The following is a 144,179-nucleotide window of genomic DNA, read 5'->3' as shown; positions in this document are numbered from 1 at the left end:
CGGGCCCCACTCCACCCCCAACCTTTTCGCCTCCCCCAAAAGACGCCGTATAAAACCACCATAACGTAAAAACGTTCGCCGGCATACAAAACGAGCGCGTTATAAAACATCATCAAACAGTGATTACACTAGAGACACGTGATCTGAGCCTTTCATCCTCCCCTCCCCCCCCCCCTTCCGTTCCGTTGCTTTCTTTTTACTGAATTCGTAAATGCGGAAATTTTGGTATTGTTGAGCGTTAACGGAAATAACAGTTGAGAAATAACGCACGCCTCAAAAACGTATTTATTTTCACTGAATTATTTGCTTTCTTTTAACCGAAAAAGGGAGAAAATAAGCCGACAAACTCATCTTCCTTGGAATCCTTTGCCGGAACTCCCACAACTCGCCGGAAAACAGGCTGGTATCTCAAAACCGGTGACAAAAACACCAAAACGCGTTTTCATTCTAGACAAAGAGGTTCAGAACCCTCGGCTCATTCAACAGCTGAGATCCGCTCTCGTTGCACGTCACCGAACCCTCAGAGTTCATCGATGGAGTAGACGGTCGGCTCTTTTCCGGCCGCTTTCCCGGCCAAAAAGTCGACGGATGACTTAACCCTAAACAGAGGTCGACCTCGCCAGATTCAGAGACCTCGTCTTTTTCTTTACTTTTTGGACAAACCCTTTTATCCTTGGCGGTAGAAACCTCGGAGAAATCATCAGGATAATGGAGATTTCCTGGGATGTTTCCGGCCAAAAATTCCGGCAGGGGTCGAAGCGTGCCGCCTCTGAGGACTACTTCTACCGCCGCTTGGCACACGTGCCAGTTACCACTCCAGAGAAGACCTACCGCTCCATTAACGGGATTGACTGTACGACCACAGGCTTCGTACAAAAGTGACTGGAAAAGTGCTGCAAAATGACCGGAAAATTTGTTAAGATCGGAAAAAGAAAAAAGTTCAAACGCTTTCTCGGTGGTAAAACAGCGACGAATGACAAAAGCTAAGCATTTTCCTGGCATGGTTTTACAGTATAATCGAGATGAAAAAAGAATTAAGATTTCGGGCTTTGTCCGCCATTTTTTACCATAAAACGATCACAGGAAAGATAAATTGTTGCCTTTTCTGGCTAGTTTTTGGCCGGAAAACAGATAGAGAAGAAAGTTCAGGCTTTTTCCGGCCAACATGGACGTCTTTTACCCCACTTAAGGTAAAAGAAATTATGGCCTTTTACAATCAATTTTGGGCCAGGAAATGGATATATCAACAGTAGAAATACAAAATTATGGAGTTTCTGACCAGAGAATGGAGAAAAGGAAGAAAAGAGGGAGCTTTCTACGGCGAACTTACCAGGTCTCTGATTTTCAGGCACGGCGGAGATGAAGGACATGAGACCAGCTCGTCCAAAGAACTTGGCCACAAACACAGTGGCGTGACCTTGAGCCTCTGCTCCATCTATCCATTGAAGGCAAGAACGAAGCATGCAGCCTTCGCTGCAACCCTTTCTCAGAACACGGCAGCCATTGCAGCTCATCTTAAAGCTCGATAAAAGTTTCCTTCCTTCTCCTTTTCCAAGCCTCTGCAGCCTATCATGAAAATCACTGAGAGAATCAGCGCCTTCGGCCTTGATCAGAGAAAGCAAAGAAGAAATGGAATCTGTATTGAGAAGGAAGAACAAAACACAGAGAAAAATCGACCCTTTGGCTTCAATCGACGGGATATGAAGAAAAATGCAGAGAAAAATGGCGAATCAGAGAATGAAGGAAGTATGTGAGATTTTTGAAGAAAAAGAGAAGAAGGCTCTGAAATTGTGATGGGTTTCTAATCCATGGGTGTTAAATATAAGGAGAGAGAGAGAGGGGTGGGGTTAAATATTAACCGTGGTTAGGTTCCGAGCTCCTGGGCACGGCTGCGTGTCTCCGCGCCCTGCCTTCTCAACCGTCGGATTCCTTCGTGTGAATACCCAACTTGAATAACGTATATATCCCTATATTGTATAAACGTACATATCGCAAATGACCAAAATGGGCCTCGGTCACTTTGTTGCGAGGTTAATAATGACCAGAGAGACCCGTTAATGTCCATATTGTTCCTTTGTGCTTTTTTTTATGTTTTACGGTTCAGTACAAATATCATTAAGGCCTTAACCTATCTTACGAAATTAATAAAAACTTCACAAAATATTAATTTGACAATACAAACTTCATTTTTATTGTTTCGTATTTGTTCTAAATTTTCCGGATTATCCTTACTCAGAGTTAGTAACATTAAACTACAAGGGGAATTTCGATAAGCTTATCTATTTAAGTAGCTAAAGCTAAATTATAAAAGGGATAATCTAAACTTCACAACCTTGCAAATTACAAAAGTTAAAGATAATCTAAACTTCTCAACATTTCAAATTACAAAAGTTAAAGATAGAGAGAGTTGTGAATGGTAGATTTACTAATTTTGTAGTCTATTTTCTAAAAAAGGTTACTTTTTGTGATAGTAATTTTGTAAATATTACTAAAAAACAATGAGTACTTTTATCTTCTCCATAAAGGTAAAGTTGAAATGTTTATTAAAAAGACAATGACACTCTACAAATAAAATTGCATGATACTAACTTCTAAAATATCATTATATTTTTGTAAAAATTTCAAATTTTTTATTACTTAAAGGTTAAGTTACTTATTAAAATATTTTTTTTAAATAAAAAGTACTGATCTTTTTATAAATACACCCATTACAACCCCTTCTAACTTTAACCTTTGTATTTTGAGAGGTTGTTAACTCTAAACAAACCCATTATAAAAAAGATGCAGTTTCCATACGGATGCATCCATATGTGTAGAGGTAAGGTGCACCTTTAAATTTTATTATGGTATATAATTTTGATGTAAAATGTTCTCAGGATTATCTCAAAATCTATTTTTATATCTAATTATAAAAATTTAAATTTAAAAATTGGTTAAAATCAAGTAGATCTATATTATTTTTGTGGCTATAAATTTTATAATTAAAAATAAAAATATATATTAAGGGTATCACAGAGATTTTTAGTATCGAAACTACATTTCTAGATATTATTTGAAGGAGGGCTCTAATTTGATTGTTTAGAGCCTAGGCTCTATACAAACTGCACCCTTTTAAAAATCGGATCACAGTAGGTGATTTTCGTCGTTCAACTTGAACGCGATGGGTAACTGTCCAACTTGCTCACTGAACCGTAACTCTGGCCTATTCAACCCCACAAGAAATTTAATACGATAAAAATAGAGTTTGTTTTAAGAATAATTTGCATTTTCCATAGCATGTTCAAACTTTTGAAACAAGTTTATATTTTCTTGTTTCTTTAAAGAAGGAGCTGAAGCGTCAACCAAGCCGACTTGTCAATTCAGCCGATTTGATTCGGAACCGGTTGGTAGGGGTGGCAATCAGATTAGACCCGATGGGTATACCCGACCTCGGGTCAGATACAGGTTCAAATTTTGAACCAGAATACTAGTTGGGTCTGGGTCCGAGTCCAACGCGACCCAATTTATATACGACCCGTACCCGTAGTCATAGGGTATTTGATGGCAACCATGTGTCTTTAGGTGCACGCTAGGTATTCATATTATGACAATATTAGCAACATTTACAACATTATTGGCAAAAAATAATAATAATAATAATAATAATAGGGTATACAATGGTAAAGAAAAGAACAAAACAGAAAAACAAAAACTCCCAGACATAGGGTGGCAATAAATCCAACCAGACCCGAGACCCGATGAGTCTAGATATGGGTCCAAATTTTGAACCCTGATACTATTTGGGTCCAAGTCCAGGCAGATCTGACCCGTTGCCACCCCTACCGGTGGGTGACTAGTTGGACAGCCTAGTTAGTCATTCTACATTTTCAGTTCTTTTAGACAGTATGCTAGCACATCTTCAGTTTATGAAGGAAATGTTGGGAAGTGTCATTTGTTGACATTGAACATTAGAGAAGCTGACAGTATATTGTTTCAAACCAAGTAGGTGGTGTGGCATACCTTCCATTCCTTTCCCCTTATGTGGATGTGCCTTTATCTACTGACTCCGACTTCGTACCTCAAACAAAAAAACCTATTTAGGTGCATTTTTCCAATTTAAAGTTTTGGGATCAATTATTGTGCCCACATATGGGTGTAGTTTGCATGACGCCTAAATACAAACTTCATCTCAAAGCCCTAAAAGAATATGTGATTATAGGTTGAAATCTGAGTGTATCTTTGCCTTTAATTCTAGCATATATCTTGTAACACTTGAAAATGGATGCTTTAGATAATACATTACAAGATGGGAAAAGTTTATATAATGTTGCAACCTTAATATGTAGAATTACAGATGCATCTCAAAAATCTATCGGAGAGGTTATTTTAATGATGAAAAATCATCTATTGGATCATCTTGACACCAAGATGTATGAATATAAAAAAAAAAAATTCGAGTCTCAGAAATAGTGCAATTTTGCAACATATTATCTAGACAGTCTATTTTCAAGATTTTCATATGTTTAAAGATCTCTTTGATTTTAACCATTTTTGGAGTTTAAAATTTTCTAATTAGATATGAAAATAGATTTTAAGATAATACTAATAATTTTGACAACAAAATTACATGTTATGATAAAATTTGGAGGTGCACCTTAATTGGATTGTTTAAAGTTGCAACCTTATAGAAACCGCACTCTTACAAGATATACCATTTTTAAGGCTCTAATTTCATATATTTTTTAGATCCACGATAAGTTAAGTTGAGATGATCAATTTGAGGGCATTGTAGCCTTGAAACTGCATTTTAAGGCATGGATTTGGGGTGCAACCTTACTTTTTATCAGTGATTTAAAAAATACTGGATCGGCATGGAATCACTCAGTTCGACCTGGGAATCGGTCACCGCGTGCCGATTCTGTCAATATATAAGAAATCGTCCGAGTCTAGAAGAGAACCGACAATTAACTAGAGTGAAACGGTGTTTTACCACAGTAAAAATAAGGTTTTGCTAGAGTAAAAAAGCCGATTCACCGATCTAGACCTGTTTTTGGCCAGGTCACTATTTTTGCACGCGTTTTTTCGCCGGTGCACTATTTTTTTCACACATTAAAACGGCGATCCAAGCTGCTGATTCAGACCGATTTTACAATGCCCGATCCATGTCATAGATTTGTTTTTTAAATCTATGCTTTTTATCCTAAACCATAGGCGTTAAACAAGGTCATTTTATATTTAGGTTAGGTGCAGTCTTTTCTTCACATTCTCACTAACGGCGGTAATGATGCAACGTGACATCCCCATCCTCTCTTGTGAATTTTTTTTTTTTTTGTTAATAGTAACTTTCATTAAAATAAAAAATAAATAAATAAACTAAAGTTCCAAAGTACAAGAGATATAAGAGGAAGAAATAGAGGGATACAAACCTCTACTTCCAAAGAAGACCAACCAAAACTCAACAAAAGGTACATCCCTAACCCACAATGGACATGCATCCAATGTTGTCAAATTCGCTTCTCTTCGGCCGAAAAGGCCGAAGCCTTCCAATGTTAGGCTTAAACCAAAGCGAAGAGAAGCCTGGTGCTGCCGCCTCGGTCAAATTCGGGTCTTTTTGGCTTACTTTGGTCAGATTCAGGTCTGTTTCGACCGAAACTTTGGGTTGCTTCGGTCTGAAAAAGAAATACCTATATAAAGTATTTTTTACTTTTTTATTTTTTTATTCTTAATTTTTTCCATTATTTTATGTATAGAAATATCTAATTTATTTTCATGAAATTTAACAAAAAAAAAAAAGTCTGAACTCTTTTTTCAAATCGGACAAAGTATCAAATTGCTTCATTTTTCTCACCAAACTGAAGAAGACTCTTAAGTGAATTTGACAACATTGTCTACATCACAAACTAAAATGACCCCAACTAGGGCAATCAAAGCAACTTCCACATACCTCAAGATCATTAACCTCTACCACTCCACCCAAAACTCGCACCAATGATCCATTGAAATTATCTTCCCATGCACAATAACCTCTCAAGCCGGAGTTGTGACTGCGAACCAACCTGCACAAGACTGATGGCGCCCATCAAGATGTTAAGAACTTGGTGGCATCATAGTGAAGAATGGCGGGCAACCAACGACTGAAATGTAGGGATTGAAAAAATTGTTGGGTTCATGTGGCCTTTAAAAGCCTTATGAGTGCTTGTAAAATGAAATGATATAGTGGAACATGAACTCAGTGGGAGTGTGGTCACTCGTAGGCCATACTAAGCAAATGATGTTTGCAGATACCGGACTATGCTTGACGATCTTAGCCAGTCGGTTGGAAAAACCCATGTTACTTAGGCATAAAGAACAAACCGAGAAGGGTTCTAATGGGTTAACCCTTGATGAAATCGGAGAATATGCCCGGATGAGTGAGCCGAGAGACTGTGTGACCCTTGTGTGTGATGTTGGCCTACAGAGACAGGGGCCAAAACCTCATCCATGTACCATCACACGGCATGCATATCGATAGATCGTTCGGAAAAGCCAGAAATTCACTTTTTAGGGTGAAGTGTATGCATGTGCGAGAGATACCCTTATACACCATAGAGCTGTGGTCTTGGTGACCTTGACTTGTCTCTAAGGGAGGACCTGAAATCCACAGACTAGGATTACGATCTCTTGGCTCATCGACCAGACTTTGATGACCTGCTAATGAGCCCCTGCTTAGACTGTGGGTCATGAGAAACACTGGGTCGGTCTGATAAAGCAAGTGTGGTCTGTAATCCACAGTTGAAGGTGGAGTGTCCCATGATTGTTGATTCTTTTCCCATCAAATTAATTTAATTGTGTTTTTTTATGAGGAAAATTATTTTAAAATTATTATTTGAATTTTTATGAACCCCTGTATATTTTATTTATAATTTTTGAATTTATAAAATTAAAGATTTTGATTTTACAATTGTTTAAATATTCAAATAATATTCTAAATTCTTTTATTAATTTTAAATATATAAATATATCATGGGGGGCCATTGTGCACATAGGCCTGTCATATTTTTAGAAGGTGGGGCCCATGAGTGCCTCCCTTGGGTGGCACGCCCCACCCTTATTCTCTTTCATATTTTTTGGTGATATGGCATGTGGCCATATGGTTGGAAGATATTGACTAAATATTGACTTGATATATCTTTAAAAGATTTTGTAGAAAGATTGAGTAGACTTGTGCTATTTTATGGTATGCACAATATTTAATTAGATTTAATTTATTTAACTTCTATTGATGGGAAAATGGTTTAGAAAAGAGGGATAATAGTTCATGTACCTTCCATAATATTGATGGCCCATCTATGGAATAAATGGCTCAGATCTCTCATCCCACAAGTCACCATTGATCAATGGTCTATGTTCAATCTCACAAGAAGAGGCCAGCCAAAGAAAATCCTAATAAACCCTAATCTTATTCAAAGCCTATAAAAAAGGATTGTCTCTGCCAAAAAATCTCTACACATTATCTTTTTATTTCTCTCTCTTAAGAAAGTTTCTCTCTCTCATGTTTGATCTCTCTCTCCCACATTGTGAAAGAACCTAAGGGTTTAGGTTATGGAGTTCTTCTCTCTTCTATTTCTCAAATATGAATTTATGGCTAAGGGTTTTAAGGTTTATTAAAAAGAGAATCCATCTCTCTCAAACTAGGTTGCTAAGATAATTCACCTAGGGTTTGAGTTTGTGATCAAAGGGGTTCATGTTCCATTAGTGTGGATTGGCCGAAATTTGCTTTCCCGATTCGAAATTAAAACAAGACCGTTGATTCTGCGCCATCGGATGGTGGTAGGTGTGGGGTGTAATAAGCCCGGTTGACGTAATCTCCGACACTCTTCCTTTTGTTTCTTATAATCTTATCTTTTATTCTCGAGCATAGTGCATAATTGTTTCAATGGCATCAAGTTGTTAAGACCTTGGTTTTATTGTTAAAATTTATCTTATTATAATAAAGACCACCTGCAAGTGATCTTTTGCCCAAAGAAAGAAGTGAAAAAAGAAGAAGAAATGTATTCCCCGATAAAAGATCATATAAGTCTTTCTTCCAAAAATAAGTTGGAGGGAAGTGGGAGAGGTGAAAGGCAAAAGAAAAAGAATGTAGGAAAAATGCAAAGAGTGAACACAGAAGGAGGCCAAGAAGCAGCACCAAAGGGGCCAGCTCTCTCAATCCACATAGGAGAAACACATTGAAGGCACCAGGTTACCCTCCGCTGTGTATAGTGGGTGGCAGAGATATATAGGCAGACATGCAACAACATTTAATAAAAAGGTATGCACAAAAGCTATGTTATATTTTCTTCTAAAATATTGTCCAAGAAGTGTAAACCCCCCGCCACTTGGGAACAGTATAAAAGTAGGGCTGTAAAGGGGTAAAGTTTGTCTTGGTTGGGGTCGGTGGTAAATGGTTCAGGTTGTGTCTTGGTTGGGGTCGGCTTGGACCCCACTCTAGGTGAATCCCAACTTGAGCTATCCAAATTGACAAGACTTGCTGGTCCAGGTCAAATGATAAAAACTGGTAAATGCATGAAATATTAATTATTATATAAAATATATGGGACCGTATACAAAGAGACCATTTATTTTTTGGGTGCGGTTTGTAAAAAGTTGGAACCTTAAACGGTCTAATTAAGGTGTACCTCCAAATTTTATCATAACATGTAATTTTTGTGTAAAAAATTCTTAAGATTATCTTAAAATCTATTTTCATCTCTAATTATAAAATTTTAAACTCAAAAAATGGATAAAATCAAGTAGATCTATAAACATATAAAAATCTTGAAAATGGACGGTCTAGATAATGTGTTGTAAGATGCACTATTTCTAGGGCTCAAAATCTTTTTTTTTTTTTTCATATGTATACATCTCGATGTCGAGATGATCAATTAGAGGTTTGTCAACATTAAAACAACCTTTTCTGGTGGACTTTTTAGTACAGCTTTAATTCTACATTTTAAGATTGCAACTTTATATAAAAAATTTCTTATATTTTTATTATAAAGAGGTCCCAATTATTCTATTCATTAGATGTCAACTTGGATAGCTTGAGGTGAGTCACGAAGTCTAAGATTTTATTTTTTTTGTGAATTTTAAGTCTATTTGGTGATACTTTTACAACCACCCATTTTGAAATCTAAAGAACCAAAATGATCATGACCTCGTACAAAAGGTAAAAGTCTCTTTGTATACTTTTCTAAAAATATATAATCCTATAAGAATTATATATACATATAACGAAACTTTTTCAATATATATATATATATATATATATATATATATATATATATATATATATATATATATATATATATATATATATATATATAGCGAGTTGGATTGTCTTTGAACTACACTCGACCCGATATGGTCCAATATGGACCCAAACCTTGACCTGAACTTGGTTTTGTTGAGGCCCAATGGACTTGGACCCAGTCCATCAATCCAATGCCCAAGTCCAAACTTGTACTAGGGTTGGGCCAATGCGTCAGGTGGACGACTTGGCCCATTTCCACCCCTATGTTAAAAGGTCGCCACCTCTACTATTCATAATAAGGTGGTATATCTATACCGTTGGATCGACAAGAAAGATGTCCAGATTCCAAGATCAACAAGCGAGATGACCTACTCAGTTCACCGATCCAGGGGTCGGTTAAGCACTTTCAAGGTCTCCTGCCTGGGTAATACTGTACTCTAACCTGGACGCTCGAGTTACCATAAAATTTAGTTTTAATAGAGAATTCCAAACCACCATTCAAACATAAAAATAGAATTTCAAACTTCCAATGTTGCTTTGTAATTGAGCAATTTAGTAAGGATGAAACTGAAATGTTTTTTTTTTATCATTTTGAACATGTAGGGAAAAGGAAATTACCATATAGCAAAAATCCAAACGCCTCTTGCATTAAGTGGAAACATCCTTCATCAAGGAAAAGTCCTTCATGGGTACACCCGCTTACTCACCAATGTCCACCTTAAAGTTGTAAAAAACCAGCAAGGTTTATACAATGTAAAAACATTAAATTAAATAAATCAAACTTTAAATATCAAAAAATTTCATTTTTTATTTATCTCCATGATCATTTAAACTTAGATCATTAATCTCTACAAGAAAATTGTTTCATGCACGCTGGACCGCATTTCTACAAAGTGTAAAGCATCTATCTTAAAGATGGATGCAAGTAGGTGTTCCATTTAAAAACAATGAAAACTAACTGTATAGATGTTTTCTTACTAAAACTATTAATTCTACTTTTAAAGTTTATTTATTTTTACATATTCATGATCTTCATGTTAGAAATTACATGTCTTTAAAAATTAAGTGTTAAAATACATCTCAAAAGTAAATTTATTAAGAAGCCTGCATTTCTACATATGCGGGTTTGGCCGCATAGAAACCGGGTCCATCTCTAAAATTTTAGATTAAAAATTGGGTGTGGTTTGTAGAGAGCTCAGGCTCTAAACAATCAAATTAGAGCCTACTTTTAAATAGTATTGAGAAATGTAGTTTCAATACTGAAAATATTTGTGATAGCCTTAAAATATATTTTCATCCTTATTTATAAAGTTTAAAGCTTCAAAAATAGTATAGATCCACATACCTATGAAAATCATGAAAATTGACAATCTAAAACTGCGTTACAAAATACACTAATTCCAAAACTTTAAATCCATTTTTTTCTAATGTCCAATGCATCTTGAATTCGAAATGGTCAATTTGACGATATTTGAGCATCAAAACAATCTCTTCTAGTGAAAACTTTTGAGGTAGGCTCAAATTCGATTGTTTAGAGCCTCGGCTCTATGTAAATTTTTCCCTTAAAAATTTATTTATTGGATCAGTTTAAGAAGGAGCCCGCATATGTATAGTATGAGGCAGCTGACTCAGGTACACCTCATCCATTATCAAATAATCAACATTGTTGGCGTCGTCATTGGTAGAGCCAATGGAGAACGGACACGTGTCGAGGGAGCACCAAGGGATGCCTGTCGTCATTAGGTGGCGTTGTCATCCAAAGTAAAGGGGTACGCCAAAATGATGCCACGTGGCGAAACCCCCTTCTCCAATCGTAGGCAACCCTTATCCGAAATCCTGGTCTTACCGTGCCAACTTGCCCTTAAAAGCTTAGAGAGAAACTCATGCAAAGGTCAGAATGCTTAATTTTTTCATAAATGTAAGAGAGGTTGGTCCATGGAAATGGGATGGTGGGTCCGTTCGGGTCCCAATCGAGCCAAACCTCAACCCGACTAGGGTTTAGGTAAAATTCAGAACCGACCCAAGGTCAAATTCAGACCAGAACCGACTAGGGTTTAGGTAAAATTAAGATCAACCCAAAAAAAACCATACAAAAAAAATTGAAGCAAAAACACCAAAAAAAAAAAAAAAGACCATTAGTTTATTTTTTAGTGTTTTTTTAGATCGTTAATTTGGACTGATCCAGATGTATTCAGACCTGCACTTCAAAACGGATCTATTGATGGACGATCGACCACACCGGTTCAGGTTATGAAACAATGGTTTAACTAGTGTTTAACAAAACAATGGTCCGAATCATAAATCAACAATCTGGACTAAGAATCAATCCCTATCGACCTAGATCAAATCAGTTCGACTTGGATGGACTTGCTCAATTCTATCATGGAACTAGGCGAGTTTGTCAAGGAACTAGGCTATCCAGGGCTAGCAAATCATACAGTTCCCACCGACCATATATTCTTTACTGTTTTTTGAAAGAGCTTTTTTATATTTTTGAATCTATTCAAACCGGAAAGTTGGTCCGATCTTTTCGATTCGCCCAGCTAGTCCGATTCGCCGAGCTGATCCTGTTGCTTGAACATTGCGTTTATCGAAAATAAGTAAGCATTGGGTGCGTTGCTTTATAATGGTTAAAGATGTAGTTGTACAATCTAGGGTTAGTTGTTGTAGGTCATGTACATCAGGGTGGCTTGTGGGTCGTTATCCCTTTCTTGGAGGGCAAATACTGTGATGCTTTGCATTTCAAAGAAAATAATGAGACTTATTATTGTTTTTTTTCTTTACATAATCTTGAGCCCATAATTCTTTCCCAAACTAAACCATTTATCACGAGAAACGCATTCCACTTACTCTTAGTCACATGTGAAGGACCCTCGCATCGTGCAAAAGTTTCATGTATGATTTTGTCTCATGCACACGAACAGTTATTGAGAAATAATAGTACCTTTCAAGACATTTAAGAGAAACTCAAAATATTTAGACTAGGCACCATTTATGTTGGAATGAATGGATCTTGTTGAGGGAGGGTAGTTTATTATTTCCATTTTAAATTTTGATTCTTTGTGGGCTGAGATTATAGGTTTTATTTGGGTGACCCTTAGATTTTCTGTCCCTTATTTTCCATTAGAAAAATACGTTTGAATTTGGTAATTTTGGTTATTAGTGGTGGATTAGGATAAGTATAGAAAGTCTGTGTGGTTTAGATAGTAATTTTTTTCCTGACAATATTCAATAAGGACATGGTCAGCATGCGGCCAAGCTTGCGTATGTAGAAATGCGGGATTGGCAATAAATATGTTTTTGAAGTATAATTTGATACTAATTTTTTGAGAATATATAATATTTAACATGGAAATCATGAATATGAATAAATAAATAAAATTTGAAAACTAGAAATAATAAGTGTATTAAGAAAACATTTGGACCGTTAATTACAATTGTTTTTAGATGGACCACCTATTTGCATCCATCTTTAAGATGGATGCTTTATATCTCTAGACCGTGTATTGTATAAATGCGGTCCAACCCACATGAAACAATGTGACTATTCTAGAATTAGCTATTCCAAACAAAGTGAACACCCCTCTTAGCAAGTCGATCATTTATGTCAATGGCCTCTCTCTCTCTCTCTTTATATATATATATATATAAGACATTTGAAGGGAAAAAGGGCTAGGGTTGTGGTGGTAGCACTCCCACACCCAAGTTACCACTTTATGGTTTTTCATTCCCACTTATAACACCTCACTCACACTTTCAAAATGGTAACTCCTAAACTATTTGAAAAAACCGGTAGGGCCAGTCTTCCTCACTAAATTACCCAAAAAAAAAAAAAAAAAAGAGATTTGAAGGGGAACCATAATATCTATATTATATTCAACCAGCATGATCTCAAACTACATTCATCAAAACCTGCACCTGTTCATTAGGCAGATGTTCTTCATGGTTGTCCTCAGCTACCAAATTCAAAGGAGCTACAAAATCAACATTCATTAAAGGTAAATCTTCCACCCCCGTCAACGGCTCCAAAGCCTCCTCATGTTATTCTTCTTCAACAAAGTCTCCTTCATTGTCTATCAAAAGGATGATGATCCTTGAGATCAAGGACATTAACACCAGCTTTTGATCGCCCTGAGTACCACTCTGCTACCTAATCCTCTCCTTTCTTATGGTGCCGCGAAAAGGAATCACCTTAACTGGCACAACGGTAGCAAGGAAATTCATAATTTATAAGATAGAATTTGAGTGTGAATAGAAGTTCCTTCAATGGAGAAGTACATGAGACCATTTACCTTTGGTACAAAGTGGTCACAATTGATCTTAATCACTAAATGTGATGTTGGGTGGCTGCAGTTATTTTATTGACCAAGGTCAAAGTCCAAAAGAAAATTTTTTGAATTTTGTGACACATCCAAGCTATCAGATTTCACATCAGATGGTTGTAAGTAATTGTGACCTCTATGTATGAAAGATAAATTGTCTCATTGTATACAATGCCCCTCAACAAATTATAATACATCACTTTACCATATAATTAATCAATGATAGAAAGAATAGCTCAAAGTGGCCTCCCTTGATGCACTATGGAACTACGCTCGAGTTGAAAGGAAAACTCTGGAACATGAAAAGGATGCACTTTTCTTTTTACAAATTTTTCTTTGTTTATTCCACAGTACATCAAGGGAGGTTACTGTGAGCTATTCTATCTATCATTGATTGATTCTATGCTAATGGTGATGTATTATAATTAGTTGAAATACGTTTGCACCATTCATCAGATCCTTACGAGGGTGAATGATTCAGTCTACAGTAGTAAAGCTTGAAAATTTGTTCGTCGAGATGCTTTGGTAAGTGTATCTATCATGGAAGAAGGGGATGATGCCCTATAAATGGCACTAGTATACTCAATATGGGTGATGTCACACCACATATAGATGATGTCACACCATTTTTAATAACAAATATTATCCTTATTAAAAAAAATACTCTATGTATAAAACAAGGGTATATAAGTATTCAAAATTTATTGAGTACAATGATAAATTACTCTATAGTGTGAGCACCATAACATAACCGATATATATATATATATATATATATATATATATATATATGGGTGTGGTTTCTATAAGGTTGCAACCTTAAACAATCCAATTATAGCGTACCTCCAAATTTTATCATAACATGTAATTTTGGTGTACAAAATTATTAGGATTATCTCAAAATCTATTTCCATATCTTACTATAAAATTTTAAAATAAAAAATAGTAATCAAGTAGATCTATAAACATATGAAAATCTAAAAAATGGATGGTCTAGATAATGTGTTGCAAGATGCACTATTTCTAAGACGCAAAATCTTTTTATTTTTTAAAATTCAAATATCTCGATATCGAGATGACCAATTAGAGGGATTTTCAACATTAAAATAACCTTTTCCGATAGATTTTTGAGGTGCATCTGTAATTCTATATTTGAAGGTTGCAACCTTATATAAACTTTTTCCTATATATATATATATATATATATATATATATATATATATATATATATATGGAGATACTACAAAACGTCTATAAGCGAAAATGAATAGTGCTTACGCCTACCCTCATCACTGTCCAAACTTTATCCCACTGTCACAGTTGTCTGGTAGTGTTTCATTTATTGTTTACTAATCAGGATAATCTGAAATTAGGAGTATGGGTACATCTTAATGAGATACACCTAATAAAAATATAAAAAAAATAATTCACAAAAATATAAATTAACTAAAATACGCTCGTAAATTTTTGGGGCTATTTTGGTCAATTTATATTTTAAAAATTATTTTTTTCATATTTTTATTAGGTGCGTCTCACTAAGATGTACACATGCTCTAAATTTCAAATAATTTATATTTGGAGAAAAAACATGAAAATTGAAACACTACTAGACAACTGTGATCATGCGATGAAACTTGGATAGAGATGAGGGTAGACGAAATCACTGTTCATTTTTCGCCTATAGGCGTTGGGAAGAATTTTTCATATATATATTGTAGAAAAAACATGAAAATTGAAAAACTACTGGACAACTATGACTGTGTGATGAAATTTTCATGGTGATGAAGGTAAGCAAAATCACTGTTCATTTTCGGCTATAAGTGTTGGGAAGAGTTTTCCATATATATATATAAGTAATAACACTATGAGACCTTCCCACACCCATGTGAGTAGGACTCCAAAGGATCACCATTAAATTTTAACATTAATCTCTAGAAAAGTAATTACATAGGTGTGAGAATTGGGTGAATAAGTTTACTGATTACTTTTTTAGAGATCTGTGTCAAAATTTAATGGTGATCTTTTGGGGTCCTACTCACATGAATGTAGGAGGATCTCATAGTATCATTACTATATATATATATATATATATATATATATATATATAGGAGGATCTCATAGTATCATTACTATATATATATATATATATATATATATATATCATAATTAAAAAATGGTTCGTCCAAGTCAAAATAATTGTAACAAAAGATTATAGTTTTGAAACTTCAGCCTTAATAGATTCAGGGGCTGACCTTAATTGCATCAATGAAGGTTTAGTACCGTCAAAATATTTTGATAAGACAACTCAAATATTAAATACAGCAGATGGAAGTAGCTTGTTTATCAATTACCAAAGAAATAGATGAACTCCAATTCAAAAAATTAATAAGACCAAGCTCTTCACCTTGAAGTTGTGCAGCTTTTTACGTAAATAAAAATGCTGAAAAAGAAAGAGGCGTCCCCAGATTAGTCATAAACTATAAACCTCTTAATAAAGTTTTAAGATGGATTCGATATTCTATCCCAAATAAGAAAGATTTATTAGATAGAGTAGCCAATGCTTGCATCTTTTCCAAATTCGATATGAAATCTGGATATTGGCAAATACAAATCCAAGAACAAGATAAATATAAAACAGCATTTAATGTACCATTTAGACAATATGAATGGAATGTAATGCCATTCGGTTTGAAAAATGCTCCATCAGAATTTCAGAAAATAATGAATGATGTCTTCAATGCTTATTATCCATTCATGATAGTTTATATTGATGATGTCTTGATCTTCTCTGAATCAATAGATCAGCATATCAAACATATTAATACTTTTATAAATGCAGTCCAGAATGCTAGACTAGTCGTATCGACAAAAAAGATAACTTTGTTTAAAACCAATATTAGGTTTTTAGGACATATGATTCACCATGGCACAATTATCCCCTTAGATAGATCCATACAGTTTGCTGATAAATTCCCTGATCAGATACTTGATAAAAAAGAACTTCAAAGATTCTTAGGATGTTTAAATTATGCAAGTGATTTCTATCTTAATCTTGCCATAGATGCGAAACCTTTACATGATAGATTAAAAAAGAATCCTCCACCTTGGACAAATATTCATACTAAAGCAGTTCTACTAATTAAACAAAAGGTCAAAACATTTGTTTGCCTTTCCCTTCCTCATCCTACTGCTTTCAAGATAATAGAATGTGAAGCCTCAAAAATAGGTTTGGGTGGTATTCTCAAACAATACATCGATAACCAGGAACAATTACTCAGGTATACTTCTAAAGCCTGGATATCAACTCAACAAAACTATTCTATGGTCAAAAAAGAATTATTAGCCATTGTTCATTGTGTTACAAAATTCCAGAGTGATATTCTCAATCAACAATTTCTCATACGAACTGATTGTAAAGCTGCCAAAGATATTCTGTAGAAAGATGTTCAAAATCTAGTTTCCAAATAAATATTTCCCCGCTGGCAGGCTATCCTGTCCGCTTTTGATTTCACTATTGAACACCTTCCCGGATCTTCCAATTCTCTTCCTGATTTCCTTACTCGTGAATTTTTGTAAGGGGGGCAACACTGACGCCAACGACGAAGAATCACCATTTTCACTTGCACTACAGCTTTTCGAAGCTAATAGAAATAATATTACACTTTCACCTTCACCTAATTCCATGGGTTCTCGTAGCAATTCTCGCCACGATAAACGCCTAATGAATATAATACCATACGAAGGTGAATTTTCGCCTTTGGTAACCCTTTCACCTTCAAATTCCCCTATTCACCAAATAACTTACCCTGAAGCTCATACTCCTAATCCTATATATTCTCCAGCCCAATCTAAACCAACTTCAAGGGCTAATATGCCCAAATCCTCATATATTGAACGAGCCTACCTGATGGACATCACCATTGATGAACATCACATCAATACAGACCCCATCAAACTTGCTCCATTATATTTGATAAATCATTTAAACCCAACCAATGGAGTCAAAATCAGAGAATATTATGAAGCAATTTTTATGGAAACAGGATCCATATCTGTTGTCCATTATTACCAGCAAAATACTCGAGTTATTGCTTATTCAAAAGTTCAAATTAAGAAACTACTTTCCTATAATGAGTGGGGTTGCAATCCCGCTCAAGGAAAGAAATTACTCAACCCCGATTTTTCATACAAATACTACAAATATGCCGAATATATAGAGGCTTGGCATAAACTCTTTTATTACCAAAATCCAAACAATACTCATAGCTGGTATATCCAGTTCCGGTTACTTGTTTTTGAAAGATTCCCCAACTGGTTTAAAAACTGGTTTTTAGTTTGGGGATCAACAATTTCAATTTTACCTCCTGCTTTCAAAACTGTGCAGGAACAATTTGCACAATTCAATAATAATGATAATACTGTTGATCATCACCTTTACTTTATGGCTTTATACCAACTCTCATGGATAATGAAGTGGGAATATACCATCTCTGTTAATAATACAGCCGACCATACTTACATTCCCAGACTGGGCAAAACCATCTCAGTCAAATGGTGGGATATCTTTAACATGGATCCCACTACCATAACTCCCAAAAGAATACCCCCTCAAACACCTATATATCAACCAAGCCCAAGCACAGCCAATACCTCCTTTGACTTTCCTACATATCTAAGAAATATGCTCCAATCCAACCCAAATGCTTCAAAGGAAATGTTAGAATAACAGATGAAAGAAATATTCGCTGAAGCAGGAAGAAAACCGATTTCATCAGACGAAATTGTTCAATCGTCACCATTACACACCAATAGATACTTACAACTCAGTGAAGCGGATCCAGAAGAAGAAACAGATCCCGAAGAAGAAGATCCAAATGAGTTCAGTCAGAGATCCTAAGCTCTACAGTAGTGCTGATAGACAAGACAAAGCTCCACCGACATAATGCCAGATACGATAAAACTCCACCGACAAAGATGCCCTGCCATTATCACTACCGACAAAAGAAGACTATTCAAGATGTCGTTACTGTACCCATTTCCATAAACAACAAAGAAGCCACTATAGAAAAAGCGCTTTTACTGTGGCCACCTGCATAAGAAACCAAACAAAGTACTGTACAAGATGCTTTCTTTTTTGGGTTTTTCCTTTTTACCTTTTGTCCACTTCCTCTTCCGGTCTCATCATCTCTTTTTCCTTTGTCTTCTTCCCCTTCATCTGTCTTCTTCCCCTTTTAATCTAATCACCCCTTTGCTTCGCAATGAAGCAAACTCGTCTATAAAAAGGAACCCCTTCTCATTTACTTCTCAGCTCGCAACCTAAGTCTCAGGTCGAAACTCAGATCGACAACCCTCTCCGACACCCTTCCTTCTCTGCTCTTCCTTCCTTCTCTGCTCACCTTTCTTTCTCTACTCTTTCTCTCCGGGAGATATTTCATCATCAAAGCTATCTTGACCTCATAGCTTCCTACTCATTCACCTCTAGGTTCTATCTCTCAAGGTTCTATCTCTCCTCCTTAATTTTTATATCTGCATGTGATTGCAATCTGAATTCTCTTCCTTCATATTGCCCCCAACACTGGAAACTCTTTTCCAGTTATTGCATATGTAAACTGTAAGTTGTTATTAAGTTCGTAATGTTTTTATCTTTCTGTAATCTTTTATCTTTCTCAGTCTGTAATCCTTTATCTTTCTCAGTTTAATCTGTAATCTTGTACAATCTGTAATAGTTCTCAGTTTATAATATCAGTTTGCAGTTTGTAATATCTGTTTGCATTGTAATATCAGTTTGCATACAGTCTGTTATTGTTTGTACGTACTATGAAGAATTTTTATATATAATATGCAATTTAAAATATTATTTAGTTTTAAAATAGGAGATTTCAACGACACACAGTGGTTAGTTATCGATATATCCATTATACCTCTTATTTGTATAATTCTCTTCTGTCTAAAGTTTTACAAAATCCTATAGGAAATCATCAAATATAACAGTTTAATCTTCACATATTTATTATAAACAAATACATGATTTTTACTGGAGATCTCGGCGCGTTTTGGTATCAAAGCCAAACAGTAAAAATAGAAAACTGTTAGAGTAAAAAGTTACAATATTACTGTAGAAACCTACTTAAATTTACATCTAAGAAAGTTGGTCCGAGAGTTAAGGCAAGAGACGAAAGGACAAGTCTAGGCAAAGTACCAGCCAAGGCCAGGAAGAGCCGCTTAGGGGAACACGCTGGACCCTTGATCGTCCAAATTGTCATTATCCGCAACCTACAGATGGCAAATTTAATTATGAATCTTAAAGGTAATAATGCAACTCAATCTCAGACATTAAGAGTTAAAAATAAGGAACACATTATTATAAATGATATTGAAGATCATATTCAGAATTGGAATATTCCTAAGGTACCAATAAAAGATATTTATCAAAAAAGATCATTTAAATTCAAATTAGGTTATGCTATAAAAACAGTAGAAGAAAGTTTACCTGTAACTCAGAATCAAGAAGACTTTCAGCTACTCTCAAGAAAAATTATTGAAAAACATAAAGAAAATAATTATAAATATTTAGACATTGGGCTAATTCAAATAGCCATTAAACCTTTAACCCGACTAGGGTTAAACACTTCTGTGCTTGTATGCCTAAGAGATACAAGACACAATAATTTCACAGATTCACTTCTAGGCATGGTCGAATCCAGCCTATGTAGTGGACCAATATACTTTAATTGTTTTCCAAATTTTTCTGTTTCATTAACAGATCCAAACATATTAGATATCTTATCTATCAATTTAAAAACTCATGGATTCAATATGATGCATGGTTCTCAGAACTTAGCAATAGTGTACAGAATTTATTACAAAGTAATTAATACTCTCTGTCCTAATATTATGCAAATGGATAAAAAAGATCAGACTATATTATTTCAAACAAGTATAGAAAAATCACATGCGATTGTACCTAAAACAATTCATTGGTCAGATATTATTTTACCTCAAGAAGTACCTAGAAATAATATTCCAAACCAAATAATTGAACATCCAGATGGAAATATCGAAATAAAATTCCAACAATCTAACGTAAAGGATGATATAGATATTAACAAGAAAAGAAACAGAAAAGCATTCATACCTGCAAGAAAATTCTGTCATACTACTCCTGATGTCATCATACTTCTTTCTTCCTCTTCTTCTTCCCAACTAATACCATCTTCAGACTTCCAACTACAAGGAATAAGAAGAACGGCTGATCATGTGGTTCTTCCCACATACACTCCTGAACCCAATATAGAAGAATTCCAAATACTTACATTACAAATAGAAGATGATATAGAAGTAATACATATGATGATGAGTATATAGCAGCATATTTAGCCGCTAAAATAGAAAGAAAAAAGAAGAAAATTAATATTGATTATTTGAAAAAAGATTATCTTTCTGAAGAAAATCAAAATATCAGGCAATAGTATCTTCAAACCTTTCAACCAAGATTAATAGAATTAATGCATAAAAAATACAATAAATTTCTCAAAAAAGAAAGAGAAACAAAAAGATTTTTTATATGGTTAAAAGAAATATGTATTCAATATAAAATAAATATTCCTTCATTTGATAATCTTCAAACTCTAGAAGAAAAAACATATATTAGTACGGATGGTACTACTACGGCTAGTACACACCCTCCTGAAAAAAGTATAATACTCAAAGGAGTAACTCCATCAAATAAAGGAGAACCACCACAGTCATTATATGATATAATTGCCACACCATATAAAGTTCTACCCAAAGAATTAGGAAAAAAACAAGAATTAATTCCTCATATTGTGGAACAAAATAATTATACTAATTTATATATGCAGTCTCTAAAAAAACAGGCAAAACGAATAGAAAGACTAGTTTCAAAGGAAGTCACTCCTTCCCTTCCTAAGGCAGTTCTGTTCAAACCACCTCTAGAATTCAATAAAAATAAATTCCATATTGGTGAAAGTAATAAAACCTTAATGGATCAGTTAATAGCCAAATTAGCTCAATTAGACATAAAAGGAATTCCTTCTCCCAAAATCAGTATTCCTTTACCAACTATTCCTAGTCTATTACCAGAATCTTCTGATAAAGGAAAATCCAAAATACCAGAGCATGAAACAATGATGCTCCAAGAAGAAATAGAACCAATCATAGAAGATACTATATAAAACCAAGAAAATGCTTTTATGGATACCACACCTATTGATCTAAATAGAATAGCTTATGGTAAAACTTAGAAACCCATTACAGCTTTACCATATCATAAAAGACCTACACATGTTGATGTCCAACTTGAAGAAGATGCTATACAACAAGTTGTGTCTTATTCATGAAGATCAATAGTTAATTGGACAATAGATGGTCTATCGGAATTAAAAATATTAGATGTCATGAGGCACATGACAATGTTTGCTTCTGCAAACAAAATGGCCGGCAACCCAGACCAAGAAGTTGCGAAAGCAATAATTAATGGTTTTACTGGCTGGTTAAGAGGATGGTGGGATTTCTATGTAGATGATGAAACTAAGAATAGAATTCTTACCAACACAAGACAATAGACCGTCAGGAATGAACAAAATCAAGAAATAATTTATACTGAAAGCGATGCAGTAAATATCTTAATATATACCATTACACTTCATTTTGTAAGAAGTACAGCATTATTAGCAGCAAGATCAGAAGACTTGCTCTCTAATCTTCGTTGTCCTACATTATCTCATTACAAATGGTATAAGGATGTCTTTTTCTCAAGATTATTAATACGAGACGACTGTCAACTAGACCACTAAAAAGAAAAATTTATTGCTGGTCTACCTTATTTATTTGCAGAAAAAGTCAAAGATACACTTAAAAAGAAACATAATGAAATTATAGTTTATTCAGCCTATACACTTGGAGAACGCTCAGCAGAAATATGTGCTGAAGGACTAGCTTTATGTACTGATCTTAAACTCAAAAGACAGTTGGATAAACAACAAATTACCAAGAGAAAAGAACTTGGTGATTTTTGTGAACAATTTGGATATTATCTAGATAGGAAAAATATGCTTGAAAAATTATATAAGAAAAAGAAAAAATATAAAAAAGACAAATATAAATCCAAATCAAAGAAAGTACATAAACAATATAAAAAATCTAGAAAAAAGTTTATAAACAAATTTTCTCCAAATACAAAAAATAAAAAGAAGCTTCCAGTATGTTATAAATGTGGAAAGGTTGGTCATTACAAACACCAATGCAAATTAAAAAAGAAAATAGAATCATTACATTTAGATGATTCAATTAAATCAAAAATATATAATATAATTAATTATGATTCCATATCTTCAGATTCCACTGAATCACATATAGAACATATTTAAGATGATGACCTTTTATGGACAGAATCATCTGATTCCTCAGACTCCTCAACAGACACAGAATCATCAAATCAAATGAACGACACTAATTGTAGTTGTCCTATACCTACACATAATCTTCATATGCTTACTCAAGAAGATAATCTAATATTAGATATCATTGAGAAAATTACAGATCCAGAGGAAAAAAGATTTGTAATCACTAAATTTATTACATTAACTAAAACCAAAGCAAAAACACCTCCAATCAATAAAACACCTGATGAATACAATTTTGCTTCTATCATGAAAAGAGTAAGTGAACAACATACTTCTCAACAAAAAAAACCTTCAATTTCAGATTTAAAACAAGAAATCAAAGAGGTTAAAAAAGAAGTATATCAATTAAAAAATAGGATCAAATTTCTAGAACTACAACAAATATCTCAACCAGAAACTGATACAGATGAAATAGAATTTGATCAGCTCATTAGATATGAGTCAGATCCACCATCAGATATACCAGAAACTTCAGAAGCCAAACCTCATGTGGTAACAATTCCTTCTGTTAATTTAATCGATAAAATCATAATTCAAAAATGGTTCGTCCAAGTCAAAATAATTGTAGCAAAAGATTATAGTTTTGAAACTTCAGCCTTAATAGATTCAGGGGCTGACCTTAATTACATCAATGAAGGTTTAGTAACGTCAAATTATTTTGATAAGACAACTCAAATATTAAATACAACAGATGGAAGTAGATTGTTTATCAATTACAAATTATCCAATGCTTCTATTTGTAATAATCATCAATGTATTAGTACTCCATTTATTATGGTCAAAGGATTAAGCCAAGCAGTTATACTTGGAGTCACATTCCGTACCCTTTTATATCCCTTGTCAATAGATCAAACAGGAATATCCTCGCACTATCAAAATGTACCAATACACTTTGATTTTATTCATAAACCAAAATTAAATTAAATAAATAATGTAAAAAGTCAATTACAAAATAAAGAAAAATTTCTCTGTACTTTAAAACAAGAAATTAAATATAAGCATATAGAAGAACCAGTACAAGAACCTTTGATTCAACAAAAGATTCAATCGATTCAACAAATAGAAACCTCTATATGTAGCGAACATCCCAATGCTTTTTGAGACAGAAAAAAGCATAATATTAGTTTACCATATGAACAAGGATTTGATGAAAAACAAATACCTACAAAAGTTAAACCAATAAAAATGAATACTACTTTATTAGACATGTGTAGAAAAGAAATAGATGAACTCCAATTCAAAAAATTAATACGACCAAGCTCTTCACCTTGGAGTTGTGCAGCTTTTTACGTAAATAAAAATGCTGAAAAAGAAAGAGGCGTCCCCGGATTAGTCATAAACTATAAACCTCTTAATAAAGTTTTAAGATGGATTCGATATCCTATCCCAAATAAGAAAGATTTATTAGATAGAGTAGCCAATGCTTGCATCTTTTCCAAATTCGATATGAAATCTGGATATTGGCAAATACAAATCCAAGAACAAGATAAATATAAAACAGCATTTAATGTACCATTTAGACAATATGAATGGAATGTAATGCCATTCGGTTTGAAAAATGCTCCATCAGAATTTCAGAAAATAATGAATGATGTCTTCAATGCTTATTATCCATTCATGATAGTTTATATTGATGATGTCTTGATCTTCTCTGAATCAATAGATCAGCATATCAAACATATTAATACTTTTATAAATGCAGTCCAGAATGCTGGACTAGTCGTATCGACAAAAAAGATAACTTTGTTTAAAACCAATATTAGGTTTTTAGGACATATGATTCACCATGGCACAATTATCCCCATAGATAGATCCATACAGTTTGTTGATAAATTCCCTGATCAGATACTTGATAAAAAAGAACTTCAAAGATTCTTAGGATGTTTAAATTATGTAAGTGATTTCTATCCTAATCTTGCCATAGATGCGAAACCTTTACATGATAGATTAAAAAAGGATCATCCACCTTGGACAAATATTCATACTAAAGCAGTTCTACTAATTAAACAAAAGGTCAAAACATTTGTTTGCCTTTCCCTTCCTCATCCTACTGCTTTCAAGATAATAGAATGTGATGCCTCAGAAATAGGTTTGGGTGGTATTCTCAAACAACGCATCAATAACCAGGAACAATTACTCAGGTATACTTCTAAAGCTTGGAATTCAACTCAACAAAACTATTCTATGGTCAAAAAAGAATTATTAGCCATTGTTCATTGTGTTACAAAATTCCAGAGTGATATTCTCAATCAACAATTTCTCATACGAACTGATTGTAAAGCCGCCAAAGATATTCTGTAAAAAGATGTTCAAAATCTAGTTTCCAAACAAATATTTGCCCGCTGGCAGGCTATCCTGTCCACTTTTAATTTCACTATTGAACACCTTCCCGGATCTTCCAATTCTCTTCCTGATTTCCTTATCCGTGAATTTTTGCAGGGGGGCCAACACTGACGCCAACGACGAAGGATCACCACTTTCACTTGTACTACAGCTTTTCGAAGCTAATAGAAATAATATTACACTTTCACCTTCACCTAATTCCATGGGTTCTCGTAGCAATTCTCGCCACGATAAACCCCCAATGAATATAATACCATACGAAGGTTAATTCCCGCCTTTGGCAACTCTTTCACCTTCAAATTCCCCTATTCACCAAATAACTTACCCTGAAGCTCATACTCCTAATCCTATATATTCTCCAGCCCAATCTAAACCAACTCTAAGGCCTAATATGCCCAAATCCTCATATATTGAACGAGCCTACCTGATGGACATCACCATTGATGAACATCACATCAATACAGACCCCATCAAACTTGCTCCATTATATTTGATAAATCATTTAAACCCAACCAATGGAGTCAAAACCAGAGAATATTATGAAGCAATTCTTATGGAAACAGGATCCATATCTGTTGTCCATTATTACCAGCAGAATACTCGAGTTATTGCTTACTCAAAAGTTCAAATTAAGAAACTACTTTCTTATAATGAGTGGGGTTGCAATCCCGCTAAAGGAAAGATTACTCAACCCCGATTTTTCATACAAATACTACAAATATGCCGAATATATAGAGGCTTGGCATAAACTCTTTTATTACCAAAATCCAAACAATACTTATAGCTGGTATCTCCAGTTCCGGTTACCTGTTTTTGAAAGATTCCCCAACTGGTTTAAAAACTGATTTTTAGTTTGGGAATCAACAACTTCAATTTTACCTCCTGCTTTCAAAACAGTGCAGGAACAATTTACACAATTCAATAATAATGATAATACTGTTGATCATCACCTTTACTTTATGGCTTTATACCAACTCCCATGGATAATGAAGTGGGAATATATCATCTCTGTTAATAATACAGCTGGCCATACTTACATTCCCAGACTGGGCAAAACCATCTCAGTCAAATGGTGGGATATCTTTAACATGGATTCCACTACCATAACTCCCAAAAGAATACCCCCTCAAACACCTATATATCAACCAAGCCCAAGCACAGCCAATACCTCCTTTGACTTTCCTACATATCTAAGAAATATGCTCCAATCCAACCCAAATGCTTCAAAGGAAATGTTAGAACAACAAATAAAAGAAATATTCGCTGAAGCAGGAAGAAAACCGATTTCATCAGACGAAACCGTTCAATCGTCACCATTACACACCAATAGATACTTACAACTCAGTGAAGCGAATCCAGAAGAAGAAACAGATCCCGAAGAAGAAGATCCAGATGAGTTCAGTCAGAGACCCTAAGCTCTACAGTAGTACTGATAGACAAGACAAAGCTCCACCGACATAATGCCAGATACGATAAAACTCCACCGACAAAGATGCCCTGCCATTATCACTACCGACAAAAGAAGACTATTCAAGATGTCGTTACTGTACCCATTTCCATAAACAACAAAGAAGTCACTGTACAAAAAGCACTTTTACTGTGGCCACCTGCATAAGAAACCAAACAAAGTACTGTACAAGATGCTTTCTTTTTTGGGTTTTTCCTTTTTACCTTTTGTCCACTTCCTCTTCCGGTCTCATCATCTCTTTTTCCTTTGTCTTCTTCCCCTTCATCTGTCTTCTCCCCCTTTTAATCTAATCACCCTTTTGCTTCGCAATGAAGCAAACTCGTCTATAAAAGGGAACCCCCTCTCATTTACTTCTCAGCTCGCAACCCACGTCTCAGGTCGAAACTCAGATCGACAACCCTCTCCGAGCTTCTCTGCTCCCTTCCTTCTCTGCTCTTCCTTCCTTCTCTTCTCACCTTTCTTTCTCTACTCTTTCTCTCCCGGAGATATTTCATCATCAAAGCTATCTTGACCTCATAGCTTCCTACTCATTCACCTCTAGGTTCTATCTCTCCAGGTTCTATCTCTCCTCCTTAATTTTTATATCAGCATGTGTGATTGCAATCTGAATTCTCTTCCTTCATATTGCCCCCAACACTAGAAACTCTTTTTCAGTTATTGCATATGTAAACTGTAAGTTGTTATTAAGTTCGTAATGTTTTTATCTTTCTGTAATCTTTTATCTTTCTCAGTCTGTAATCCTTTATCTTTCTCAGTTTAATCTGTAATCTTGTACAATCTGTAATAGTTCTCAGTTTATAATATCAGTTTGCAGTTTGTAATATCTGTTTGCATACAGTTTGTTATTGTTTGTACGTACTATGAAGAATTTTTATATATAATATGGAATTTAAATATTATTTAGTTTTAAAATAGGAGATTTCAACGACACACAGTGGTTAGTTATCGATATATCCATTATACCTCTTATTTGTATAATTCTCTTATGTCTAAACTTTTACAAAATCCTACAAGAAATCATCAATTATAACAGTTTAATCTTCAGATATTTATTATAAACAAATACATGATTTTTACTGGAGATCTCGGCGCGTTTAAAACACCTGATGAATACAATTTTGCTTCTATCATGAAAAGAGTAAGTGAACAACATACTTCTCAACAAAAAGAACCTTCAATTTCATATTTAAAACAAGAAATTAAAGAGGTTAAAAAAGAAGTATATCAATTAAAAAATAGGATCAAAACTCTAGAACTACAACAAATATCTCAACCAGAAACTGATACAGATGAAATAGAATTTGATCAGCTCATTAGATATGTGCCAGATCCACCATCAGATATACCAGAAACTTAAGAAGCCAAACCTCATGTGGTAACAATTCCTTCTGTTAATTTAATCGATATATATATATATATATATATATATATATATGAATTGAAATTTGGAGCGTGTATTCATCAAAATAGAAGAATCTTTAAAAGTTATAAAACAAATTTTTACATTAAAAAAATTGACCAAGATACTCCCAAAAAATTTTGGAAGCATTTTTGTCAATTTAGTTTTCGTGGATAAATTTTTTATATTTTTATTAGATGCGCCTCAGTAAGATGTACATACCCTCCAAATTTCAGGTCATTCCGATTTGTAGAAAAAAAATAAAATAAAATAAAACACTACCGAATAATCATGACCGCACAATGAAATTTGGACGATGATGAGGGTAGGCGAAATCACTATTCATTTTCGCCTATACGCTTTGGAAAGACTTTTCCTATAGCCTATAGGGGTTGGAAAGACTTTTCCTATATATATATATATATATATATATATATATATATATATATATATATATATATATATATATATATATATATATATATGTGGAAAATGTTGGGATTAGCTCACTAGTTCATATGAACATATTAACCCAACGGCCCAGATTGAAACTAAGCCGATCTAACGATCACGGATGTCTGGTGGAGTTTGAATTTTATTTTTTTTCTAAAAATTTAAATCACTTGAAATTTTAGGCGTATGTTTATCAAAAATAGGTGAATCTTTAAAAAATATCGAAATAATATTTTGCATGAAATAAAATGAGCAAAATACCCCTGAAATATTTTGACCGTATTTTGGTCATTTTGCTTTCGTGAATAATTTTTTTTATATTTTTATTAGGTGTGCCTTGATGAGAAGAATACACACCTAAATTTTTTTATATTTTTATTTCATGTAAAATATTTTTTTGATATTTTTCGAAAATTCACCTATTTTTGAAAAATACGCACTTAAAATTTCAAGAGATTTAGATTTCTAGAAAAAAAAAAAAAATTCAAGCACTACAGAACATCTTGATCGTCAAATCGGCTCAGATTCAATCTGGACCATTGGGCTCATATGTTCATATAAGCTAGTGTGCTAACCCAGCTTTTTCCTATATATATTATTTTTTATTTTTAACAAGAGCATAATTGCAAAGAAGATATAGTGATTTAGCCACAATAAAAGATTCAGGCTGTTGGAAATGTGGCCTATCAAGCCTTTTTCTCCCAATAATTTACTTTTCAACAATGGTACAAAAGCCATATTGTATTGTATATGTGAAATCTCATGGTTGACATGAGGCAATGCCATATACTAGGATCCATTTTAGAGCTTTTATAGGATGTCGCACTGGAGGGAAAACTCAATTATATGTGTGGAATTCTTGTAATAATTGTTTTTTTTATATTATAAAATAAAAGTATATAATGACACCATTACCTTTGGTACCAGGTCGTCACAATTAATCTTGCCAATTAGATGTGAAGTTAGGTGGATGCATTTAATTCATTGACCAAGCTCAAAGTTCAAAATAAATTTTATTGAACTTTGTAACACACCCAATCTATCAAATTTCATATCGGATGGTTATAACTTATAAGTAATTGTGATCTCCTCATACCAAAGGTAAATAATATCATTATATACAATCTTTATTATAAATGTACAAAATCATTTAAATTCCAAATATCTTTTATCAATTTGTAGGAATACTTAGATGACATCTTATTGTGTTAGTCATTAGTGTACTAATGACAGGTTTAGCTCATTACATAGAATTAACAGTTTGGTGACAACTTGTTAATCCTAATTGGCTGCATTTAAGGGAATTAAAGCAGGAGTTATACTTAGATCTCAACTCCTATAGATGTAAGAGTTACAAACCAAATGATTCTCTATAAAAATAAGTTAAACCCTCAAGTAAAGTGAGAGAGAATGATGCAAATGAGACATCCAAGGCGATTATGATTCACTAAAGAGGATTCTCAAGATAGCATGTTACCTGATGGCTTGGTTTATAGGTTTTGATATGAAACTTTAAGTCACTCGTGTGATTTAAGGATAGATCCCAGTAACTTATTTATCGATTTTATTTATTTAATTTGTTTATTTTTTTTTATTGGGACTAAAACAGACAACTGGGAGCTAGGGGTGAGATTTGATTGCTTGCGGCTTTTTATTATTTGCTCTATATATATGCTCCAAAAAGAAATCATTGGACATCCGTGTCATAATAGTGAAGTAAGCCATTATTATGTTTAGTAAAATTTAGACAAAAATGTGTCAATTAAGAGCCTACTTATTGTTCAATGACTTTTATGGCATACCCATAATAACCCGCAAATTGTAATTTTATTTAATATATATATATATATATATATATATATATATATATATATATATATATATATATATATATATATATATATATATATATATATATATATAGGAAATATTTGTATACTTCTCCTACAGCGTAGAAGAACTATCCTCTCCCTACCATCCAGCCGTCCAATTTTGATCAAGAGAGCCACTCACCGTTTAATCTTAGATCCAATGTTTCTAAGTATTATATTTTTAGTTTTTTTTTTTATGCAAATTATATGAATATAAAATTTGATACGTGTCATCTTCTCATTGGGGTGCACCTATAAAAAATATTAAAAATAATTTTTCGATAAAATATAATAATTAAAATACCCCTTGAAACTTTCAAAGGTATTTTGATCATTTTATTTTATTGGAAATATGTTTTTCATATTTTTTGAAAGTGCGAGTTTAATAGAGGATTGGACGTCCAAAATTTAGTGTCAAAATAGTTTATAGAAAAAATTAAAAATAAAATAGTATAGAGACGTGACATTATGATTGGGGCAATCTTAACCCTCCATTCAGAATAGACGGTTGGATAAGAGGAAATATATAAGTTTTATGCTGTAGGAAAAGCCATATATATATATGCCTGATTTTTTTTCACTCCGCTTGTTTTAGTCAAATCTAAAATATTCAAGACTTATTAGCTTGCCTAATTTTCAGCGGTCTAGATTCTTGCCCCAACTTTTTCCTCGGATAGCTTGAATCAAATCGATTTATTACCAACGTTTTTGTTCGTCAATATATTGTTTTTCCCTGAATTGCTAGCCATGAATCAAACATCAATTTAACAATCTCTCTCTAAGGTTAAACTACAAATCATTTCTGAACATACTCCAACACTCATCCCTAACCAATGACCACCTTAACAAAGACTCTTAACATTCTTAAATTCTAATCATTTCCTCATCCATAACCACCAATCAAACACCCATAATTCCTTTTCAAATAATTTTTTTTTAGTAAATTTATTTCCAAATAATTTTTTTTTTAGCAACTTTATTTCGAAATAAATGAGAAACTATACCGACATCTTCCATTAATAATGAGGAAACAATATCTATCACGCCCATTTTTAGCTATTAAAACATTTTTAAATAATTAAAATTCTATTTCACCTAATTTGAGCGTGTCCTGCATGTGCCTTATTAGAAAAGAAAACGTAAGGATGCGAAGACTATACAAGTGAAGTACAAATTTAATAAGACCATAAAAATATAAATTTTTTAGACCAAAATAAATGCACTACAAAGTTCTCATTTCTTGAACAAAAACCGACAGAAAGTTACTGCCATACCACTCATTAAAATAATGTAAATTAGTTCGAACCTCCGAGCCAAAAGTTGAAGTATTGTATAGACTATTAATTTTTTGTACGAAGATATCACAATTATTCATAACCATTGAATATAAATACCAATAGATTTGAGAGAGTTACAATATTCAAGAATTTTTATAATGGACTCTGCATGATACATCCCCAACTACCCAATTGCACATCTAATATTTAATAACAATTTTAACCTCCTTGTATCATAAATATTGTATATTGTTCCCATCTATGTTGCGACTATGATATTGTAGGTGCAAAGTTTCGATACCATGTACCCCACAAAAATGAAACAATCGAGATGATAAAAGTAAAACTGCATTTAAATGTGAAAAATAGATTTATCAAATAACTTGTTTTATTTAGAAAGCATTAAGCGTAAAGAAAAATTTTATATAAGTTTGCAACCTTATGTGTTTGTTAAGTGAAATCTTGATAATGTAGATTTGGCAATATATAAAAAGAAGTGTCATTTTTTTATATCATAAATATCTGTATAAAATTTATATTATCCAACTAAAATAAATAGTGTAGAACATTGCAACCTTGTTTTATAACTGAGGTTGCCACCTCATATAAATTGCACCGTTATGTACAAAGGTCCCACAAGAACCTTGAAATGTACCTACGCAATAAAAGATAGACTAAGATTTTATTATTATTTTTTAGCAAAAGACAGACTAAGAATATTACCAAAAAATAAAACATCATTATATGTGATTGTTAAGAATTAGAATATTTATAAAAAGGAAAAATATACAATGAGACCATTTACTTTTGATACAAGGTGGTTACAATTATTTTTGACTATTGGATGTGAAATTCAGTAGCTACATTTTATTACATTGACAAATTATTTCGAACTTTGTGATACACTCAAACTATCATATTTTATATTAGAAGGTTAAAAGTACTTGTAACCTCATTGTATTACCAAAAAATAAAACACCATTATATGTGATTGTTAAGAATTGGAATATTTATAAAAAGGAAAAGTATACAAAGAGACCATTTACTTTTGATACAAGGTGGTTACAATTAATTTTGACTATTGGATGTGAAATTGAGTAGCTACACTTTATTATATTGACAAATTATCTCGAACTTTGTGATACACTCAAACTATCATATTTTATATTAGATGGTCTCATTGTATACAATCTCTTATTAAAAAAGCACTCGAGAGATAAACCATTTATACATGAACTTTTCCTTTTTACTTTCGAAATGCATATGAAAAGATACGTAATTGGACTTGGAATAGTTGATATTATAGGTACATTTTGATAAATAGATCTTCTTCTTTTTAACATGATAAATAGATGTGTTAAATAGTGAATATTTTAAATGTATTTGGATAAATTTCACTTAATTCTAAAATAGAGATTTAGTGAGAGAGGTTAAAGGCAGTAGAAAATGTCTACATGACATGCCTTGACAGAGAAAGGGCATATCAGACCAAAATGATATGAAAGAACCACGAATGGTGCAAAAAAAGACGAAGAATTTGGACCATCGAAGACACGGATATTTGGATTCCTTTTGGGCCCCAAAGATATAAAAGATACTCTCAAACCCAATATTTAATTGTTCAGACATAGGTTGTCTAGCAAAAACAAGGTTGGAGCAACTTTTTCTTTTTTTTGTAACCAGACGAAATTGACCAATCTAACTAATTAAAATTGTTCAAATATTTATTTAAACTAGTTTACAATCAAATTTAATTTTTATACTTTGGACTGGACAAGGCATCAGACTAGTTAGGCTAGCCAATTCATTAGAATGGCTATAACCCCGATATAGTTCATAATTTCAAACCATTCTTCCGATATTTATTTATTTTTAAAATCCGATGCGTTCGTAGGAATTGTGAGAGACCGATTCTCATCTCAACTTCTCTAAGTCCCCAGTTGAGCAAGAAAATACGACGTCAAATCACAAGAAGGAAGAGGCATGACCATGACCCATCACCAAACCCTTGGCTATCTATCTTAGGAGAGCAACTCTCTACCACCTTTATCCTCCACTGATTCATATGAATAAGACACATTGATAAAAGCCCTCTTCTATGGCTTGGGACCAATCCTCAACTACATTGTAAATGAAACTTACGAGTTGGATGAATGGTTTAGATATTCTTGATGGGTATCTCACCTTTTGATCTGATCCTTCTATTGAGGCCACTAGCAAAAATAAAAAGGTCAAAAGAATAAGAGAAACGCCCAATGCATGCATGTCTTTTTCATTTGACAAGCATGGCACACAAAGGAGAGCACTTGCTCATAATAGTACCTTTGTTCAGCAGTCTTGTGCTTTACTTAGAGACTCTCCAATGGCTTCAATCCTTTGGAAGGAGGGCTTAAACTGGTGTTGCGAGTGACCCTTATGCCCTAACCACCAGACCAAGTGGTCAAGACCCTATCTCAAGATGGTTTGAAGTTGTGGGCACTTAAATTGCGGGGGCTCTTTGTAGTGACACCAGAATAAAACAGGGGAAGTTTAGCTTCAATTGTGTTTGCAATGGCCCCTTTCTCCCCAAGGGTGATTGTGCCCATAGATGTGAAGGGGAAACCACAGGAACAAGAAAAGCCTTTGCACAACCGGTGGCACCCAGACATACCTCCGGTGGCGGAGGTGATGGAAGGAGAACTGTTTAGGGTGGAGATGCTGGATTGCAGTGGGGGGCGCATCGGAGATAACGCTTCAGCAGAAGACATAAAATTTGCGGAGTACTCTCTCTCTCTCTCCACAACATAAGGTGCAATTTCAAGCATGAAAGGGTTAGTCAAGTATTTTGGCAGCTGTGATCATGTTTACTTTTGCTCTCTCTCTCTCAATTTTGGTATCTGCTATCAGTTAGTTCATCTCTCTCTATTATGGCCATAAACGGCTGCTTCATGCATTCTGGGAGTTATCCGTGTCTTTTGGGGTTGCTTCAAAGTTGAGAATACACGAATGGCGTGATCTCCCATGTCCCTTCAAAATGCTATATTTCATCGAACACATCATATGTACCATTCACAAAATAAACAAATAAATCAGTGCAAAAAATCCAAATATTCAAAAAAAAAATGAAAAACTCATTACGGGTTAGGGTACACCAGTGCCCAAAGGTCACATAAACCAACCTAGAAAGAAAAAACAAAAAATTAAAAAATTAAAAATAATAATAATAATGAAAGATGCAGTTTTTATAAGATCTAGGCTTTATGAAAACAAAATAAAAGCCTCAGTTCAAATCCTCATCCGAAAAGTGCTTTGGAAATCAGATATCTCTATAGCTCTAAAATCAATTTTCATTACAAATTTGAAGCTTAGAAATGGTTCAGATCTTATAGATCATTTTTAAAGCAAAATAGTTATACATATCTTTTAGGGCTTGAAATCTTACAACCACATATTCAAGACCGACATGATTGATTTGAAGGCTTTCCGACATGAGTAATGTAATTTTTTATAAGTTTTGAGGTGAGGCTTTACTTATTTTGATAAACATTTTCGTTTTTTAAGAGGCAGCCTGTAAATTGGGCCTTTAAAGGAAGCACTTCAGTTTGCTTAATTCAGTTTTAAGGGAAGAAGTAAAAGGAAGGGTTAACTTAGTAATTCACGCATTCTGAGTGTCCCACGTGCAGTGCACGTAAAGAATAAAGAGATTAGAAAATTTCTTCGATAGCAAAAGATGGGTTCCTGGAAGTGCGTTGCTGGAGAATAAAATATATTTACGTGAAAATTAAAAAAGAAAGGGGAAAAAAAACGACAATATAAAAAAACAAATATAGATGATAATAATGCTCTCTAATGGTCTCATCATCATCTTAGTTTTTTTCTAATTATCTGGGATCAGCTACACTAATCATAATTTGTTATTCTACTTTATTAAAGTACATACCTTCAATAGGCTTATCCTTTGCTTTTTTAAGATCAACTAACTCACACCACCAAACAGGTTTGTACTTGGCCGGCATCGCACAAGACCAGCCCACCTAAATAATTGAATTGGAGTTTGTTCACTGTCGCTTGCTGGTTTTCTCTCTCTCAACAGCTCCAATAATTGCCAAAAATTTGGCTGAAAGCTTCTTGTACTTCATTTTCAGCAATCCATAATTTATTCCTATTATAAATATCAATTCATAAATAGCTCCAATCATTCACTATTCGTATTACAATCACCATCCATCAATGTGGGGGACCAAGTAGAATGAGACAATCATAATATCCCAATCAGATTTTGTCCACTACTGCCATTGTCAACCTTCAGGACGTACAAAAAGCTATGACATGGCTATGGGGAAGAAGAAGCCACCCCATGTCCATTACTCCTTGTATCAGATACATAAAGAATCTTAACCATAGATACCTTCTCCCAATAACCCACCTTCTGAGAATGGAAGGCCAAAACTAAAACAAAGTGAAGGGCCCCATGCATTTGTAAGGAAAACCCCATACATGGACATCTTCCCTGAAGAACCATCTTCCACAAATGAATGACCCTCTCTTAGACTAAACGTAGGTCCTCCTTAGAACCCATCTTCCAGGAATTGCACTCAAAAGTGTAGAGCATCCTTCTTTCTAGAACCCATCTTCAATAACTGAAGCCTTTGAACTAAGACAAAGTGAAGGGTATTGAGTACTTGAAAGTTGAAATTGATTATTTAGCATGGCTCCTCGGACCCCAAGACTGGTAGTTCCAGTGGACCCTAAGAGAAAGCCATGGGAGCAGAAAGTGCCCCTTCACAATCGATGGCACCCTCTTATACCTCCAGTTGAAGAGGTTAGAGAAGGAGAGCTTTTCAGAGTCGAGATGTTGGACTGGACTGGGGGTAACATAGGAGACAATGACTCTGCGCTTGACATAAAATCCATTGATCTTTCAACTGTAAGAAACCCCTCGAACAACTTGAATTTTTGAATTGGCATAGATAGTCAATATAAGAGTATAGAAACAAGGGATCAGATGCATGCAATTACTTTCGATACTTAATGGGAGGATGGGACCAGGTGATCAGGTGACTCAAACCATACATGCCTGAACAATTTTTAGGTTTCTAAATTAGCTGTCAAGAATCGATATGACCAAACACCCAAGAGATCATGTGCATCTAATCAATCACTTACTCTGTTAAATACAGCAAAATTGTCCTTTTTCATCGAGCTATAGCAAAATTACTGCCGCAAGTCCACAACAATCAGGAAACACCATATTCAAACTTTTGACAGCATATTCTCCCACATACAGATACACATATTCATAGATACATCTATATCTGCATGCATGCATAGAATTTAAAATCGGATTTCTTATCCAACAAAATGAATTTAAAGATACAGAGTCCATTAACAATGGGAACATAGAACCTAGGGTTCAAATGCCTCTCATTATAGATGCTCATTAATGCGATTATGATAGTGAGTTATGCTTCCAGCAAATTCAAGCTTTGAAATCATATTCCTGTTATCATGCATATGTTGTAGAAAGGCATGCATATGCGTGTGAATGATCTATGCATGCATAACCACATGAGGGCACTCTCATGCTACTCTAGGTGCACTGAGTGGTCCATTGAGAGTTTTAGACACGAGGGATTCCTGCCAAACCAGGTGATCTTCTGGCCATCAAAATCTGCAATTTGGGTCCTCTCCCTGCAGATGGATGGGGATATACAGCAACACTTGACAGAGAAAATGGTGGAGGATTCTTGACAGATCATTTTCCCTGTGCAACCAAAGCCATTTGGTATTTTGAAGGAATTTATGCATATTCCCCCCATATACCAGGTGCGTATGCATCATGCTTCCTTTTGGTAGAACACACATCATGCATGCAAGCATGTACGTACATATTCATACATGCATGTATGTAGGCATGTGTATGTCACTGTGTACATGTGTATTCAAGCTTCATGTGTGAACAAGTTCAACTTTTTCCACTAGGCCAAGTTTCATGAATTGATGCTCAATCTTATATGGTAACAATATGCCTAGCAGGTGTGAGATTTCCAGGTTTAACCCACCCTGGAATCATTGGAACAGCACCATCACATGAACTTCTTAATATATGGAATGAAAGAGAGAAAGACTTGGAAGTAAATGGCTACAAGTCTTTCAAGCTGTGTGATATTCTACACACAAGGCCACTAGCAAACTTGCCTACAGCTAAAGGCTGCCTTCTTGGGAAGGTACAACCGACAGACAACTATCCATTTTAACTTTTTTCAGCAAACTTTGCTTAGATGTTTCATTCAGAACTTATGTCTGATGATACCTGAATTTAGATGCTAAACGTTCCAAATTCCAAAGATTTTCATTATAAAATTAAGGTGGAAATGCATCACTAACTAGCAATTATAAAGTTCAGTGAACTTTCTCCTCTAGATTGTGGAAAATGATTGGCTTACAAACACCAAGTTTTTAACGAAATTCTCAAACCAGTATGTAGATAGAAGAGGGGAAACCAGATTGGGAGAAGATCGCTAGTGAGGCAGCCAGGACAATACCAGGCCGGGAAATTGGAGGAAACGGTGATATCAAGAATCTCAGCAGAGGTTCAAAGGTATATCTTCCCATGTTTGTCGATGGAGGAAATTTTAGCACAGGGGACATGCATTTTTCTCAGGGTGATGGTGAAGTTTCATTCTGTGGGGCCATTGAAATGAGCGGATTTTTAGAGCTTAAGTATATCCTCTATCTTTACTACTAGAGTTCACTTGCTTTCTCTTTGTTGTCTACATATTTTTTGTTTCTCTATTCCATGCTGATATATAGATATACAAATATTAATACGTTGACTTTTGCTGATATAGATATATTGTAGGTCATAAGATTCAACCTTTCTCTAAACTAGCGTTTTAAAAATCGCCCGATCCGGATTGTGAATCACTTAATAAACGTGCCAGTTCTTGGTCTAAATCAGTGGTTTACTTATTTTAAAATATAATATGCAATTCTTAAAATAACCAAAAAGTAGCCTTTTCAGTAGCCCACCCCTTCCTTATGTTCCCCACGATGCACATTCTGTCCATTTGAAATTTTAAAATATTATATATTCTTATACCATATATAGTATATTTATTTGGTTTTATTTTTTAAACCAAAAAAAAGAGACAAGAAAAGAGGAATCGATCCTCCAAGCTCATGATGACGATGTTGTCCACCGAATAAAACATCTTTTATAAAGTAGTTTGCATATCATATGGTATGTAATGGGCTTCTATTATTTTTGTTTCTTTTTTCAATTTTTCTAGATCTCCGATCCGGCCGATCACCGGATTGGTGGGACGACGATCCAGCCCATTGATTGGTTTTTCAAAATACTGCTCTAAACAAATGATCATTTCAAAACTAGCATTTTGATAATCTTCGATCTGCATCAGAATCGCCTGATAGGATCAGCAGGGAATTCCAAGTCCCTTACAGAATCAGGCATTAGCCTATTCCTATTTGAATCAGCCGCTCTGTTAAAGATCTGCGCATTTTTGTCAAGGATATCACCAATTTGAATCGGGCAAATTGGACATTCCCCATGTACCATTTTCTAGCTTTATAAATCGAAATAAAAAATATTTTATTGCTCTCATTTTTTCACCAAATTTTATCTAATTTGTCCCAAATTATTCCTTCTATCATTGATATTCCATAACCGTAATAAAAAATTTAAAATCAAAACCAGAAATATCTAAGAATTTGGGGTTTTCGGCATTTTTCTCACCCTTAAGCCTTTTTCTTATATTCTCTGATGTTTTTTATCTATTTTCTCTGAAGAGAAAATTTTTCTTATCATTTTTTATAACTCTATAAGATATACATCATATTTCTTTAGATCTATGCTCCATCAGATGAAATCAGAAGACGAAAAACTGAATTATTTTCGAAATTTGTTTGATTGAAATCCACCATTTTCTGGGTGGAACTTTGGGAGGATTAATCAGCCATTTTTTTCACAGATTTTGTGAAGAATAAAAACTCTTAACAATCGGCCTTCATAACTCTATATTCTCTAAAAGAAAATTTTTGGGCTTTTTTTTTTTTTGAAGATCATTGAAATAATCATAAACGATATTTTCTACTTTTACATGTAAATATGTTATTTTTCAATTTTGACATATTTAAATCTGTTTTTTAATTCATCATCGTCATAACCTTTTCCCAACAAATTGGGGTCGGCTAAATCTTTTTTTTAATTGAAAAACGAAAAGGAAACAAAAAAACAGTGATTTGTTAATGATATTGACCTTAAATATTTGTTAACTCTTTTTTTTGTCGCCTGGATCAGGTGATCTAGATCAGAATTGCCAATTCGAATCACTCTACTGAGGACGAAGATCTAGATCAGAATTGCCAATTAGAATCACTCTACCAAGGGACGAATTCAGCTTCCATTTCTGTTTTTTCTTTCTTTTCTTTTTTTTTTTCCTTTTTTAATAGGTTAACTGTGGAAATGGAGGGTGGTATGTCAGGTCGAGGTATCCACCCCCCAACCACCAAATACCCCAACCCCATTCCCATTCCCATTCCCATCCCAAATCTGTTTTTTCAGACACTGCTTCAAACAAAGACCATATAAACACGCGTGCACACGCACAAGCACAGAAATTACATGGTTACGTACCCATTAAGTACAAGTTATTACCGGGATAACTAACCTTAGATAAACTTCACAACTATCAACCATTGCAAATCAACTAACACATAAATTTTACAATTAAGAACTGAAACTAGTAGTGTGTACTATAATACTATGTAGCATTTTGTAGGTATTTTGCAAAGCATCTTAACCATCGAGAACCAAGATGGGTGAGACATAAATAAAGGTGCTGTCATGGCCAGCAGCCAGTCCAGGTCCACCTGCATGGCAGTCATCAATCACTATCATCTGCTATCTTGGAAGGGACAATTAAGACGCCATGTACTATATCACTGAAATGGTAGTATAGTAACATAGCATTGTCTCTTAAGAACATTCACTCAGTGTCAAGTTCCATACAACACACTATGCAAGCTAACTATGTTGTATGCACGCTAACTATGGCATAGGCCATGTCATTATAAGTTCTATGGTTCTTTATCGTTTTCTTTATATTATAGGACAGGTTAGCTGAAATTCAAACCTCAGACAATTAGTTTTATGTTTACTTTTGTTAACAGAGATTGTGCAAAATGAGTATTCTCTGATCTATCAAATTCTGGGTTTTCAACACTAAACAAATCTTTGTCATATAGATGTGAAATTATAAGAGGAGAGATGCAGAAATACCTCACTCCAATGGGTCCCACACCTCTCCATGTGAACCCCATCTTCGAGATTGGCCCTGTTGAACCGAGGTTCTCAGAGTGGCTGGTGTTTGAAGGAATCAGTGTGGATGAAAGCGGCAAGCAGCATTACCTTGATGCAACAGTGGCTTATAAGTGAGCTGTTCTGAATGCCATACACTATATCTCCAAATTTGGCTACTCCAAAGAGCAGGTCCCCTTTCAATCACTTCTAGCTCATATAACACAGAAAAGATAAAAAATAAAAATAAAAAGACTAATAAAGCTATTCTAGCCACATGATCAACAAATGAACAAATAAATATATTGCATTCAGCTCTGTAAACTTAAGGATCAAGAGATTACTGAATCCATGAAAACTAAGTAAATATTGCAGAATAATGCAGTCTTTTGAGATATTGAACATGATAAAAACGGTAATGCACGATTCCTCCAAATAAAAGAAAAAAACCAAGTTTGCGCATATTTAGAAGGTGAACTCAGTTTTTTGAGGTACTTGTGGTAGCAAGTATGAATAAAAAAAGATATGCTGAATGTGAAATTTCTTTCAAAAACCCAGTTCCCTTCTTGTAAATCAGGAAAGTCAATTTCAAATCTTCATGCCTTGGTATTTCCCTAATGGCTCTGCAAATTATACCTGAATTTTACAGAATCAGCTTAAGAGATTGGGTTGTGAATATAGACAGGCTTGAATTGTATCAGATAAAACTAGTGAAATGCTGTGAGATTTTATTAAATAATCAAACAAAATGTCAAGTCATGAAAATAATGCGGATTAATTTGCCAATTACTCTTGAAATGGATTTCTTTTCTACTCCATAAATCTGAACTGGACTCCATAAAAGCGATGTGAAGCTCATTCAGAGCATTTGGTGGATTTCAGAATAATCTGTCCAAGAGAAAAAGAAAACATGAGATTAGCAACAAGGCTATTTTTCTTGGGTCCACTAACTGACATGTAAAAGAATTTGGCAGTGCTACCTCCTGCTCTCCTGCTGTCCCTGTGAAGGGAGGATTTCTGGGATTGTGGACTCACCAAATGCCATGGCAACAATCGCCATTCCCACTTCCATCTTTGATCAGGTGCTCTCTCTCTCTCTCTCTCTCTCTCTCTCTCTCTCTCTCTCTCTCTCACACACACACACACACACCACATGCTGGCAGGATATTCGGCCTATGAGAGGCGAAGTGCCCATTGGGCCCCGACTAGTGAAAAAACCGGATGTTCTCAGGTGCACTTATGATGGGATTTTGCCAGTTACACCGAACCCAGCAGCAAGCACATCTTCACTCCCCAGGTGATCAAATTAAAACGACCAGAGTAATAATGTTCAAGCACATGTGCAAATAGATATTTCTCCTTTCTTGTGGTGGGAAGGAGATCCAACCTCCCCTTAACTTTATCATGTTTATGCGCTCATGGCAAGGGATACATAACTTTTCATTTTGGAGCCATGTCAAGTTTTGCACCATTTGAAATTAGACCAGTGAGACATTAGCATCGTATGCTTTCTATTTCATTTTTTTGTTTTTAATTCACAAGTCACAAAAATATCAGCATATGGAGTATCGAGAGACTAGGGTTTCTCTTTGTTTCTTCATATCACAACTCAAAACAGTTCTTTACTGGTAAGAACATACACGCACAAATGTAAAGGTGAGTTAGATAAAGGGATATATTGACAATTTTTTTAAGAATAGAATCATCTTATGAAAATCTTTGGTAGAAAAAAGGTATGATTCCATTGTAAACATGAAATAAAATTAGAGAAAAACACAAATTCATTAACTTACATTCAGGCATTCAAGAGACCTTTAAAAAAATCTCTTCCTGCCAGCAAACCTTAAAGAAATCTATTTTTGCCAAATATAGTTTAAAAATCTAGGACAATATAAAACAGAAAGAAATAATAGAAAACAAATTCAAAATGACAAAGATATAATATTGTTTACTTTTTTCGTTTATACTTTCTTCTAAATTCTAGAATATTTACTGTTTTCTGTAGTGCTTCTTTTCATTAGATTTTCTTAGATATTACAAGAGAAGAAGCAAATATAAAAAAATCTCTAGAGCAATCACCATGCGAAGGAATTTTCCTAGAACAAAGTTTCGTCCTAGTGCTCCAAAAAAGTGAGAGGCCAAATTTGGCCATCTTGTAAACATTCACAAATGTACCCGACTTCAAAAATTCTTGTGGCCAAATTTCTAAAATCACCATTTAGCCATAAATCACAAGCCACTGAAAATGAAATCTGAAATCCAAAACCATAAAAAGACGGAGGAGAGAGACGATATCTTTGACCATTTAGAGTTGCTCAATATACAACAAACATACTTATATGCATTCCAGAGGTAGCTGTAACTATGAATATTGAGCTTATCAATCCGTAATGACAGTAGAGAACTCTTAAGAATTCACATAAAGATCCAAACCTTAAAATGAGTGTAATCTGCATTAAACAAATGATAACAAAGTCCAGGAACATGCATTAACTTCAACTTCTGGACCCCCATAAGCACAAAGATAGTAAACACTATGAAGCCACTATCAAGGGAAGCTACTCTTTGAAACTCCCCCACTTGTATAGCCCATTTCCACACTGTGTACCTCCAACTAATAAAACAAAAATGGTCCCTGGTCTTCTTCACGACTATCTCTTTTCTGTCATTCTTTTCTTTTTATTGTTAGTGATCCTCAGATTTGTGAAAGGCTTGAATTAACACACTCAATAGAATATTGAAAGAGTACGGTGGTGTCTCAAGGATTGGCAACTTACGCCAACAGACCACAACCAAAGATCCAATTCTACGCTTAGAACCTGTATCAAGGCAACATATACCTGCAATTAGCACAAGAAATGATACGTAGTATAATGGTACCATGAAAAGAAGTATATTATTCTCCTAATATTCTGATAATATCATTTTGGGGACTTGTTCATAAAGCTTAAACCTTAAGGAGCAATGTATGATAAAAGGACAAGGACAAAATAAAAGGGAACTTTTCAATAACTTAAAACGGAAATATATGGGAAGGAGGGTTGGAATTGGACACAAAACAACAAAAATATAAAGAAAAACAGCGAATACAGAGTGAGAAACATCTCAAAGAAAGTAATGCTTAAACTCCACTTCTATTTCTGCAATAGAAGGTTGCCCTTACATCAAGAAATGTCTCTTTGTTATCCATTACAAACAATCATGTTTTCTCTCCCTCCCTCCCTCCCTCACTAGCATAAAAATTTAACCACATACAAGTACAAGACAAGAAACCCTATGGGGACAAATATAAATATAAAGGCTCAAATAGAAATTGCATAAGCACAGCGTCTTATTTTCCTTAAGGAGACAAGTAAATAATTGAGAAAGAGCACCTGACTTGGCAAACAACCCAATTGATTAAACAAATAGTTTTCACAAGATTCAAACATTCATTATGAGAGCACATCAATCAAACATTTTTTTTAGATACATAAGGAGCATGATGACCATTGTTCTTTGATAGCCCTAATGGAGATTTAAAAAGTTCGGAATCACCAATAATGCAATATCAAATTATCACCAAGTGGAAACTTAGCTATGTAACTAAGAGGAAGAAGAAACAGACGGAGTAGAGCTTCAAAACAGTACAGAAGGTAACAAGAAAAAGTAATCATGCGAAGATGCCAACAAGTATTGCAGAGAAGTAATTAAGAACAAAACAGATCTAGCAAACTGAATCTCTTACAATCAATCGCCCTATACTTACTCTGAAGAGAAGCTGAAACAATGAAACAATCAAGAATTTGACCAAATAGCTAATCAAACTTATACTTCTTCCACCCACAAATCATTTAAAAATTTTCCCCTCCAAACCATTATTGATACACGAGGATTGGCAACATTCTTCAATTGAGAGCATAATGAAACTATTTCATTTCATCAAATTTCAAATTCAGGGCACCATTCAGGTGAGGAATCCAAAAAAACAGTTACTTTGGCATCTTAAATTGCCCTAGAAAGCTCAATAACAACCACTGATGGAAAGAAGGCAGGAAAAATACCTGTTTTCCAACCTTTTTGCTAAGCAAGTCCTTAATATTTTCCACAGCATAAATGGTGCAAGCTCGAATTTCTACTTCCTCTTCACTACCAGCACTTATGTCCATGTTGGCATCAATAGTCTTGGCAAGGGACGAACTGTATCTCAGAACACCAAGCTGCCTAAGCACAGCTGGAACAATGTAATCCGCAAATATGGTTAGAGAACCTATATCATTGAAAGCACCATATCCTTGACCCTTGAACGCACCCCATAAATCTCCTGCAAATATCTGAGCTCTCTTGTATAGAAAAACCTGGTGTCCTTTATATACTGTGTGATCGCGAAAACCTATAACATTGCAAGAAGAAGAACTCATCATAACAAAAAAAAAACTAAATCACAAGATGTGAAATCCCTTGTTCTATGTAATGAAGACATCAATTGTAAAATTTGCAATTAGGACATGCCATACTTCACCACTCCATAACAACATTCGAACATCATAGCACAGTTGAATGCACACGCATGATATCCACGTTATTAATTCATACATGCAAAAGGCATTCTTCAATTAATCGAAGAAAAGGTACCGCAACAAGGGCAAAAGATTTACATGCACTTGCAAAAGAAACCAGATGAGGAATTCTTCAGAAACAGCCAGTGGACGTGGTCATATACAAGAAGGCTTTTTTGTTGTTACATGGCTGCATTTCCTAGAGGCTTAAGAAGAACTCTCGCACATTGCCCAAGCATGTGGCATTAAAAAGCAATATGATAAATGGATAAACTTCTGAGGCGTGTCTGAAAAGCAAGTATCATACAGATCATTGACTTGAGATACAACTAGCAACATCAATGAAAAAAATTGATGGTGCAGTTTTTAAAAGCAACCAAAAGGGCTTGAGGACTTCTTTTGATGACTCCAGGCTAACATGAAGCGAAAGGGTGCGTGATACAGGAGAAGTCACGAAACAAATTCGATATGTCATTGACTTCCATTCCAGATCCCTTATTCCCCAAAGGGGCTTGCTAAAGTTTGATGGCAGACGTCCCCTAAAGATATGCCAGATTCAAGGCTAACATTAAGCAAAAGGGTGAATGATACAAGAGAAGTCATGAAACAAATTCGATTTGTCATTGACTTCCAATCCAGATCCCTTATTTTCCAAAAGAGTTTTGATGCAAGAGAAATCATGAAACAAATTCGATGTCATTGAGTTCCATTCAAGATCCCTTAATTTTCCAAAAGAGGGTTTTGATGCCTTGATTGCAACATTACTCCCGGATAATACTTGAAACATTCTAAAAATACAAAAATAAAGGTACGTTGGATTTTTCCAACAAAAAACGTTTATACAAGGGTGAGGCCCTAAACAATCAAATTATGACGCACCTCAAAAAGAGGTTGTTTCCATGCTCAAAAGCCCTAAATTCGATCATCTCGACCTCAAGATGTATGGACATGAGAAAATATATATTTCAAGTATTGAAAATAATATATCTTGTAATTTATTATCTACATGGTAATTTTTCAAGATTTTCAAGTGTTAACAGATCTGTTCGATCTACATTATTTTGAATCTTTAAATTTTATAATTCAAGAGAAAGATAAATTTTAAGGCCATCATAAAAAAATTTTATACTAAAACAACATATTTCAGCACTATTTGATGTTATTTCAGCACTATTTGATGTTGCGCCTTACTTGGATTGTTTAGGGCCTCGGCCTTATACGTACCACACCCTTTCCAAAATTGGTACTCAAAGGGATCCAAAACACAAGGCACAGTGACAACCTCATAGGGACTAAAAAACGCGACTGCGAGATATTAACCTAAAATGTTCAATGAGTTTCTCAACAATACTAAACCTAAAAGCCGTAGTAAACATAATAAACATGGTATCAATATCACCTAGTGAAAAGAACTTTTTCAACATTAAAAAACAATTACAATGCGCAGGCAATTCAAAGCAAAGACCATTGAAAGAGCTCAATCTACTATCTTGAAGAAAATCAAGACAAATCAAACTTGGTCAAGCTATTTGGCATGCAATTAACCTTAAGAGAATAAAAAACATCAGCTGAATTGACTACAAAAGATCCATGATATCCTAAAACAAAAAATTAAAGCTTCATATGTGGCCAAGTTAGACACCTAATTGACTCCCTGGTGAACACAACAAACATTACCATCCTAATTGAATAAAAGCCATTGAAGCCTAGTGGCCTAGTCGAATCTAGGGCTGACAATGGACCCGGATCCGACGCGAGACCCGTAATTATTTTTTAGTATATTAAGTAAAGATTGAATATACATAAATATAAATATAAGAAGGAGCTGGCCATTTTATAGAGCTTACACCCCGGTGACTCTTCGGGCCTCTTGGATGTGGGATTAAATTGGAGTTGGCACTATGCATGTCTTATGACTCCCATTCGCCCCAAATAGTTGCAACATATATAAAAAACCCATGTATCTATGTTTAGCGGCTACCAGAAACGATGTTACCCCCATGTAAGCTTCAGAGAAACTCTAATACAATGACCTTAGCTCGCCATACGTCACCCTCTTTGATGGAATAAGGGTGAGCATTGATCTGGTCCAACCATCACCCTTTTTTATCTCAGGCCCTCTCTCTCTCCTCTTTAATTTTTTTAACGTTCTCTCTTTAGTCAACATTAAAAAACCAAAAAAACTTGACCTGCCATCATTCTTTGATCTCAAAACCCCACCCGCCCCCCCCCCTCTCTCTCTCTCTCTCTGTCTCTATCTCAGTTTCTTCATTAAGAAACCTTAATCTCTGCAAATTCCTCCTTTATACCCCATTTCACAAGGTGAACCTAGGTCTCTGCAAATTCTTCTCTCTCAAGCCATTTCTAAGTGTTTTTGGAGATTTCAGATCTGGGATTTTTTGTTGATTTGATGTCTTTGGTTTGCAAATTGTGTATTTTACTAAATTTTGTGGTAATCCAACGTTTTGGTTAGGAGATAGAGTACTACTAATGAGCATGAGGATTTTGTCTGCAAATTTGCATCATTTGATAGGAAAATGAATTCATAATCGAGAGGTATTTGAATAGGGGAGAGTTTCTTATGAAACACATTAGAGAAGGATGTAAAGGTGGGTCCGGGTCCTTAGTGTCCTCTCGGATACAGGTATGGGTAGCATTGTTTTTGGATCCATCGGGTACAGGTACAGGTATCGGTCCACAAGTAACATGTCGGGTCCGGGTCCAAGTCCAGCCGGACCCGACCTATACCCGACCCGTTGCTACCCCTAGCCGAATCCTAAGCCTCTTTGACAATGTATGCCACAACATTAAAAGATCAACAGCATTACAACCAGGAACAGGAACACAAGATTTAAGGTGGGGAATCCAAAACCTGTAATGGCAATAACTACGCCCTCCCCTCAGCCTAGGATTGATTGCTGGCACCTGAAGCATGGAGGATACTTAAAAGACAAATATTCATATCCGTTCATTGTATTAATTTAAAATCAAGGAAGCTCCCTAGTATGCCACCAGGAACTACATTCTACTCAGCCCAATTTCGTTCTTCTTTTTGTTTTTTCTTTCCTTGTTTTTTCTTTTTGTTTTTTCTTTCCTTGTTAAATCCAGTCCAAGTTACACTTAGGAACTAGCAGCCTATAGACTTTGACTGACAGGTCAGAATCTTTTATTAACCCAGCTCAATATACGTATTGAAAGCCCTAGCTCAACAAGTGCTCCAAAGAAAGCCCTACAAAAGTGAGGCAATATTTTTTTCATCAATTCAAAACCTATGTTTGGAACTTCTTTGAAGATTTACAAACCCAAATTACCAAGGCACCATCCCCCACATCTGTGAACAGCAGCCAAAAAGAGATGAATTATTTTTTTTATATTTTTATTAGGTGTACTTTACTAAGATGTACCCATATTCCTAATTTCAGATCATCCCGATTAGTAAACAAAAAATAAAAATTGAAACACTACTAGACAACTGTGACCGTGCGATGAAGTTTGGATAGAGATGAAGGTAAACGAAATCACTGTTCATTTTTTCCTATAGGCACTGTGAAAATTTTTTCTTATATATATTGTAGAAAAAACACAAAAATTGAAAAACTACTGGACAATTGTGACCGTATGATGAAATTTTCATGGTGATAAAGGTAAGCAAAATCACTATTCATTTTCGCCTAAGCGTTGGGAAGAATTTTTCCCATATATATATATATATATATATATATATATTAATAATAACACTATGAGACCTTCCCAAACCCATGTGAATAGGACTCCAAAAGATCACCATTAAATTTTGACACAAATCTCTAGAAAAGTAATCACATAGGTGTCAGATTTGGGTGAATGGGTTTATTGATTACTTTTCATGAGATCTATGTCAAAATTTAATGGTGATCCTTTGGGGTCCTACTCACATGGGTGTAGGAGGGTCTCATAGTATCATTACTATATATATATATATATATAGGTGAAAATTAACAGTGATTCACCTACCTCCATCACCGTCCAAAGTTCATCGTGCGGTCACAATTGTCCGGTAGTATTTCATTTTTCATTTTTTTTCTACAAATCGGAATGACCTGAAATTTGGAACATACATTCATAAAAATAGGGGAATCTTTGAAAATTATAAAAAAAATATTTTACATAAAAAAAATTTGACCAAAATACTCCCAAAAAGTTTCAAAGGCATTTTGGTCAATTTAATTTTCGCAGATAATTTTTTTATACTTTTATTAGATGCGCCTCAGTAAGATGTACGTACCCTCCAAATTTCAGGTCATTTCGATTTGTACAAAAAAAAAAGAAAAATAAAACACTACCAAATAATCGTGACGGCACAATGAAATTTGGACGGTGATAAGGGTAGGCAAAATCACTATTCATTTTCACCTAAAGGCGTTGGAAAGACTTTTCCTATATATATATATATATATATATATATATATATATATATATATATATATATATATATATATATATATATATATATATATATATATATATATATATATATATATGGAAAAAATTGAGATTAGCCCACTAACTCATATGAACATATGAACCCAACAGCCCAGATTGAAACTGGGCCGATCTAACGATCATGGATGTCTGGTAGAGTTTGAATTTAATTTTTTTCTATAAATTTAAATCACTTGAAATTTTAGGCGTATGTTTATCAAAAATAAGTGAATCTTCGAAAAATATCAAAATAATATTTTACATAAAATAAAATGACCAAAATACCCCTGAAACGTTTTGGTGGTATTTTAGTCATTTTATTTTCATGAATAATTTTTTTTAGATTTTTATTAGGTGTGCCTTGATGAGAAGAACACACCTAATTTTTTTTATTATTACATGTAAAATATTTTTTTGATAGTTTTCGAAAATTCACATATTTTTAAAAAACACACTTAAAATTTCAAGTGATTTGGATTTGTAGAAAAATAAATAAAATTCAAACACTACTGGACATCTTGATCGTCAGATTAGCTCAAATTCAATCTGGGCCGTTGGGCTCATATGTTCATATAAGCTAGTGGTCTAACCCCAGCTTTTTCCTATATATATTATTTTTTATTTTTAACAAGATCATAATTGCAAAGAAGATTTAGTGATTTAGCCAAATAAAAGATCAAGCTGTTAGAAATGTGGCCTATCAAGCCCTTTTCTCCCAAGAATTTACTTTTCAACAATGGTACAAAAGCCATATTGTATTATATATGTGAAATCCCATGTAGTTGACATGAGGCAATGCCATATATTAGGATCCATTTTGGAGCTTTTATAGGATGTTGCACTGGAGGGAAAACTCAATTATATGTTTGGATTTCTTGTAAGAATTATTATTTTTATATTATAAAATGAAAGTATATAATGACACAATTTACCTTTGGTTACAACGTGGTTACTATTAATATTGGCCATTAGATATGAAGTTAGGTGGATGCATTTAATTCATTGACCAAGCTCAAAGTTTAAAATAAATTTTATTGATCATTGTGACACAACCAAGCTATCAGATTTCACATTGGATGGTTATAACTTATAAGTAATTGTGACATCCTCATACCAAAGGTAAATAACATCATTATATACAATTTTTATTATAAACGTACAAAATCATTTAATTTTTAAATATCTTTTATCAATTTGTAGGAATACTTAGATGACAGCTTATTATGTTAGTCATTAATGTACTAATGACAGGTTTTGCTCATTACATAGAATTAACAGTTTGATGACAACTTGTTAATCCTAATTGGCTGCATTTAAGGGAATTAAGGCAAGAGTTATACTTGGATCTCAACTCCTATAGATGTAAGACTTACAAACCAGGTTCTCTATAAAAATAGGTTAACCCCTCAAGTAAAGTTAGAGAGAGAATGATGAAAATGACACATCCAAGGCGATTATGATTCACTAAAGAGGATTCTCAAGATAGCATGTTACCGGATGGCTTGGTTTATAAGTTTTGGTATGAAACTTTAAGTCACTCGTGTGATTTAAGGATAGATCCGACTAACTTATTTATCAATTTCACTTATTTAATTTCTTGAATTTTTTTATTGAGACTAAAACAGACAATTGAGAACTAAGGGTGAGATTTGAATATTTAGACTTTTGCTTGCACTTATTGGTTGCGGCTTTTTATTATTTGCTCTATATATATGCACCACAAAAAAAATCATTGGACATCCGTGTCATAATAGTGAAGTAAGCCATTATTATGTTTAGTAAAATTTAGACAAAAAATGTGTCAATTAAGAGCCTAATTATTGTTCAATGACTTTATTGCATACCCATAATAACCTGCAAATTGTAATTTTATTATATATATATAGAAGAAATATTTCTATACTTCTCCTACAACATAGAAGAACTATCCTCACCCTACCATCCAGCCATCCAACTTTGATCAAGAGAACCACTCACCGTTTGATCTTAGATCCGATGCCTCAAAGTATTATATTTTTAGTTTTTTTTATACAAATTATATGAATATGAAATTTGATACGTGTCATCTTCTCATTGGTGTGCACCTATAAAAAATATTAAAAATAATTTTTGATAAAATATAATAACTAAAATACCCCTTGAAACTTTCAAGGGTATTTTGATCGTTTTATTTTATTAAAAATATGTTTTACATATTTTTTGCTAGTGCGAGTTTAATAGAGAATTGGACATCCAAAATTTAGAGTCAAAATAGTTTATAGAAAAAATTAAAAATAAAGTAGTGTAGAGATGTGACATTGTGATTGGGGGAATCTTAGCCCTCCATTCAGAATGGACTGTTGGATAAGAGAAAGTATATAAGTTTTAAGCGGTAGAGAAAACATAAAAAGCTTGCCATATATATATATATATATATATATATATATATATATATATATATATATATATATATATATATATATATATATATATATATATATGTGATTTTTTTTCACTCCGCTTGATTTAGTCAAATCTAAAATATTCAAGACTTATTAGCTTGCCTAATTTTCAGCGGTCTACGTTCTCGCCCCAACTTTTTCCTCCGATTGCTTGAATCAAATCGATTTATTACCCACGTTTTTTTCGTCAATATATTGCTTTTTCCTGAATTGCAAGCCATGAATCAAACTTCAATTTAACAATGTCTCTCTAAGGTTAAACTACAAATCATTTCTGAACATACTCCAACACTCATCACTAACCAATGACTAGCTTAACAAAGACTCTTAACATTCTTAAATTCTAATCATTTCCTCATCCATAACCACAAATCAAACACCCATAATTCGTTTCCAAATAATTTTTTTTTTAGTAAATTTATTTCCAAATAATTTTTTTTTAGCAAATTTATTTCCAAATAAATGAGAAACTATACCGACATCTTCCATTTAATAATGAGGAAACAATATCTATCACGCCCATTTTTAGCTATTAGAACATTTTTAAATAATTAAAATTCTATTTCAACTAATTTGAGAATGTGTCCTGCATGTGCCTTAGTAGAAAAAAAACGCAAGGAAGCGAAGACTACACAATTGAAGTACAAATTTAATAAGACCATAAAAATATAAATTTTTTAGACCAAAATAAATGCACTACAAAGTTCTCATTTCTTGAACAAAAACCGAAAGAAAGTTACTGCCATACCACTCATTAAAATAATGTAAATTGGTTCGAACCTCCGAGCCAAAAGTTGAAGTATTACCATGTACCCCACAAAAATGAGACAATCGAGATGATAAAAGTAAAACTGCATTTAAATGTGAAAAATAGATTTATCAAATAACTTGTTTTATTTAGAAAGCATTAACCATACAGAAAAAATTTATATAGGTTTGCAACTTTATGTGTTTGTTTAAGTGAAATCTATGCCATCCAATTTATCTTGATAATGTAGATTTGGCAATATATAAAAAGAAATGTCATTTTTTTATATTATAAATATCTGTGTCAAATATATATTATCCAACTAAAATAAATAGTGTAGAACATTGCAACCTTGTTTTATAAGTGAGGTTGCCACCTTATATAAACTGCACCGTTGTGTACAAGGTCCCACAAGAACCTTGAAACGTACCTACGCAATAAAAGATAGACTAAGATTTTATTATTATTTTTTAGCAAAAGACAGAATAAGAATATTACCAAAAAATAAAACATCATTACATGTGATTGTGAAGAATTGGAATATTTATCAAAATGAAAAGTATACGACGAGACCGTTTACTTTTGGTACAAGGTGGTTACAATTAATCTTGACCATTGGATGTGAAATTGAGTAGCTATATTTTATTACATTCACAAATTTTCTCGAACTTTGTGACACACTCAAGCTATCATATTTTATATTAGATGGTTATAAGTACTTGTGACCTCGTTGTACCAAAGATAAATGGTCTCATTGTATACAATCTCTTATTAAAAACACACTCGAGAGATAAACTATTTATACATGAACTTTTTCTTTTTTACTTTCGAAATGCATATGAAAAGATACGTAACTGGACTTGGAAAAGTTGATATTATAGGTACATTTTGATAAATAGATCTTCTTCTTTTTAACATGATAAATAGATGTGTTAAATACTGAATATTTTAAATGTATTTGGATAAATTTCACTTAATTCTAAAATAGAGATTTAGTGAGAGAGGTTAAAGGCAGTAGAAAATATCTAGATGACAAGCCTTGACAGAGAAAGGGCATATCAGACCAAAATGATATGAAAGAACCAGGAATGGTGCAAAAAAGAAGAAGAATTTGGACCATCGAAGACACGGATATTTGGATTCCTTTTGGGCCCCAAAGATATAAAAGATACTCTCAAACCCAATATTTAATTGTTCAAACATAGGTTGTCTAGCAAAAACAAGGTTGGAGCAAGTTTTTCTTTTTGTAACCAAACCAATCTAACTAATCAAAATTGTTCAAATATTTATTTAAATTAGTTTTCAATCAAATTTAATTTTTATACTTTGGACTGGACAAGGCATCAGACTAGTTAGGCTAGCCAATTCATTAGAATCGCTATAATCCCGATATAGTTCATAATTTCAATAATTATTTATTTTTAAAATCCTATACATTCGTAGAAACAGTGAGAGACCGATTCTCATCTCAACTTCTCTAAGTCCCCAGTTGAACAAGAAAATACGACGTCAAATCACAAGAAGGAAGAGGCATGACCATGACCCATCACCAAACCCTTGGCTATCTATCTTAGGAGAGCAACTCTCTAACCTTTATCCTCCACTGATTCATATGAATAAGACACATTGATAAAGCCCTCTTCTATGGCTTGGGACCAATCCTCAACTACATTGTAAATGAAACTTACGAGTTGGATGAATGGTTTAGATATTCTTGATGGGTATCTCACCATTTGATCTGAACCTTCTATTGAGGCCACTAGCAAAAATAAAAAGGTCAAAAGAATAAGAGAACAGCCCAATGCATGCATGACTTTTTCATTTGACAAGAATGGCACACAAAGGAGAGCACTTGCTCATAACAGTACCTTTGTTCAGGAGTATTGGGCTTTACTTAGAGACTCTCCAATGGCTTCAATCCTTTGGAAGGAGGGCTTAAACTGGTGTTGTGAGTGACCCTTATGCCCTAACCACCAGACCAAGTGGTCAAGACCCTATCTCAAGATGGTTTAAAGTTCTGGACACTTAAATTGCGGGGGCTCTTTGTAGTGACACCAGAATAAAACAGGGGAAGTTTAGCTTCAGTTGTGTTTGCAATGGCCCCTTTCTCCCCAAGGGTGGTTGTGCCCATAGATGTGAAGAAGAAACCATGGGAACAAGAAAAGCCTTTGCACAACCGGTGGCACCCAGACATACCTCCGGTGGCGGAGGTGATGGAAGGAGAACTGTTTAGGGTGGAGATGCTGGATTGCAATGGGGGGCGCATCGGAGATAACGCTTCAGCAGAAGACATAAAATTTGTGGAGCTTTCAGTTGTAAGTACTCTCTCTCTCTCTCTCTCTCTCTCTCTCTCTCCACAACATAAGGTGCAATTTCAAGCATGAAAGGGTTAGTCAAGTATTTTGGCAGCTGTGATCATGTTTACTTTTGCACTCTCTCTCAATTTTGGTATTTGCTCTCAGTTAGTTCATCTCTCTCTATTATGGCCATAAACGGCTGCTTTATGTATTCTGGGAGTTATCCGTGTCTTTTGGGGTTGCTTCAAAGTTGAGAATACACGCATGGTGTGATCTCCCATGTCCCTTCAAAATGCTATATTTCATTGAACACATCAAATGTACCATTCAAAAAATAAACAAATAAATCAGTGCAAAAAATCCAAATATTCAAAAAAAAGAAAAAAAAAAATGAAAAACTCATTACGGGTTAGGGTACACCAGTGCCCAAAGGTCACATAAACCAACCTAAGAAAGAAAAAACAAAAAATTAAAAAATTAAAAATAATAATAATAATAATAATAATGAAAGATGCAGTTTCAATAAAGTCTAGGCTTTATGAAAACAAAGTTAAAGACAAAAAATTAAAAAATTAAAAATAATAATAATAATGAAAGATGCAGTTTCAATAAAGTCTAGGCTTTATGAAAACAAAGTAAAAGCCTCAGTTCAAATCCTCATCCGAAAAGTGCTTTGGATATCAGACATCTCTATAGCTCTAAAATCAATTTTCATTACAAATTTGAAGCTTAGAAATGGTACAGATCTTATAAATCATTTTTAATGCAAAATAGATATACATATCTTTTAGGGCTTAAAATCTTTTTTTTTTTTCACAACCACAAGTTCAAGACCGACATGATTGACTTGAAAGCTTTCCAATACGAGTAATGTAAATTTTTATAAGTTTTGAGGTGAGGCTCTACTTATTTTGATAAACATTATCGTTTTTTAAGAGGCAGCCTATAAATTGGGCCTTTAAAGGAAGCACTTCAGTTTGCTTAATTCAGTTTTAAGGGAAGAAGTAAAACGAACGGCTAACTTAGTAATTCACCATTCTCAGTGTCCCACGTGCAGTGCACTTAAAGAATAAAGAGATTAGAAAATTTCTTCTATAGCAATAGATGGGTTCCTGGAAGTGCGTTGCGGGAGAATAAAATATATTTACGTGAAAATTAAAAAAGAAAGGGGAAGAAAAACGACAATATAAAAAAACAAATATAGATGATAATAATGCTCTCAAATGGTCTCATCATAATCATAGTTTTTTTTCTAATTAACTTGGGTCAGCTACATTAATCATAGTTTGTTATTCTACTTTATTAAAGTACACCTTGCCTTATCCCTTACCCTTATAAGATGAACTAACTCACACCACCTAACAGGTTTGTACTTGGTTGGCGTCACCCATGACCAACCCACCTAAATAATTGAATTGGAGTTTGTTCACTGTCGCTTGCTGGTTTTCTCTCTCTCTCAACAGCTCCAATAATTGCCAAAAATTTGGCTGAAAGCTTCTTGTACTTCATTTTCAGCAATCCATAATTTATTCCTATTATAATTATCAATTCATAAATAGCTCCAATCATTCACTATTCGTATTAAAATCACCATCAATCAATGTGGGGTACCAAGGAGAATAAGACAATCATGATATCCCAATCAGATTCTGTCCACTACTGCCATTGTCAACATTCAGGACCAACAAAAAGCTATGACATGGCTATGGGGAAGAAGAAGCTACCCCATGTCCATTACTCCATGTATCAGATATATAAAGAATCTTAACCATACATACCTTGTCCCAATAACCCATCTTCTGTGAATGAAAGGCCAACACTAAGACAAAGTGAAGGGCCCCATGCATTTGTAAGGAAAACCCCATACATGGATATCTTCCTTGAAGAACCATCTTCCACAAATGAATGACCCTCTCTTAGACTAAACGTAGGTCCTCCTTAGAACCCATCTTCCAGGAATTGCACTCAAAAGTGTAGAGCATCCTTTTTTCTAGAACCCATCTTCAATAACTGAAGCCTTTGAACTAAGACAAAGTGAAGGGCATTGAGTACTTGAAAGTTGAAATTGATTATTTAGCATGGCTCCTCGGACCCCAAGACTGGTAGTTCCAGTGGACCCTAAGAGAAAGCCATGGGAGCAGAAAGTGCCCCTTCACAATCGATGGCACCCTCTCATACCTCCAGTTGAAGAGGTTAGAGAAGGAGAGCTTTTCAGAGTCGAGATGGTGGACTGGACTGGCGGTAACATAGGAGACAATGACACTGCGCTTGACATAAAATCCATTGATCTTTCAACTGTAAGAAACCCCTCGAACAAATTGAATTTTTGAATTGGCATAGATAGTCAATATAAGAGTATAGAAACAAGGGATCAGATGCATGCAATTACTTTCGATACTTAATGGGAGGATGGGACCAGGTGATCAGGTGACTCAAACCATACATGCCTGAACAAATTTTAGGTTTCTAAATTAGCTGTCAAGAATCGATATGACCAAACACCCAAGAGATCATGTGCATCTAATCAATCACTTACTCTGTTAAATACAGCAAAATTGTTCTTTTTCATTGAGCTATAGCAAAATTACTGCCACAAGTCCACAACAATCAGGAAACACCATATTCAAACTTTTGACAGCATATACTCCCACATACAGATACACATATTCATAGATACATCTACATCTGCATGCATGCATAGAATTTAAAATCGGATTTCTGATCCAACAAAATGAATTTAAAGATACAGAGTCCATTATTAATGGGAACATAGAACCTAGGGTTCAAATGCCTCCCATTATAGATGCTCATTAATGCGATTATGATAGTGAGATATGCTTCCAGCAAATTCAAGCTTTGCAATCGTATTCCTGTTATCATGCATATGTTGTAGAAAGGCATGCATATGCATGTGAATGATCTATGCATGCTTAACCACATGAGGGCACTCTCATGCTACTCTAGGTGCACTATCTGAGTGGTCCATTGAGAGTTTTAGACACAAGAGGGATTCCTGCCAAACCAGGTGATCTTCTGGCCATCGAAATCTGCAATTTGGGTCCTCTCCCTGGAGATGAATGGGGATATACAGCAACATTTGACAGAGAAAATGGTGGAGGATTCTTGACAGATCATTTTCCCTGTGCAACCAAAGCCATTTGGTATTTTGAAGGAATTTACGCATATTCCCCCCATATACCAGGTGCGTATTCATCATGCTTCCTTTTGGTAGAACACACATCATGCATGCAAGCATGTATGTACATATTCATACATGCATGTATGTATGCATGTGTATGTCACTGTATACATGTGTATTCAAGCTTCATGTGTGAACAAGTTCAACTTTTTCCGCTAGGCCAAGTTTCATGAATTGATGCTCAATCTTACATGGTAACAATATGCCTAGCAGGTGTGAGATTTCCAGGTTTAACCCACCCTGGAATCATTGGAACAGCACCATCACATGAACTTCTTAATATATGGAATGAAAGAGAAAAAGACTTGGAAGTAAATGGCCACGAGTCTTTCAAGCTGTGTGATATTCTGCACACAAGGCCACTAGCAAACTTGCCTACAGCTAAGGGCTGCCTTCTTGGGAAGGTACAACCGACAGACACCTATCCATTTTTAACTTATTTCAGCAAACTTTGCTTAGATGTTTCATTCAGAACTTATGTCTGATGATACCTGAATTTAGATGCTCAACGTTCCAAATTCCAAAGACTTTCATTATAAAATTAAGGTGGAAATGCATCACTAACTAGCAATTATAAAGTTCAGTGAACTTTCTCCTCTAGATTGTGGACAATGATTGGTTTACAAACACCAAGTATTTAACGCAATTCTAAATGCAATATGTAGATAGAAGAGAGAACACCGGATTGGGAGAAGATCGCTACTGAGGCAGCCAGGACAATACCAGGCAGGGAAAATGGAGGAAACTGTGATATCAAGAATCTCAGCAGAGGTTCAAAGGTATATCTTCCCGTGTTTGTCGATGGAGGAAATTTTAGCACAGGGGACATGCATTTTTCTCAGGGTGATGGTGAAGTTTCATTCTGTGGGGCCATTGAAATGAGCGGATTTCTAGAGCTAAAGTACATCCTCTATCTCTACTACTAGAATTCACTTGCTTTCTCTTTGTTGTCTACATATTTTTTGTTTCTCTATTCCATGCTGATATATAGATATACAAATATTAATACGTTGACTTTTGCTGATATAGATATATTGGAGGTCATAAGATTCAACCTTTCTCTAAACTAGCGTTTTAAAAATCGCTCGATCTGGATTGTGAATCACTTAATAAACGTGTCAGTTCTTGGTCTAAATCAGTGGTTTACTTATTTTAAAATATAATATGCAATTCTTAAAATAACCAAAAAGTAGCCTTTTCAGTAGCCCACCCCTTCCTTATGTTTCCCACCATGCACATTGTGTCCATTAGAAATTTTAAAATATTATATATTCTTATACCATATATAGTATATTTATTTGGTTTTATTTTTTAAACCAAAAAAAAGAGACAAGGAAAGAGGAATCGATCCTCCAAGCTCATGATGACGATGATGTCCACCGAATAAAATATCTTTTAAAAAGTAGTTTGCATATCATATGGTATGTAATGGGCTTCTATTATTTTTGTTTCTTTTTTCAATTTTGCTAGATCGCCGATCCGGCCGATCACTGGATTGGGGGGACGACGATCCAGCCCATTGATTGGCTTTTCAAAATACTGCTCTAAACAAATGATCATTTCAAAACTAGCATTTTAATAATCTTCGATCTGCATCAGAATCGCCTGATAGGATCAGCAGGGAACACCAAGTCCCTTGGAGAATCAAGCACTAGCCCAGTCCTATTTGAATCGGCCGCTCTGTCAAAGATATGCGCATTTTTGTCAGAGATATCACCAATTTAAATTGGGCAAATTAGACATTACCCTTGTACCATTTTCTAGCTTTATAAATCGAAATAAAAAATATTTTATTGGTCTCATTTTTTCACCAAATTGTGTCTAATTTGTTCCAAAATATTCCTTCTATCATTGATATTCCATAACCGTAATAAAAAATTTCAAATCAAAACCAGAAATATCTAAGAATTTGGGGTTTTCGGCATTTTTCTCACCCTTAAGCCATTTTCTTATATTCTCTGATGTTTTTTATCTATTTTGCCTGAAGAGAAAATTTTTCTTATCATTTTTTATAACTCTATAAGAATTACATCATATTTCTTTGGATCTATGCTCCATCAGAGGAAATCAGAAGACAAAAAACTGAATTATTTTCCAAATTTGTTTGATTGAAATCCACCATTTTCTGGGTGGAGCTTTGCGAGGATTAATCAGCCATTTTTTTGACAGATTTTGTGAAGAAAAACAACTCTTAACAATCTGCCATCATATCTCTATATTCCCTAAAAGAAAATTTTTGGGCTTTTTTTTATTGAAGATCATTGGAATAATCATAAACGATATTTTCTACTTTTAAATGTAAATATGTTATTTTTAGTTTTGACTTATTTAAATCTGTTTTTTAATTCATCATCGTCATAACCTTTTCCAAACTAATTGGGGTCGGCTAAATCTTTTTTTTAATTGAAAAACGAAAAGGAAACAAAAAAACTGTGATTGTTAATGATATTCACCTTAAATATTTGTTAACTCTTTTTTTTATCGCCTGGATCAGGTGATCTAGATCAGAATTGCCAATTCGAATCACTCTACTGAGGGACGAAGATCTAGATCAGAATTGCCAACTAAAATCACTCTACCAAGGGACGAATTCAACTTCCATTTCTGTTTTTTCTTTCTTTTCTTTTTTTTTTTCCTTTTTTTAATAGGTTAACTGTGGAAATGGACGGTGGGATGTCAGGTCGAGGTATCCATCCCCCAACCACCAAATACCCCAACCCCATTCCCATTCCCATCCCAAATATGTTTTTTCAGACACTGCTTCAAACAAAGACCATATAAACACGCATGCACACGCACAAGCACAGAAATTACATGGTTACGTACCCATTAAGTACAAGTTATTACCGGGATAACTAACCTTAGATACACTTCACAACTATCAACCATTGCAAATCAACTAACACATAAATTTTACAATTAAGAACTGAAACTCGTAGTGTATAATACTATGTAGAATTTTGTAGGTATTGTGCAAAGCATCATAACCATCGAGAACCAAGATGGGTGAGACATAAATAAAGGTGCTATCATGGCCAGCAGCTAGTTCCAGGTCCACCTGCATGGCAGTCATCAATCACTATCATCTGCTATCTTAGAAGGGACAATTAAAACGCCATGTACTATATCACTGAAATGGTACTATAGTAACATAGCATTGTCTCTTAAGAACATTCACTCCGTGTCAAGTTCCATACAACACACTATGCAAGCTAACTATGTTGTATGCAAGCTAACTATGGCATAGGCCATGTCATTATAAGTTCTATGCTTCTTTACCTTTTTCTTTAATTATAGGACAGGTTAGCTGAAATGGAAACCTCAGACAATTTGTTTTACGTTTACTTTTGTTGACAGAGATTGTGCAAAATGAGTATATTCTAATCTATCAAATCCTGGGTTTTCAACACTAAACAAATCTTTGTCATATAGATGTGAAATTATAAGAGGAGGAATGCAGAAATACCTCACTCCAATGGGTCCCACACCTCTCCATGTGAACCCCATCTTCGAGATTGGCCCTGTTGAACCAAGGTTCTCAGAGTGGCTGGTGTTTGAAGGAATCAGTGTGGATGAAAGCGGCAAGCAGCATTACCTTGATGCAACAGTGGCTTATAAGCGAGCTGTTCTGAATGCCATACACTATATCTCCAAATTTGGCTACTCCAAAGAGCAGGTCCCCTTTCAATCACTTCTAGCTCATATAACACAGAAAAGATAAAAAATAAAAATAAAAAGACTAATAAAGCTATTCTAGCCACATGATCAACAAATGAACAAATAAATATATTGCATTCACCTCTGTAAACTTAAGGATCAAGAGATTTCTGAATCCATGAAAACTAAGTAAATATTGCAGAATAATGCAGTCTTTTGAGATATTGAACATGATAAAAACGGTAATGCACGATTCCTCCAAATAAAAGAAAAAAAAAACAAGTTTGCGCATATTTAGAAGGTGAACTCAGTTTTTTGAGGTACTTGTGGTAGCAAGTATGAATAAAAAGAGATATCCTGAATGTGAAATTTCTTTCAAAAACCAGTTCCCTTCTTGTAAATCAGGAAAGTCAATTTCAAATCTTCATGCCTTGGTATTTCACTAATGGCTTTGCAAATTATACCTGAATTTTACAGAATCAGCTTAAGATATTGGGTTGTGAATATAGACAGGCTTGAATTGTCTCAGATAAAACTAGTGAAATGCTATGAGATTTTATTAAATAATCAAACAAAATGTCAAGTCATGAAAATAATGCGGATTAATTTGCCAATTACTCTTGAAATGGATTTCTTTTCTACTCCATAAATCTGAACTGGACTCCATAAAAGCGATGTGAAGCTCATTCAGAGCATTTGGTGGATTTCAGAATAATCTGTACAAGAGAAAAAGAAAACATGAGATTAGCAACAAGGCTATTTTTCTTGGGTCCACTAACTGACATGTAAAAGAATTTGGCAGTGCTACCTCCTGCTCTCCTGCTGTCCCTGTGAAGGGAGGATTTCTGGGATTGTGGACTCACCAAATGCCATGGCAACAATCGCCATTCCCACTTCCATCTTTGATCAGGTGCTCTCTCTCTCTCTTTCTCTCTCTCTCTCTCTCTCTCTCTCTCTCTCTCTCTCACACACACACACCACATGCTGGCAGGATATTCGGCCTATGAGGGGCGAAGTGCCCATTGGGCCCCGACTAGTGAAAAAACCGGATGTTCTCAGGTGCACTTATGATGGGATTTTGCCAGTTACACCGAACCCAGCAGCAAGCACATCTTCACTCCCCAGGTGATCAAATTAAAACGACCAGAGTAATAATGTTCAAGCACATGTGCAAATAGATATTTCTCCTTTCTTGTGGTGGGAAGGAGATCCAACCTCTCCTTAACTTTATCATGTTTATGCGCTCATGGCAAGGGATACATAACTTTTCATTTTCAAGTTTTGCACCATTTGAAATTAGACCAGTGAGACATAAGCAGCTTATGCTTTCTATTTCATTTTTTTGTTTTCAATTCACAAGTCACAAAAATATCAGCATATGGAGTATCGAGAGACTAGGGTTTCTCTTTGTTTCTTCATATCACATTAAGAAATGGTTAGGATGTTAATGTTGTTTGAAAAAAAAGAAATATTTAGGATGTTAATGTCTCATTTGGGTTTTCTTACTTATATTGTACTAAGAAATAGCAGTGGCATCTATAATGCCAATATCTCACATGGTTCCTTTTTTCTTAGCTTGTATCAATGGATAGCTACACCCAAAGGTCCTGCAGCTGCTTCTTAGAAATCCACAACATAGTAAATGCACATACTCCATTAACCACAGAAATAGGGCGATGGCATCCATAAAATAAGAAATCACGTATTATCAGACAGCTATAAACTCATCAATTCAAGCCAAAGATGGAGCAACTCAATGATCAATAGCACTCATGCCCATGCTTTTGTAAACAACCAGACTGGTTTGCAACTAGTAACAACTCAAAACAGTCTTTATTGGTAAGAACATACACGCACAAATGTAAAGGTGAGTTAGATAAAGGGATATATTGACAATTTTTTTAAGAATAGAATCATCTTATGAAAATCTTTGGTAGAAAAAAGGTATGATTCCAATGTAAACATGAATTAAAATTAGAAAAAAACACACATTCATTAACTTACATTCAGGCATTCAAGAGACCTTTAAAAAAATCTCTTCCTGCCAGCAAACCTTAAAGAAATCTATTTTTGCCAAATATAGTTTAAAAATCTAGGACAATATAAAACAGAAAGAAATAATAGAAAACAAATTCAAAATGACAAAGATATAATATTGTTTACTTTTTTCGTTTATACTTTCTTCTAAATTCTAGAATATTTCCTGTTTTCTGTAGTGCTTCTTTTCATGAGAATTTCTTAGATATTACAAGAGAAGAAGCAAATATATAAAAAAATCTCTAGAGCAATCACCATGCGAAGGAATTTTCCTAGAACAAAGTTTCGTCCTAGTGCTCCAAAAAAGTGAGAGAGGCCAAATTTGGCCATCTTGTAAACATTCACAAATGTACCCGACTTCAAAAATTCTTGTGGCCAAATTTCTAAAATCACCATTTAGCCATAAATCACAAGCCACTGAAAATAAAATCTGAAATCCAAAACCATAAAAAGACACAGGAGAGAGACGATATCTTTGACCATTTAGAGTTGCTCAATATACAACAAGCATACTTATATGCATTCCAGATGTAGCTGTAACTAATCCGTAATGACAGTAGAGAACTCTTAAGACTTCTCATAAAGATCCAAACCTCAAAATGAGTGTAATCTGCATTAAACAAATGATAACAAAGTCCCGGAACACGCATTAACTTCAACTTCTGGACCCCCATAAGCACAAAGATAGTAAACACTATGAAGCCACTATCAAGGGAAGCTACTCTTTGAAACTCCCCCACTTGTATAGCCCATTTCCACACTGTGTACCTCCAACTAATAAAACAAAAATGGTCCCTGGTCTTCTTCACGACTATCTCTTTTCTGTCATTCTTTTCTTTTTATTGTTCGTGATCCTCAGATTTGTGAAAGGCTTGAATTAACACACTCAATAGAATATTGAAAGAGTACGGTGGTGTCTCAAGGATTGGCAACTTACGCCAACAGACCACAACCAAAGATCCAATTCTACGCTTAGAACCTGTATCAAGGCAACATATACCTGCAATTAGCACAAGAAATGATACGTAGTATAATGGTACCATGAAAAGAAGTATATTATTCTCCTAATAATCTGATAATATCATTTTGGGGACTTGTTCATAAAGCTTAAACCTTAAGGAGCAATGTATGATAAAAGGACAAGGACAAAATAAAAGGGAACTTTTCAATAACTTAAAACTGAAATATATGGGAAGGAGGGTTGGAATTGGACACAAAACAACAAAAATATAAAGAAAAACAGCGAATACAGAGTGAGAAACATCTCAAAGAAAGTAATGCTTAAACTCTACTTCTATTTCTGAAATAGAAGGTCGCCCTTACATCAAGAAATGTCTCTTTGTTATCCATTACAAACAATCAATGTTTTCTCTCCCTCCCTCCCTCCCTCACTAGCATAAAAATTTAACCACATACAAGTACTAGACAAGAAACCCTATGGGGACAAATATAAATATAAAGGTTCAAATAGAAATTGCATAAGCACATCGTCTTATTTTCCTTAAGGAGACACGTAAATAATTGAGAAAGAGCACCTGACTTGGCAAACAACCCAATTGATTAAACAAATAGTTTTCATAAGATTCAAACATTCATTATGAGGGCACATCAATCAAACATTTTTTTTAGATACATAAGGAGCATGATGACCATTGTTCTTTGATAGCCCTAATGGAGATTTAAAAAGTTCGGAACCACCAATAATGCAATATCAAATTATCACCAAGTGGAAACTTAGCTATGTAACTAAGAGGAAGAAGAAACAGACGGAGTAGAGCTTCAAAACAGCACAGAAGGTAACAAGAAAAAGTAATCATGCGAAGATGCCAACAAGTATTGCAGAGAAGTAATTAAGAACAAAACAGATCTAGCAAACTGAATCTCTTACAATCAATCGCCCTATACATACTCTGAAGAGAAGCTGAAACAATGAAACAATCAAGAATTTGACCAAATAGCTAATCAAACTTATACTTCTTCCACCCACAAATCATTTAAAAATTTGCCCCTCCAAACCATTATTGATACACGAGGATTGGCAACATTCTTCAATTGAGAGCATAATGAAACTATTTCATTTCATCAAATTTCAAATTCAGGGCACCATTCAGGTGAGGAATCCAAAAAAACAGTTACTTTGGCATCTAAAATTGCCCTAGAAAGCTCAATAACAACCACTGATGGAAAGAAGGCAGGAAAAATACCTGTTTTCCAACCTTTTTGCTAAGCAAGTCCTTAATATTTTCCACAGCATAAATGGTGCAAGCTCGAATTTCTACTTCCTCTTCACTACCAGCACTTATCTCCATGTTGGCATCAATAGTCTTGGCAAGGGACGAACTGTATCTCAGAACACCAAGCTGCCTAAGCACAGCTGGAACAATGTAATCCGCAAATATGGTTAGAGAACCTATATCATTGAAAGCACCATATCCTTGACCCTTGAACGCACCCCATAAATCTCCTGCAAATATCTGAGCTCTCTTGTATAGAAAAACCTGGTGTCCTTTATATACGGTGTGATCGCGAAAACCTAGAACATTGCAAGAAGAAGAACTCATCATAACAAAAAAAAAACTAAATCACAAGATGTGAAATCCCTTGTTCTATGTAATGAAGACATCAATTGTAAAATTTGCAATTAGGACATGCCATACTTCACCACTCCATAACAACATTCGAACATCATAGCATAGTTGAATGCACGCGCATGATATCCACGTTATTAATTCATACATGCAAAAGGCATTCTTCAATTAATCGAAGAAAAGGTACTGCAACAAGGGCAAAAGATTTACATGCACTTGCAAAAGAAACCAGATGAGGAATTCTTCAGAAACAGCCAGTGGATGTGGTCATATACAAGAAGGCTTTTTTGTTGTTACATGGCTGCATTTCCTAGAGGCTTAAGAAGACCTCTCGCACATTGCCCAAGCATGATAAAAAGCAATATGATAAATGGATAGGCTTCTGAGGCGTGTCTGAAAAGCAAGTATCATATAGATCATTTACTTTAGATACAACTAGCAACATCAATGAAAAAAATTGATGGTGCAGTTTTTAAAAACAACCAAAAGGGCTTGAGGACTTCTCATGATGACTCCAGGCTAATATGAAGCGAAAGGGTGCGTGATACAAGAGAAGTCACGAAACAAATTTGATATGTCATTGACTTCAATTCCGGATCCCTTATTCCCCAAAGGGGCTTGCTAAAGTTTGATGGCAGACATCCCCTAAAGAGATGCCAGATTCAAGGCCAACATGAAGCAAAAGGGTGAATGATACAAGAGAAGTCATGAACAAATTCGATATGTCATTGACTTCCATTCCAGATCCCCTATTTTCCAAAAGAGTTTTGATGCAAGAGAAATCATGAAACAAATTCGATGTCATTGAGTTCCATTCAAGATCCCTTAATTTTCCAAAAGAGGGTTTTGATGCCTTGATTGCAACATTACTTCCAGATAATACTTGAAACATTCTAAAAATACAAAAATAAAGGTATGATGGACTTTTCCAAACAAAAAACGTTTATACAAGGGTGAGGCCCTAAACAATCAAATTATGAAGCACCCCAAAAATTCACTAGAAGAGGTTGTTTCCATGCTCAAAAGCCCTAAATTCGATCATCTCGACCTCAAGATGTATGGACATGAGAAAATATATATTTCAAGTATTGAAAATAATATATCTTGTAATTTATTATCTACATCGTAAATTTTCAAGATTTTCAAGTGTTAACAGATCTGCTCGATCTACATTATTCTGAATCTTTATATTCTGAATCTTTAAATTTTATAATTCAAGAGAGATAAATTTTAAGGCCATCATAAAGATTTTTTATACTAAAACAACATATTTCAGCACTATTTGATGTTGCGCCTTACTTTGATTGTTTAGGGCCTCAGCCATATACATACCACACCCTTTCCAAAATTGGTTTGAGTAGAGTAGTAAATAATGGCAATAACTACGCCCTCCCCTCAGCCTAGGATTGATTGCTGGCACTTGAAGCATGGAGGATACTTAAAAGACAAATATTCATATCCGTTCATTATATCAATTTAAAATCAAGGAAGCTCCCTAGTATGCCACCAGGACCTACATTCTTCTCAGCCCAATTTCCTTCTTCTTTTTGTTTTTTCTTTCTTTGTTAAATCCAGTACAAGTTACACTCAGGAACTAGCAGCCTATAGACTTTGACTGACAGGTCAGAATCTTTTATTAACCCAGCTCAATATACATATTGAAAGCCTTAGCTCAATAAGTGCTCCAAAGAAAGCCCTACAAAAGTGAGGCAATATTTTTTTCATCAATTCAAAACCTCTGTTGGTCTGTTTAGAACTTCTTTAAAGATTTACAAACCCACATTACCAAGGCACCATCCCCCACATCTGTGGACAAAGCAGCCACTAAGAGTTGAAACATTCCTGTTGTCACTATTTGCCCTCAATTGCATCAATAACCATAAGCCAAGAGCAAGTGAGATAGCATTCGCATGAAAAGTGATTCTTTTCAGATGATAATTATAAAAACAATGAAAAATATCTGTATACTTATGTAGGGCAAACCCTCGCTTTCTACTGCACAGCTTAGCAGCAAAGCGACCAAAGAAGCCCCCCTCGAAATGAAAGAATGTTGTTTGCCCATCGCACAATATGTGCGCCACGCTTAAACCTCTCCCGTGGAAATACCACGCCACTCCATTGTTTAAGGAGGAAGCGCTCGGCCTAGGGCAGTAATTCTTGAAATTAAGATCTGTATGCTTATTTAGGGCAAACCCTCGCTTCCTACTGCACAGCTTAGCAGCAAAGCAGCCAAAGAAGCCCCTCTAAATGAAAGAATGCTGTTCGCGCATCGCACAATATGTGCGCCACGCTTAAACCTCTCCCGTGGAAATTCCACGCCACTCCATTGTTTAAGGAGGAAGCGCTCGGCCTAGGGCAGTAATTCTTGAATTTAAGATCTGTATGCTTATGTAGGGCAAACCCTCGCTTTTTACTGCACAGCTTAGCAGCGAAGCGGCCAAAGAAGCCCCCCTCGAAATGAAAGAATGTTGTTCACCCATCGCACAATAGGTACGCCACAATCAAACATCTCCCGTGGAAATACCACGCCACTCCATTGTTTAAGGAGGAAGCGCTCGGCCTAAGGCAGTAGTTCCAAATTCAAGATATTTTTCGACAAAAAGAAATGAGGTACTAAAAACTTGCCATTGTCCATACATAACTCATAATCATCGTAATTTAATCTACCTGCATTTTTGTCAACAATCAGAATTTCTCAGCATCCAAACCCCCATATCCAATAATATGACTGTGTAAATGACTATCACATATTCCATCCATGCATATTAGATAGCACGTCCATTGAAAGGTCCGAAATGAAGTTGTACCAGGAAAATGACGTGTAATTAAGTCAACAAGAGCAGCAGCAGAGCTTCCACAGGAATCCACAAGATTGGTTGCTTTTCCCCCAAAGCTATTCTCAAGCTCTAAACCAACCTGAACTAATTAAATCAAGACATATTATGGCTCCCTCAGTGACATTGTCACAGATTGAAAGTATAATATAATGTCAAAGTTGCAAGAATTAGAATAGGAGCCGCAGCTCAAGAATAAACTAAGTAATAACAGGACACTACTTTCGAAAAAGAAAAAAGTTCAAAGGATGTATAAAATAAAATAAGATAAAATACCAATAAGTCCCATGTCACAAAGAAATGAAAAAGAAAAAAGAAGCTTATGTGACGCAACAGGAGGCACAAGAGGCCAATATCCAAGAGCAAATTGTAATATGAACACGGAGAGGAATATGTACCTCATGCAGTAAGCGGATACGCTCATCCTCTAAAGGAAGGGGTCGTGGCCATTTTAATATGTTCCTTAGTTGAGGACCTGAAATCAACTTAAACAGCTTTCCAATTTATGTTTTTTCCTATAAAAGCATTTACTCGTCACTAATAAGAAAGCAGAAGAATGGCATAGCTGCATACAACCACTAATTAGATAGCAGAACAATTGAATAGCTGCATACTCTGGAATAGTTTTTCAATTGATGCATCTCTGTAATTTTATATTAACAGCCTAAATAAATTACACAAACCAAATGACAAATCCGACCATGTTACACAAAGGTGAAAAATCCATATAGAAAACACGAATTCCAGTGAAACTCCAAAACTTAGGGTCTCTCAACAGATTCTCAGATAACTAGATTAGACGATGACACCAATTATTCCATCATTCTAAGGCTACAAAGACTTCTATTCTCCTTAAAATAATCTGTATTAATAATATTTACAACAGGAAGATACATTAAGTTAAAAAAATACCATCAAGTTTTTGCAAGCGATCTGCATCTAAGGCTGATTTATCCTTTTGCAAAGCCATATTCAACCCCAAAGCTAGATTGTCATAGTTCAATTCTTCATCTGTACAAACAAGAAAACCCAACTCTAATAAAAGAATCATATGAACATAAAGACAAAAGAAGGTGTGGAGAAGGGAGCCAAAAGATAACATAAATTTCCATACCAAAATCATGTACCAAGCATTTTATGTATCGCGTTACAAGTTTTTTCTTCTTTTTTTTCTCTCTTTAGAAAAATATATTTGACTGTATGTCAGGAGCTCTGTACAAAATGGGGCAGGTAGCCATCCTTTACACTATTATATTTTTCATATCAAAAAGTATGGCACAAAATCATTGGCTGTCCCTACTTCTACTGCCTCTATGCGAAAAATGGACAGGGGAGAAAGAAGTCACAGGGTATAGTAGGTAGAGAAGACATGGGGGGAGAAGAGAAAGGAGGTCAATGGAGAGAATACATTGAGATTTAAGGGTAAAGTTAATTTCTGATAGAATTCACAAGCTCCCCATTTCAAGAAGGAAAATTTAATTTTTGAAGGTAAAGAAGGAAACTTTATTTAAAAAAAATGTCTCTCAAGATCACTGAAACCAGCAGGCCGTACTTTTGCAGTAAGAAAATTCAAATTATGAATATGCCGGTTCATTTATGCAACAGCTGCCATTTAGTCATGAAGCCAATATGAAACAATTTTTAACAAAGCCAACAGACATATAATTAATTAAGAAAATAGGATGTATCAAACGATACTAGAGATGCATAGACATTCAGAACCAGAAACACAACTTAATAAATGCCAAATTTAAAAGTGAACTGGGCAGCTTAATTTAGAAAAGCTAAAGTTTTGCCATATTCTATCAAAGTAGCAGTAGCATTTATCTAGCAAGGTAAAGGGAGGAACTCTCCAACTGATCAAGAAGGATATCATGTTGTTAACCAAAAAAAAGACATCATGGTGTTGGTATGGTGATTGGCAAGGGATTCATCAGAGATGCAGGAACTGTCAGAGAAACAAATGAGAAACATCCTTGGAATGCTAGGGATATGTGTTCCCCATAAATTTCAGAAAGGGAGTCATAAAAGATGTGAAACATGTTTCGTAGGACAAATAGTATCTCCTTGAAACTGAGTTTAGAGTACAACATCAATCAAATATTAATCGCACTCATAAAAAAACTTGACTAGGACGAACCAGGGCCAGGCAGAAAGATGAAAGTATGCTGCTTGCAAAAGGCATATAAACATCTCAATAAATAATCACTAGAATTAATGGACAGTTTTCCTTGGCAATAAAAAAATTATTAATTCAAGTTTACCAAACAAGATTCTAATCGCACGTTCCAAATTGACACTACAACTAGCAAAGAAAACTAAAGGGATATGCATAGATAAATAAATGCAATTGACGACACAAATCACACATACCTGGCCAAAAGCAGAAGTTCAGAGCATCTAGGACAAAGAGGTATTGAACAGTGAGTGGTCCACCATCGAAATAGTGGATTCTTTCAAAATCCCAGTGAATACTTGGAATCGAGCCATTCATTTCATCCACCATTTTCTCTAATCCTATATAATATAGAGAAAAATATTTAACATAAGGTCTTTGAGAAATTCAACAAATATTTACTCTTTAACCAAATTTCAAAGCAAATGAACATGGTTCATAATACCAAAAAATTGCCATATGAAAAGAACTGAGAAAAATCAAAACATATTCTAGAGCTCAAAATCGGTTTGTTAACACTTCAATATATTACAAAGCCCCAAGCTTCGTTTTTGAAAGTGGATTTTCCCCAAAGACTTTATTTTGTTAAGTGGTAAATAATGCATTGCTGCATTAGGACTCCAAACACAATCCCAACACTGGAAACTGTGAGAGGATAAATAGAGTAAAACAATGTCTTTAAACTCGGCTCTGGTCTATGACTCAGCCCTGACCCGAGCAGAATAAATCCGCCAGTCCAAGTGGATGAAGCTGAGTAGTGTACAAGACAAAACAATTAAAAAATGAATAAATAAATTGTTAAAAATACTAAAAATAAGGAAATTTAAAATTAATATAAAAAGTCCTTAAAAATCCAAAAATTACATAAAATATGAATTGTTGAAATTTTTTATTTATACCTAAATATCCAGAAAATAAATAAAAAATAAAAATTGAAGCATGAGAGAAAACTCCCAAGTCATCATAAAAATTATATAAACGATCTAAAGATGTAATTCTAAGACATTTATTTACGATTCATCAACAAAATTTAGCCATTCCTTTTAAACAGGGGGCATGTCGGCCCCTGAAACTGGCCACGAAGTCCGAGTGGACTCAACCCTGAGTGGACTAAGCCAAGTCCTGAAACACTGGAGTAAAGAAGTGGAGTAAAAAAGTGAAGACGAAACATACAGTACTCCGTTTTTTGTAGGTCACGGACCACATTCATTACAAATAATTCATTTGTGTGAGTACATGAACCTCAACATAATTAATCAAGTAAAGTTACAATACAACGAGTATTGTGATGCCCTATGTGCTTAATTTGAGCGGCTTCTTGTCCGATTATTTACAAATCTGGAAAAAAAATAAGAAGAAAAAGGAATAAGAAGTTTGCTACCGGTTTTACCAAACTAAAAATAAGAACGAATAAATGTAGTTATGCAGGTATATCCCATTCTCATTGCAATAAATAAGAAATTCTTCGTAAACAATGGCGATAAAAAACAACACAACAAAATACGACAAGAACGGGAGGGAGTGAGAGAGAAAATAACCATGGAACATTCAAGCAGAAATGACAAAAATGGAAATTCAGATGGACGAGAGAGAGGAAGAATGAGAGAGGAGAATGATAGAGAGAGAGAGACGGAGAGAAGAATGACAGAGAGAGAGAAAGAGAAGTACTAGATGAATCAACAGAGACATGAGAAGAATGACTGGCAACCCAAGAAGACGATGCCTTCACTCTCTCCATGATTTCTCTCAACAAGTTTCCGTTCCCAAAACCTAACTAAGCGCGTAGCACCACCATTAAACCCAAACCTCAAACCTCTCAGCCATTACAAACCATTGCGCGAACTCTCTGAACCTCAGACTTCAAAACCAAACTATCTGAACCTCAAACCTCGTAACTTAACTCAGCCACTCAGCAGTAATCGTTCTCTCTTCACTCACAAGCCGTTCAAAGCCTCAAAACCCTAATTCTTAAATAGCCGCCATGGAAATGCTGTGTATTCCTGGTTTTGCCGCGTCTACCGGTGTAACGAAAGGCAGTACGAATTACACACGCGCGAATCCCTTTTGACGAGGGCTCGGAGACGGACGGCTCAAAACGACATTGGTAGTGTTTTAACGGATGTGATTGTTTCTTGGTAATTTACTGAATTGGCCTCCTCCTAGGAAGAACCGCAAATGACCAGCATACCCTCGTTTCCTAAGTATTTGAGAAAGGGATCTTAGGTCAACTCCTCGCGGTTTGTATAGAGCTTAGGGTCTAAACAATCAAATCAGAGCCTACCTTATTGAGAAATATGTTGTTTTTAAAAATTTTTATGATAGTTTTAAAATCTTTTTTTTTTTTAATTTATAAAATTTAAAGCTTCAAAAATACAGTAGATCAACATATTTATGAAAATCTTGAAAATTGATGATCTAAATATACGTTATAAAATACAATATTTTTAAAACTTGAAATCTATTTTTTTTTGACGTCGAGATGATCAATTTGAAGATATTTTAAACATAAAAACATCCTTTTCTAATTAAATTTTTGAGGTAAACTCTAACTTTATTGTTTTTAGAGCTTTGGCCTTATATAAATTTTTCCCAAAATAAAAAAAAAAGGACATTTGTCTGCCTACATTTGTCATATCACTTTCTATGGGCAAGACATGATCAATTTAAAGGTATTTAGCCCCAAAACAACTACTTTTAGTGAAATTTTTGAAATAAACTCTAATTTGATTGGTTAGAGCTTCGGCTCTAGATAAACATTTTCGAAAAAAAAAAAAAAACACCTTGTTTGTCGGGCCTATATTTGACATATCGGCAGGAAGACGACAAAGAGAGATTTCAAATGCCTTGGCTATTCTAGAGAGAGAGAGCTCAAATGTCTTTGCTATTCTAAAGAGAGAGCGCCGAAAACTCTTTGCTATTCTAGAGAGAGAGAGCTCAAATGAGTGTCTTTGAGATTCTTGTCCACATGTCTCCAATATGAGACGAGCTAGGCAATGCGGTTATCACCGTCCAATCAATCCTAGAGTTGTTTGGCCGTACAGTCAATTGGTTGAAGTTGTTTAGTGGGACACATCAACCTTGATGGAACCGTGATAATCACTGGATTATGACTTTTAAAGTTTATTTTACTGTTCATCTGATTGGTTCAAAGAACGTGCTTTGCATGTGATTAAAAGTGCTGACGAATAAGTAAAAACTGATAAAAAAGATTTAGCTGTAAAATAAAAAAGTAACAAAATGTATAACTGAGGCATGATGAATACTTTTTAATCACGTAACTCTATATCTCTTTATTAAAATAAATTTTTAAAAATTTAGGAAATTAATTTATCTCCCTCTATCCACAAACCTCTTATTTGTCATGATCTTTTTTTATTTTTATGACGTGCACGTCCTTTAACTGCAGCTCAATTAAATTCTTTTTTTAGGGCACTTATAAATCTTTTTTCTTTTTTTTTTATAAGTGATTTTCATTTTAGATATTAAAAATCCAAAGTCACTTCATATTTCAAATATGCCAATTTGCATGGAAATCTCAATTGCAATGCTAAATATGCTAATTTGCATGGAAATCTCAATTGCAATGCAACTTTCGCTATTAAGAATCCAAAGTCAATAGTGACTTTTGATTTTCAATATCCGAAGTGATTTTGGTTTTAAATAACTTCTAACAAAATAATACAATTACACATAGTGAAAATTCAAAGTCATTTGTGACTTTGGAATTAAACAATGACGAACAAAACGGATATGCACGTATAAAAATTAAGGGATATTTTTATAATTATTATTTTTAAATGGATATGGTAAATTTCTCTATATCTTTGTCTTTTTAATTTATTATGAAATGCTCTCATTTCAAACTTATTTTCTTTCTTTTTTTTCATTTATATTTTTTTGTCCTTTCTACTTATTTTAAAATGCCCCCAAATTGAATATTTACGGTCGGACAACATAATTATTAACTTTAAACTTTGAAGGTTCAAACTCTTCACTTTAAAGGCTCAAGTTCTTCACTTTGGACCTTCAAAACTTCACTATGGACCTTCAAATTTCTAAGACTTCATGTAGCATTTCAAAAAGGTATCGAACTAACTTCATATCTTGAAAGTTCAAAGCTATCATAAAAATTATTCTAGACTTCGGTCCAAAGTCATTATCAATTTGGAGCCATTTTTTGATAAAAGAAATAAAAGATTGAAAAAAATGGTATAAATATGGAAAATTAAAAATAAAAATAATTTGTAGATATATCATTCAGGGGGGTGGAAACCCCTTAGAAATTCATTAAATGGCTCAAATAATCTTAATTAGCATTTGAGGGTTCGAGGGATTACCTTTTCTTTGTTATTACACTTAGGTGCCTATTCAAAAAAAAAATCAAAATTTTCTCATTCAAGATTGGGGCATTTCAATAATGGACCTACCAGAGGTCCCAACAAAGTGATGAAAATACTTTTGCTGGTTAGGGATACAAGTGAGGAACTCACCGGATTAATAACAATGAACAACTAATAGTGTTTTTGTAATTTGCCATCCAAATGCATTGCATGTATCAAATGATAAAAATGCTCATTGTTGTTCCTCGTTATTAATCTTGAATAATGTGCTCCCTATTTGTAAACCAGAACAAGTAGGGTAATCTCATATTTCAAATTAATAAAATAACCCTAAATGTTTCCCCTTTACAATTATGAATAAGGGCAATTCAAAATTTTATAACTTTTTAAGGGGTACATAAGTAATAAATAAATAAAAAATTAGATCTTAAATATTAATTAGGATAATCAAACGCTTTTAACGATTTTATAAGGAATTTCAACCCCTTGAATAATATTTTTTCTAAAATATATAATAACAATATGTTAAGGTGTCACGAGAGTAAATTTTTATTTTTCTATTGTCAACAGGCAAGAACATTATCCAAACGTATTGTGTTTTGGTACCTTGGGACCCCTTTGACCACCTAGGCCTCGGGTCAGTCGCTTCAAAGCCCACCACAGTTCAATTAGCATTTCCCTCTCTTTCACTCTCTTTAGTCTTGATAAAAGCATAAAAGACAATTTCATGTCATACAATTAGAAAAGGCTTCAACTTTGTTTTAGACTGCCCAAGTTTTTTAGGCGAAGGCTTATTACCTTTCTCCATCATTTTTGTAATGAAAAATGGCCCGACTGACTTCACATACTGCTCGTTGATCAGTATGTGACCCACCTATATATAAATTGTATGGTTCGATCTGAATTGATGGTTAGGATTGCATTTGGCTTTTAATTTCTTTTTCTACAAAACATTTTTGAGTTGAATTTTGGGGTGTCTCATCTTCTTATTGGGGTACACATATAAAAAATAAAAGATACATTTTACGAAAATGCCCCAAATGTTATAGGGATATTCTGGTAATTTATCAAAAAATTATTATTATTATTTTTATCATGTGCACCCCTGTAAAATTATGTACACCCCAAATTTTGTTGCAAAAAAATTTTTAAAAAAAAATATTAAAAATAAAACACTATAAACTATCAGATAAAGATATGATGTTCAAGAGCCAACTTGGGGCATTGTTACTCAAGCTATCCTAGCGAACTATTTAGATTTGTTAGCCGAGAGCATGGGTCTCATATACTTTATATGTGGGTGGATAAGAATAAAACTTTTATCTTTTTTATTTTAGGTAAAATTGAGTTATCGTATCTTCCTAACATTTTGGATTTCAAGTTTTGAATTTTATTTCAAGCATATAAAAGAAATGTGTTCGTCTTATTCTTTAGATAAATTACCAAAGTTATCATTAAATAATAATGTATACTGATTTAAATTAATTAAAATTTTACAATTATACCAAGCTATATTACTGTTGCTAAAATGAAGAAGTCAAACCAATAGAAAATAGCATGTGAGAATTTATTATAAAGCCCATTGCTGGCCTGGTCAGAAGAATATGCATAACTCTAATTTACCTCGGATCATATTTGTGCGGTGTTGAACGATATTGTGGCTTCTATGAAACAAAAATAATTCTAGATGTTTGATCTAATATTAGATGAAATAATTTTGAGAAATAAATGTAAATTTATCATAATTATTTCATCGTTAATTTCTCAAAAAAAATCATCTAAATATTAATGTAAATATCTCTTATATTCCAGGCCTCGCACCTGCATGAAAATATCCTTAAAAAGTTATTTTTTTTAAGAAGATGTCGTTTTTCTCCATTTTTTTATTTTTTCCAAAATGACCCTGTGTTCGACACTCTATGTACCTCTTTATATGGGGCATGTCCTCAACAGAGTATGGTACTTTGAGTACTCTGTTGAGGACATGCTCCATACGATTTGGTTATGGGCTTTATTTTTGGGCAAGCTTTCCATGCTTCCCCTACATCACAGAAGTTTTATCCTCTCCCTTATTCAACCGTCCATATGGAGTGGAGGGTTAAGATTGTCCCAATCACAATGTCACGTCTCTACACTATTTTATTTGTAATTTTTTTCTATAAACTATTTTGACACCAAAATTTGGACGTTCATTCCTCTATTAAACTTGCACTAGCAAAAAAAAAGAAAAAAAATTCAATAAAATAAAATGACCAAAATACTTTTGAAAATTTAAAGGGGTATTTTGGTCATTATATTTTATCAAAAAATATTTTTAATATTTTTTATAGGTGCGCCCCAATGAGAAGATGGCACATACTAAATTTCATATTCATACAATTTGTATAAAAAAAAAACTAAAAATAAAATACTTTGAGACGTTAGATCTAAGATCAAACGGTGAGTAACTCTTGATCAAAATTAGACGGCTAGATGGTAGGGGGAGTATAGAACTTCTATGCTGTAGGGGAAGCATAGAAACTTTTCCCTTTATTTTTAACATAGTTTAAGTACTTTGAGTACCAAATATGTTTGATTTACAGATATGCAATTTTCGGTACTCTTGAGTACCAAATTTATTTTTAGGCTAAAATTTTAACCCAGTTCAATACTCGAAATACAGAGATGTTTAATTTTTGCAAACATATAACCAAATAATTTTGCAGAACAAAATTATTTTAATTAATCAATCAATTGAATTAGAGACACGATCAGAGAGACTTCTTTATGATGATCGAACTATTTTTAATGTGGTTAACCAATAATTTGCATTAGAGAGACCTTTATAAAGCTTTCTATGAGATGATCATTGTGTAGTATATATTGTGTTACAAGTATTACGATTCCAGGTTACAACTAGCTCAATTAGTGATTCAATCTTATTTGCTAGTTTGCATTATTGGAAAATAACAAATAATTACAGTGCACTTGGTTCATGTGAAAAGTTTGCTAATGTGAAATAATATTACCATGAAAGGAGTTTTACAGTAAATTGTTTTCAATATTTTTTTTCTATGTTCGATAAATATTTTGGGAAATCCCTGTGTAATAAGTTTCTTAAAATTGGTAAATATTTGGTAACTAGCATCTGGGAATCTAGAAGGAAACCTGCTTTTTTTTTTAGATACTGATGTTTGTCATATAAAGACGTTGTATTGAAAATAGTCCATCTATAATATGACTAAAATTATAGACGGTTCAGATTATATGTTGTATATCAGTTTACTAATAGTTGTACACTCTCTCCCACCTCTACTTCTGCAAGATGTTTAATATATATTTGATGTATCAATTTAATCTTAATATAACGCATACTGCCATAAGATAGTGCAAATTATTAACAAAAAAAAACAATACAATATAAAATTACTAGAAAAATTGAGCATTGAAATACATGTGATTTACCAGAGAATTATTGCCTTTCATTTTTTATAATTAGAAATTAATACACTTCATGCTCCTCCAACTTCAGAGAGCACCAAATGTTATTAATTTTAAATGTAAGAAGATATGTTTTCCCAACATAATTACTAATATAAATATTTAGTGCGGCATTGGCCCGAAGCAATATAAAAAATTGAAACATTTTACCAATTGCTACTTGTTCATCTTGTTTACAGTTGGACCTAAGGCAGTGTTCATGGACATTTGTCTAGAAAAAAGTCTAAAACAATATACAAAAAGACGACTCGGCTAAGGTACTTGGCTCTTGGCTGAGGTGAGTTACTTGGGCGAGTATGAATAAGTTGTTCGAGTCCATACCAAGTTGAAAAAATAAAAAATAAAGACAAAAGTTTATTATATATTATATAAACTCCCAATTATTTACATCAATGTTCTCTCTAGTTTTTTTTTAAACTATTTTTTTAAAAAAAAAAAAAAGCTAAGTCTCTAGGTTTAAAAAAAAGAGAGTGATGAAAAATAAGCGCACATGCTATCCAATGAGCCATTTGAACATTATTGAGTTAAAATAGACATATCAATGTCTATAAATTATACAACATAGGTGTAAAAACACTCTGGTGTGCATGGGTTTTTGATAACTTGTTCTCGAATAAAGTTTAGTCCAAATGGGGAGAGAGCGAGTGTTCTCCACCCCCCATGGATTATCTGCCTTTTTCGCCTCCTTGATTTGGGTGTCTTGTAGAGTATTTTTTGCCATAATCTTTTAATCATTAAAAGCAGAGAGACCATGGATACCTGAATTCGTTTTGTTTCTCAGTCCTTGAAACCTGAACCATACTAATTTAGTAAACCATAGGACGGAACCATAATCCATACCCAAACCATAGTCTAGCTATTAAATATTCCCAAATATCCCATTTAAGGAAACTAGCTAAAATAGGTAGGTCTCAAGTGAAAAGTATAGAATATTCCAAATTATTGAACCATAGTCCGAAAGGGGAATGATCTAACAAGAAATACACAAAAATAAAAACCATGGAGATATTCACATAAGCTAGGCCGAAACGGCTCAACAACGTAAAGCTGGTTGGATGCACTAAGGTCAGTGATGCACACGGCGTTCCAATGGTCCATATTCAATCTGGTAAGTTAGTTGATAAAAAATAGAATATTCTATTTATAAAGTGACCTCTTTGTGTCAAGCTAAAGGGAGCATTTGGGGTTCTCTCTTGCTTCTTCTTTTTTCAGCCCAAAAACATAATCTTGAATCTCCATGACCTATGGACACAAACCTTAGAATTGAAAATCTAAACCTTAATTTAAGTGATACGGGGGTTGTATTATTTCTTAATTATGACTGAATAGGGTTAATTAGAACTAGGGTAGCAATAGCTTAAGTCTAGGTTTTAGATTTGAATGTTGTAGGGTTCTAATGATGGGAATTAGGGTTAGAGTTTCTGCTGAAATGATTGGGAAAAGACCTATTTATTGGAAAATTCACCCCAAAAACAATTGTTTGCAGCTAATCTAAGGTTGACACAGATTAAGGATGTGATACGTACTGTTGAGATATCTAAGTCTGACGACACGCCCCCTGGAGTAGATAATTATTAGAGTTTACGGCCAAATCCAAAGATATGTCCTATGAAATCCTTCCAAAGTTGTGCTTTAAACTAGTTAAAAATAAAGATAAGTAGGGATGAGTGGGATCCATTAAATTATAGTTAAAAAAACAAAAAAAAAAAACGATTTGGTGAGATCAAGGCTCTTTGAGAACCGTTGAAAGATCTGGCTTAAGATCACACAAAATCCAATTAGAAAATCCTAAAACTAAAATAATTAACAATACACTAAATTAATTGAGAATTAAAAGAAAATAGAAGGTTACCTAGCTGAGCCGATTGGCCGGCACACCTGAAGACCCAAAGTTGGGGTCCATATTAAGACTGCAGCTTGTTTACGCCATACTCTTTCGCTTTTTCTTAAAGATTTAGGTTGACAATTGCTAGGGTTAACAAATTTTTAGAATCAAGGTTTGAGATTTGGCCTTGAAATTGGATCTAGGGTTTCCTAATTTTAGGGGTTATGATTTCCTAAATCTAAGGTTTTCTTAGGGTGGTTTTGGCTATTTTTTATTTTCTGGAAATTTTATCTGATTTATTGGGAATTTGGATTTTTATGAGATATTATATATCCCCTTATGGGATTTTTTTGAGGATGTTTAAATAGGAGCAAATAAAGTGTATTAAAAAAAAAAAATTGGTTTTATTTATCCTAAAAATATTTCTAATCATGCTTATCATGAAGCAAAAACCCCTCTTGAAGCTTCCAAAGTATTTTGGGCGGTTCTAGAATTTTTGCAATGACCATTTCACAATTTTTGGTAACAATATTGTTCGACCCATAACTTTCAAACAATAAATCAGATTCAGACGATTCTTAAACTGTTGAAAAGCTTATGATCCCTTCTGTAATTTAAAATAAATTTGGAAAAAAAAAGAAGGGTGATTTTAGAGGGGTTTACAGGGCTCAAAATTTCGGGTATTAGTTTCAAGGTTAGATTAATGTTTAGGTTGGTTTCCTGCATTCATAAGGTTTAAGGTTGTCCTGGATAATTATTTTATGGCTTGGATAGGTCTAAAGTTTGCGTTTATGTCTAAAAAGGTGTCTAGGGTTTACTAAGTTGTTGTGGTCCTAGGGTTCGAGAATTCAAGAAAGATTAACCAATTTTAAAATGGGGTGTAATTAGACATGCTTGAACACAACAAAATTTGGGATTATCATATTTGATGATATTTACTGATATCTCTACTCGAAAAATCCCACTTTGACAGATCATGGAATGCATTCTCTCTAATTTGCACTAAAACCTATCTATTGGTGGTGATTTCATTTTGTAACAATAGATGTTTGAGATTTCTAGAATACTTTGGTCTAGATTATAGATGCAGTTGACAACTATTCCATGTATCTTATCGTTTATTGAGATAATCCGCTCTGAGGTTTAAAAATTTAGAAATAAAAATTTAATTTGGAGGGGGTTTATATAGTTTCCCTCTTTGGCACATCTTATTCTTCAAAAGACAAGAGAGCGGCAAAGGAGTAGATACTTATGACTAATGGAAATTAGAAAGACCTAAAACTAACGATCAAAGAATGATTGTCCCATGAAGTTTGTTGGCACATTGACGTGCATCCTATCTCAGTTGCTTGCCTTCAAGACCGGCGTTTGAGCATTCTATGGGATGCACTGTGTCGCGATTGTTACATGGGTTCTATCACGCCGCCAATTCTAAGTTTTTAAGTTCAATAAAATGAAATGAATCCGAATATTGTTTTCTCTCATAATCCCTTACCCGTTTTTCATCCAAGGCTTCCTAATGACTCATGAGGTTTTGAAGGGTCTTGAATAATGATTTCACTACGAATTTATGAGGAAAGCTTCTACAATCTCTTAGATATTGGATTTAAACTATAGATGATGGGACAATGTCATAACTTTCATCGTTAATCCAACTTCATTTTTTGAAATTTTGAAAGACAATGAGAAGTTTTAGAAATAGCTACTACTAAGTTTTCCAAATGATAAACACAAAATTTTGAAACCATCCAAATTAGAGTTACCCTTGCATCCAGAATTTGAAAATCAAAATGAAATTAAGAAATTGAAACTAATAAATGCAAATTAATAAACAAAAAAATTAAGACATTAACAATCAAGAAATGAAAATTGAAGAAAAAGATTTTGATGAATGGGGGATGTTTGAACAGTGACTTATTTAGCAATTTAAGCTCATGCGACTATGGAGTCCTCTAAATAATTTAACATCATATAGGACGGAGGACATAAAAATAAATATTGATGAATGGGTGATTTTTGAAAAGTGACATATTTAACAGTTTAAGCTCATACGATTGGAGTCCTCTAAACAATTTAACATCATATTTGACAAATGACATAAAAACTTGTCATTATGGGGCTTTATTTTGAGAATTTTTTTTCAATATTTTATTAGCTTTTCACATGCATTTTGCTACATAAAATTTGACTCCTAAAATTGGGAAAACAAGATGATGCCCCAGTGTTTTGCTTTAAAGCCATGAGTTTTAATAAACTTGCCATGAGTTGGGGTAACCTTGGTTGGGACTTTCAGATCTAAGAATTATTGAGAACTCATTTGTCTTTCGAACACTTGGTCCTCATGTCACAATCTAGAGAGAGATTCCTCGAGGTCTTCAAATAAACAATATCTTGGAATATATTGGACACGAACCCAGGTGATCGGGATTTCTTCGAACTTTCAATTTCGACCCCCCACGACTAACCTTCTGATGTTCGGATCACTGAGGTACTTCAGGTCTACTTATAGATACCCTTAACCATTATCCAAGGGGGCTCATACCTCTAGATTGATTTGTCACCAGGCTGACATAATAGAGATAAGGACGTTAGAGATAAAAGATAAAAAAAAACAAAAAAAACTTTTTATTCCATTATCTCGGGGTTTCCTTTCAGGTTTTCAGCTCAAAGACTCATTTTTTCTCTTTTTTTTTTTCTTTATACGCATGCTTTTTGCATCACAGGTATTTTCTCGGACTTTTTAGCCTTCGGCATAATTTTTTTGCAGCCTTTTTATTCTTTTTTTTTTGAGGAAGTAGAAGGAGAAGTAGAAAAAGAGTTAGTGATGCTTCTTTCTTTCAACATGACACCCTACGAATAGGTAAGGGTTTCTTCATATTTACTCGGTAATATTATCATCTTCCCATTTGCTAAATGGTAGGGAGGTCCTAGTTTCGGTTATCCTCAGGTCGCCCTTGCATCCAACATTTCCTCGATGGTGCTTGATGAATTATTGTTGGACCCACTTTTGAGTACTTCACTCAAACCTAGACGCTTTGGATTTGTGACTGCTCGCAACTTCTTGGTCCTTCGGTCCCTCACTTGGGTTGCAAAGCCTTTTAAAAGGGTTTTATTGTTAACTGCCCCAAAACATGTGTTGGGTATGTTTTATTTATTTTTGAACAAAATTTCAATTAAAAAATGATTGGGTATGTAAGTGATGCCTTTTAAGAACCCTTGCACTAACCCATAGGTGGCTCCACGAACCCATGATGTCTATTGGTAACCAAAAGAATGGATCTTCGGTCGCAATGTATTCATGCTACTTTTATAAGAGTGTTTTAGATAATATGTGAATTTGTGCTCATAACGCTTGAATGTCATGGGAGCATTGAGTCAAAGTGGGCATGAAGATCTTACTTGGCTACTAAAAGGGATAAGTGATCATCCTATTCCTTTCCGACAATCCTTTTTACAGAGAATATCAGGTTGTTGTTCGTTCGAGGGAATTAATTTCACATTGTGCTCATCCTTGGTGTTCGAATATAGATGGGACACTTGGATGAGGATGGTTGTGCTATTGATTCTTCAACGCCTTAGGGCATGTCGGGATGGATTGGATGAGGCCATGGCCTAACCTACTACTTCGATTGTCTCATTTTCTATGGATGACACCACCCTTATCAATTGATTAGATATGGCTCCCCCATTTGGATTTTCATTAATGGCGTAGAGTAATGTCCTGTTAAGAAAATGTTGGGATGCCTTTATGAATGAGCTAGATGGGGTCATCCCTACTAGGTCTTCAATTGTGGAGACTTAAACCCCTTTGTGTTGACTTTCTCGGCTCACAAATGCTCTAGTCAATTCGTTGGATGCGACTCCCATAAAGGCTTCGATTATGGGTATTTATGCCCCATCTAGTCAGTCTTCTTGATTTGAGGTTGCCTCTATTGGGTCATTGGATGGCCTTGCCCGACTAGTATTTCATCATTAATAGGGATTGTGTGCCCTTTTGAGCATCTCTTCTTGACATTTTGGACTATCTTTATTGGTTCTTTAAATGGATACACCCCAGGCATTAGAAGCTGCTCCTGTCCTTATCATCTCTTGGGGGTTATTTTTGCTTTTACTCTTCTTCCCTCTTAAGGGGGTATCCATTGAGCTGGGTTGAGAAGGCAAATTGAACAACTCATCCAACTACTTATCATTATATGTTCCGATGATGGCAGTTTGGGTGCTCCTCTTAGGATCTCGAGGATGTCCACCTCCTGCTCTTGGGAGGATGAGAGAATTGATTCCATTGTTGAGCTCGGTTCTTCTATATCCTTCACTTGGCTTTGCTTTAGAGGAAGTTCCGATTGGATCCTCTAGGCTTGGTTATTAATTTGGTGGGCCACCCTTTGAGAAGGCTGCTCATTTAGGTCTACTAAGTTTAGTTCTTCATTTCGCTCAAATGAGTTATTCATTGAGTTGTCCCAAGGAAGTAGATTGCTCAAACGAGTTATTCATTGCATTGTTCCAAGAAAGTAACTTGAAAGGTCCTTTTGTGTTTGGTTCCTCATTGCACTTAGGTGGGTTGTTAAGAAATCCATCGATGGAGGTCCTGGTGGTCGCTTTAGAATTTATAGGAGATCCACTTTGTTCTCTTACAGAGATGGGGGAGTTAACATGCTTGGTCCTGGTTGACTCTTCTTTCTTTGTGACTTTCGGCTGAATATTCCAAGCTCGGTACTTCGTCATCGCATATATCCCACATAGGTAGAGTTTCTGATAAAACAAAGGAAAGAGGCCTAGGCGGACCCTTGAAGATTCCTAGGAGATCTACCTCGTCCTCTTTGGACTTTTGAGGTGATGGAAAAGGGAGAGCTTCTCTTTAGGAAATTGAGTGGGTTAGATTCTCTACTCCTAAATTATGTGCCTCATGTTCTTCTTCTAGGTATGTTTCCTTTGATGGAATCATTAGTTCTTCAGTTTCTTCTTATACGTTAGACTCGGAACTAAGACTATATTTGATGTAATATTGAAATTTCTAAGTAGCCAAGACTTGATTGAGCTTAATCTTAATTTGGTCTTCATTTGAAGAGTTTCCATATCGGTTTCTTCCTCTGCTCCAAGGCCAAGTAAGTGGTCCTTTGGTTTGGGTTGAGCTTCTTACTCACTTGTTTTAATCAGACTATCATCGGTTGTCGTTTGTTTCTTTTTCTTTGGCATGCTTTTCTATGACAATTATGACACCAATATTGATGAAGTCTTCAATGATGTGCTTATGAGTGAGACCTTCATTAGTGTCATGGGCGCGATTTATATGCCACTCGCATCACTTGGACTTATCTTCCAAAATGAACAAAGGGATATAGGCTATGGGCACTTCAACCATGTTTCGTTTGAGTAGTTTCATAATATTGCTATTCATTGACTTGTCAGTTGAAGTGAACTCCTTTGATGTGCTTCCTTGTCCCCGATACGTATATGAGTGAGTATTGTTTTGGCTCATTGGCTTCAAGTTTGTTAACCTCATTTTTATGTTGTGAGGAATCATCTTATTCTTGAGGTTTGGTAGATTTGGCACTCATTGCAAGCTCATATGTCTGTTCCTAGCCTCAAGTCTTTATGACATAAAGTCGAATGAGAAGGGCATATTCGATTAGCTGGAAGAAGGTTCTATAATGTGGCGTAGCATTTTCTATGGTGAGATTAATCTTCACCAGATCAAATAGTGGACACTCAATGAATTGGGAAAGTATCATCCCTAAACTGGTTGATGTATTTGATGAACTCATTGTGTTCTTGTCTTTGAGAATATTAACTCATCAGGGGAGTCTGACCTTAGTCTTATCATGTAATAGCGCTCAACTAATTATTGGAACATCTCACCTGGGGGGTAAGTTTGTGTGAATGTTCATGACCTTTCTATGTCACATGACAGATTTGCCCCGAAAAGTTGCGTTGAAACATTACCTTAAAGTAGTTAGTTCGGTACCATAAGACCGATACCAAAACAGGTAGGCCTTGACATGGGCATTTGGATCTTTCTTTCTGGAGAATTTGTTTATGAAATTCAACACTACGGAGCCCATTGATAAATCATTAAGACTTCAAAAGGTTTCGTCTGCATAGTTATTGGGAGTCTGGAAATCTTAATGCCCTTTCTCTCAAGTCTGGAAGTCTGTAAAAGGGGTAAGGGCCAGCCAACTTACGAGTTTTAACTTATCTTATAAAAGGGTAAGAGCCAGCCAACTTACTTGTTTTAGCTTTATAATATTATAGATATATAATTCAGGTATTATAAAGATCATGAATCATGGCTCCTATCAATAACTGATCAAGTCATTAGTAATCCCGATTTGGATCACATATCGGCCATCCATATTAAATTTTTTTTAACACTATTTAAAGTAAAAGATAGAATTTATATGAGGCCTAGTCCTTATTAAAAAACAGTAAAACATCACTTCAAAAATTTATCTAAGAAATACTTCCGGCAGGAGTAATCTCTAGGGGTGGCAATGGACCCAGGCCGAATCCAGGACCTGATGACCGGACCCGACTCGGGTCTGGGTTTGGGTCCATGTAGACCCGGCTAGAATAGTGTTAATGTTTAAATGATTTTTAACATATAATATTTAAATAGATATAGCTATATATTTTTTGTTCTAATATTTAAACAATACATGTATGTATTTAACATAATATTTATATCTTTTGATTTTTAGGTTGGGTTCGATCGTATTGCCACCCCTAGAAATCTCTATGATAGCTCTAAATTCAATTTCCACTGTCAGATTATGAAATTTATAGCAAAAAAAAAAGTAAACATCTTGAAAATTTGTGAAAACTTGAAAATAGATTGTGTGGATAATATTTAAGGTTTGAAATCGTAATTCTTTTTACAATCATACTGGTGACCGTGTGGATAATATTTGAGGTTTGAAATCCTAATTGTTTTCACTATCAGCGATGAGATGATCCATTTGAAAATTTTTTAAAGTAATAACTATAATTTTTCTTGAGTTTTAAGGGATGGGGGGCTTGGCCCCGCCTTTTTTTTTTTTTGATATATATATATTTTTTAATATTTTTGACAAAGCATAAGCATTATTTAGACATTTTTCTCATAGCAAAAGAGAGCAAAATTTACCACCTATTCTCTCTCCAAAAGTTTTTTCTCCATTTATACCCCCTATGGTATAATACCCTGGGTACTTGGCTTTCGCCTCCCTCAAATCTCCATGAGAATCAGCAGCATCCCCAAAATGGGAATCCGCGCGCCTTACTGACCTCTTTCTCTCTCTTACATGGCCGCAAGGCCCTCGGCCTCCTCCATTTTCCACCGCTTAAATCGATTCTCCTCTTCCTTTCTCTCTCCTCCGCATTCCACACATTTCCCCTCTCCTCCGCATTCCGGCCATTGTCACTTTTCCGGCGGTGGTCGCCATAATAAAATAAAGTGTGCAGTCGGAGTCCCTCCTCTCCCCCTCTGTCCTAACCCTAAACCTAAAGAACACAACAACAACAACGTTCATTTGAGGCCTGAAAATCTGGCTCAAAAGATCGGGAAATCGATAAGGAGGCCAGGCGCCACCTCCAAAGCTAGGGTTTATGCCGATGTTAATGTGTTGAGACCCAAAGAGTATTGGGACTATGAGTCCCTCACTGTTCAATGGGGGTAAATCCGGGGTTTTCTGTTCTGTCCATCTATTGTTGGTAGAATTTCGTTTGCTGTTGTTGTTCTATTTTTTTATTTTCTCTCATTGAGTAGGAAAGACCAAAAATTGGGTTAGTTTTGTTGTTGTTATTCTTGTTTTTTTTTGTTTTTTTTGTTGTTGCAAATTTGTATTTCTTTTAGATAAAGGGAGTTTTTGTTTAATTATGTATTTCTGCGCTTTACTGCCTTCCCTCTTTGCTATCAATGTAAAGTTTATTTCTTCATGCTAGAATACGTCTTCTTGCCCCTCTTTTTTTTATTATTTTCTTCTGTTTTCCCTATTATGGTCCCGTTAAATCTCAAAGAATGTGGGTTTTTAAATCTTTAAGATATTTATTGGGTTGTTTGTTAATTTTTATTTGTCACATACAGGTCTTTTGTTTTGTTTTTTTTTTCTTTTTTTTTTTTTTAAATTTTTCTTTTGAGGAAATCTGGTGATTAGGTTTTGGTTGTAACAGGGAGCAGGATGATTATGAGGTCGTTCGCAAAGTGGGAAGGGGAAAATACAGTGAGGTCTTCGAAGGAGTCCACTGTACAAACAATGAGCGCTGCATAATCAAGATTCTTAAGCCTGTGAAGAAGAAGAAGGTAAACTTTTTTTTTTGCTTCCTTTTCAAAATGTCTTCATGGTACTTTCTTATCTTTTTGTTTTCCTATGTATTTCATGATTATTGAATGGAAATTAATTATATGTTGGATGGGTTGGAGTTTTTTTATCTTTTTTTCATTTCATAATTGTTTTCTTAGTCCTTATATATTTTTTGTTTTCTAGAGTAACCATGTAAAATTGTTAATATTTATATTTGTTGCCGTGGGTGAGATTTTATCCTTGTGTTTGCATTCTGGTATTATTTGCATGCCCAATATTGGATTAGGCATTTATGCGACATTTGATTATTGGGATTTCTTTTTGATATTTCCGCAGATCAAGAGGGAGATAAAGATTTTGCAAAATCTTTGTGGTGGGCCAAACGTTGTGAAATTGCTTGATATTGTTAGAGATCAGCAATCAAAGACACCGAGTTTAATATTTGAATGTGTCAACAACACTGATTTCAAAGTTCTTTATCCCACTCTAACAGATTATGATACAAGATACTACATCTATGAGCTGCTAAAGGTAAAATTTAAGTTCATTGACATAGTAATTTCCTTTTATAGGATGTCTTTAATCTGTGATCAGGAACTTGATAATCTTTGGGCTTTTTTTGTTTCTATTTGTAATTGACATGTGTTTCTCTTTTTCCCTGTTAACTGGATCATGCATAGTTCTCAAATTTTTTTTCCTACAAAGTTGCGAGTGTTCAATTTGCATCATATTTTTTACTACTTTTTATATTTTTTATATTTTTGCCTTGAAGGTGGTGGAAGGAGAGGGTAAGGGGGGGGGGGGGGGGGGGGGGGGGATTTTCCTTGTACGGGATAGCATTCAAATTATAGTTTCTCGGTTTTTGTTGGTTAATGGTGGATGAGGAGGGTTGGGTATAAGTTTTCAATATGGGGCATCTGTGGCATGGTGGATTTGAGGAGACCTCAGAGCTAGTGAACATCATGGGTTGCCAGAGCTAGTTTTCATTTGTTTTAGGGGGTGAGAAGACAAGTATGGTATTGGAAATTGAATGGTACCATGGTATGTTCTCTATTAACAATTCATTGCCACCATCTGTGACTCTTAGGGTAGGCATTTATTCATGATGATCAGTGTTTTGTATCCATTTTCTTATGAATGTGGTGCCACTTGGCCTATTGGTTATCGTAGATAAGTATGGAAAGCCATTTTCATAATAGGGGATTTCCATCTCTTCCAACTTAAGTTTGATGCTTAAAGAGGTAGGGATGTGAAAGAGATGGTGAAGCACCTTCTTATTCATTTTGTGAGAGGGGTTTTGGCCTTTGTTTGGATCTTGCTATTTTCTTGTTTTGGCTGTTCAAGCGATTAGAATTTAATTAATGAAGTGTGAAAGTCAAACACTCATTGTACACTCATTGTTGATGGCTGTTTGGGTGTCTTTTGTGACACTCAAAATCTCAAAATAATGGGGGATCTAAAACAAGGGTTGGATAGGGTTCACCTGTAGGAACCGGTGTCCAAAACTCATTTATGCCTTGGACAGCCCTAAATGGCTTGGAGTCAAAGCATGATGCACGACAGGATCTAAGGATTTCTATCCAAAATTCCCAATAATTGGAGGAGAGTACGTATATCATTTTGAATACTAGTTAACCGCAAAAGAGAAATGGCTGTCAAACATGGTGTTCTACCAATCATGCTCTGATGAGTACAAAACTCACCCTGAAGCATAAACTTGGTTCAAATAGCTCACAACAACTCATGGACTTCAAAAGGAAACTGAAGATTTCAAGTTTTCACTTCGGCTTTCGATAAGAAGCAAGTTGCCTTTGAAGTCACAGCCAAAACCCAGACCTTGTTGAAGCATGGTTCAATGGACCTGGGGATGAACTCCGAAAGGCTAGGGGATCGTGTGGATAAAGATCAATCTTCGAGATGCAAAATTAAATGCATGTAATTTGCAAAAAAGGTTTTCATTGTGGTTGTATGAAAATTCATGATATCTCTTCCAAATCACCATGGTCTAGAGATAAACTTGTAATTTGGAAGTTATCGTCAAGAAAATGATGTTGTGACATATGTCAGTTGAACAAAACGCAAAGGACACATAATTAAGGACAGTGGCTCTAGTGTTTTATTTAATTGGAACCACAGTCTAATTTCAAGACCACAGAAATCAACTCAAATCAACTCAGAACTGTCCACGATTTGGTCACAGTGATTCTCATATTGTGATCTATTGCCCTACAAAAGGATCTAGATCAAAACAACAACATATTAAAAGCGGTCAAGCACAAAGCAGTTAATCACAAGACTGCAGAATTGTGACCAAAACAGGTATAGTTAGAATTTGAACTCTAAACATTACAATTCGAATGATATTGATTTCCAACGAATCAAATCTGTCTCCAAGTATCATCAACCATCAATATGAAGGATGAACAGCTCAAGATCAATAAATGATCAAGAGAAGCTTCTCAACTTCAACCAAGTCTTCCTAATGTCTATGAAAGCACTCTAGCATGAGAGAGAGAGGAGCTCATTTGGACTCTTTGGAAACGGACGGATCCTGAGAAAGAATTTGTGGCACAACACCAGGCTAACCCAAAATAGAGAGAGAAGCACAAAGCATATGCTCTTCAGCAGTAACTGTGGTGAAAACTTAATTAGTTCATATTTGCTAGGTGAATCTAGTTAGGCATTTGGTTTCTTTTTGATGTCCACTCTCTATGGCTGGAGCATTGATCAAGGGTATTTCATGTTTGTACAAAAAAAAAAAAAAACTTGAATGTAAATGAAACAAGTTCCCTACAGCAACTTCAAACTCCTCCCTGAACCCATATTGTAGTAAGAGCTTCTGATGCTGAACAATTTGAAGTGAATTTGGTTCTCTGATTTGTTCACTGGTTCATTACGAGTTTCTTTTCTTAAATTTCCTTTAGCACACTTTTCAGGGGAATCAATGGCATATTCTCTATGGTTTAGATTGTCATTCAAATGCGTGAAAATTACATCAGCCTACATCCATGAAGGATGTTGTTGGTTTCTCACGGTTGCTTGTTGAGTCTTTGTCTCACGTTATTTCTTCCTAGTCTCCTAACCATCGCTTTCTTCTTTTTTTTTGGAAGATAACATAAACAAAAGGAAAGGAGAGCACTTGTAGAGAAAGCACTTGTTCGACTGCACAAATATTCTGAAATTTTCAAGATGGTGTGCGGTCCGAATTGACCATGGTTTTAAAAATCTAGGTGACATCTTGATATAAGTACCATCCCATAGTTTTCTCACCTTTAGCCAAAACACAGATTTGAAAATTTTAGGTTGGAGTTGAATTTTATGGAATCTTAGAAAATGCTATCTTGCAGCTTCCTACTTTCCACAATGTGTTCTAGGTGGTGCCTAGACAGCTATGGTGGCTGGCAGCTGCCTAGGTGGGTGCCTCAGTTTTGAGTAGGCATGCCCCCCAAAAATACATATATGCATATGTATGTGTGTGTGTGCGCATGCACGCTGCATGCATTCATGTCTAGAGATATACATGTGTATAAATATATTGTATATAATTACTTATCAATCTATAATATATGTAATATGCTAACAAATTATATATCCTCTATAAAGTATATCCATATATGTGTAACTGATTATCATTAAAAATTTGAAAAGGAAATTGCAAAGTTTGAAAGTAAGCGGGTAAATATTGAATTACAGTTCACACTTAGGTGCGTTTGATAACTTTCACTGCGGTTTTCCTTGGAAAATCCCTGTTGCTAACTTTCCCGGATTCTAGGAGGAAGGTGAAAATTGGTAGCTTGAAAACTGGGAACCCTGTTTGATAAACTGTGGTGCTGATATTTTCACCTATTTCATATTGGGAAAGCTGGAAATTGCCTGTTTTAATAGTTCATTATGTATTTCATTGATTTGATGTGTGAAAGCTTATTTTGAATGAGATTTTTTTGCTACCACCAATAATGCATTTCTTATGAAATGTATGGTTCAGATTGAAATTTGTTCTTATCTCCATGTAAGTTACAAGTGGAAGACACCCAGCAATAAATTGAAATTGCATAAGGTCGCTCAATTGGATGATGGAGGGCATCAATTGGAGAAGGTTTGTGTGATTAGTGATGCAAGGAATGTTTCATTCTTGTGCACCTGATAGACTTAACAATCTCATAATTTAGTTGAGAACCTGCCCAATAAATTGTTTTTCTCCAAGCTTCTGGGCTGCAACCTTCAGGGGCCTGACTTTCAACCCATTTATTAGGACTAGTTAGCTCAACACCTACCCCTGTTCCCCATCAAGTTCTTCCTGTGATTAATGATCATGGCAATCAACAAATTGTTCATAACACGAACAATTTGTTAGCCAAAGCATGATTTCATGTCCCTTTCTTTCTTTTTTTCTTTATGCATAAGTAGCATGATTTCATATGTTAGATTGCAGTAGCATCTTTAAGAATCAGTGACTTGTTTTAATGGAAGAATATCAACCCTTGAGCTACAATCTATCTTTAAGACATGTAGTAACTCAAGAAGCATTTTCTCCCACTCTCCCTTCATCTGAGACAGCCTTTTCGAACTGCATATGAAATAACAGATGCATCAGCGACAAAGACTCTTCAGTATGAACCTTAAAAGAGCTAAGAGACTTACATTGGGGCTTCTACAGAACCATATTGTTTCTCATGTATTTGTTGTGTACAATGTACTCACTTACAATGGATGAATTGCTAAATACAGTTAAAAATTCAAAATAGAATAACTTTAAATTTTCCATGAGGAAAATCCAGCCATCCACTTAGTTATAAAAAGTGAAGGAAAAAAAGTTGATCAAATTGCTAACAACCTCATACAAGATGAGAAAAGAAGAGAAATCCAATCCGCCATTTAATTAATAAAAACAAAGAAATGAAATCTTGAATCAAATTGGCAAACTTTAACTTATAAAATACATAACCATCAAAGTTTATATAAATTTCACACAAGAAAACTAAGGTCTTTCAATAAGAATCCAGCATTCTTTTTCATTTAAGGCCCAAAAACTAACACGACTCCACTAACAGAGAGGGGGAAAGATAACTGCACGTGTCCCACTCCTAGTTCTTTTCATGAATTTGCAACACCCGAGGGAGGGGGGGGGGGGTGTTGTTGTAAAGGTTCGTGGTTGATGTTTACAATTCTATGGCGCAGGTCCTCCTCTACTCTTGATGTATGGAAAGCGTGACCAATCAAATTTGTAACTAATATGAATCATTTACATCTAATTTTCTCAACCAAAATATCAAAAAATATCACCTCTATTGAAAATCTGAAAGATATAAGTGGATAGTCAAACGTGCACAAGAAAGCACATATCATGATACTATGTATTTTCAAAATATATAAAGCTAGCACACAGCCTTTATCCTGACTTTCAAATTTCTGAGTATTTAACACGAGGAGGATTACATGGTGTTTCTTAAAGCAACTAAGGGACTTACCATTAAAAGGAAATGCTAAAAAACTGGCAGAATAATGTGGTGAAAGAAACAGTGGAAGTACGAAGAAATAGAATGAGGTCAGGGGGCAGGAAGTCAAACCAAAATCTGAAGGGAGTGCCCAATACTCCTTCCCAAGCATGTAATCTGGCCATCATAGGTTTTTTTAGAAAAGGAGGAAAGAAGATGCTCATATCTTCAGCTTACTTGAAAGTCTTCTCCATGACGTTTGTTAGCTGATCTACTCTGTATCTAGCTGTGCATGACCCCTAGGATTCTACTCTTATGCTACCCCAAGCCACTAAATACGTCTGTTCCATGTGGTTAAAGATGCTTAGTGCTTGTGAAGTTTCTTGCCAAATGTATACCTCATCCATCTTCCACTTGCCATGAGTGCTATCTCATATTGCTCTTTTTGATGAATTAGAATTGTATAAGATATTGTTCCTTTACTTCGTGCAAAGGCCCAAACCCCATACTAAGTAGAGTGATTTGGCATGCGGATTATGAACATTTGTTATGGATTTTCCTTTTTTTCTTGTTCCTAATGCATCTAAAGCTTGTTGTAGTGTTGTCTTGTGATTATTTCACCATCAGGGCACATTAACTCTGCATTTAGCTAGCTTTTGCATTTGTTTGGCAGCCATGTGCTCATCAGGTTTCCACCATGAATGGCTTTATTCTGTGTATTATAGCTGTGTAATTGCGCACTCCAGAACTATTTCAGAAACATGTTAGCAATCTTTATTGTTTTCTGTTCGCCTTTCTGATATTGTGAGCTAAGATTTAGCAATGGTGTCATTGATAAGTAAAAAAAGGAATTTAGCAGTTGTGTTTAAGGACACTGAGGTCATGGTGTTGCATGCAGGCATTAGACTATTGTCACTCTCAAGGAATAATGCATCGGGATGTGAAGCCCCACAATGTCATGATTGATCATGAACAGCGTAAGCTTCGTCTTATTGATTGGGGCCTTGCAGAGTTTTATCATCCAGGAAAAGAATATAATGTACGGGTTGCTTCAAGGTGAAATCAGATTCTGAAATATCTCTACTTTTGAGGAATGTTAATAGTTTATTACTTCTTTATTTGTGAAATGCGAGAGTGCATTTTCACTCAAGGAATTATGAGTGATAAATGGAGATGATTGGTTGATGCTAATTTTGTACTTATGGTATAGTTTATTGTGGGATGCAGCTGGACATCACTAGATACCTCACAGCTCAATCTTTTTTTTCCCCTTAATTTATTCAGAAACAGGGGTCTTCTTTTGCTTTATGCTGAAATAGTCATCTTGGCAAAAAAGAATTTCTGGTATTTGTATTGGTCTCATATAAGGATAAAACTGTCACATTGGTTTGGTTTGTTTTTGTTCAGCTCCAAGATTGGGCCACCCACAGTTTTTCACACATTGCTGGTTAGCAAATTGTATGCGGACCAAAACCCTTGGTTTGAGCAAATTTTCTAAATCCTCCAAGGAAGTGGTATTTTGTTTTGATTACCAAGTGAAATACAACCTGCAAAGATTTAGGAATCTACAGAAATTAGATTGATTGGAAATTTTTGTACCTCCAGATTGTATAGGCCGAAGTTCAATTCGTATAGGGATCAAGGACAATTAGATCTGATTCTTATTCTCAGCAGGAGTTATTGTTCTTTCCTTGTGAGTTCTTTTTAGGACCTGGAGTCAAATAATTGTTTTTGGGAAAATATCATTTAAGGGGTCATAAACCCTTACAAAATCATTAAAGGGTTCAAGACATCCCAATTGACATTGGAGGGTTCACTTTTTAATTCTCATTGCACTTAGATACCTCCTCAAAAATATCCTTCAAAATGCCCAAATTGCCCTTGTTTATGGTTGAGAACATCGAACAAGTTGGGGTATTTTAGTAATTTGACCTACCTACGAGACCCAATCACATGATAGGAGTACTCTTGCTTGTTCAAGGTGGGTTGAATTACTGAAGTGCTCTCACTTTTGAGGGTTCCCACCCTGAACAAGGGTAATTTGGGCATTTTTGAAGACATTTTTTGAGGATGTAATTGAGTGAAATGAAAATAGAAAGCAAACCCTCTAATGTTATTTGGGACGTTCAGACCCCCTTAATAACTTTTCAATGCTTGGGCATGGATCACAGGAAACATGCAAATCTATGCAACTGTTCTTTGATCAAATGATTTAGATAATCAGTGGGTGAGGTTTATGTCGTTATATGAGCGGGAAACTAATTTGGTTTTAGTCTTTGATTCAGTGATAGGCTTATTGAATGTCTTTTGTTATATTGATTCGGTAAGTCTTCAGCCTTTTACTGTGAGATTGGGGATGATGGAAACTAGTGACTGATTGCTTTCTTGATTTCCTTTTTGGTATTCTCCCTATTGTGTGTTGTCTTTTTATATTACAATTTTAAAAGAAAACTTTGTTTTATGGGGGCTTTGGCAAATTCATTGTATCTTATGTACATACAATTGGTCAACAATTAGAGATCCTTTATAAATAAAAAATGTATTCATGAAAAGGCATGGTGCAACTGCTAAAATCTACTTCCATGGCAGTTGCCTTTTCTTTCTATTGTACTATTAGATTTGTTAGTTCTTTTGTGTGGTTGGGTCGCTGTTAGTTTCATGTATTTTTATATCAATTTTGTTGGAATATGATGTGCATTTAGTTTCATGTCTATCAGTTTTGACATTATCATGCATATCTTTTGAAGTTCTTATGGGCAATTAAGCCTGTTACACAAATGATGCTTTCCATTTTTATTATTTATTGTTTTGTTTTTTGTGTTGAGACTTTTTCTTTGTGACTTTCAACTTACCGTTTCAGATACTTCAAGGGCCCAGAGCTTCTAGTTGATTTACAAGATTATGATTATTCTCTGGATCTTTGGAGCCTTGGCTGTATGTTTGCAGGAATGGTAAGCAGTGTTTTAAGGAGTATTAGTACTTGAACTTAAGTGTATAATGTTTCTCAATTTGTCTGCTTGATGCACATGGCATTGCAGATATTCCGTAAGGAGCCATTCTTCTATGGGCATGACAATTATGATCAGCTAGTCAAAATAGCAAAGGTATCTTATTTTTACCTTTACATATTTCTTTTTTGTTCCTGGGATATTTTATGAAGGACAAACTTAAGGGCTTTGAGTGCTTGCCTGTTGCTCCAAAGATCTTGCTTTTAGAATGTTCTTTTGGGGAAATGAAATGGCAATGTCACTTGAAGTCGTGTCTTGATATCCTGCAAATCCATTACCATGCAATTGAAGAAAATCATGACTATGAAGTGGATAATGAACCAATGAACATGATAGCATGCCATTTATGTGAAATATCGTGGGATATGATCAATCATTGTGTGGATATATTTATGCACGTCCCTTCATACGAGGCTTTTCTATCATCTTTGACTTGAATAAAGAAATGTGTTGAAGGAGATGTTCTGTATCATTTTCTAATGAGGTAATGTTTGTGCATGCTTTGTTCGGGTCATATATCGACCAGGTGGGGCTGGCTACCTCGGTGCTATGAGGTCCCCTCAGTCTTGAGGTGCTCCAGCCTGACAAATATGCATGTGTTTATATAGTATATGTATACATATAATGAATTATAAGCAATTGAATATTAAAAATTTGAATGAGAGGAAAAATCCAAGTGTTTGGAAGTAATTAGTTAATTGTTGAATCACATTTCACTCATGTAATACAAATTTAACTAAAAATGTCTAATCCTTGTTGGCCAATCTCAGTTCCTTGATGTTTTGGATGAATTTTGCACTTTAAATCACCCATAATCTCCTCTAGACTAAAAGATTTGAATTTGATTTGATCTATTGAAGAAAATTTATTTTTTGATATTTAAAAATTGAAAGCAAAATTTTTATTCTTTTTTTCCAAAAAGAAGTCTTGGGAGCAATAACATATGCCACCACCCCACCTTGAGGTGCTGCCTACTCTCAAGACAGGCACTCTTTGCCACACTGTATATGAACTTGGAACATGTCTGATACAAATTTGGGTATCTGTTTGGGTTACTCCGGCCATGTTTATATGCTTCCATTAGATATGGACGGTCTTGATGTATTTGCTGGAAACAAAATTTTCTGAATATGCATAGTAATGTTCTTTATGGCTTAAAGATGTTCCAAACTTCTATTGTTTATTTTGAGTGTGATTTGTTAGATTGAGGTTTCAAAATGGAAATACAATCTGATAAAATATACACACTAAATTGCTTCTAGAAGTAGATTTGCTAGCAGATCGCAGTCCCATAAAATTGGGAACACTATTCCTTAGGATTAGTGAAACACATACGCATTTTCCTATGTCTTCCAAGGGAAAAATAGGTTTGACTGCTTAAGTCTATAGATCTAGAAAAAAGATTTCTGTGCTTTCAGAATGGCATTAGTGAAGAGAGTGGTGGGAGTCATTTTTAACAATTTTTGCCGGGGTTGGCTTAGGGATTTTGGACAGGTCATATTTTCGAAGAATATAATGCAAGATAGAATAAAAGCATATCCTCATCTTGTTATGATATGTACACCATATGAGTGAGCATATCCTCATCTTTGTATGATATGTACACCATATGAGTGATAGGGAGCTTTCTTATTTGTAATGAATTGCAAGAGTGAGAAAAAAAGAGTTTTCATTTTTTCTTGTTCTAAATATAATGAAATTTCTAGAGATGATAAATGATTATGCATAATGTTGAGAGAGGGGGCATTATTGATCTTCATATAAAATTTAAAGCCTTTTTTTTTTTTTTTGAATGTTAAATTAAAGCTTTTTGTTCCTTTGCAAAAATGAAGAAGGGCACCTCATCATCATCATCTGAGCCTTTTCCCAACTATTTGGGGTCAGCTAAATAAAAAAGATAGGAAAATGAAAGAGAAAGGAATGATGAGATTTTGCAATGCAGAAATGGCAACATGGTGTTATGAGGTTAGGTGGGGGTGGGGGTGTGGGTCCATATTTTAATAGCGGAAGAGGAACAACTAATGAGTTCATTTAATAAAATTTGGTTAAATAAAGAAAGCATGTGTTTCGTGCAGGAAATGTTGATCGCATTGTTAGTGAGGCTGGCTATAGATTTTCTTTCTCTTTCTCTATGGATCTCTTTCTTTCTTTATATTTGTGTTCTCTCCATTTCATGATTTGGTTTTTTGTACTTAAAGAGGAAATGGAAGTAATTAGCACTTGCAAAAAGCGCAGGGCACATCTATGATTCGATCTAGATTTGATAGCATTTATTAATTAAATTTACAATATAAAATCCAGTAATGTCTTTGGTATATTTTTGTGCATTATCTATGGCATGTCGCAACAAATTCTAATGTTCGTCTTGAAACTATCTTGAATTATTGTACATTTACTTGTAGTTTATTATATTTGTTATAAATTGGGATTGTCTATGAAGAGACTATTTATCTTTTGTACGTAGGGGTCACAGTCATTCTTGTCTCTTAAATTTCAAAGTGGATGGTTGTAAGAGTGTCATTGAATAGACACAAAGTTCCAAAAAAAAAATTTCTCAGACTTCATGGCTCACCTCAAGCCATCCAATTTGACATCTAATGAGTGGGAATGATTTGTGACCTCCATTTACAAAAAATAAATGGTCTCTTTGTACACAATCCCTATTAAATTTTACACCTTTTTTTATATATATTGTATCGGTGCTCCCAATCAAGGGAGCTTCTAGCAACCGATGATCCTCACTTGCCCCCAAGAACTATGGAATTCTCTTCTTTCCAAGTGGGAGCTTAACATTGTACCAACTCGAAATGTTGTCAGGGCTCTGATTCCTTCTTTCGATGATTATGCCATCTGGGATCAGCAACAGCTTTGTTGGATGCATAATTGGAAGACTAAGAGTTTAATATGAGGTTAAGAGCTGAATAAGGGACAACATGATGAATGGAATATGAGGTTCTTGTGCACTTGTGAAGAGCAAGAAGAAAATCATCATTAGAGAGTTAGAGAGGGAATGATTAACGGCAGATATGATTCCGAGGAATTTCTTGGAGAGGAACAAGGAGATGGATGCTTTGTAGGTGGCTAGTAGTATCTTTTCATGATTAGGTCAGAAGGGGCTGAGCTTCAGGGTGTGATTCAATACTATCAGACAAAGTGATAGACTGAGGATTCTACCATGTGGAGATGTGATCAATCCTTTATAGATTTGACTATTGTGAATATACTTGGGTGTCACAACTTTTACAACTTTTAGGCCCACCACCTCTTTAGTTTTTAAGTCTAGATGTTCACGTCCTGGATATTGATCAGTATGTATGTTTTTACCAGATCTCGCCTCTTTCATTCTTGGGTTTTAAAGAGTAATCTCAACTTTACTTCACACCATTATTCAATTTGGAGCGCAGTCTCTTTCTTGGGCTGCTAAATCTAGATTTGACATCATCATCCAGATTGTTGATGTCATGTGTGTGGACATACCTGAAAAAATTCAGTTTGTTGAGGGCTTTTGTTCTTGCTTACCTGATTTTTGTAGATAACCCAATTGAGGGTGGTATAGAGTCAAATTAACTGCTTTTTTCTTGAACATAGGCTCTTTCTTGGATTGTTTCAAGCTTTCTCAGGTCAAATGTGTAAAGGGCCCACATATGTAACCATTGCTTCAACCATTTCATTTTGTTTCTACCCATATTCTGTCCAAGTTTCAACACCTATATCTCCAGTCTCCACTGTTTGAGAGCTATGAGATCTTGTCCTTCGCAAGGAGCTTTTCAGGTTATCTTAAGACCTTTTTTATCACAAAAAAATGCGTAAAAAAATCCTTCACCCTAAAAACATCTTCTCCATAACTCTCAATATGGGAATCTACAGGATCCTTTTGGTGAGATGAATAAAAACCCCCCTTTGCTTCTAAATATGTTTTTGTCTTTTGGATGCCATGAGCGATGTGTTTGGTTCTGTCAGAGCAAGGTTTGACAGTGTGACACTCCTCGATGAACTCAGCATGCGAATAATCTCTAAATTGAGGAGCCCAGTAATTAGGAGTCTTGTGAACGGAGATGCCAACATGCAGCAGGATCCTAGATGTCTATACCTAGAGATGTGGTCGTAGGTTTGGTTGGTTCTAACTCCGATCTGTAGCTACAGTAGTCGGATTTTTGAGATATTTGCCTGATTTGGATTAAAATGAAATATGGTAGTCAGATCTTGTTTCTGGAGCACCAGTTTATATATGTGATGTACAAACCTGTGAGATGGATGATCATATATTGCTTTTTAGATCTGATAACATGTGGAAAATGATGCATGGTGATTGATGTTAGGGTTGACCGACAGAAATGGGCAAAGCAGAAACATTTGAGGGGAAATGTGTTTCACTTTTCATTTTTTTCTATATTGACATGAGGACTAAGGTGTCCCTGTGCATATTTATCCAAACATATATGTCTAATTTATGGGACAGTTACAAGTAATGAATGATAAATATAAAGATGACTCAAAATGATCAAACTACCCCTCTATTGTCTTGTATTATGGACAAGTTCAAGCTTCTGTATATAGTAGTAGTTTAGGGCCCTTTTGGGTACCTGGAGAAGCATGTCTTGGGAATAGGCTTCTCCTGGAATTGGGCTATCCTAGAATTGGTTTGTCCTTGGGATAGAGGTGTCTACTGTTTGGATTGCCTGGAAGATATGAATCCATGGATATTAAGTTGCAGTTTTTATATCATTACGCTACATTTAATTTTATACTGATTAATTTCTCTCATTGATTCCAATCTTTAATATTATTTCTTAACTAAGATGAAATCCTTATTTTTCTCTTATTCCTTTCCATTTTATCCTTATACATAAGGGAAAAGATGGGATTAGCCCACTAGCTCATATGAACATATGGGCCCAACGTCCCAGATTGATTCTAGGCCGATCTGACGATCACGGATGTTTGGTAGTATTTGAATTTTAGTTTTTTTATACAAATCCAAATCACTTGAAATTTTAAGCGTGTTCATAAAAAATAGGCGAATCTTCGAAAAATATCAAACAAATATTTTACATGAAATAAATTGATCAAAATACCCTTGAAAAGTTTCGAGGGGTATTTTGGTTATTTTATTTTTCACGGATAATTTTTTTTATATTTTTGTTACGTGCGCCTTGATGAGAAGAACACACATCTAAAATTTCAAGTAATTTGGATCTGTAGAAAAAAAACTAAAATTTAAGCACTACCAAACATCCCTGATCGTCAAATCGGCCCAGATTCAATATGGGTCATTGGGCTTATTTGTTCTTATGAGCTAGTGGGCTAATCCCATCTTTTTCCATACATAAATATCTTCCATTTCAAAGATTCTATTAGGGCATGTTTGGTTCGTGCTTAAAATATTCCCCAATAAATATTTACATACGGAAATCACATTTCATATGTTTGGTTTGTGCAAATGCATATGCAAATAAAATACCATGGTAAAAGCTTTTACCATGAAATTTTCTAATTCATTGTAAAATAAAAGCACACCTATTGAGGTGAGGAAACATTCCCCGTGCATTTGTTTTCACATGTGAACCCAGTATTCACCATTCACTATCACTATTTACAAAGCCCGCACATGTAGAAATGCGACGCCTCTTAAAATCTGTTTTTGAGATGGATTTTTGGACATAATTTTTAAGGACATGTAATCTCTAACATGGAGGTCATGAATATGAAAAATAGATAAATTTTAAAAACTAGAAGTAATTGTTTTCTTAAGAAAGCATTTGGACTGTTAGTTTCCATTGTTTTTAGATGAACCACCTACTTGCATCCACCTTTAAGATGGGTGCTTTACTCTTTTGGACCGCATATGTAGAAATGCAGTCTAGCTTGGATGAAATAATTTTCCATATATTAGTATAATATTTTATTTACATATAAATTATATACTTAATATATAAATTATTTTGCAATAATAATTAATATATAACATATAAATAATATTTTATATAAATAATATATTATTTTATATTATACTATAGTATATAACGTTAGAGGAAATATATAAGGAAAAAAGTTTATATAAGGCTGCAACCTTACAATGTAGAATTACAGATGCACCCCAAAAATCCATCAAAAAAAGTTGTTTTAATGTTGAAAAGCCCTCTAATTGAGCATCTGGACAACTAGATGTATGAATATGAAAAAAAAGAAAAAAATTTTGAGTCCTAGAAATAATGCATCTTGCAACACATTGTCTAGACCGTCCATTTTCAAGATTTTCACGTGTTTATAGATGTACTTGATTTTAACCATTTTTGGAGTTTAAATTTTTTTAATTAGATATGAAAATAGATTTTGAGATAAACCTGAGAATTTTTTACATCAAAATTACATGTTATGATAAAATTTGGAGGTGCGCCTTCATTGGATTGTTTAAAGTTGCAACCTTATAGAAACCACACCCTTATAATAATATTTTATATAAATAATATATTATTTTATATTATAATGTAGTATATAACATCAGAGGAAATATATAATATTATAGTATAACACATAAATATATTATACATATTATATAAATATATACATATATAATATTATATAATGTATATACTATAGTATAATAATACAATATAATATGAATAAAATAGTATATATTATATATATAATATAATTTGTATTATATTATATTTTATTATGATATTTATATAATATATATTATATAATAAATATATATTATATATAATAAATAATGTACATAGAGGAAATATGTAATATTATAGTATAATACATAAATATATTATATATTATATATTATATAAATATATACATGTATATATATATATATATAGTATTGTAATATATGTATAATTTGTGTTATATTATATTTTATTATATATATTTATTATATTTATATTTATTAATGTAATTATATTATTTTTAATATATATTTATTATGTATAATATATGTAATATATGATATTTATATATAATATTGTATAATAATACAATATAATATAATATATTATAGTATATAATCTAATAGTATGTATTATATATATATATATAATATAATGTATTTTTTTATTAATGTAATTATATTATTTTTATTATGTATAATATATATACTATATATTATATAATTAATATAGGAAAAAGCTGGGGCATATGAACATATGAGCCCAACGACCCAAATTGAATCTGGGCTGATCTGACGATCACGGATGTCCATCAATGTTTGAATTTTAATTTTTTTTTCTATAAATCTAAATCACTTGAAATTTTAGGTGTGTGTTCTTCTCATCAAGGCGCACCTAATAAAAATATAAAAAAATTTATTCACAGAAAATAAATGACCAAAATACCCCCCAAAATATTTGAGGGTATTTTGGTCAATTTATTTCATTTAAAATAATTTTTTGATATTTCATGTAAAATAATTTTTTGATATTTTTGATGAATACACGTCTAAAATTTCAAGTGATTTGGATTTGTAGAAAAAAAATTAAAATTCAAACATTGACAGACATCTGTGACCGTCAGATTGCCTTAGATCCAATTTGGGCCATTGGGCTCATATGAACTCATATGTTCATATGAGCTAGTGGGGTAACCCCAGCTTTTTCTATATATATTATATATAACATGCATAGAGAACTATATAGTACTATAGTACATTACCTAAATATATTATACATATTATATAAAGAGAAATGACACTATGAGACCCTCCCACATCCATGTGAGTAGAACCCCAAAGAATCACCATTAAATTTTGACATAGATATTTAGAAAAGTTATGACATAGGTGTTGGACTTGGGTGAATGGGGTTTCAAGAGATCTGTGTCAAAATTTAATGGTGATCTTTTGGGGTCCTACTCACATGGGTGTGGGAGGGTCTCATAGTATCATTACTCTTATATAAATATATAATAAAATATGATTCATATAGTATACTATAATATAAATATATAATTGTATAAATTATATATATAATATAATTTGTATTATATTATATTTTTCCATATGTATTATATATTTATATTTATTTTATTAATGTAATTGTATTAAATAATATAAGTTATTTATATACTATTATATGTTATATAGATATATAATATATATTATATATATAATCTGCATATTATATACATTATATATAATCTATATATTATTTGTATCATATATGATATAAAAAATATTATATTATATAACGAAACTACTTTCTCTTTGGGGGTGAAGAAATATAAGTTAATAAAATAAAGGTAAAATACTTTTATTACATATTATATTATGGTGTATATTATATGGAAAAAGTTCATATAAGGATGCTACCGTATAATGTAGAACTACAGATGCCCCTCAAAAATCCATCAGAAAAGGTAGTTTTAATATCGAAAAACCCTTTTGATTGATAATCTCGACATCGAGATGTGTGACTATGAAAAATAAAAAGATTTTAAGTCTCAGAAATAGTGCATTTTACAACATATTATTTACACCGTCAATTTTCAAGATTTTCATATGTTTATAGATGTACTTCATTTTAACCATTTTTGAAATTTAAAATTTTATAATTAGATATAAAAATAGATTTTGAGATAATCCTAATAACATTGTACATCAAAATTATATACCATGATAAAATCTGAAGGGCACCTTACCTCTACACCTACGGAGGTGTCCGTATGCCAACTGCACCTATATTATATATGTATATATTTATGTTGTTAAATATATATTATATATAATATAAATATATATTATATTATATGTAATGTATAATATAATATATAAGTAAGATATCTTTGTGATTTGCAAACCTCAATGTTCCAAATTAACTTGAATGAATTGTAAAATTTCGAGAGTCCGACTGGGATTGGCCAATCCAAAAACCGTGGATAGCTCTATTCCACTTATTTTGGTGGAATAGCATTCTCTACGTTTTTGGCCCAAAAACATGGATTGGCCACTCTCAAGGATTCAGCTATCCACGCGTGAATGTGTTATCCAAACAAGGGATAAGGGCCCAATACCTGGATAGCCTTATCTTGGAGAGTCCAATTTAGGGCCTGTTTGGGTACCTAGCGAGCCTGTCCTGACACTAGGCTTCGCCTGGAACTGGGTTATCCGGGAATTGGTCTGTCCCTGGGATAGGGGTGTCTGCTGTTTAGATAGCACTTCTAATAAGAAACATGGAATATGCCTGTCCTCTATTTGGATTGCCTAGAAGATGTGAATCCATTAATATACAGTTGCAATTTTTATATTATTATACTACATTTAATTTTATACTGATTAACTTCTCCCATTGATTCTAAACTTCAATATTATTTTCTAACTAAGATGAAATCCTTATCTTTCCATTATGTCCTTATGTATAGATATCTTACATTCTGAATATTCTATCCTTACGAAAACATTTGGACTGTTAATTTCCATTGTTTTTAGATGGACCACCTACTTGAATCCATCTTTAAGATGGATGCTTTACACTTCTGGACTGCATATGTAAAAATGCGGTCCAGCCTGCATGAAATAATTTTTAATGTATTACTATATTATTTTATTTACATATTAATCATATACTTAATAAACAAATTATATTGCAATAATAATTAATGTATAATATATAAATAATAATTTATATAAATAATGTATTATTTTATATCATACTATAGTATATAACATTAGGGGAAATATATAATATTATAGTATAATACATAAATGTATTATACATATTTTATAAATATGTACTTATAGAATATTATATAATGTATATAATATAGTATAATAAAATATAAATATATAATAGTTTTTATTACATATAATATACTTTGTATTATATTATATTTTATTAATGTAATTGTATTATTTAAAATATATATTTATTATGTATAATATATGTAATATATGATATTTATATACTATATATTATATATATATATATAATATACATAGAGGAAATATATAATATTATAGTGTATTTATGTATTATATTATACATATTATATATATATATATAAAATAAAATATGATGTATATAATATATTATAATATATATTTGTACTATATGTTATATAATTAATATATATTATATATCTATATAATATATGTACTATATATTATATATGTAATATGCATATTATATACATTATATATGATCTATATTATATAATTAATATTATATTATATAACGAAAGTACTTTCTCTTTAAGAGGTGGAGAAATATGCATTAATAAAATAAATATAAAATATTTTTTATTACATATTATATTATGGTGTATATATTACATATATATATTTATGTTATTAATATATATTTTATTATAGATAATATAAATATTTTTTATATTTTTTATAATATATAATATTATATTATTATTTATAATATATAATATAATATTTAAGGAAGATGTCTTTGTGATTCGCGGATCTTAATCTTCCAAATTAACTTGAATGAATTGTAAAATTTCGGGTTCAATGGGGATTGGCCAATCAAAAAAACCGTGGATAGCCCTATTCCACCTATTTTGGTGCAATAGCCTTCTCCACGTTTTTTGCCCAAAAACGTGGATGGGTCACTCTCTGGGATTCAGCTATCCAAGTGTGAATCTGATACCCAAACGAGGAATAGCATACCTGATAGTTGTGTTTGTAATCTCACTTTTCAGTAATACAAAGTTAACTTTCTCAAAAAAAGAATGTGTTACCCAAACGAGGGATAAGGGCCCAATACTTTGATAACCTTATCCTGGAGAGTCCAATCCAGGTACCCAAATAGGCCATTAGAGAATTGACAAAGCAACTAGTTTTGATAAAGTCATTCGAGGATTGCACAGCACACCAATCGTCTTTTATATATGGATCGACCTCAAATAAGAATTCACAAGAGTCTCTCTTGAAAAAGTTGCTAACATAATTGTCGTCCGTTAATAGAAAAAAAAGGTCTCTAACCTAATAATCAGCTTTGGTTTCTTATAACTTATTAGGTGAGAGAGGATCCACTCACAGTATTCAACCTTGAGTTCTCACTAGTTTTGGTAGCAAAGAGGTTTCTTTTTATTAAAGAATCTATGTATCTTAAATAACTGCTCATGGTAGTAAGTTAAAGGATTTACGTTTTTAGACATTCTCTTTATTTTTTCAGATCTTGTTATCTCGGTTAGAAAGGGGACTATTTAGACTCAAGAATTTTGGATTCGTCAACAAGAATCTAATGATTGTTCTTCACTTTCTGTAATTTGTTTCTCCTGCTGTATTGGAGTGTGCCTTATGTGAGTGGCACTCTTGCAAGCCATTTGATCTGAGATCATAATGTTTTGAGTTGTCTGGATTTACCTTTTTGCTAGGTTTCTGGTTCTTTTCCGAGTTCCCTTGGTTCTCCAACTTCCTATTTAATTCTAGAATATCACATCTTCTACTTTTTGTTAGCACACTGGATCAAACTTAGTCAATCCATGATCCATCTGAGTCTATGCTGAATTTCAATGGTTTTCCTGTTCACTTGTTTTTTGTCTCGTTTGCAGTCTTTCAACTTTTGTTGTTTGTAGTGAGTGGAGACTTCAAATTAGTGATAGGTCACCATTGGCCATTTTTACATGTGCCCAGATCATTTTGGTTGGCTTGTTCACACTGGGCCATGCTTGTCTAATTCTTGATAGCTGCATAATGTGGTTGAATAATTTAGACCTCTTGGGCATCCTCATCTTATGGCAGCTGTTATTTTCCAAGTACTGCCCATGATTGAGCAGCATTTTCTATAATGGGCAGTGGCTGTTAGCGTTTTCGTTGCTGTTATGATTGACACTAATTTTATCTGAAATGTTGTTTTTGTAGTTGGTTCAATGGTTCATGTGGACTCTTGGAATATGAAATCTTAGATATCAGATTTCTTTAAATTCGTATTCTAAGAATGGGAGCTATGTGTGGATCAATATTGTTGTCTCGTATGGGCTAATGCTGTAAAGTTAGAAATACAAAAAAATTCTGGTTTTCTCCATGTCTATATGGAGAAGACTATGTTGGATGTGTGTATACATAGGTCCTGCATGACAAAAGTGTACATTTGGTCCCATGTTCAAAACAGTCGGGTTGTTTGTTTGACTTGAAATTTTCTTAAAGCATATTTGATGCATCCTAAAATCAATTCCCTCAAGATAAAAAATTTGATTGAGCTTGAAGTTCCCCAGATCCGATGTCCTTAAAATTGGATCCTCCATATTCAGTTTTTGGAATGGATTATGATTTGCCTCTCCTTTTTGAACATCAAATCCCAATTTGGTTCTGTGGTATGAATGTATTTTGTAGTAAATTTTTTATGTTTTATGGCTGCTATGATTGAGATTCGTAACTATTCCTGTGGGAAAGGAATGTGGATTGCCGTTTATTGTTCTAGTTTGGATTATCATATGAATGGTTTCATCTATTAGTTGTCAGTGATCTCCTAGATTTATCTTTGAATAACAAATTCAAAATTTGTTGACATGTCAAAGACTTTTGTAACATAGTTTTCACGTGATTCCTTTGGAAATAAAACTTCCACATGATTCCTTTGGAAAATAAAACTTCCAGAAAAATAAAATGTGTTATCTAGGTTTTTCTTTAAATGTTACATATATTAAATATATTTGCATATCAAGGAGAGTAACGTTAATGGCATATACCTTACCATTTTTGTATACACACATGTACATTTATGATGTACCAATTTCTTATCTAGTCATGCTACACATTCCTGTATCACTTTCATTGGTTACCCCAACTTCTACCCCAATCCCATCATCCTCCCTAAGCAGTCAGTCCTTTCATGGCATGCGAAATCTAATTTCCACCTAAATAAAATTCATATTAATAATGTATCATTTCTTGGGACATCTCATATTATTCAGTAGTTGCATTTATGATGCACTAAGATCCTTAGCCAATGCTAACCAGCTGAAGCTTTCTACATTTTATGTGCCCATGTTCACATGCAATATTCATGAACATTGGACCTCCTATAATTTTCTAATCCACTAAACCCAATTGATGTGGCCATCATCACAGAACCTCAAAGTGATGCAGAACTTTTGTCCATATGCCCATTTGTATACAAATACTGAAAAAGGCATAACTCCTTACATGGCAACTGTAGCATGAGGAAATCTAGGTTAGAAGGAAACACTTGACCAATTCAAGAATGAGTTCTTCTGCAAGTTAACCGTCATTGATCATAGTTGTACAATCCTCTAGGAAGGTATCATTTCAAATTGTAGAAGAGTTATGTTAATTCATTCAAGCGTTACTTCTGGAGAGAGTGAAAAACTTCTAGAGTAATAGAAGTTCTTTTTTTTTTTTTTTCTCCCAGGTACTCGGCACTGATGAATTGAATTCATATCTTAGCAAATATCGCCTGGAGCTGGATCCACACCTTGAAGCCCTCGTTGGGAGGTCATGAAGTTTGCTTTTCTATTACTGTATATTTACTGGTGTTTTAGTATGTTGTTTTGTAGCCCTTGTAAAGCATAATTTCTGTAGTTTCACACATTGATTAAAAAATCACCAATTTGGATTGGGAGTCACTGATCCGGAGTTGCTGTTCATTTAATATATAATATATGAATCATATCACAATTTTTAATGGTTCTATTTCTTAGAGTGCTTCGACCTTTGCTATAAGTTCGGAGGTTCGAGCCACCCTAGACACGCTTTTTTCTTAACATTTTAATATATGATATACTATATTACATAGTATATAATAGGAAAAAGTTTATTTAAGGTTGCAACCTTAAAATGTAGAATTAAAGATGCACCTCCAAAATCCATCGGAAAAGGTTGTTTTAATGTTGACAAACCCTCTAATTGATCATCTCGACATCGAGATGTATGAATATGAAAAATACAAATATTTTGAGTAAAAAAATAGTGAATCTTGCAACACATTATCTAGGCCGTCCATTTTCAAGATTTTCATATGTTTATAGATCTACTTGATTTTACCAATTTTTGGAGTTAACATTTTATAATTAGGATATGGAAATAGATTTTGAGATATTGTTCAGAAAATTTTACCCCAAAATTACATGTTATGATAAAATTTGGAGGTGCGCCTTAATTGGATTGTTTAAGGTGTCAACCTTATAGAAACCACACCCTATCAAATGTGTTTAATTAGTTATTTTAAACCTTAAGAAAAGGGAGAACTCGAACCTCCAACTTTGTGGTTGTTAACATAAGGTCTAGCCAATTAGTTTCTTCAAGTTATTTATAGTAGTTCTTATATATTTACTATTTAATTATTTTCTATTATTATTATTATTATTATTATTTCTATTGTTATTATTACTATTATTATAATTATTATTATTATTTTACTGGATTGCCGATTCAGCCAATCCAGATTGTGATCGGTAGGTGGGCGATCCATTCTACCGACCCGAATTTTAAAATACTGTTTTTAGATGCTGCATTTTCACGTATCCAGTATACTTATTTATGTTTTTTATATTTTTGTTGCTGCAGGCACAGCAGGAAAGCATGGACGAAATTCACTAATACAGACAATCAACACTTGGCAAATCCTGAGGTTTGTTGTGAGAGGAGAAAAAAGGCTCTCTCAATTTTATTTAGAAAATTAAGAAAAGAGATCTCAAACCTATCTGGAAATCTATTACGTGATACTAGATTACAAGGACCGTTGGGTACCTGAAAATCTATTACGTTACAATAGATTACAAGGAAATATGACATTTCTATTGTTTGGGTACACTTAATTGTAAGGAAATGGAAATGAAAAGAGATGAGCGATATTTCTCAAAAAAATCAAGAAATCCATTACACCGTTAAAAATCAGGGAGTGAAGGGTAATTTTGGAAATATTTAACGTGTGTTTTTGCCTACCCTATTCCTGACCTCTCTCTTCGTAATAAGATCCCTCTCTCCTCTTAATAAGATCCCTCTCTTTTTAAGCTTGTCCCTCTCTCTTCGTAATAAGATCCTCTCTCTTTTTTAAGCTCGTCCCCTCATTTGTAGGCACCATATAAAAACAAAATAATAAAAATAAAAATCAGTAATGAATGATAAATTACATAATGCAATCATAATAAAAAATTTCACATGACATAATTCTCATAAGAGATTAATAAAATCTCAATTGAAATAACATAATTTGTTAGTATAATAAATTTATTGTTTATTTGAAATTATATAGACACATTTGAAAAACTTTTATAAAAAATAAATAAAAATAAAGCTTAACATAATAAAATTATGTTATTCTAATTATATTGTTCCAATGACTTATCATGTTGAAATCAATCTTATAGTAGAAGGCATGTGATTCCATGTTAGTACCATAGGCACTTAAAATAAGTAGGAAATGAAAATGGTGTCATGATGACTGTAAAATGGTACAAGTTATTATTGAAAAAATCTTTTTGGAATGGTGATGATATTATTATCAGAAATCTTTTTAGAATGGTGTGATGATGATTTTAATTCCATATTTAGTTTAATTTTGTAACAAAAAAGAAAGAAATAGTAATTTTGCATTTTAGTGGAATTTTGTGATAAAAAAGAAAGAAATGATCGTTTATAGGCACGTGCTGGTAAAATGTTGGTAATGCATTTTTTATATTTCTTCTAGACATAGCGGAACGATAACAATGTATTTCTCAGGTTGCATCTAAATACTACCCATTAATGTATTACGCAGTAATGTATTATGTCAGTAATATAGACAGGTATTCAAACGGCCCCTAAAAGACATGGCATGGCAAAATGATGCTGTTGAGTACTTTAAAATGGTGGGGTCATTCCTTTTCCTTAGAAATAAGTGGATTGTCAATCACAAAGAACTCGAAATCCATAATTTAGTCAATCTAAAAAAAAAAAATGTAATTGAGAACAACTTAACCACCTTGATTCTGAAGTTGTATTTATCAATTTTGATGTTGATCTCTCTCAAACATGCGGATGTGTGAATATACTTGGGCTTAATTTGCACACTCTCTTAGTTAGTTAGGTGGAGTTACATGATTTGCTATTACGCAGGCTATTGACTTTTTGGATAAGTTGCTTCGTTATGACCACCAAGAAAGGCCGACTGCAAAAGAAGCAATGGTATTGTTTTTCTTTTTTTAGTTTCTCATCTTATTCGCATTAATTTATCAGTGCATTTTAATAGCCTGTTACTTATGCGTGAATGCTAGGCTCATCCCTATTTCTATCCAATAAGGAATGCTGAGAACAACAGAAATCGCACCCAGTAAATGAACGGCATTGCAGCATTCTTCTTGCCTGTTTGATTTGTTTGTGTAATATCTACACAAACTTGTTTGTTGTTTAATGAATATGGGTTTTTTACCCATGAAGTGGGAAATTTAGTGTTCTTTGTGGATCAATTTTCTTTATTGTTGTGTAATTGCATTTTGAGATGATTGATTTAACTATTATCCAAATGCGCCTTTGACAGCCTTTGTGTTATAGTCATGCCTGTATGTTGTTTCATTCTTTATTTGTCAGAAATCAATCAAAATGTTGCATTCATTCAATGTTTTGTTGGATGTGATATTTTGAATATTTACATTAAATGTGTTATATGGCTACTTGTTTGGATGAGATTCTGTTCTGAAGATTATATTTTCATTTCCCTGATCTAGAGCGAACTTCAGTTTGCTTATTAGTTTGTTTTCTTTTGGGTGATTTAGGAAATGAAAGAGTTATGCACTTCATACTTACATGTTATATTGTAGTAACTCTAGCTTTAGTGTTAACGGGAGTTCATTCTTTGGGGGTGGCAAAGAGCGACCCTGCCTTCCTGAGCCACGGTATGGGCCCTAAGATGTAGCCCCAATGCCAGGCTTGGGCCAATACAGGTGGCCCAGCCATGGAAGCCGGCCCTCAGCCTTGCCCCGACATGAGTGGCCCTGTGATGTAGGTTTGGCCTGGCCAGGCTGTAAGTTTTAGAAGGGTATGCATTGGCATTTATTCCCAACTCCTATGTCAAGGGTGGAGGGTTTGATGAAATTTGTCGAGGGGCTTGATGAAATTTGCTTGAAATAAACTTGTATTAATCTTTTTATTTATTTATTTATGGATACGACTCTTTTTTTATTTTTAAATTACTTTTACGGTGTGCTGGTATGTGTATTAAAAAAAGAAGTTCATATGCATTTCTTGTGGTAATAAGATCTTTATATCAGATTGCAACCAGGTTTTAAAAGGTTTAGTTTTTTCTTGTTTGTCGTGAGTTGTGAATAAACTAAACAATGTGTGTATTACTGATGCGCGCTACGTGTTCAATTCTGAACTAAGAACGATACGACATACTTTGTAAATGCTTTTTCTTGAACGTTAGTAAATAACTTCTCGTTATGTGTTTTAAAAGTACATGGTTGGGCATGGGACCGGGCTTAGGGCTGGGTAAGGTCAGTGGCTACATGCACCAAGGCCCAAGCCACGCCAGGCCTCTAGGATTTAGGGTTTGGTCTCACACATATAATATTCCCCTGTAATATTACTTGGGGTTTGTACACAGAAGGGTCTGTGCAGTTTCATGTGCTGCTCTAATCTGATGTGTTGTACCCTCTACTTGATGACTGTCAAAAAAAAAGGTTTCCAACTTGAATATCAGAAAACTAGCCATCCCTTGTTAAGATCATTTATTTTACCCTATCATATATGAAATCCGACATTTTGGGTAAAATTTTTTTCCTTGGGGACTTTTGAGCCGAGCCACATTATCTTGTATCCAACCGATGAAGTTGATTGTAATTTTCTTGTATTGAGTATAAAAAGTCTTATTGTATGCATTTTCTAGTTAAGAAACTTAAGTGCATGTAGTTATGCTTTTACTTTTGGGAAAAAAACGTACCCCATTTCTGTAATTATAATTTCAATAAACCTCCCTTAAGCATATGAAAATCCTATAGACCTCTTCCAAGTTAAAATAAAAGACATTTAACCTTCTATACCCCCTTTTTTTTTTCTTTTTATTGTTCCCGTTATTCAAACCCTAGAAAGCTTTCTCTCTCTTCTCATCACATGTCTCTTGCTGATCTTGAGTACCTCACAAGTAGTTTAAATACGGCATCACAAATTCAATTTGAATGACGGTGATCTTAGAAATAGAAAAGATCAATATTATAATTTAGATGATAGAAAAGATAAGAGTTGAATGTTATTTTTGTTTTACGAGAAAGAGTTTATGGGCTTTCTATAGACCAGAGGATTAATTTGAAATTACAATGAGCTTTTATCCCTTTTTGTTGAAGGGCACTCTCATATCTTTTTGAGCAGGTCAACTTCTATAAAGCTCATTGCCTTATTTCTCAGGTCCTAAATTTGGTGTCCACCCATGGGATTTGGGAAGTACGTTGATTTCCTAGTGCTCTCAATAATTTTTTGCCTTTCGAAGATCAACATATGAGAGAGAGAGAGAGAGGGGGAGAGAGAGAGAGGCATCATTCTGGCAGGGAGTGCTGAGATAATTCAAGAGAGAGAGAGAGAGAGAGAGAGAGGCATCATTCTAGAAGGGGAGTGGGAGTACTGGGTCACTAGTGCTCGTAATAATTTTGTCCCGACTGTAATCCACTCTCAGTTCGAGAAATGAAATCAAAAGTGCTCCTAATAATTTTGTAGCTTAGTATGCTTCACTTCAAGAAGTTGATTCTCAATTGTTGGTACCAATTATTATTAAGAATTTAAGATCCGCTCCCTAGTTTGAGAAGAAGGTAACCAACCTTATTAGGCCCAAACAATCCAAAGGTTTGAGCCCCACTTAAAACTCTTTTTGCATAAAAATGAAACCGCTTCACCCCACCTCACACCCATAGAAACAAACGTACACATATACGTAGAGGAGGATATGAGAGAGAGGGAGAGTTCAAATAATAGAGGTACATTAGGCTACTTAGGCAGTGAGAGAGAGATGCATATTGTGTAGATGATGTCACATCCCTCAAAATAATAGAGACATATTTGGTAATTAGGTATATGATGATAGGGAGCCACAAGTTATGCAATTGGACATTTCGACGCCAAAAGCTAAAACTTCCAATACGTAGCAATTTGAACTAGGAAATCCATACTTCTCATCGCTTCTCAACAATGAAGAGTGCATTTCTACCCCCCAATGGAAGCACACGTTTTTCATAGAACGAAATGTGCACACTTCTCATGTTAGCTCACATTTTTTGGGAATGGGGCTGAGGTCGTGGTGGTAGCACCCTGACACCCTAGTCACCACGTTGTGGTTTTCATTTCCACTGACATTATTCCGCTAACACTTTAAAAAGACTAACTCCTAAACTATTTGAAAAATACGGTCGGCAATTGTCTTTCTCTGTATTACCCCAAAAAAAACAAAAAAAAAAAGTCGCGTTTCTTCTATTTTACAATTTTAGTTTTGCAAATCATATCAAGATGAAAATTTGAGTGTGACTCTCCATCAATGGGCTTATCTACAAAATATATTAAGATTGGTCATAAAAAAATAAAAAGACCAAAATGATCTAAATAGTATTTTGGTTATTTTATTTATTTTAAAATTTTTATAATATTTTTAATAGGTCGGTGTCCGTAAAAACATTAGGCAAACAAAATTTTAGCTCAATCAATGTAGAAAAATAAAAATAAAAATTGAAATACTTATACATGCTCTTAAGAACTCTGATGCAATTCAAGATGAGCAGATTTAGAAACTTTCAGCTTTAATAAAACAATAGATGCATGAAACACGGTATTTTCCAAATCTAGATATCAAATCATCTTTACTTCATAGATCCGTAGTGAGTATTCTAGAGAGAGAGAGAGAGAGAGATTTGTTTTTGTCACGTATAGGAAATGGATGACCCTAAAGTGGTCCAAATATTTGATATCCAACCGACATAAAATTTGATTCGCCTTATTTATGACTGAAACCTCACCTAAGTGGGGGCAATAGGCTTATTCCTTTCTTTTTAAAGTCTTTTGGGATTGCACAAAAAGGGCAAATGTTAAAGTTTTGGTGGTGGAGCTTGAAATATATAAAACCAAAGATAGGGGCCCCTAAGGTTAGCCAAAAGAGGGGCAAGCCCTAGTCCCATGAGAGACACATGGCATCCCGAACCTCATTTTAAATAGACACTTGGCACCCACTTGAATATGATAGGTCATGTCAAACGGGACCACATCACATGCCCATCCATCCATAGTACATGCCATGCCTATATGTATGTATGATGATTGAGATGATGCATGGTTTGGTGAACATAGGATATGTGATGAGGAGGATTCGGGTTTGTCTTGTTTTGAGGGAGGGCCCTACGAAATCGTGGCCCATGCCTTTCGTTTTTGAAGCTTGTCTTTTATTGCAAATTCCGGTGGTATACTCATATGTGGGCTTTGACGGATATGCCCTCAACGTTGGGGAAGACTATCATGAGGAGACCCTCTCTTCTCATAAATGACCAAGACAGCCTCATCATGCATTTAGGTCTAGTCTATGATATTTAGAGCATCTATCGTTCTTCCTCTCTCTCTATATTTTCGATTTCATTTTTCAAACAAAGTAAAAATAAAAATAGGAAATTTTTTAAATAGAAAAGTACACAATTGTTAGTGCAAGAGTATCACAATTGTTAGTGTCAGTTAGATTTTAAATCGGATAATTGTAAAAGTATCATTCACAATTGTTATCGTCAGTTAAATTTTAAATCGGATAGTTGTAAGAATGTCATTGACTAAACTCAGTTAAATTTTTTTTTTTCGAACTCAACCTCAATGTATCCAATTTGACATATAATGTTTAGAAATAATTATGATCTCATTGAAACAAAAATAAACAGTTTCATAATATATAATTCATTCGTGAATACGAACTAATTTTTTTAGATTTAGTAGTTTAGGCCTTTAAGATAAAAAACCTCTACTCTCTCTCTATATCTATCTTTCTCTCTCTAAATGATTTTGACATGGGATTAGACAAAGAACATGCTGCATATGTAAGGCTTGTTTGAAGGTGATGTACAAGTGGGTATATGAGGGTAAGAGTGCAGTGCACATGATCAATCAACTAGCTTTTGGTCCACGAAACGCAATCTTCTTGCAGGGTGGCCATGCAGAATTACGAAGGCACAGTTGTTGGGTAGGAGAGACAGAGAACCAGTCATGGCACATTTTTTTTCATTTTCAAATTCACTGAACATTAGAGAGAGAGAAGAGAGAAGGTGACGGGCCGACACGTTGAGGTGGGCGCGTGGCGTTAGGGGTGGGCGCGTGTCGGGGGCAGCGGGTACATGGGAGATGGACCCTCCTCATCGACAGCTTGGACACGCACGCACACCGAGCCCCTCACCCTCTCCTATCATTCTTTCCCATGCAAATGCGTCCCCCCTTCTCAACACTATTACGACCCCAATCTTCCCTTGTTCCTTCTCTCTCTCCCCTCTCTCTGTCTCTCTCTCTCTCTCTCATTTTAGTGCATTGTTCTACTGCCTCCCTTCGGATAGTTCTTTCTTATACTCACTGTCATTTTTTTTCTTCTTTGTACTTGGACTGTATTCAGTAGTTTATTGAATTATTTTGTAGTTTTGTTATCTTTCTTTTCTTGAATTTGGACTGTACCTTCTGCTCTTTCTTACCCCAAAGTTTAGCAGGTAATTACATATATTTTTTGATAGTTTATAGCCTATGCTTCAAGAAATATATAAGTGGGTTGAACCGGTCACCCATCGGTCTTTTTTTGTTACGAGGCTTCACTTATTGAATAAAAAATAGAAATTGGTAGGAACCGGTGAAGACATATAGAAAACTGAGGAGTATTTTTTTTTTTGACAAGAAAAATCTGGGGAGTGTTAGACCCTGACAGGTACCCAATCTGCTCAGAGCCGGTTCGGGTGGTTTTTTAAATTATATTATATTAGCTTTAGGTTTCAAGTAATGTACTTGCAACTCCTCACTCTTCAGTGTTAATAAAAGATGGTTGAAGAGTGCCAAACTACACTCAAAAAAGTGTTAGACAGACTTTGAGGAGATCCATGGCAGCCCTCAGCCGTCAAATGTTGGAATAGACAGTTGAGGAGTCGGTAGCATATTGTTTCAAACCCGTTATACAGGCTTGTATGAAAACATATAGGTTACCGATGATGGAGATCTGGTCATTCAGTTTTCATTTGAGACTCTGTTTCATACATCATTATTTTTCTGATGAGTGTGTATGATCTTATTACACACTTGTTGTATAAGAAAGCATGGCGTGTTCCAGTCGATATGCATTTATTGATGTTTCCTTTCCCCCCTGTTTTCTTAAATGGAAGGTCCTGATTAAATGGGGGACCACCACCACCGCCATATACAAAATAGTTCCTGATTAGATTTCTTTTTTACTTGATTCAACATGATCAATGATTTTATAAAATAGAATGGAGTTCTACTGGATTTTTTATGACATGAATTTATATAACAGTTTTATAAGTTATGTATTACCCTTCGTTGTGTTTGGCATGGAATTGTAAATAAATTGAGTTTTATTTCTTACCCTTATTTGCTTGCTTTTGTAACTTTCTAATTTTGATTTAATGCTTTTTAAACTTCACCTCGCTGTCCCAGAGTTACTTCTTGTTTATTTATTGAGCGCCTATACTATTCTCCCTCAGGAGCATACAATACATTTACTCTTTTGGGCAAAACACTTTTACATGTTTTTGTTTTTTTAAGGTTTTTTTGAATGTTTTGGGATCCATCTAATTATAACTAGATGATTATTTAGAAAACAAAAAAAAATAGGTTTTGAGTTCATAAACATCTAAACTGCAAAAATTGGATGATTTTGGTGCAATCTTGGGATATATATATATATATATATATATATATATATATATATATATATATATATATATATATATATATATATATATATATATATATATATATATATATATGGCAATGATTTCATGCAACCCTTGAATAGTAATATGATGCAACAACCTTAAAAAACTATCTTATGATCATTTGTTTGATCCAAAATTTGAAATATACACTATTTTCATTTCAATGAACAATCACAAAAAAGAAAAATTCGAAAACATAATTTAGAAAGTATTTTTTTAGCCCAATTAACATAGGCCGTTCATTTTGGTAAGATACTTAGATCTAGGTCTTAGAAGTTCAATTTTTTTGTATGTCTTTATTATCATTAGATGAACAATGTTAAAAAAAAAAAAAAAAAAAAAGATTTTGAGTTTATAAAAGTTAAGATCTTGAAATTTACAAAACGAATGGTCTAGATTCATTTTTAGAGGAGACTCATTTTGACCATATCTAGAGTTCAAATTGAAATTTTTTTTTTAGGATTGATTATTGAGATGAAGAGAATGCGTGTGCAAAATTTGAGGTCATACAAATACCACAAACATGATTTTCTAAAAGTGTCCTTAAATACTATAATAAAACCGTTGCATTGGATCATTGTTTATATATATATATGTGCGCTGATGGAGAGAGTTTTTATATATTTTAGGGGTGAGTTAATTTCTTTTTTCTTTGAGGTCGTTTTCTGTATTGTAGTGTTCACATCCCCAAAATAAAAATCCAAAGGGTAGGCGTTCCTGAGGGAGTAAATGCATAGTATGCTCTGGCGGAAGTAGGAAATATTTTGCCTTATTTATTTATATACAGTGGTAAAGGTAAGGCTTCTTGCCCCGTTAACTACAACATTAAATGCATTGCCCCCCTCATTGTCTGGATGTGTCTTGTGTCGTGCATACCTGCTTGCTGTTCTTTTCATTTCTTCAATTCCCACGAAACACTCACTAATTTAATAAATCGAAAACCGTTTGTCTTCCTAATTTCTTTTTTGTTTTGTTCTTCCCTTTTTAACGATCAAAATTTTCAAATACATGCTCTTTTGTCGTGTATTATCAATCTTTTTGTTTCCTCACCCTCCTTGTACCATTTCTACCAACTTACAGGCCCGTTTGGAAGTCATAGGGCTTCGTGTTACTCCACCCATACATGTCATCTCAGCCATCAAACCTACCTATATATGCTGTATATGTGACCTCTGATCTCAGCCATCAAATTTGATTAGATGGTTGAGATGACTTGAATCAATGTTACAAGCTAGCAATTAACCATCGGATCTTTATTAAATTGCTTATAGTGTTTTATTTTTTATTTTTATTATACAAAAATTTTGAAGCAAATTTTGGGGCATGCACACATCTAACACGGGCTCACATAATAAAAATATTAAAAAGATATTTCCAGTGATGAAAAATTAACAAATTACCTCTGAAAATTGTAGGGGTATTTTCATCTTTTTTTTTACATAAGGTATTTGTTTTTTATTTTTTTCAAGTTCACCCTAATCTTTTGTTGGGATACTCAAAATTTCATCTAAAAATATTTTTAGAAAAAAGATGAAAAATAAAAAAGTGTTTGACGTGACATTGTAGTATAAACAATCATAGCTGTTCGTTTTGAATTGAACGGCTAAAAAATGGGGTTACATATAATTTATTTGTTGTTGGGGTCACATAGATACATTTCTCTTGGAAGTCTCAGTGCTCTCTCTCTCTCTTTATTTCATTGAGTCAAATCTCCTCTTGTCAGGTGACTTGTGGGTCTCTCTCTATGTTGGCATTTTAATTCAAGTGGGACTTGTCTTAGTATGCCTTTGGTTTCTTTCTTCTTTCGTTATGCAATATGCCCATAAAAAATAGGACTTGGGGCATTGATAATAGGACTTGTAGGGTATTCTATTCGATTTTGAGAAGACTCAAATCACATATCTTAAGTTGACAGGATTCGACCTGTTTTACTTTTGCTTCCCGTGGTCCGCCGCTTTCCTCCGGAGACCATAAAATTTCAGTCGGTGTGGACAATGTTGAGGCTATCATATGTATTATTCATGTAAACCCAATTTGATTGGTTGGCTCATTCAAAAGTTTAAGTTCTCACCATGTCTTTCTATTCGAGCCTAGTGTTTTTATTGCAACTCTCTCTCTCTAAAACACACAGACAAATGACATAATATATATATGTGGTGCATGTTCCTCGAGCCACTATCTACTCACATTTTGTCTTAAGCAACAATGAGTCAACTTTTACCAGTCCTTAATCCTCACTTAAGAATCTTATTAAAGTTCTTTTGGCCCTCCATGTGTTATACATAGAACCGACATTATGATAATTAACATTGAAAAGTTCCTCACATTATTTGAAAAGTTCTTCACATAATCACACTATTCATTTCTATGCTTTCCCAAGTGAGGAAGGGCTCTAACAATCTCTCTCTCTCTCTCTCACTAAGGTCCACTATTTAGGGCTTTTACATGTTCCTTTGGTCCTCCATTTGGTGCACTTAAACCGACAACATGATTAATTAAATTGAACAATGTCTTGCTTTGCACCTTTGTTTACTACTAAGTGGAGGGCTCTAGAAAATGTCCCTTCTTCAAGTCCTCTTTCTCTTACTCTCATTCATTCTTGGGGCACACATGAGGGAGCTAGATCTAACACCACAGTGGACTTTGTCCCACCTCGAGCCCCAGTGGTTTGACACTGGCCCAACATCATTAGCTGGGCTTTTCTTTGATTAAGACTCTCTTAAAAAACTAATTAGGCTCTCATTGGTTGCTGAGAAGCCGACCGTATAGTCCCGGAGGTATTCGCAACCTTGAGCAAGTACATCGAGGCGTCTGTCGTTCGTCCACACCTTCCGGAGCTTTCCTGTCCTGTCTTTGAGGAGAACATGGATCATGTCTCCTGACCTGCTATTCTTGCCTCCTAATCTCTCTTACTCCTTAATATTTGATTACTAAGACAATTGTGGTCCACTAACAAATATTTTTTGGCCCTTAGTTTTGTCTTGTGGACTTTGGTCCAATACTTGACACCATGTTGTGTGTGAAAGGTCAAGGATTTGAAGTTTGTATATCATGAAAACCAGAATACCTACTCTTCCTATGGATACTTTTTATTTTTGCTTTCATGCCTTCTTGCCCAAGTAAGTTAAAGGTTAGGCAGGAAGGACCATTGCTGGTCCATGAATTCAGGAAAAGTAACAGAATCTTTGCTACTTACAATGAATGGATTTTCAATACCTAAAAACTACTTACAATGAATGGATTTTCAATACCTAAAAACTTTCTTAAAGAAAAATCTTTGCCACATAGAAAACAGTTCACAACAAAAACCTTTGCCACTTAGAAAGAATGAATTTCAATACCTAAAACTAAAAGCCATAGTTAATGCTTGAATATGGTTAGTTTTTTTTGATGCGTTGGTTATCCACCTAAATCCAGCCAAGTTAAAGCATGCATCTATACAAGTCTATTAAATGAAAATTTTATTGTTGTCAACGTCGAAAGGGAAATTTCTTTGTTAATTTCGTGTTTAGTTGATTATTTTGTATGCAATATTAAGTTTACTAGGACCGAGCTTGAGTGGCTAGCAGCTAACATTTGGGGATATTTAAAAAAATTATAAAAAATCCCAAAAATTAAGAGATTTATTTATAAAATGTTTTTTGTTTTTTCTATCATTTTTAGCAAAGATTGAAAAATGCTTTTGATCATGAGTAATTACTTTTTACATTTTTCCTTCGTTTTTGGATTATTTAAAAAATACCTCTAGTTACATATTGATTTTTCGAAATCTATTTTTTTGCTACATTTTTTAACCTCATTTAGATGTATTTTGCTTAAATGTTATTTCAAACATATATATATATATATATTTATATTTTGGATTTATTTTATATTTTTAGAATATTTTTTTGCTGCTACAATACTCGATCCTACTCGAGCCAAGTTACTCAGACATACTTGGATCGGGCATGGGCCGAGTACTCGGCCCGAGTAGCGGTTTTCGACATTGCGGCGTACAATTATCTACTACTATAATTACCATTTCATTTAGCAATGCGCGTAATAACGATAGATAGATGAATACAAAGTTAAAGTGATTCCTTCGATCCTTTCTAGTAAAAATTGACCCAAAAGATGGGGAGTGCGCAAAAAGAACACTAGAAAATCATTGCGTTAAAAAAGAGAGTCATCGGCTCTGATTTGTCTAAAAAGATGGTGTTAAAATAGAGCGCTTGTGTGCTCCCGCATCAGTACACTACACATGTACTCCATCGGGTGAAAGAGATATTTAGGACGATTTTTTTTTATCTGAAATTTTGGGACCCACCTAAGAATTGCCGATGACTATTTTAAGAAACAAAAGTATTAAAAGTTATCAACACTTGCATCTCACCCTCCAAAAATTGGTAGCCTCCATTTATTCTTGAGACTTTTTATTTATTTATTTCCGGAACACAAAGTAAGACTTAAAATATTGATTTTTTGAGGTTAGTGGCTAGATTCAAGTTGTTACATGCCAAACTTTGGGCCTAAAAATAATCTTGGATTAGGATTTGACCCAGGGAGTAAATAAATAAATAAAGTTTTAAAATCATTTTTTAAAATTTATAATTCAGTTATAATTTATTTCTTCGCGAAAAAATTGAATTTTTACTGTGATTTTGGAACGATGCCTTTAATAGCGTTTGTTTCTGAAAAACAGAGCTTTTATGGAAAAAAAGCTCTTAGATTCCTACCACCCCTTGACCAAATTAATTTGCTCAATTATGTTTGAGTGATCTTAACTACAATGCCATATCGAATAATTTTTTGAAAACTGTCAATATTTTGTTATTGTGAAGTTGTTTTCATGAAGTGCCCAAAGTCACAAGTCACTCGCTAATGATTGTATGGTCACAAGAATCATAAACATAGTACAAATGGTCTTGTTGAATTGATGGTACATGGGCAATTTTGCCAATCCCAAACGTAGGAGAAAATGTAGTGAGTGAAAAATAAAGGAGACCTTTTTAATTAACCCAAACTTGACCAACATAATTGGAATAAAGCAATGAAAGATCTAACTTTCTTGAAAGTTTGAGAAATACCTACAAAAAATCTCACTTTCTCAACATGAGAATATTTTAACGAAATTTGGGTTTGGATTCTTGACTTGGTGATCAAATAAAGAAAAAATAAATGATACCAAACAATGAGGAAATCATACCTTAATTGTAGAAAAAAGTAATGGAAAAGAACCCAAATGAAGCTAATATCTTACCAAGAAAAGTAGTAGTAATATTCAAAGAAACGCCCCTACACTAGAGAAGTATGGAAATCTAGTAACTTATATGATGTTGTCAAAACAAAACAAAGGGAAAAGTTTATATAGAGCCGAGGCTCTAAACAATCAAATTACAGCCTACCTCAAAAAGTTTACTAGAAGAGGTCGTTTTGATGCCCAAGTATCCTCATATTGATCATCACGACATCAATATGCATGGACATGAGAAAAAAATGGATTTCAAGTTTTGGAAATAGTGGATTTTGTAATGCATTTTTGGACCACAATTTTCAAGATTTCCAAGTTTTTATAGATTTGTCGATCTATACTATTTTTGAAGCTTTAATCTTATAAATAAAAATGAAAATATATTTTAAGGCTATCACAAGGATTTCTAATATTAAAACCACATTTCTTGGCACTATTTGAAGGTAGGTTGTAATTTGATTGTTTAGAGCCTAGGCTCTATACAAACTGCACCCATAAAAAAAAAAAAAGAGTTTGCAGTAACTCAAGTCTTCCTTAACGATAATAAAGATAAGAAATTAGTAGGAAACAAAATTGGTAGCTTTTTTCTTGGGTTTAGACCAATATGTGCTGGAGTGAATGGATTCATGTGGTTTGAGCATACGGATAGATACAACGATATATAGATTTAGAAAAAATATGTTACGGGATTGTATGCCATTTACTAAGGTCACGGTTACTTATAACCATCGGATGTGAAATCTGATAGTTTGGGTGTATACCACCCAATTTCATATCAAATCGTTAAAGATTAATTGTGACCACCTTATACGAAAGGTAAGCGATCTCATTGTCCACTCTTCAATTGTTATATTGACATGGTAATTTGGAAGTTTACCCAAAAATCAAGACTACTTTTAGAAAGAGAAAAATCCAAGATTGCAAGCTTTGGGTCATGCTACGTGCTAGTATTTGTAAAACCAAGCGATCTAACATCTAATTGTCGGGTTAGATCGGAATCGGCCACTGTTTCGTTTTAGTTTTGGGCGGTTTTGGTGATCAACCGGTATTAAAAATTTTTTTAAAAAATATATATAAATTTTTTAAAATAAAGAATTTGATTTGTAATGTATTTTTAATGTTCTTTATATTATGGTAAAGATTAAAGATTTTTTTGGTCATTAATACTCACTTTTATATTTTTCTATCTTTTTTCAGAAATTTTTAAAAATACCCCTAGGCACAAATCAATTTGTTTAAATCCATCTTTTCTCATTAATTTTCAACTTCATTTGAATGTGTTTTGTCTTAATCATTCTTTATAGGAAAAAATTTATATAGAGGCAAGGGACTAAACAATCAAATTGGAGCCTACCACAAAAATTTCACTAGAAGAGGTTGTTTTGATGCCCAAATATCCTCAAATTGATCATCTTGACATCAAGGTGTCTAGACATGAGAATAAAATCGATTTCAAGTTTTGGAAATAGTGTATTTTGCAACGCATTTTTGGACCGTCAATTTTCAAGATTTTCATAGAATTATCGATCTACACTATTTTTTAAGCGTTAAACTTTATAAATAAAGATGAAAATATATTTTAAGGCTATCACAAAGATTTTCAGTATTGAAACCACATTTCTCGACACTATTTGAAGGTAGGCTCTAATTTGATTGTTTAGAGCCTAGGCTCTATGCAAACCGCACCCTTCTCTATATGCTTTTCATATTTTAGTATATATATTTTTGTTTTTTTAAACAATTTTTTTGACCACCTAGGACTTGCCCGATTAAAGCGGTTGAATCGGTCGGTTTATCAGTTAAGCCGATTAAACCGCTTCTGGGCCCCCGTCCGGTTAGCCGTTCCGATGCGATAATGTGATCACTGCTACGTGCTCCACCTAGTTAGAAATACTATTTTTTTGAATAATGTTTCCTCAAGCATTTTAAAGTGTGCCATTTAAAATAGGAAAAACTTTATATGAGGTTGCAACCTTAAAATGCAGAATTACAGATGCGCCTCAAAATCCATTTGAAAGATTGTTTTCATGTTGAAAAATTCTCTAATTAATCATCTTGACATCAAGATGAATGAATATAAAAAAGACAATGAAAAACTATTTTGATTGCCATAAATAGTGCATCTTGCAACACATTATCTAGACAGTCCATTTTCAAGATTTCCATATGTTTATAGGTCTACTTGATTTTAACTATTTTGGAGTTTAAAATTTTATAATTAGAGATAAAAATATATTTTAAGAAAATCCTAAGAATTTGTTATATCAAAATTACATGTTCTGATAAAATTTGGAGGCGTGCCTTAATTGGATTGTTTAAGGTTGCAACCTTATAGAAACCACACCCTTTAAAATATGGATAAAGTTTATATAAGAGCGAGGTCGTGAACAATCAAATAAAGACGAACATAAAAAATTAACTAGGAAAGCATGTTAACCAAAAGATATATAGACATAATTTAAGTCTTGAAATTAGTGCATCTTGTAATACATTTTTTGGACCGTCAATTTTCGAGTGTTTATAGATGTGCTCGATTTACACTATGTTTAAAGATTTAAAGTTTATAATTAGAATAGATTTTCAAGCCATCCCAAAGGTTTCCAGCATTGAAACCTCATTTCTCAACACTATTCGAAAGTGCACCTTATTTTTGGTTGTTAGAGCCGTAGCTTCATACAAACCATACCCCTAAAATCTGTACTTAAAAAAAAAATATATAACCGTTTATATATTTATATAGGAAGCATCTACACAACGCTTATGGGCGAAATGCTATAGTGATTTCACCCATAGGCTAATCACCGTCGGAAAAAAATTGGATGGCCTGTGTTTTTTGACCACCACGGACCTAGCACAAATATACTAGGTCCGTGGCAGTCCAAAAATTAATGCGGAACTACAATGGACGGCGCTGTTCGTTGTGGATCTGTTCAATAAACCGCCACGGACATAGCAAGTCTGTGACGGAGGCAAAACACTGTAGCATTTCGCCTATAGCCGTTTTTCAGGTTTTTCGATATATATATATATATATATATATATATATATATATATATATATATATATATATATATATATATATATATATATATATATATATATATATATATATATATATATATATATATATATATATATATATATATATATATATATATATATATATAGGGAAAAGATCCTGTCAGTTCACAGGTTGATAGCTACAGTGTCAGCCATTGGCCTAAATTGAATCTGGGTCCAATCCAATGGTCATGACCTCATTTCATATTTGAATTTTTATTTTATTTTATATAAATCCAAATCATTGTAAAATTAGAACGTCTATTCTTAAAATATAGTAGAATCTAATAAAAATATTAAAAAAATAATTCAAAAAATATAAATTGACCAAAATACTCCTAAAATATTTTGGGGGATATTTTGGTCAATTTATTTTTTTTAAATTATATTTTTACTATTTTTATTTGGTGCGCCTTGATGATTAGAATGTATGCCTAAATTTTCAAGTGATTTGGATTTGTAGAAAAAAAATTCAAATTCAAATACTAAATAAGGTCGTGATTGTCAGATCGGCCCAAATTCAATTTGGGCCATTGGCTGACACTGTAGCAGTCAGCTTGTGGGCTAACACCATCCATTCCTAATTACCTAATTATAAAAAAATGATATCACACCCCTCCTAATACATATATGATGTCACATTTTATGTAGATGATGTCATACCCCTTCTAATTATAAAAAATGCCCTTATTAAAAAAAACTCTATATACAAAACAATAGTATATATGTGTCCAAATATATATGATGTCACATTCTATATAGATGATGTCACACCCTTTCTAATTATAAAAAATACCCTTACTAATTATAAAAAAACAATTCTTTTTTTTCTCAAAAGTTTTCTCGAAGTTTTTTTTTTTTTGTGGCACTCCCTTATTATTGACCTGGCTTTTGCACTATGTTTTATTGGACAAGAACCGAATTAATGCCAATTTGTCGCCCGTAAATTTAGGGAAATTATCAAAGATTATTATTTAATAAGAGGTTATTTACTTTTAATGCAAGGAGGACACATTTATTCTTGCGAGTCAAAAGTTCAAATCAGATACTTATGAATGAGTTATTGACCAAACTCAAAGTTAAAAAAAAAAAAATATTTTTCGAATTTTGTGATGCACCTTAAGACATCCAATTAGACATCTCACGTCTAGTAGCATTTGTGACCTCCATGTAACAAAGATAAATGGTCTCATAACATACATTTTTCCCATTTTTTAAAGCAAAAGTACCCCTTCACGGATTAAGTCCATGATGGTCTAAACTCCAAACCATCAGTACCCCTAACCAAGTGGGTCCTTAGGGCTTGATGGACCTATTAGGTTTGTATAAGACCCATCACAGGCCTAAAAAGGTTCGCAAAGGTATGTGATGACCCAAAAATAGACCCCAATATCATCATAGACATACTAGGTTTGTGATAGGACTTCACGGAGAGGTTGAAGAAGATACCACACATAGAATTAGGAATGGGTGTGTGCAACCCGAATTCTATGTGATCATCGCATACCAATGAAGTTGAAGGGTAAGTCCTATAAGATATCTGTGAGATTAATTTTGCTCGATGGAATTGAATGTTGCACGGTCAAAAAATAATATACTCATAGAATGAGTGTAGTGGAGATGAGGATGTTGAGATGGATGATTGACAAGACAAGATGGGATATAATTTGAAATGAATACATTTAGGAAAAATTAGATGTGATAGAGATAGTAGACCTAGCTAGGCAGATCATGGGTGGCGCAGACCCAATACAACACCTGATATGGGGATCTATGACCTTTGAATGTATGACCCCTAATAGAGCAGAAAGGCGGATTTGGATTCATGTAACCGACCCCAATTCGTTAGAGAAAGGCTTTCACGATAATGATGACGATAACGATAGGCCTTCACGGATCTAACAGGTCAAAGATAGTCCATTACAAATATGACCAACCATTCGCAAGGGAGACTTTGCTTTTAGCCCACTTCGTACAGGGGATAGGCAATGAAGGTGCCCAGTGGATGTGACTAGCAAATTTTGAACAGGATTTCCTATGAATGGGAGGAGAGTCACTAGAAGAAGAAGAAAAGATAAAAATAAAAATAAAGAAAAAAAAAAGAAAGAACGCCACATATGGAGAAGAATCTGGCCTCTAAATTCTTGAGGGAAAGGGCATTTCTGCGTGCAGATCTCTTAAGTATGGTTGATGAGTTTTTGCAAGGTAAAATATCTCCGTCTATCATATTTTGGTGTACTATTTCCAAACAGATCTAAAGTTTTAAAAATTTTATATTAAAATTGAAGAAATATGAGCAACTTTGAATTATTTTTTAAAAAATATTTTAACAATTTCTGACAATTTTATTTGATCAGCCAATTTGCTAACCATGCAAGATTTCTTTAATGGATTAAAAAAGAAAATATAATTTTAACTAAATACATATATTTCTTGTTTTATTGCATGGATCAAATAAAGGTGTTAGTTACCTTACTAACTGCACTAGCAATTGTCAAACAGGCTCGTTCTCCAATATCAGATAACTTTATATCAAGGCCCTCAGTTAATAATTTAAAATCGGCTATAATCTAAGCCAAATTTGGTGAATTATGAATTTTTTTTGGTTGATTTGGCCGATAATGATTTGGTTCTTTTAATTTGAATTCTTTTATTTTGGTTTTGCATTCGTACAAAATCTAGTGTTATTTACCATCTGTTACCGAATAGAAGGGTTTATATACTATACAATTGTTTCGAATTTACTACCAGTTAATAGCAACATCCAATCCTCATATCCGATTATGGGGCTGTTTGGTGGTGTCATCCCTCACTCGAATTCGACAGATTTCGAGCTGAAGAGCAACAAAACCCCAATGTAAGGGTGGCGGCCTGGGTCCAGGCCAGGCTGCCTAGGCCGGTCGAGCTGGGTAAAAAACAAATAAAAAAAAAAAAAAAAAAGAAGAAGAAGAAGAGAAAACCAAGATGGGCTGAACTAGGCCACACTTGCCTTAGCTCAGCCCTTGGGCCCCAAATCGTGGACGGAGCCCTACATTTTAAGTGCGTGACTGCGCTGGGCCGGGCCGTGCTGCCTGGCCCATTGCCAGCCCTACTCCAATTGTCCCTTGTTGACATCTCACGGTTCGTGCAAATGTTTCCCTTTAATAAGAAGCTCCAAATTTTTCATTCAATTCTTTTTTACTTCATCAATTTCTCAAATACTTTACCAAGAGGACATGGTCACCGTTTGAAGAAGGACATGGCTCTTACGGGTCCATGTAGAAATGAGTCACCTCTTAAAAATCTATTTTTGGGATGGATTTTTCACTTAATTTTTAAGGATATGTAATCTCTAACATGGAAATCATGAATATGAAAAAAAAAAAAAAATTTGAAAATTAAAAATAGTAATTCTATTAAGAAAATATTTGAACGGTTATTTTCAATTACTTTTAGATGGACCACTTATTTACATCCATCTTTGTATCTCAGGGATAAAAAATGGAGAAATGCGGTCCCCGCTGCATGAAACAATTTTCCTTTGAAAAATTAAGGTGCATGTGGTCATTCTAAAACGTCAATTAAAATACTGAAAAATTAAGGGGCATGCGGTCATTCTAAAATGTTTGCCTGATGTGCTAGAAGGACGCGGAGTCAATTTCGTACTTGTTAATTCATTGTCAATATGCTACATACATTTGGAGTTGTTTCTTTGGGATATTAGGATTAATTACGGCTATTTCTCAAAGTGTCTTGGGCATAATTTCACTGCTGACCTTTTTGGGAGTACCAAAATGGGGAGCAAGGATCTGGCAAATAGTGAAAGGAGCTATATGTTGAGAGATTTGGAAAGAACGGAATAAGCATACTTTTGAGGGAATTGGTCTATCCTATGATAGCGTGCTGCAACGTACTTTACATACAAGTTGGTGCTGGCCGTCAGTCACAGAGGAAGAGAGAGGCATTAGTGAGTTTGATGTGCGAATTAACTTAGCCTATTTGATATCTTTTAAGAGGCTAGAGGCTAAAGGCTAGACCAGGTGGTCGTTGGTTACCTCTGCAACAAGATTGGCTAAAGTTAAATTTTGATGGTAGCTCTATTGGTAATGCAGAGAATGCAGGGATAGGAGGGTGGTACGTGACTGGACTGGTTCTATTGTTTGTGCCAATGCCGGACCTATCGGTATTTCCATAGCCAACCTCGCTGAGTTTAGTGCCTTACTCAAAGTATTACTTCTTATAAAAAACCTGAACTTGGGTATGCCCATTGTTATCAAGGGTGACTTCCAAAATGTGATTAGCTGATGCAATAAGGTCCAACAGGATCCAAGTGGTGAAACTGGAAGAGGAGGTATCTTTATCATTCCATCATGTTTGCAGAGAATTAAATAGTCCTGCGGATGGTTTGGCGAAGAGAGGAGTGACTTTGGAGTCTTTTATTGTTCTGAATGATGTTATGAGTGAGTGATGTAATTTCTTTATAGACATTAATAATATGTGATAACGTTTGTCAAAAAAATAATAATTAAAATACTGAAAAATATTCATCGTGATCAATGGCGGACGGTGGAGATGCAACATTTCTCCGCCTTTGTCCTCTTAAATGGAGGAACGATAGATTTCCACTGATTTTAGTTGAGTAGACTTTGAAGAGTATGTGTAGGGCCCATTTGGAAGCATTCTCATTATTGATAATTCACAGTTTCATTAAATTTAATCGTGATAAATTGCATGTTGTTTGACAATTCCTCATATAGTTACCGAAGATAACCTTGTAGGCAGTTTTACATTTAGGTTTTGGGCTCGTTTAGATGATAATTAATTTTACGTGGAATAGACTAGTTTATAGTATTTATATACTTTGGATAATGTTGTTCGTCAATTTGGTGCATGTTTTATATTATATATAATATTATTATATAATTATTTTATTTTTGACAATTTCTAGCTATTTATGGTTAAAAACATGTGATTTTCAACAAATTCTTTAAGTACAAGTACAATTTTTTAAAAAATAAACGCATATGGAAAACTTCAAATCAATTATCTCATGTATAAAACTTCTTATAAATTTATCTCAGATAACTTAATGATGGAAATTCCCACAAATAATTAATTATCGGGATTAGTTATTTTTAAATAGTGAATTATCAGTGATAATGAATAACATCCAAATAGCACATACCTCTTTGTCGTAGTTACGGGCAACTCAACTAGACACCTATAAGATGAGGTACCATAGTGCTTGTTTTTTCGCAGACGACATAGTTTTGGTCGATAAAACCCAAAGGGCGCCAAAACAAGTTTAGATCTTTGGAGGGATGCTCTAGAATCTAAATATTTTAAAATTAGCCGGACTAAGACAGAGTATCTAAAATACAAGTTTAGTAATAATAGGATTAGAGACGATGAAATCGTTAAGATTAACAACCAAAAAATATAAAAAAGAGCTCACTTTCAATATCTTGGATCAATAATCCAGTAAAATAGAGAGACTGAGGAAGATGTTGCACATAGAATTAGAGTTGGGAGGGCGAGGTAGAGAAGTGCAACCGAATTTTTATGCAATCACCGCATACTAATGAAGCTGAAGGAGAAATTCTATAAGACATTTATAAGCTAACTTTGTTTTATGAGGCGGAATGTTGGATAGTTAAGAAACAACATACCCATAGGATTGGTGTAGCTAAGATGAGGATATGAGATGGATGAATAGCAAGATGAGAGAAATTAGACTTAGGTGGACTGGCCATGTGTAATGCAGGTAAAGTACATCACCTGTTGTGAGTTGGTTTAAGTGGAAGGCAAAATGACAAGAGATAAACTCAAAAGGACATAGTTGGAAGTAGTGAGAAAATATATGAGGACTTATGGCCTCACACCCTTAATCAAGCAGAATGGCATACCATGATTCATACAGATGACCCCAAATAGTTGGAAAAAGGCTTTGATTATGATAATGATGATGAATGAGTACATCCAAGTACGCTCTTTATCTTTTTGAAAAGCTTTTTTAGTTTACTTAAAGTAATTTGGCGAAAATCATATTTTTTTAGCCAGAAATATCTTTTAAGAAAAAAAAAAATCACCAAAAAATATATAATTAAGTAATATTGTATATAATAGAATTACCTATGAAATAGCCAACAATATAATGTTGGAGTATAAATATTTTATATAGTATACTCCACTTAAAATTGACTATCATTCAAGTAGACCCTTTTTTTTTTTTTTTGGGTAACTCATCGGGGAAGACATACCTCTATCGTTTTTTTAAGTAGATTAGAAGTTAGATTTTTTGAAAGTGTTAGTTGGATGGTGTTACTGATAGGAATGGAAACCATAGGGTGGTAACTAGGTGTGTAGGTACTATCACCATGACCCCAGCTCCTTTCGTATTCAAGCAGGCCCTTAGTGTACAAATAGTGCAGTACATGTAGCTTAGTGTACATTCCCCTAAGTCATTTTCTAAAAAAGTGCACCAATAGGTTAAATTGTCAGGCCAGCAGTGTGAGTCTGGCCGATTGGCTAGGTTGACTCGGTCATTAAAAATAAATAATAATAATAATAAAATTAAACTTCTTAATATTGGTTGTTAAAATTTTTCAATAAGATATTTTATTATCAAACAAATATAAATACAATATTTTTATACAATTAAAACTCCTAAAATCATGATTTTAGGGTGAATTGTTCTTGGAATGGCTTCCCCACCTTTTTGTTTTTTAACATGGAAAATAAGCATGTCCGCTCCTATCATGTAAAAAAAAACGTTCATAAAAAGTGTCCATCTTAAACTATTGAAGTAAAGTGCATCTTAAAACTCCGATTAAAGAGAGTGCTATGTTGTTAGAAAACTTCCAACTCATCATCTCATAAAGCAAAAATAACTTTAGTTCTATAAATAGTGCATCTTGTAACAAGTTATCGTGACCGTTTAATTTCAAGATTTTCTTAATGTTTATAGATATGTTCAAACTATGCCATTTTTAAAATTTTAAATAATAACTAACGATAAAAATAGATTTTCAAACCACCATAAGGTTTTCAGCCATGAAACTACATATATTGGCAAAATTTAAAGGTACACCTTCCTTCTACATTATAAGATGCCCTTATTTATTCTATTATTCTAATCCGAAAATATTTCATAGATAACTAATACGGACAGAGATAGTAAATAATCCATAGAAGAGCATTGAGAACCCTATATGCTAGATAGAGTTTAAATAATCAATGGGGTGCATTAAGCTCAGAAATATCTCATTATTTTTTAGAATAAAAATATAATGGCGAGAAGAATGTTGAGCCTGTCATACTTAAGAAAATGAATATACCATCTCATGTTCCATGGAAGAATGAGAATAATGCCCACTATGGTGAGAATAATTACAATGAATCACATTAAAAAATTGACAACAATGACAATGAATCAAAACCACCCGTAATGAAAACTGGTTGTGGTGATATCCAAAACCACCCTCACAAGGGAACTTTATGTTATATGAGAATGACATGATAATACCACCATAAGGAAAATGATGACGACGAATTAAATGATGGTTTCCTTTCCCCAAAGAGATACCTTGGAACCAAAACTAAATAAAAAAAGAAAAACGTCCTTTAGACTTTTGGACATGGTGAAATCCCATCTTATATAAGGATTGATACTCATAAGTTGGGATATATCTTTAATAGAAGAAAATGGCGGATTAGGATTTGCATAATTGATCCAATTAGTTGAAAAAAGCCTTTAATGTTGATCATGACTCATAAGTTGGGATATCTATTGAAGTATTAGGGATCTTGTTTATATATTAGGTTTGAGGTAAATGTAGCATCTATTGGATTTCTATATGATATGGGATTCGTAATTTTATATTAATGTTTTAAAAAATAAATCAATGATGTGGATCACCCATATGGAAAACTAGTCTGGCTCAGTGGCGTAGATCAGCGATCCGACCGAGTGAAATGAATAAAAAAATAAAGAGAGGCAGATAACAAAATAAAAAAATAAAAAAAATAATAAAACATAAAAGGAGTGGCCGAATTGCTCAGCTCTATTAAAGAGCTGGCCGATTCCTAATAAGAACTGGCCAGTCCTTGATATATGGTGGGAACTGGATGTGTTTCACCAATTCCTTATCCGAATCGCGCAATTCTTTTTCGGATTGGTATTTTTAGAACCTTCCCTTAACAACAAGGAATGAGAGAGAACATACTGAGTGCACCCTATTCGGGCTCATCATGTATGAAAGGCGCCTTTATATCTTAAGTTTGAGATATTTGTGATATTTATAGGATTCTTATCTAGGTTAGGATTCATAACATTATATATAAGGAGTGAAAGAGGACATAACGAGTGTGCCCTATTTAGGGCGACTATATGGGAAAGGTACCTTCTGTTGAATAAGAAGAGGTAGGGGCTCTATGTGCATGAGAAACAATGCTTCTTTTTAGAGATAAATGAGCTTTCTATGGAGAGAAACACTACAATAGTCACTCTTACAAAGTGAGAGAATGGTTTATTGTAGAAAAGCAATTTCCATAGAAATTTTGAGTGGTTTCCACTTTTAGTGAGTATCTTTGTCGTTCCCAAGGTTATCTTCCTGGACAGTAGTTTAGCTGGGAAACATAAATAAAAGATCGGCAGGTTATATCTGTCGGAAGAGTAGGTTTAAAAGAGTTGCTCGATTGGGTTTTGTTGAAAATAAATGAGATAACTCTATTCCAATTGTAGATCACACTAAGATTGTGTACTTAATTGTGTGTGCTTTGTTTTTTTTTTTTTAAGTGTGTTCTTTTTTTCTTTTCTTTTCTTTTTTGTTTTTGAAATGTCTTGTAGTGTTTGTGCTTTATGCTTTACTTGTTATGTTATAATTTGTATTCTTATATATTTTGTTCAAGTCAATTAAGTACACAATCTTAGTGTCATCTACACAAAAAGAGAGAGAGCCCATGAAATAAATAAGTAATGACAAGCCTAGAACTTTATAATAACCATCTTCTTTATATTTAGAGCACCTATACTATGCTCCCTCATGAGCATAGTTTAGTTCTATTTCCTAGTTGGGAGGGTTGTAACATTATTTTTTTCAAATACATAGATGGTACAATTACTTTTTCTTTTTTTTTTATTTGTGTTAGTCAGGTTGAAGAGGCTACACTCCCTAAAATTTTGGGTCCTAAATTTAATCCTAGATGGGGTTTTACCCGAAGGAGTAAATAAACAGGTACTCCCGCATGAGTATAATATTTTTTGGCCTATATAATGAAAGGGCACCCTTCCATCCCCAAACCACCCCTTAACTTCTTGGAAAATGATGCTCGCCCCATTTCTCTTTATTCAAATTCAATCGAGAAATAAATAAATTACAAAAACTTTTTTTACCATTCGTAAAGGACCACGAACAATAGGGCAAGTCATTTTCAACAGATTTTTTCTATTTCCGTCGTTGTCATTAAAAGCCCACAAAAATACCACTTTCACGCAAATAGGAACACAAAAACTCCTTATTAATGACAAGCAAATGTTCGCTAAAAAGGTCAAAAGAGATAAGGACGAAAAAGAAAAATAAAAATAAATAAATAAACCGAGGGTAATCAAGTAAAATCCATGCCAATGATTGTGAAAGTTAAAAGCCAAAAATAACGGTACCATTTATTATAGCAGCCCCCAAAATTAATAAAACTGTCGTTAAACAGTAAATGACAAAAAAAAAAAGTTTAAGACAACTAATTATACAGCTTATCCTTATTATAGTCATCATTAGAACTTTACTTTCATTAATTGGAGTTGGTTATACAAGTTTTATTTCACCATTTTATTTTATCAAAAATCGTATTATTATTAAAACCTTAAATTGACCATAGATCAACATTTTCCTTATAAAAAACGGCTTAACATCTAACAAGGGCCATACCATTATTAAGAGTAAAGACCAAAGCTCAGCACCTTGTTTATAAAAAACGCCTTAACATGAATTGATGATGTAGATTTCAGATGGAATGCATTAACATGATGACGTTTACTATTTATAAAATGTCAAATTTTAACATTTGCTGTCTACTTAACATAACCCACCTCTTCTTTCATAGGGATGGGTTAAAGAAAAGTTTGAACTTCTTAAAACAACAACTAAAAATTATACTACTAATACCCTATCTTTAGTAGCAACACCCACCCTAAAATCTAAGAAATGCTTTGCTTTCTTACCTATAAAAAACGTTTAATGACTAACCACGTTAATTAATTAAAATAATGATTATCCAGGAGATACGGAGCCTATTCGCCGTAGCGCCGAAGCCCTATCGAGCGGCCACGTTTCAAGATCCCCCGACGTTTTGCCACGTGTCCAGGCCTTTTCGCCATGACAGCTGTCCCCATCGGAACCGGTGGGCGATGGACGGCACCGATCTCGCCACGATCCGGCGGCGGTTAGTGGGCGAGTGGGACCATCCACGCATGCATGGATGGGTATGATGGTGAATTAATGCATGACATGCACATGGATTTGGAGGGAGAGAGGGGGGACAGTGGAGATGGATGGTGATGGCGTCATCGTCTGGTGATGATGGTAACTCATCATGATGGCAAGACCACATCCGTAATCAATGATTAATTAACAAGACTGCGCAGCCACAGCCGCCATTTTCCGCTAGCGCACTTTTGGTGATAATTATTCCATCAGAGCGAGCGAGCGAGCGAGTGAGTTTTTAGAGAGAGAGAAAGAGAAGGATTGTAGAGAGAGAAAAGAGGGAAGAAGTGGGATGGAAACTGATATTTAAGGGCCTTGCATCCTCCAATGATGATGCACTCCATTGAAGAAAGTTAGAGAGAGAGAGTGTACAGTGGGTTCGGGTTTTTATTTTGAAGCTTCTCTCTCTAGGGTGGGGACTTTCTCTCTCTAAAAGTTCGAAGCTTGCCTTGCTTCACACGTGATCCAGCGATGAAGAGCCTGAAAAAGGGCGCGGTCTTAAACCACAGGCTCCCTCTCTCTGTCTCTCTCTAAACCCCATCATCTCCTCCACTATAAATAGCTCAGGGGAGTTTTGCAGTGGGTGGTTCTTGTTATGCAGTGAGAGAGAGAGAGAGAGAGAGAGAGATAGAGATAGAGATAGATGGGGGAAGAAGGGGGTGTCTTAATGGTGAGAGAGTTCGACGCAGAAAGGGACTGTGAAGCGGTGGAGAGGGTAGAGCGAGAATGTGAGGTAGGGCCAAGTGGAAAGATGTCTCTGTATACTGACCTGATGGGCGACCCCATTTGCCGAGTCCGCCATTCCCCTGCTTATCTCATGCTCGTACGTAACTTGTTTCTCTCTCTCTCTCTCTCTCTAAAACTAACTAATTATATTTATTTTGGGTGGTTGTCTTTTCTCAGTGTAGTGTTGTGTTGTGTGGATGGATATGGTTATTGACGGTGTGTGGGTTTTCTCTCACTAGGTGGCGGAGTTAGGGGAGGAGAGAGAAATAGTGGGGGTGATAAGGGGTTGCATAAAGACGGTTACATGCGGTAAAAAGCTGCCCAGAAGCGCCAGAAACGCCACCGACGATCCGACAACGACGAAAGCAGCCGTTCCCGTCTATACAAAAGCCGCCTACATTCTCGGCCTCCGTGTCTCTCTGCCGCACAGGTGTTTTCTCTCTCCTCTTTCATGGCCGGGATTTGAAATGCCACTTCATTTCATCCCTCTCTCTTTTACCTTTATTTTTCTCTTCGACTATGGAAAACCCATAAATTCAACTTCTCTCTACGCAGGCGTATGGGTATCGGCCTAAGACTCGTCCGCCGCCTCGAGTCGTGGTTCGCATCTATGGGCGCCGAGTACGCGTACATGGCCACCGACTCGGACAACTCCCCCTCCCTCTCGCTCTTCACCCGTCGCCTCTCCTACCAGAACTTCCGCACCCCGTCAATCCTCGTCCACCCTGTCCACCCTCACCACGACCTTTCCCTCTCTAAAAACGTCCAAATCCTCTCTCTCCCCCCCCTCGAGGCCGAGTCCCTCTACCGCCGCCTCCTCTCCACGACCGAGTTCTTCCCTCGTGACATAGACTCGGTTCTTCAGAACAAGCTCAATCTTGGCACCTTTCTCGCTCTACCGAGTGACACCAACTTCGCGAACATGGAGTCCTTTCTCTCTCTACCACCTGAGTCGTGGGCCGTGCTCAGCGTATGGAACAGCAAAGACGTTTTCAGGCTCCAAGTTCGTGGCGCTTCGAAGCTGAAGAAAATGTGTGCGAAAATGAGTCGGGTTTTTGACAGGCTTTTTCCGTGGCTCATGATACCTTCGGTTCCTGAGGTGTTCAGGCCCTTTGGGCTCTACTTTTTGTACGGGCTTGGTGGTGAGGGGACTGCGAAAGTGAGGCTGATTCGGGCCCTCTGTAAGATGGCCCATAACATGGCTAGGAAGGGTGGGTGCGGTGTGGTCGCGACGGAGGTGGGTGTGCTCGAGCCTCTTCGAGCCGGGGTTCCTCACTGGGCTCGCTTCTCGTGCGAAGAGGACTTGTGGTGTGTGAAGAGGCTGGGTGAGGATTACAGCGACGGGAGTGTTGGGGATTGGACCAAGTCCGCGCCAGGGGCCTCTATCTTTGTGGACCCTCGGGATTTCTAGAGAGAGAGAGAGAGAACCCACTTCACTCGGGTCGGTCACTCTCTCTCTTACTTTAAGTACGGCGTTAAAAAATCCAACTGGGATTTCTCTCTATATATATGCTTCGGGCTTTTCTAGTGAGAGAAGACCCGAAACCATGCAACTTTTGGGGCTTCTCTCCCTTTGTTGTGTAGTTGAGAGGAGAGAGGTCTTATGTTTGTTAGTTTGTTACTTTGGGATTTTAAGTGTGGATGGATGATGAAAAAGAGGAAGGGAGGGAGGAGAGAGAAAGACGAGCTCTCCCTTTTTTGGGGCAATGTAATTTTGTTTTCTCTTGAATTTCTTTTTGGGTGTGGTGTCCGGTTTCCATTCTGTTGTAACGTTTGCAGAATCGAGCCGGATGGAACTCATGTTTTGTTTGTAGCCTTTTTGTGAATGGTACTTGTTACCTCCCCCACTCTCTCTCTCTAAAATAACTTTCTCTCTCCCCTCTCTCTCTCTCTTTCTCTCTCTAAACTGTTGGGGCCTGTAAGTTCAGGTCAGGATTGGGTGTTTTCCTTGTTGAGGGCACACAAGGGTTTCGTGAGTAGGTCGTTATGGTCTGTGCGAGCTTCCTTTCCGGGGTTTGGTGGGTATTGTGGAAAGCATGGGAGTGGCTCTCTCTCTCTCTCTCCTAACCAACACTTTTCTGAGTAGATCATCATTTCTCTCTCTCTCACAATTCATTTAAGAAAAAATAAGGAAAATGGTTTGATAGATGCTGCAGCCCTATTAAAATAAGAAAAAAGTTTATATTAAAATATCAAATTAGTCTACCCAAAAATTTCATTAGAAGTTGTTTTGATGCTCAAATATCGACAAAATGAACATATTGATGAAGATGCATGGATATGAGAAAAAAATAGATGTATATATTGTAATGAATTTTTGAGCCGTTAATTTTCAAGTTTATAAGGATCGATCTACACTAAGGCTCTCATAAAGATTTTCAAGTTTATAAGGATCGATCTACACTAGGCTCTCACAAAGATTTCTAGTATTGAAACCATATCTCTTGATACTATTTGAAAATAGGTTAGGCTGTAATTCGATTCTCTAGAGCCTAGGTGCTATACAAACCGCACCTTTAAAATAAATAACGGCACCTTTAAAATAAATAACCGCACCTCTAAAATAAATAAAGCCTCACTTGGTAACTTATGGAAAATTGCAATTCAAGCAATAGAAAAAGTTTTTTCATCTTAGCTTAAACATTATGGTTGTAAAAAAAAAAAGGGTTTTTGTAAGAAAATTTTTAGACGTATATTGTCGACGTTGGAAAATGATTTTAATGCCACCATGTAAATTTCTGTCACAGAAAGCGCATTTTGGACGAGGATTTGAGGTAAGGCTTTATTTTCTTTTCATAAAGCCTGAAACCTCTATATGTCGCCCAAACAAACCCTCGACATATATTATTCCAAAGTCACTCCATTAATTATTAGAATGCAACTTTGCTTTAAGCTTTAATGCGTTTTCATTAAATTCAAAGTGCCCCATCTTTTAGGAATAATAGTTCATTCGCATTTCCACTTTAGTACTAACCCACTAAATAAATTCCAAATATTCTCTTCCTCAACGATTAGGATATAATGCATTCTTTCTTGAACTTTTATATTACTTTTATCGCGGGGGAGCATCAGGAATGGATTGTTGAAAGTAATTTAGGTTTCTCTAGATTCATGCCAAATGGATTGCTTCCTCTCCTCTGTGAACCCTAGTGAGTAGGTTTTTCTGGCCTGTTTTCACGCTCAGTGGGTTGTTGGAGAGAGAAGAGAGAGGTAGTTGAGAGAGAGAGAGAAAAGGGAGACTGTTAAAGTTTTGCAGTTGAGCTTTTTAGAGTTAGTTATAACTTGCATCTGGAGAAAAGCAACATGACAAATAATAAGCAATTTAGGAAGGGGATTTCATATCCAGGGGTAAGTTTTCCCACTTGCATATGACCATAATCAATCATGGAATATATGATGAAATTCAAAGGAGATTCCTTTT

At 34.3% G+C, this 144,179-nt stretch overlaps 5 protein-coding genes, 2 long non-coding RNA genes and 1 pseudogene across 20 annotated transcripts; 4 read left to right on the top strand and 4 right to left on the bottom strand.

The window, feature by feature from the left end:
* Positions 1-254: 254 nt before the first annotated feature.
* On the bottom strand, positions 255-1,515 carry LOC18421847 (LOB domain-containing protein 38). Its single transcript, XM_006826632.4, has 2 exons — positions 1,331-1,515; positions 255-893 (listed from the first exon to the last, which is right to left on the bottom strand). Exons 1-2 carry the CDS (start codon positions 1,512-1,514, stop codon positions 448-450), a joined length of 630 nt encoding a protein of 209 aa, XP_006826695.1. The 5' UTR covers position 1,515; the 3' UTR covers positions 255-447.
* Positions 1,516-13,123: 11,608 nt separating this feature from the next.
* On the bottom strand, positions 13,124-21,012 carry LOC148779566 (uncharacterized). Its single transcript, XR_016046467.1, has 3 exons — positions 20,708-21,012; positions 19,772-19,845; positions 13,124-13,446 (listed from the first exon to the last, which is right to left on the bottom strand). It is a non-coding gene; the product is annotated as an uncharacterized LOC148779566 (long non-coding RNA).
* Positions 21,013-33,507: 12,495 nt separating this feature from the next.
* LOC148779565 (uncharacterized) lies at positions 33,508-35,857 on the bottom strand. Its single transcript, XR_016045669.1, has 2 exons — positions 35,728-35,857; positions 33,508-34,824 (listed from the first exon to the last, which is right to left on the bottom strand). It is a non-coding gene; the product is annotated as an uncharacterized LOC148779565 (long non-coding RNA).
* On the top strand, positions 34,135-42,609 carry LOC18421848 (uncharacterized; annotated as a pseudogene). The gene is made up of 9 exons (XR_016045668.1): positions 34,135-34,596; positions 35,785-36,714; positions 37,091-37,100; positions 37,388-37,613; positions 37,824-38,014; positions 38,275-38,510; positions 41,055-41,298; positions 42,081-42,188; positions 42,270-42,609. The product of XR_016045668.1 is annotated as an uncharacterized LOC18421848 (transcript).
* An 818-nt stretch (positions 42,610-43,427) lies between these two features.
* On the bottom strand, positions 43,428-74,025 carry LOC18421851 (uncharacterized). 9 transcript variants are annotated; one of them, XR_016045667.1, is made up of 8 exons: positions 73,751-74,025; positions 72,280-72,423; positions 70,819-70,917; positions 70,305-70,381; positions 69,740-69,988; positions 67,283-67,465; positions 66,689-67,017; positions 64,937-65,463 (listed from the first exon to the last, which is right to left on the bottom strand). XR_016045667.1 is itself a non-coding variant. In XM_088853472.1 (8 exons), exons 3-8 carry the CDS (start codon positions 72,410-72,412, stop codon positions 65,371-65,373), a joined length of 840 nt encoding a protein of 279 aa, XP_088709598.1. In that variant the 5' UTR covers positions 72,413-72,423; positions 73,256-73,420; positions 73,751-74,025; the 3' UTR covers positions 64,937-65,370. The 9 variants fall into 9 exon arrangements, 7 of the variants coding, with proteins under 7 accessions (XP_088709596.1, XP_088709598.1, XP_020518173.1 ...); XM_088853472.1 differs by lacking the exon at positions 67,283-67,465 and adding an exon at positions 73,256-73,420 and having other exon boundaries at positions 69,880-69,988; XM_020662514.2 differs by lacking the exon at positions 67,283-67,465 and adding an exon at positions 73,325-73,420 and having other exon boundaries at positions 69,880-69,988.
* On the top strand, positions 55,100-63,935 carry LOC18421850 (uncharacterized). 4 transcript variants are annotated; one of them, XR_016045662.1, is made up of 8 exons: positions 55,100-55,609; positions 58,556-58,793; positions 59,004-59,194; positions 59,456-59,691; positions 61,285-61,928; positions 62,223-62,466; positions 63,250-63,357; positions 63,439-63,935. XR_016045662.1 is itself a non-coding variant. In XM_088853468.1 (7 exons), exons 1-7 carry the CDS (start codon positions 55,391-55,393, stop codon positions 63,574-63,576), a joined length of 1,374 nt encoding a protein of 457 aa, XP_088709594.1. In that variant the 5' UTR covers positions 55,100-55,390; the 3' UTR covers positions 63,577-63,935. The 4 variants fall into 4 exon arrangements, 2 of the variants coding, with proteins under 2 accessions (XP_088709594.1, XP_088709595.1); XR_016045665.1 differs by lacking the exon at positions 55,100-55,609 and adding an exon at positions 57,499-57,888; XM_088853468.1 differs by lacking the exon at positions 61,285-61,928.
* A 14,905-nt stretch (positions 74,026-88,930) lies between the features above and the next one.
* On the top strand, positions 88,931-114,881 carry LOC18421852 (casein kinase II subunit alpha). 2 transcript variants are annotated; one of them, XM_006826637.4, is made up of 10 exons: positions 88,931-89,375; positions 89,873-90,002; positions 90,340-90,534; positions 96,337-96,494; positions 98,299-98,389; positions 98,477-98,542; positions 111,778-111,860; positions 112,932-112,995; positions 114,462-114,530; positions 114,620-114,881. In XM_006826637.4, the coding sequence occupies exons 1-10, from the start codon at positions 89,005-89,007 to the stop codon at positions 114,677-114,679; spliced, it is 1,287 nt and encodes a 428-aa protein (XP_006826700.1). In that variant the 5' UTR covers positions 88,931-89,004; the 3' UTR covers positions 114,680-114,881. The 2 variants fall into 2 exon arrangements, with proteins under 2 accessions (XP_006826700.1, XP_088709593.1); XM_088853467.1 differs by having other exon boundaries at positions 88,931-89,413.
* Positions 114,882-140,178: 25,297 nt separating this feature from the next.
* On the top strand, positions 140,179-142,605 carry LOC18421853 (putative N-acetyltransferase HLS1). Its single transcript, XM_011622367.3, has 3 exons — positions 140,179-140,855; positions 140,998-141,188; positions 141,314-142,605. The coding sequence occupies exons 1-3, from the start codon at positions 140,676-140,678 to the stop codon at positions 142,167-142,169; spliced, it is 1,227 nt and encodes a 408-aa protein (XP_011620669.1). The 5' UTR covers positions 140,179-140,675; the 3' UTR covers positions 142,170-142,605.
* The last annotated feature ends 1,574 nt before the right edge of the window (positions 142,606-144,179 follow it).

The sequence above is a fragment of the Amborella trichopoda genome, chromosome 12 (genome assembly GCF_054954075.1).
Source record: "Amborella trichopoda isolate Santa Cruz 75 chromosome 12, AtrichopodaSantaCruz75HAP2 v2.0, whole genome shotgun sequence".
In the NCBI taxonomy this organism is placed as follows: Eukaryota; Viridiplantae; Streptophyta; class Magnoliopsida; order Amborellales; family Amborellaceae; genus Amborella; species Amborella trichopoda.
Note: the sequence above shows the minus strand (reverse complement) of the source record. Positions and strands in the feature narration are given on the sequence as shown.

What these genes read in the sequence shown, in the direction of transcription:
- LOC18421847 (XM_006826632.4), bottom strand. Translation starts at nt 1,514, where the DNA reads ATGAGCTGCAATGGCTGCCGTGTTCTGAGAAAGGGTTGCAGCGAAGGC. An exon ending in GCCTGAAAATCAGAGACCTG is followed by an intron (nt 894 to 1,330) that starts GTAAGTTCGCCG and finishes GTCATTTTGCAG; the next exon opens with CACTTTTCCAGTCACTTTTG.
- LOC18421853 (XM_011622367.3), top strand. Translation starts at nt 140,676, where the DNA reads ATGGGGGAAGAAGGGGGTGTCTTAATGGTGAGAGAGTTCGACGCAGAA. An exon ending in CCCCTGCTTATCTCATGCTC is followed by an intron (nt 140,856 to 140,997) that starts GTACGTAACTTG and finishes TTCTCTCACTAG; the next exon opens with GTGGCGGAGTTAGGGGAGGA. An exon ending in CGTGTCTCTCTGCCGCACAG is followed by an intron (nt 141,189 to 141,313) that starts GTGTTTTCTCTC and finishes CTCTCTACGCAG; the next exon opens with GCGTATGGGTATCGGCCTAA.
- LOC18421852 (XM_006826637.4), top strand. Translation starts at nt 89,005, where the DNA reads ATGGCCGCAAGGCCCTCGGCCTCCTCCATTTTCCACCGCTTAAATCGA. An exon ending in AGCCTGTGAAGAAGAAGAAG is followed by an intron (nt 90,003 to 90,339) that starts GTAAACTTTTTT and finishes ATATTTCCGCAG; the next exon opens with ATCAAGAGGGAGATAAAGAT. An exon ending in AATGTACGGGTTGCTTCAAG is followed by an intron (nt 96,495 to 98,298) that starts GTGAAATCAGAT and finishes TTACCGTTTCAG; the next exon opens with ATACTTCAAGGGCCCAGAGC.
- LOC18421851 (XM_088853470.1), bottom strand. Translation starts at nt 73,820, where the DNA reads ATGGAGAGAGTGAAGGCATCGTCTTCTTGGGTTGCCAGTCATTCTTCT. An exon ending in TGTCTCTGTTGATTCATCTA is followed by an intron (nt 72,424 to 73,750) that starts GTACTTCTCTTT and finishes TATATTATATAG; the next exon opens with GATTAGAGAAAATGGTGGAT. An exon ending in AATTACACGTCATTTTCCTG is followed by an intron (nt 45,479 to 69,879) that starts GTACAACTTCAT and finishes GCAATGTTATAG; the next exon opens with GTTTTCGCGATCACACAGTA.
- LOC18421850 (XM_088853468.1), top strand. Translation starts at nt 55,391, where the DNA reads ATGGCCCCTTTCTCCCCAAGGGTGGTTGTGCCCATAGATGTGAAGAAG. An exon ending in AGCGGATTTCTAGAGCTAAA is followed by an intron (nt 59,692 to 62,222) that starts GTACATCCTCTA and finishes TTTGTCATATAG; the next exon opens with ATGTGAAATTATAAGAGGAG. An exon ending in CCACTTCCATCTTTGATCAG is followed by an intron (nt 63,358 to 63,438) that starts GTGCTCTCTCTC and finishes ACATGCTGGCAG; the next exon opens with GATATTCGGCCTATGAGGGG.